The 144179-nt window shown below is 46.9% G+C and overlaps 1 protein-coding gene across 7 annotated transcripts; it reads right to left on the bottom strand.

Moving 5' to 3' along the window:
• Positions 1-38864: 38864 nt before the first annotated feature.
• Positions 38865-132993, bottom strand: LOC115083576 (oocyte zinc finger protein XlCOF6-like). Of its 7 annotated transcripts, none has more exons than XM_029587477.1 (3): positions 132784-132986; positions 111179-111305; positions 38865-42182 (listed from the first exon to the last, which is right to left on the bottom strand). In XM_029587477.1, the coding sequence occupies exons 1-3, from the start codon at positions 132808-132810 to the stop codon at positions 39481-39483; spliced, it is 2856 nt and encodes a 951-aa protein (XP_029443337.1). In that variant the 5' UTR covers positions 132811-132986; the 3' UTR covers positions 38865-39480. The 7 variants fall into 7 exon arrangements, with proteins under 7 accessions (XP_029443337.1, XP_029443340.1, XP_029443339.1 ...); XM_029587481.1 differs by lacking the exon at positions 38865-42182 and adding an exon at positions 86448-88924 and having other exon boundaries at positions 132784-132993; XM_029587482.1 differs by lacking the exons at positions 38865-42182; positions 132784-132986 and adding exons at positions 86448-88924; positions 89675-89858.
• Between the last annotated feature and the right edge of the window lie 11186 nt (positions 132994-144179).

Raw genomic sequence — 144179 nt, 5'->3', positions numbered from 1 at the left:
CGATGTAGGAGTCGGGGCCGAGACCGAGGGGGGGGCCACAAGGGAGAAGGCTCACCTAGGGCGCCTAATCCCCTTGCACCGGCCCATCCTGCCGCGGGCAGAAGAAAGCCAGTCCGGGGCCGAGAGAATGGACTGTAAGGTCGCGGCAGAGCCCGATCTGCGGGGCTGCTGAAGAGGACCTGCGTGCAGGGCCGGTGCGCCACCAGTCTGGGGGCGGCGATAGCGTGACTTCTCCTTCTTCCTCTCTGCATGGCCCGGAAGAGGAAGTGGTGGGTCCGCCTGGGTGGGAAGAAGAAGAGCGCTGGCCGTTGCAGGAAGAGGCAGCATTGGCTTAAAGTTTGCCCGGCATCCAAGAAGCAACAGCGCCTCAGCCTCCACGCAAGCGCATCCCCTGGGCCATCTCAGGACAAGGCATCAAGGGCCAGGGGAAAATCAACAGCGATCCCTCCCTCTCCCCCCACGGCCTCAAGAAAAATGAAGAGGTCCTCTGCCATGGGGGCTGAAAGAGGAGGCTGCTGCTGTACTTCTACTGGGGAGGGGGGAGGAAGTGAATGAGTGAGAGCATGTGTGTGTGTGTGTGTGTATGTCTCTCTTAGGGCATGTGTGGGTGAAAGAGCATATCTGTCTGTGAGAGCATGTGTTTGTGTGTATGACTGCATGTCTGAGACGGCATGTCTGTGTGTGTCTGTGAGATTGTGTGTGTGTTGCTGTGTCTGAGAGCATGTTTGTGTCTGTGTGTGTGACAGCATGTCTGTGTGTGTGTGAGAGCATGTCTGTGTGTGTGTGTGTGTCTGTGAGATTATGTGTGAGTGTTGCTGTGTCTGAGAGCATGTTTGTGTCTGTATGTGTGGGAGCATGTTCTATGATTGAGCATGTATGTTGAGAATGTATGTTCTATGATTGAGCATGTATGTTGAGAATGCACATGTGAGCATACTCACATGTGCATTCTCTCTCACACATATACTATCACATACATACACATTCATGCTCTTATATCCACCATAATGTCTCACTCTCACTGACACTGACACACTCTCAGGCTGTAAGACACTCTCTCCCCCTCCACACACACACACACCCACCCACACACAAACTCTTACTCCCTTGGATTTTCTCATACACACTCATGCTCTCACACTCACTGGCTCCCTCCCATACATAGACACACACACTGACCCCCAGGCAGGCTCCCATTCATTTTCACACACTCCCTCCCCACCCCCCAGGCATGCACACATTCATTCTAACACACACAGACCCCCAGGCAGGCATCCATGCATTCACACACATACACTGGCTCCCAATAGAACAAAGAGTGCAATTTAAAACACTATGCACAGTTCATAAACTAATAAATGACGAAAATGCTGACTGGCTAAACACCGCACTACGATTACACGTCCCTCAAAGAAGTCTCAGATCGGCCAACAAAGTACTGCTAACCATACCCTCAGTCGAAACCGCAAAGTTGACCCAAGTTAGAGAGAGAGCACTATTTATTTATTTAGTGATTTTTTTTATATACCGCGGCACGTTAAAAACATCACCTCGGTTTACAATAAACAATAATTCAGCAACAGGCTTTACAGAGAAATTGAAATAACATAGACATGATATATATCAAAAAATACCAACAAAATAAAAGCAAATACAATAAACAATGGTAATCATGATCCTTAGTTAATGGCAAGTCTAATAATAAATGGAAGTTCAGAGACCAAAAAAGTCAAAATTAGCAGAGAGAAGTATAAAATCGGCGTGTAGCAATGATTCAGTGAGAACAGGAATATTAATCGGTATTTCAGTAGAGGAGAGGATCATTGAGTGTAAGCTTGTTCGAACAGCCATGTTTTGAGGTTTTGCTTAAACTTCTTATGGCAGGGTTCGAGACGCAGGTCGGTGGGCATTTTGTTCCAGATGTTGGTCCCGGCAATAGTGAATGTGCGCTCTCTTGTAGAGATGTGCTTGATGTGTTTAATTGTAGAAGAGGTGAGTTTGGCTTGGTGCAGTTTTCTTATTGGCTGTTTGATGTGCGGAAAATAAAATGATCGGAGAACCATTGCATATCTTGGTTATGGATCGATTTATGTATGAGGGAGAGAACTTTGAATAATATTCTAGATGCTACAGGAAGCCAGTGAAAGAACATGAGAACAGGTGTAATGTGTTCATGGCGGTGAGAGTTAGTGAGTAGGCGTGCTGCAGCATTTTGTAGCATCTGTAGTGGTTGTATTGTGTTTTTTGGGAAACCTAGTAGTACGGCATTACAGTAGTCCAGTTTTGACAACACTTAAAAACCTGGCTATTTAAGCAAGCGTATCAAAAAGAGTGGGGGAGTAGAGAAACCGGCGAAGTGCGTGGTAGGAACAAATGAAAATGAATATCAAACACACACCAACACAATCAATATGTGTGTAGCTGTATTTTATTCTATATTACTTTATTTTATCATCATTCACGTTAAGATAAAGTGACACTTATAAAGTTAGTATTGCTTTTATTTCTGAAAAAAATAAAAAACTCCAAACAATATTGTATCACATTCCAATTATTTTATTATAAAAAACTATGTACCGAACCCAGATGGCACTTGTGTAGATTAATGTCTCAGCATCCCTATCTTTATGTGCCCACTGTAAACCGTTGTGACAGAAGCTACTTAACGACGGTATAGAAAAGTCTTAAATAAATAAATAAATAAATATTGTAGCTTGTAATACTGTCCGGAAGTCATGTGGATGTAGAAGCGGTTTAATTCTTTTTAGAGTATGTAGCTTGAAGAAACCGTTTTTGATTGTGGCTGAGATGAAATTCTTTAAGGAGAAGTGATTATCTATGATGACGCCAAGGCTGCGGACTTGCTGTAAATTGAGGGAGTCCGATGGTGAAGGTAGAGTAGGGTTAGCAGCAATGTTATTATGAGGTGAGATGATGAGGAGCTCTGTCTTCGTAGTGTTGATTGCTAGGAAGTTCTCAGTAAGTAGTTTTTTTATTTCTATAACGGCCACATCCCAAATTTTTAAAGCGTTAGGTAGGGAATCGTTGATGGGGATAAGGATCTGTACATCATCTGCGTAAATGAAATGTGGAAGATCCAGTTTCATCAGAAGTTGACAGAGAGGAGATAGGTATATGTTGAAGAGTGTGGAGGAGAGCGATGATCCTTGTGGAACACCTTGTGTTAGTTTTCTAGGTTTCGAAACATGGCAGTCCATTTTGACACTGTATGTTCTGTCCTTCAGAAATGATTGGAGCCAGCATAGGGCAGTGCCAGCGATGCCAATTTGTGAGAGGCGGGAAAGAAGGGTATTGTGGTTGACAGTGTCAAATGCAGAAGAAATATCAAGAAGAGCCAGTAAGTAAGAATGGCCATTATCAAGGGTTTTAAGTATTGAATCAGAGAGAGACACTAGAAGGGTTTCTGTACTATGGTTCTTACGGAAACCATATTGTGATGGGAATAGTAATTGATTTTCGTCTAGAAAGTCGGTGAGTTGCTTGTTGATGACTTTATCTATGATTTTGGACAAGAATGGGAGGTTCGAGACTGGACGATAGTTGGCAGGTTCTGAGGGGTCCAGGTCAGATTTTTTGAGTGTAGGCTTTACACCCAATTGATATCATGCCAACAAAAACACTCCTTGCCATTCCTACTAGGATTGCTCCCGCGATTGCTAACATCATCAACAAATCCATAACAGATGGGGTTTTCCTACGCAACTTAAACACACCATTATAAAGCCCACTCTTAAAAAATCTGATCTAGATCCCTCTGAACCGGCAAACTACCGGCCAGTCTCGAATCTCCCGTTTCTGTCAAAAATCCTAGAAAAAGTCATAAACAAACAACTCACAGACTTTCTAGACGAAAATCAACTACTCTTCCCTTCACAATATGGATTCAGAAAGAACCATAGCACCGAAACCTTGCTTGTGTCTCTTTCAGACTCCATTCTAAAAACCATGGATTCTGGTCACTCTTATCTTCTGACGCTTCTTGATATCTCTTCGGCGTTTGACACTGTAAACCACAATACCCTCTTCTCTCTCCTCTCACAAATTGGCATCACTGGCACTGCATTATGCTGGATCCAATCTTTCCTGAAAGACAGGACATACAGTGTCAAGATGGGACTCCAAACTTCAAAACCCAGAAATCTATCACAAGGTGTCCCACAAGGGTCCTCACTGTCATCTACACTATTCAACGTTTATCTATCTCCGCTTTGTGAACTTCTGGTTAAATTAGATCTCCGCCATTTCATATATGCCGACGACGTTCAGATCCTCATCCCCATCAATGATTCACTGGACAAGGCCCTGAAAACTTGGGATTCGGCCCTCGCTGAAATAAAAGAGCTACTCATGGAAAAATGTCTTGCAATAAACACTAACAAGACCGAACTCCTCATCATCACACCGCACAAGAACAACTCCGCCAACACATCACCGATCCCAACAGCAGACGTTCCCCATTTGCAACATGTCCGCAGCCTTGGGGTCATGATTGACAATCACTTTTCCTTAAAAAATTTCATCTCGTCTACAATTAAAAATGGCTTCTTTAAGTTACATACGCTGAAAAGAATTAAACCTCTTTTACATGCTCAGGACTTCCGGACAGTGCTACAAGCCACAATCTTACCAAAACTAGACTACTGTAACGCATTACTTCTAAGTCTCCCAAAAAACACAATTCAACCATTGCAGATGCTGCAGAACGCTGCTGCTCGCTTACTTACCAATACGCGACGACACGAACACATCACCCCAGCTCTCATGTTTCTACATTGGCTTCCCGTAACGTACAGGATTACTTTTAAAGTACTCTCTCTCATCCATAAATCAATTCACAACCAAGAGATGCAATGGTTTACTGATCAGTTTATTTTCCACACATCTAATAGACCAATAAGAAATATCCACCAAGCCAAATTAGCTGCTCATCCTCTCAAACGCATCAAACACGTATCCACAAGAGAACGTTCCTTCTCTATAGCTGGTATCAACATGTGGAACAATATGCCTTTGGACTTACGTCTTGAATCCTGCCACAGAACATTCAAACAAAACCTCAAAACATGGTTGTTTGAACAAGCTTTCTATCAATGATCAATAACTAACTTGAGAATCAGTTTTTCTGTATAATTTCTCAATTACGCCATGTTCTTTTTTCCTTCATCCTATAGATCAACATTGATGCCAGTCCTGCGCTACATACTTCTTTACTCCACTCTCTTGTTTCACTCTGCCTATCCCTCTTCTCCTCTTCTTCCCCTCCTTCACTTATGTGATTCTGTGAATTGACTCGATCTAGACGTTAGAATCCTACCTCTTAACAGGCTAAACGGATTAAGTTATGCTGCGTTTCAACTATCCTTTGGTGATTGTACTTACAGGAGCTATATCTTGGTCTCTTGATATCGTTACTTATGTAAAACTTGATGATTTTGATTGTTTACGTATTGTAATAACTGTTATATGTAAAAATTGTTGCTACTTTTTGTTTTTCTGTATATCCTGTTATATGTAAAGCCTGTTGCTAAGTTATTGTTTACTGTAAACCGAGGTGATGTAGAGCTATACGTACCGCGGTATATAAGAATCTCCAAATAAATAAATAAAATAATTGCGTGTTTGAGTTGTGTTGGGAAAACACCAGAAGATATAGATTTGTTAATAATGTTAGAAATGGGAGACGCTATCCTTGTAGGAATGGAGAGGAGTGTTTTTGTTGGCATGATATCAATCGGGTGCATGGCTGGTTTGATTTTTTTGAGGATCGCTTCAATTTCTGATGCTGTTGATGTTTCGAAGTTTGAGAGTGTGGCTGAGTTGATCTTGGTGTAGGAGGTCGGTAGTGAAACTGGTGGAGAGGGAGAAGAAAAGCGAGCCATGATATTAGCCACCTTGTCGTGGAAATATGTAGCTAGCTTCTCACATTTGTTTCCGTCCTCGTTGTCTGGGTTGATGTTTGTAGTAGGGGTAATTAAGCTAGAGACATATTGGAAGAGGGCACGCGGGTTGAACTGGTATTGATGGATTCTTGCAGTATAATAGTTTTTCTTGGCTTCGTCTGTTGTTTTACGATACTGGTGGAGAAAAGCTTTGTATTTTTGTAGTTGTGCTGGATCTTGGATTCTACGCCATTTCATTTCCAGTTTACGGAGTTCGAGTTTCATTATTCTGATGTCAGTGGTGTACCAGGGCTTTTTATCTTTCTTCTCGGAGCAGATCTCTTTCTTTAGTAGTGGGCAGAGTCGATTTGCAATGTTGCTGGTAAGCTGATGCCAAGAGGAACAGGCAGAGTCAGCATCAATGAGGTCTAAGTTATGGAGATCCTCAGTAAGCGCATCAATGATGTCTTCAGTTTTGCATTTTTTTCTGAATTGTATGGTTCTTTTCTTCGGGAGTGGCTTGTGGGGGTTGTAGTTGAATGAGCAACGTGTGTCGACTCGGTAGTGGTCTGACCAAGGTACAGGGGTGCATAGGGGGTGGTCAGAGCATAATAGTGAATTCATAAATATAACATCCAGGGTGTGTCCTGCCTTGTGTGTTGGGCCCGAAACCATTTGTTTAAATCCGAGGGCATTTAGAGTAGAGAGTGTGGCTTCACATGCCGTCGTAAGTGGGGAACGGTCAAAATGGAGATTTAGATCTCCTAGGATGATGGCAGGTATACTGATGTCAATGTGTTTGGTAATATATTCAGTAAGAGAAGGGTTTTTTTTTCCAAGATGCCAGGGGGGGGGGGCATAGATTAAACAAATTTGTAGGTCTTTTGATTTAAAGAGACTAATCTCAATCTTGTGAAGAGGAAAGGTGGGTTGCAGAGTGAGATTGTATTTCTTTTTTGCGGCTAGGAGGAGTCCACCTCCTTTCTTTTTAGGTCTTGGTATAGAGAAAATATTGTATAAATCTGTTGGTAGTTGATTTATGATGGAGATATCTGTGCTTTTTAGCCAGGTCTCTGTGATTGCACAAATATCGGGGGACTCATCAGTAAGAATATCACCTAATAATGTGGCTTTTTTTAGTAGGGATTGTGTGTTCAGAAGCAGGATTGAGAACGTCATTAATCCTAAAATTTGAGTGATGGGAGAGGTCAAAATTGGAATGAGTGAATTGCATGAGGTAGAGAAGTTTGAGTATTTGAGAATTGGAATGTGGGAGGAGATCATGGTGATGGTGGTTGGCCTAGTTACAATTAGTTTTCTGTAGAGTGAGGAAATCCGGAGGAAGTGTCAGATCAGCTTGCTCTGCGGGCAATGCTGGACGCAGGAGGTGATGTTGCTGCGGTGCAGAGGCAGGGAGAAACTGACGGTCTCGAGGTCGGCCGGAGATCTGTTTGTGGTAAAAGAGATTGACTTAAGTCAAATTCATTCAAGGCGAATGCAGACAGAAGTCGGTTGAATGCTGAGTGCTGGGCGAATGAAGTCAGATGGGCGAATGCAGTCAGAGGTTGGTTGAAAGCTGAGTGCTGGGCGAATGAAGTCAGATGTTGGTTGAAAGCTGAGTGCTGGGCGAATGAAGTCAGATGGGCGAATGCAGTCAGAGGTTGGTTGAAAGCTAAGTGCTGGGCGAATGAAGTCAGATGGGCGAATGCAGTCAGAGGTTGGTTGAAAGCTGAGTGCTGGGCGAATGAAGTCAGATGTTGGTTGAATGCTGAGTGTTGGGCGAATGCAGTCAGAGGTTGGTTGAAAGCTGAGTGCTGGGCGAATGAAGTCAGATGGGCGAATGCAGTCAGAGGTTGGTTGAAAGCTGAGTGCTGGGCGAATGAAGTCAGATGTTGGTTGAATGCTGAGTGTTGGGCGAATGAAGTCAGATGGGCGAATGCAGTCAGAAGTCGGTTGAATGCTGAGTGCTGGGCGAATGAAGTCGAATGTTCGGTTTAGAGTCCTGGGACGCTCCAAGGGGGTGCGCTAAGGGGCAGGCCCCTTAGGTCGCGCTCCTTCGGGCGCGCGAAGCCTGGCGTGCGATGCTGGAGGGATACGCCGAAATTTAAAGGCCTTTTTTGGCGCCCTCTGATAGGCCTAGTGCCTCTCAGAGGGGCGCGGCTGACTCACCGTGTCCTGCGGTTCCCTGTCCTTCCGTCTCTTATTTGTTTTTTTTTCCTTTTCCTTTTTTTATTGTTACTGTTCCGGTTGCCTCCTCTGCACGGCTCGCGGGATCGCGAGCGGGCTCTAACCCCGATTGGGCCTCGGGAGCCCCGGCAGAGGAGGAGACGAGCGGCGGCTGATGCCGGGAGCGGAGCGGGCGAGGAGAGATGGGCCGGAGGGATGCGCCGAAATTTAAAGGCCTTTTTTGGCGCCGTCTGATAGGCCTAGTGCCTCTCAGGGGGGCGCGGCTGACTCACCGCGTGTGTCCTGCGGTTCCCTGTCCTTCCGTCTCTTATTTGTTTTTTTTTTCCTTTTCCTTTTTTTATTGTTGCTGTTCCGGTTGCCTCCTCTGCACGGCTCGCGGGATCGCGAGCGTCTTTGGCAGGACCATTATTATGGAACCCACTACCACTGGAATTAAGACTAATGAAAGAAATAAAACTCTTCAAAAAAAGGCTTAAACACATGGCTCTTCAAAAAAGCATTTCACAGTGAGGCAGCTGAATAACAACACATACACACAGCTGAAAGTCACCTATAAAAAGCAGAATTGCCTATTTTTATTATTTTTCTCATATTTAAGTATTAAATTAGAAAGACAGTATAAACATATGATTACCCTAACAATCATAAATGGTAACCACACCCATTCCCCATTTAGAGTATATTATTGATCTATGTAACCGTATATTACTGGCACCTTCTGGATAATTTAGAAACCAAACTAAACATATTTGTGCCTAACTGTAAACCGTTGTGATGGTGCTCTACTAAATGACAGTATAGAAAAGTTTTAAATAAATAAATAAATACACCCCCAGGCAGAGTCCCATTCATACACATGCACACTAAAGGCAGACCCTCTCTCTCTTTTGCCAGCAACCTCGGAACCTCTCTCATTCCTCTGCTGCCACTGTCACTGCTGCCACATGACTATTGGGGAGGTGCTGATTGCTGCTACTGGCACTGAAGCCCATTCTGCTGCCTCCTCTCTGCAGGCCCCATGTGCTTCCAGTTCCTCCATGCTGATCTCGTACATTGTGAGATCCGCATAGAGAAAGTGCTACTCTTGCACATTCCCAAAGATTACATGTGCCAATCAGTAAAAAGTAATTTTTATTTTTTTTTTACCTTTGCTGGCTGATCTTAGTTTTCTAATCGGTTGGTCACAGGCTTTTTTTTCCCACCTTCCCTTTCTTATTTTTTTGCCAATTCCTTTTATATTGTCTCTTTTTCTATTTCTTTTCTCTCCATCTTCTTCCCTCAAACACACAGTCAGGTTCTCATTCTCACATGCTTTCTCTCTCTCACACACAGACAGGCTCTCACTGTCACATGCTCTCTCTCATACAATCATTCATACACACAGTCTCTCACTGGCACATGCTGTCTATCTGACTCTCACACACAAACTCTCTCTCACTTCCACATGTTGTCTTGCTCAAGCACAGGCTCTCACTGTCACATGCTCTCTCTCTCTCATACAATCATTCATACAGTCTCTCTTGCACATGCTGTCTTACTCTCACACACACAGAGGCTCTCACATGCTGTCTCTGCAAACATTCAGGTCCTCACTCCCACACACAATCTCTCAACTCATTTCATACACACGCACACACACACACACTCTACAGACCCTCAGCCTCTCTCTCACCTCTGGGCCTCCTCTTCGCGGGTCACCGCAGGATGAGCTCTGCAGCGGCCCTGCTACCGGGCCTCTTCCTCTTCTCGGGCCGCTGCGACTTGGGATTTGTGGCGGCCCCTAAGCACTGCTCCTCTTCTGCACGCGCTGATGCTCCTCCTCCTTCCTGCCCACGCGGCTCTGGCAACGTTTACTTCCGGGGCCGCGCGGGCAGGAAGGAGGAGGAGCATCAGCGCATTTAAACGCGATCTTTTTCTACGGGCCGTGGTGACGTGAGTTCCACCACGGCCCTGCCGATCTGCCTGCTATATGCGTGTCGCTGCTCAGTTGCCACATGAGCCTCCTTGCGCCCGGGGGCATTGGCTCCCCTCGGGATACCACTGCTCGCGGCGCCCTAGGCCCAGGCCTAGAGCTTCCACCGGCTCTGGATCTACCGTGGCTTTGCAGGTTCTCTCCCGGCCTGCATGGCTTTCTTCTGCCACGGCAAGATGGGCTCTGTGGCGGCCTTGCAGGCCATTCTCCCGGCTCTGCAAGTTTCTCTAAAGGCCACAGAAGCCCCACTTCACTTTGGCTGGAAACTTTTTAATACAAAAACAAAAAATCTTGTGACAGGAGTGACCGGCCCGCCGGGGGAAGCCTGATCCCCTGATAGGTCAATCTGCCCCTGTTCAGGATCAGCTGGGACTGCACTCTCAGGAATATTGGGACTGGCAGACTGGGAGCTCAGATTCATACATTATACCTGGAAGGAGAGCATCAGCTGATGAGGAAGGAAGCAATCCTGGAGCTAGGACCTGCCCTCAGGATGATGTGGTATCCTCTAGCACTGAGAATAGTTCTCCAGGAGCACGGGCCCAGGAGGGCAGACTGGGAGCTCAGATTCATACTTTATACCTGGAAGGAGAGCATCAGCTGATGAGGAAGGAAGCAATCCTGGAGCTAGGACCTGCCCTCAGGATGATGTGGTATCCTCTAGCACTGAGAATAGTTCTCCAGGAGCAGGGACCCAGGAGAGAAGACTGGGAGCTCAGATTCATACTTTATACCTGGAAGGAGAGCATCAGCTGATGAGGAAGGAAGCAATCCTGGAGCTAGGACCTGCCCTCAGGATGATGTGGTATCCTCTAGCACTGAGAATAGTTCTCCAGGAGCACGGGCCCAGGAGGGAAGACTGGGAGCTCAGATTCATACATTATACCTGGAAGGAGAGCATCAGCTTGATGAGGAAGGAAGCAATCCTGGAGCTAGGACCTGCCCTCAGGATGATGTAGGATCCTCTAGCACTGAGAATAGTTCTCCAGGAGCAGGGACCCAGGAGGGAAGACTGGGAGCTCAGATTCATACATTATACCTGGAAGGAGAGCATCAGCTGATGAGGAAGGAAGCAATCCTGGAGCTAGGACCTGCCCTCAAGATGATGTGGTATCCTCTAGCACTGAGAATAGTTCTCCAGGAGCACGGGCCCAGGAGGGAAGACTGGGAGCTCAGATTCATACATTATACCTGGAAGGAGAGCATCAGCTTGATGAGGAAGGAAGCAATCCTGGAGCTAGGACCTGCCCTCAGGATGATGTGGTATCCTCTAGCACTGAGAATAGTTCTCCAGGAGCAGGGACCCAGGAGGGAAGACTGGGAGCTCAGATTCATACATTATACCTGGAAGGAGAGCATCAGCTTGATGAGGAAGGAAGCAATCCTGGAGCTAGGACCTGCCCTCAAGATGATGTGGTATCCTCTAGCACTGAGAATAGTTCTCCAGGAGCACGGACCCAGGAGGGAAGACTGGGAGCTCAGATTCATACATTATACCTGGAAGGAGAGCATCAGCTGATGAGGAAGGAAGCAATCCTGGAGCTAGGACCTGCCCTCAGGATGATGTGGTATCCTCTAGCACTGAGAATAGTTCTCCAGGAGCAGGGACCCAGGAGGGAAGACTGGGAGCTCAGATTCATACATTATACCTGGAAGGAGAGCATCAGCTGATGAGGAAGGAAGCAATCCTGGAGCTAGGACCTGCCCTCAGGATGATGTGGTATCCTCTAGCACTGAGAATAGTTCTCCAGGAGCAGGGACCCAGGAGGGAAGACTGGGAGCTCAGATTCATACATTATACCTGGAAGGAGAGCATCAGCTTGATGAGGAAGGAAGCAATCCTGTGGCTAGGACCTGCCCTCAAGATGATGTGGTATCGTCTAGCACTGAGAATAGTTCTCCAGGAGCACGGGCCCAGGAGGGAAGACTGGGAGCTCAGATTCATACATTATACCTGGAAGGAGAGCATCAGCTGATGAGGAAGGAAGCAATCCTGGAGCTAGGACCTGCCCTCAGGATGATGTGGTATCCTCTAGCACTGAGAATAGTTCTCCAGGAGCACAGGCCCAGGAGGGAAGACTGGGAGCTCAGAGTCATACATTATACCTGGAAGGAGAGCATCAGCTTGATGAGGAAGGAAGCAATCCTGGAGCTAGGACCTGCCCTCAGGATGATGTGGTATCCTCTAGCACTGAGAATAGTTCTCCAGGAGCAGGGGCCCAGGAGGGCAGACTGGGAGCTCAGATTCATACATTATACCTGGAAGGAGAGCATCAGCTTGATGAGGAAGGAAGCAATCCTGGAGCTAGGACCTGCCCTCAGGATGATGTAGTATCCTCTAGCACTGAGAATAGTTCTCCAGGAGGGAAGACTGGGAGCTCAGATTCATACATTATACCTGGAAGGAGAGCATCAGCTGATGAGGAAGGAAGCAATCCTGGAGCTAGGACCTGCCCTCAGGATGATGTAGTATCCTCTAGCACTGAGAATAGTTCTCCAGGAGCACGGGCCCAGGAGGGAAGACTGGGAGCTCAGATTCATACATTATTCATTGAGCAGGCAAAACTCTCTGTAATCCAAAGCTGCAGCCAGGCAATTTGGTGCCTATGGCACCTTCACCCATGTAAAAAAACATGACACTGCGAGTTAGGATACTCTGTCACATGTTTGTACAGCAATACCCAAGGCTGGTAGAGCCTCGCATCCCCATCCCAGCTTGTCACATCCTACTTACACATAATTAAAATGTATACATTTATAATAACAGATTTTACATGAAAAGGGATATTCAAACTACTGTCATCTGAGATAAAATATCACTTATAATATGTATATTTACATGCAGTGCTATAGTGCCAGCCAAAAAACCCTGCAAAAGACTTAAAGGTGAAATTATATTAGGCCTACTATAACATACTATGGGCATGGGCTTGGCCCTTTGAAAGCCACAAGAAAACAGAATTACAATACAATACACTTTCTGTATCAAAACAGCACTAACTGCCAGCACTCAAACAGTAACAACCCTACCTATGAAAAGGTAATAATGCAAACATTACAACAAGCCCTAAAAAACTAAAACATCCCCTAATAGGAAAACAGAACAAGCCAAGCTGCTATAGATCTCTATACAGAAACTGTACACTAGCAGAATACCTCTCCTCCTCACACATGCAGAATACAGACAGACCCTCACCAAATACAGACTAAACAGACCATAAATATAAATGGAAACGTGCAGACAAAAGCTGAACTGGAAATTGCAAGAAGCCAGACTCCGTATGCAGTTCAACAATGGTCACTGCATCTCAAAAGGTGCAGAGAAAAGGTGCAGAGAAAGGTGACCAAAATGATAAGGGTCATTGAACGGCTGCTCTATGAGGAAAGGCTAAAGAAGTTAGGGCTGTTCAGCTTAGAGAAGATACGACTGACGGGGGATATGATAGAAGTCTACAAAATCATGAAAGGACTTGAACAAGTTAATATGAATCGGTTATTTACTCTCTCAGATAATAGAAGGATCAGGGGACACTCCATGAAGTTAGGAAATAGCTCATTTAAAACAAATCAAAGAAAATGATTTTTCTCTCAGTGCATAGTTAAGCTCTGGAATTGATTGCCAGAGGATGTGGTTACAACAATTAGAGTATCCCTCCCAGCAGATAAGATACTCTCAACGTTTACCTCTTTTGCGCACATCCAGGATGTCATCGACTGTATAAGCGATATCCTCTTCAGCATCAAGTGGCGCTGGTTCCAGAGTCTTGTTGGAGAACTCTGAAAGGATGAGCAGTTTCAGAAGTGCCACATGAACGGCATTGTATATCTTCATAGATGGAGGCAATTTTAACTGTACGTCAATGTCCCTAGATGTCGGAGAATGGGGAAAGGCCAGACGTAACGTGGTGCAAATTGCGCAGAGGGTAGTTTGAGGCGAAGGAATTTCGTACTGAGCCATACTTTATCTCCTGGCTGGAATTGAGGTGCCTCTCTGTGATGAGCGTCATAGGTCTTCTTGGCCCTCTGCCCTGCTTTGAGCAGCAGGACATTGGTCTGCCTCCAAAGTTGTTGTCACTCAACTGCGGTGGATTGAGCTGCCGGAGAAGCTACAGACAGAGGCAGAGGTAATGGAGGTAACGGCTGGCGACCATAAACTACTTAAAATGGAGTAGATCCAGTGGCAGAAGCGGGATGAGAGTTCAGGGCGAACTCAGCCCACGGAAGTAATTCTGCCCAGTTGTTTTGCCTGGAGTTCACATAGGAACGTATCAATTGTTTGAGTGTCTGATTCATTCTCTCCGGCTGTCCATTGGATTGCGGGTGATAGACGGAAGTTAGATCCGATGTAATGTCGAATTTCCGACAAAGTGCTCTCCAGAATTTAGCAGTGAACTGGACACCCCTATCCAATAGGATATGTTTGGGTATGCCATGTAGAAGGAAGATGTGTTTCACAAATAATTTAGCCAGTTCAGCAGCGGATGGCAGTCCCGGCAGTGCCACGAAATGTGCCATTTTCGAGAAGCGATCAACAGTTACCCATATCGTGTTTTTACCACCAGAAGTGTGTGTCCACGGTTCTTCAGGCACTGGCAAGTTTAGGAGGAGACCCCAGGGACATCCAGCAGGCAGTTTCTGTCTCGCGCAGGTAGGGCAGGAAGCTACATATGCTTGGACATCTGTCTTCATTGAGGGCCATCAGTAGAAACGTTGAAGCATGGCCAGTGTGCAGGCTTGTCCGGGGTGGCTGGCCAAATGAGAGTCATGTGCCCACTTTAATAGTTTCTTCCTCAATCCCTGAGGCACCACTGTTTTACCAGCAGGGACCGCATGAGTAGTTGCCAAGACCACCTTCTCTGGGTTAATGATGTGGCGAGGTTCATCGTGCACATCCTCAGGTAGAAAAGAGTGTGACAGAGCATCTGCCCGGACATTCTTCTCCGCAGGATGGAATTTGAGCAGAAAGTCGAATCGGTTGAAAAATAATGACTATCTGGCCTGCGGATGGTTAAGCCGTTGCCCATGTCGTACATATTCCAGGTTCTTGTGGTCTGTATACACCATTATTTGGGGTTGAACTCCCTCCAACCATGGACGCAACTCCTCAAAAGCTAGCTTAATAGCAAGCAGCTCTTTATCTCCAATTCCATAATTCCTCTCGGCCGGAGAGAAGCGTCGAGAGAAAAATGAGCAGGGATGAAGTATGTTGGTATCACTGTGTTGGCTCAGCATGGCTCCCACGCCGAAGTCGGAGGCGTCGACTTCGACAATGAATGGGCGATGAGGATCGGGGTGGTGAAGACAAGGTTTCTTTAGGAAGGCCTCTTTGAGAGTTAGAAAGGCCGCTACCACTTCGGGAGACCACTGAGATGGCTTGGCCCCTTTTCTAGTCATGGCAGTGAGAGGTGCAGTCAAGGTAGAGTAATGTTTGATGAACGTATGATAGTAATTCGTGAAGCCAAGAAAGTGGCGTAGTGCTTTTAATCCCATTGGTTGAGGCCACTCTTGGATGCTTTTAGTCTTTTGAGGGTCCATCTTCTTTGAGGAACCCTTCTTTGGAAACAGTATACCCTAGAAAAGGCACGGATTCCTGATGAAAGGCACACTTCTTGAGTTTTGCATAGAGGTGTTTGTCTCGTAGTCTTCGTAGTACCTTTAACACATCTGCCTGATGCATCTGAAGGTGTTGAGAGTAGATTAGGATGTCATCTAAATATACCACCACGCATTGGTACAGCAGGTCTCGCAGAATTTCATTCATCATATTTTTAAATACCGCTGGTGCATTGCACAAGCCGAAAGGCATGACTATATCCTCGAAGTGTCTGTCATGGGTGTTAAAGGCTGTTTTCCACTCATCCCCGTGACAGATTCGGACCAGGTTGTAGGCCCCTTTTAGATCCACACTTCCATCTTAACCAGACCATCTCGCTACCATCGGCGGATGACTTGAAGAATTTGGAAGAAGCCCATAGTCTACGCCACCTCAACAGCGGCAGACTTCTATCCAGATACCTGGAAATGTCGGAACCTGTACGAAAAACGGACCACCTTTTCGTCCTTCTCAGCGGAAAGAGACAAGGGGAAGCGGCCTCGCAGGCAACTATAGCCCGCTGGATGAAGGAAGTTATCAAGGCGGCCTATGTAGAAGCAGGCAAGCCACTGCCTCTACAGGTCAAGGCCCATTCTACCAGAGCCCAGGCAGTATCCGGGCAGAAACTAGAATGCTGTCACCCGCCGAGATCTGCAGGGCGGCGACATGGTCCTCCATCCATACCTTCTCCAGATTCTACCATCTGCATGTTCAGGCCCGGGAGGACACAGCATTTGCAAGGGCAGTACTAAGTGGGTCACAGGCAGCCTCCCACCCGGTTCGGGAGTAGCTTTTATTCATCCCATTGGTCCTGAGTCCATCTGCTACACACTAGGAAATGGAGAAATTACTTACCTGATAATTTCGTTTTCCTTAGTGTAGACAGATGGACTCAGCATCCCACCCTTGGCGGCCGTTACGCATGGTCTTTCAAATGATTCAAGGGTAAGCCATGTTTTTTCATTTACCCAGGGCATTCACCCTGCCGGGTGTTGACGCTTTCTGGTTGAGTACACTGGCGGTCTCCAGCTATAGTCAAGCAACCAGTTCAAGTTATTCAAGTTAATCAAGTTATAACGTTTAACCAAGTTATGAAGTTATTCAAGTTAATCAAGTTAGTTAAGTTAATTAATCAATCAGTCAGTCACACATATATCCACAATGCTTTTCGAAGAGAATACTGAAGAGCTGCACTTCCTGCAGGGGTATATGTACTAGGGGCTGACGTCAGATTGAAAGCTGATCCGTCTCCAACTGCTAGCAGGAGTCCACCTGTCTACACTAAGGAAAACAAAATTATCAGGTAAGTAATTTCTCCATTTTACCTAGGGAGATGAGTGTCTCATAGTTCTCCTTCATCACCTCCCTGTAAAGCTCCTTCTGCCCTTCATCTAAATACCCCCACTCCTCCTGGGAGAAATAGACAGCGATGTCTTCAAACGTCACCCGCACCTGAAACACAAATCAGAAACACTCAGTGACACATGAAGGGGCTCAGCATGCATTAGATCTCAGCTGGATTTATTCTGCTAATATTTTATCATAGAAAAGAGGACACCAGGACCCCTCTTCCCTAGGAAATGGCAGATTTGTTCCGTCTGTGTTGCTCCTAGAATCAGTTTCCTCCATAGACCCCAAGGTTTTCAAATCAAAGGTACATATAAAGCCTGTTGCTGAATTTTTTGCTGTTATACTGTAAACCATTCAGATGTTCCAAACAATGAGCGGTATATAAAAACCACAAATAAATAAACTGGAAAACATTCTCTAATACTAGAGACAGAGAATATGAAATGCCATTGCGTGGATAAACCACATCATACCTATAAGGGAGCCCGGACCGACGTGCCGCAAATGTGCAGTAGAGAGCAGCGCTACCGCACATGCGAGCACGTCGGCCAGAGCAAAGCGTGCCCCCCCCCCCAAAAAAAAAAAAATGGCTCCTGCTCCTTAGGAGCAAGAGCGGTGGCGGCAGCAGGATCGGTGGCTGGGAGGAGCGGGAGCGGCGGCGGCGGCAGCAGGAGCAGGATCGGTGGCCAGGAGGAGCGGGAGCGGCGGCAGCGCGCGTGAGGGAGGGAGGGGGGAGTAGTAGCGGCGGTGGCGGCGCGCGAGGGAGGGACAGTTGTGGATCAGCTGAAAGGGGAGGGAGGAGAGAGTGAGGGGAGGGAGAATAGAGGGGGAGGAGAGGGAGAATAGAGGGGGGAGGTGGGAGGGAGGAGGAGAGGGAGAATAGAGGGGGAGGGAGGAGAGGGAGAATAGAGGGGGGAGGTGAGAGGGAGTGAGGAGAGAGGGAGGTGAGAGGGAGTGAGGAGAGAGTGAGGTGGAGGGAGGAGAGGGAGAATAGAGGGGGGAGGTGAGAGGGAGGAGAGAAGGTGGGGGGAGGAAGTAGGAAGGAAATAGACCGAAATTTTTTTTTTAAATGTAGCCCGTTGTTATGGGCTTAACTGCTAGTTATAATAGAAAAGAAGCTATAAGAGCATTCTCCAGAACATCAGGAACATCTGGTTCTATTCTGTCAAGAGGACTCACTGTGGTAAATCCTAACAGGGCAGGAAGAGGTTGGTGTCCTGGGCAGTGACATATCTCCCATTGTGATGTATGAATTCTGTATTCAGGGGTGTTGCAAACCATGGGCACATAGGGATCGTGCCCCAAATCTCAAACAGCTGTTTGGTTTCCTTCTCTGCAGGGAAAAGGAAAGGAGAAATTAATACTTACCTGATAATTTCCTTTCTTCTGCATTCAGGCAGGTCAATCCACACAAATGGGTTATGCACCTCTACCAGCAGGTGGAGACAGAGTAAAAGCCAATGTCAAGGACATATAGCCCTGTCCCGACATCAGCCTGCAAGTATTCTCTGGAAAAGCCAAACTGTGGACAAACTGATTATACATGAACATAACCACTTATGCTTCAAACCAATTGAGAACACTGAGCTCAGTCCAAAGAGCTAACATTTACTAAAGTAAGGAGCTGGTCATGACACTTACCAATCCTCAAATGAATAACAGATATAACTCTGTTTCATTCGTACCTAGAGGACAAACTGAAAGCAAGATGGCAATCGAGGGTGGATTGTGGATCAACCTGTCTTCCTTAGAGGAAAGAAAATGTTTTATTTTATTTTAATTTTATCACATAAGTAGGAATTTGTCCTTCCTGTTCATTCACGCAGCAGTGGGATGTACCAAAGCTGCCCAGGGACCCAGCAACATCGCACATACTAAGGCCGGCGTCTTCTTGAGCCCAAATAATCAAGCGGAATACCTGGAAGGGTGCGTAAGGACAACCGCTGATGACTTCCGTAATCCAATAATGGACTATAGTTGCCGCGCCGCTGGCTCACCCTGTATACCTCCACCATGGAGCACAGTTGACCAGACTTACTGAGATGATTAATAACCTCCAAGTATTGCATCAGATGCCACTTGACAGCCACAGCACGCAAGAGATGATATCCACTCTCCTCTGTATTCCTTTCCAGTCTGGCAGGGAAATAGAGAATCAAAAAAATTCTGAAACCACTTTTGGCCAAAAGAAGGTAGAGTCCAAAGCAGTACTATTGTGTTTGTGGCATTGTGGACCCTTGATCGCAATGGAGATGACACGCCCACGGGGAGGGGCCCTGTGGGGTACCACTGCGATAGGCTGGACAGTAGCAGACACAGATAGAATAGTCTTTTATTATGCCGCGGCTGCTGGGTGGTGTTGGAGCACCAGCTCTTAAAGGTACTCACGGAAATGTTTCTTCTTGTGGATGTTAGTTGGGACCGAAGGTCCCTGGTGCAGGATCTCGGAGAGAAGGGCCCTTGAGGAGTGAGTACCCAGTAATCCTGTTATCCTGTGGAGATAGAGAAGAGAGAGATCCCCGAGGAGCGGTTGTCACGTTAGAGAGGACCCCGAAGGGAAGCAGAGTGAAAGACACCCCATCCCCCCGAGGAGTGGGTGTCTAAAACTCTGAGGAGCAAGGCCCTTGGATAGCGTCTAAGCCGCAGCTTAGAGCTGGCAGAGTAGCTAAGTGGAACTTTGCTAACTTGCTGGATGAGCTGAAGCGGAGGCTTGAAGTACCCGGAGGTACTGACATCATGCGGTGGGGCCGCCCCCGAGAGAGCGGAAAAGTAGCCCTCCAGCACTGGACTATAGGAGGATACTACATTCAGGTCCTACGCTCACACTTTTCTGGACTGGTCTGGCATTTATGATGAAGACAACAAGATTCAGTACTTAAACAAGATATAAAATGTTTATCATTACCACGGATGGTAACTTTAAAACGAGCATGCACCCATATTAACCACAGGAATCATATATTGGTCAGCAAGTCTGCGTTCATGTTATAAAATACACTGAGAATGCACGTCTGCTCCTAATTTTAAGCATTTGCACGAGCTTCTCCTAATGATGCATTTTCCTTAGGAATTGTCAGCTTTTATAGGCACAAGTGAGATCATTTTAAAACATTCATGCATGAAGAAAATGATCAGTTGAACCAGTTTGTCCACCAGTTTGCCCAGTTTCTCTCTGGATCATCAGGACCCTCCTGGTTCTTTAGCCTGTACTCCTCCCAGTTTACCCAGACCCCTCACGCCTTCTACATTTGGCTATAAATCATTATAATCAGATTTACGCCTGATAAATAGCCACCTCCGAGGGAGCAACATACGGATTATTACAGGAAGGATAAATTATAATTACAATCATCTATGATAGCGCCCGAGGTACTCTATATGTTCATGTGCTGACCTAGAATATGGATGAATATGACCTAAAACAGGACTGTGAATGCTGACCAAGAATAGGAATCCTGATTTTGTAAACCATTGTGATCTCCTTTTGGAACGATGGGATATAAAATTCCTAAATACATAACCGTGCAAGGAAGAGCCATGCGCGCTGCTTTCACAGGGTAGGAAATTGCAGCTTCTGCAGGTATCTGATGGCCCTGCCCCAAACACGCCTGACCCCAATCTATTCCCCCCTTTGTTATGTGATCCTAAGTATTCATGCATCGGCACTTACCCGCGGATGGGCGAGGTTTATAAATTTGCCCTGGCATGAAGAAGCTCTATATGCGCCTCTAAGACCTTTAAAATCTACCTTTTATTTCTTTAAGGGTTTTCCCCCCACATGATCTCTGCCTTCATCTTGTTTGTCTTCTGTTTCCCTTTTTTTCATTTGTTCCTTCCTCACTTGATTTAACCTCATTACTATTTTGCACAAAGCAGAGGATGTTTTCTGACCCACGATTAAAAATTTCACAGCCCAATAGATTTTGTCAATTTGGGCAGTTTTCAGAGGTGTTTTTCCTCCATTCTGTATAAGAGAGAATTTGCTTTCAATACCTCTAACCTTGGGGAGGGAGAATTTTAAACATTTGTTTGGGTGAATCCTTTTTTGCTTTTGGCTTTATTCCATCCATTTTGATTTCTGAGTTGACTTGACATCTTCTGCCTAGGCCAACCACCACCTGCTTGGGTTGAGCCCTCAGGCGCTGGTGGCCAGCGTGGCATGAGTAAAGGGGGTGGCCCCCAATTCTGGCATGGAGCAAGAAGCCTGGATCAGAGCAGGAGGCTGGAGAACACCAGGAAATCAAGAAATAGGTCAAGCAGGAGTGCTGACAGCAAGAACCAGAGGTGAAGAAGATTTCTGGATACAGGGAACAAGAATGAAGCCAGAATACAAGAACCAGAAAGTAGGACCAAGTCCTGGAAACTAACTGACAAGAGGCCTGAGTGTGAATGCAGGTCTATGATGGAAACAAGATGGCCGTGGGGGGCTCAGAATAAGGGGCAGTGAGCTGGGAGGACTGAATAGGGAGTCCATGTCTCGCAGCGCCATCTGCAGGCAAATCTGGCGAATTACTTGAGGAGATACATCCGCCGGTAGGGAAGAAAACATGTAAAGGAATTTAGGCAGAACTGTCATTTTGGTGATTGCTATTCTTCCCAACCATGAAAAAGTACCCCTGTTCCAACGACTCAGATCCAAGGTTAGACCATTGATCAATGGAGTATAATTTAGATGGTAAAGATCAGGTAATCTAGCTGTTAAAAAGACCCCCAGGTATTTTATATGGGACTTCGCCCATTTATACGGGTACATACTACGAATATTTTGTACTTCATCCGGGCTCAGGGTCACATTAAGCAACTCCTACTTAGAGAGATTCACCCTAAGGCCGGCTACTTTACCAAAACTACATAGTTCACGGGAAACCCCCTCCAGTGACATGGCCGGGTTCGTTAATGTCCTCAGCCCCCAATCGAACTCCATGGATAGCATTAGCTTTACGTATCCGTGTCACTAGGGGCTCAAGATACAAGGCAAATAGCAAGGGGGGTAGTGGGCATCCTTGCCTAGTACCCCTTCCTATAGGAAAACCTGGACTGTATCCGCTATTCACTTTTACCCTGGCAGTGGGTTTATCATACAGCTGTTGTAGCCATTGCATAAAAAAGAGCCCAAATGCCATAAGGTGGAGAATAGAAAGGGCCAATGCACTAGGTCAAAGGCCTTTTCTGCATCCAGGGATAGTAATATCATAGGGGTCTGAGTTTTACGAGCCCACCGTATGAGATCAATGACCTTTCTTATGTTATCTGCCGCCATGCGCTGTGGAATGAACCCTACCTGATCAGAATGAATGAGCTGGGAAAGAAATTTGTTGAGTCGCTGAGCTAAAACCCGAGCCAGGATTTTGAGATCCACGTTGATAAGCGAGATGGGTCTGTAAGAGCCACATTGCACCGGATCTCAACTAGGCTTCAAAATAACAGTGATGCCAGCTGTATTGTTATGGGGTCCTATGCCTTTACCCTCCCTTAGACTATTAAAATACTGAGCTAGGGGATCTGCTACTATGGATATACATTTTTTATAATACACCCCAGAGAGCCCATCAAGTCTAGGAGATTTACCGGGTTTCAGAGATTTGATCACCATCTCAATCTCGCTAGGGAGGATCGGAGCATCCAGGCTCTGTCGTTGCTCAGGTGTCAAGCTAGGCAAAACTAAATCTTGCAAAATATGCATTTATGTCAGTTTGTTGAATGGATCCCTCAGGCCTGTACAGATACTGAAAAAACTCCGAAAAAGACCTGCGGATTCCCGCCGATGCGGTGAGAATCTCCCCTGAAGCATTTTTAATTTTTAATATGTTATTTTGGGAGGTTCATGCCTGAAGTTGGCATGCCAGTAGGCGACCTGCCTTATTCCTGCCTTCATAGTATTTCTGCTTTAGAGATTCCAAAGCGTAAAGTATACGTTTATTATCAAGTTGCGCTAATTCATCTTTGAGGGCAAGTAACTTCTGGTAGCAGTGCTTAGATTGGGTTCTCATATGAGCCTGCAATAAGGCTGAGATTTTACCCATTAAAGCTATGCGAGCCTCCTGTTCCTGGCGTTTTCATGCAGTTGCCCGTGAGATTAGAATCCCTCTTGCCACCGCCTTAGAGCACTCCCAAAGACTGCTAGGGGATATCTCCCTCCCAGAATTCAGATGGAAGTATTCCTGCATCTGGGCATTCAGAATCTGTACAAAAGCTGTGTCTTGTAGTAGGGATTCATTCAACTTCCAAAACCGACTGCCCTCGTCCCGGTCATCGAGATCAACATCTAGTAAAATGGGCGCATGATCAGACCAAGTGATAATGACTATATCATCCTCCTGACCTTGATTCCCAATAATTTATCTACCAAAAAATAATCTATGCGTGAATAGCTGTTGTGAAGTGCAGAGGAAAAAGTGTATGATCTAGACTTGGGGCATCGATTTCTCCATATATCAATCATATTCCAATCGGACATGAGATTTCGCACTGATTTCCTGCCGGGCCCAGAAAGCTGAGAGTGTGGTGTAGATGTATCTATGTCTGGCCGTAGCGTAACATTAAGGTCCCCTCCTAATATGATTGGCCCGTCCGCATATAATGCCAAGGCCCCATGCAATTCCTTCCAAAAGGGCCCTGGGTGTCTATTAGGGGTGTAAACCGTCACTAATGTGAATTTCTTCGTGCCAATCTGGATATTTAAGATGAGGTACCTCCCATTTGGATCTGCAGCATGGGAAAGAGACTCAAATACCAAGTGCTTTGATATTAAAATCCCTGTACCTGAATACTTAGCTTCTGATCCTCTGGCAGCTAAGAAGACATGTGGGTACTCTCTGAACTGTAATAAATGCTCGTGTTTGCCCCTCTGAGATCCAACTTCATGAAGATGCGGGCACCCTGTAGGCGGTCCAGAAGTTCCGGGATCAACGGGAAGGGATACCGGTCTCGTTTGGTGATGGCATTCAAGCCACGATAGTCTATACACGGCCGGAGAGAGCCATCCTTTTTGGCCACAAAGAAGAAGCCGGCACCAGCAGACGAGTGAGAAGGGCGGATGAACCCCTTGGCTAGGTTCTCCGTCACATATTGGGACATGGCCTTTGTTTCTGGTAACGACAGAGGGTACACTCGGCCACGAGGAGGCGTGGTGCCCGGCAATAGGTCAATAGGGCAATCAAAAGGCCGGTGTTGGGGAAGAATCTCCACCATTTCCTTGGAGAAAATGTCCTCAAAGTTTTGGTATGGCTCAGGTAGGAGATGTGAGGAGCAGATGTGCAAAGGTTTGGGTGGACGTGGGAGCTGTAGACAGTGTTCAAAGCAGGCAGGACTCCAACGGACCAGTTGGAAGTTATCCCATTGTATTACGGTGAATGCTGACGTAACCAGGGTAGTCCCAAAACCAACGGGTGCACCGCTCGCTCCAAGACGAGCAGGGAGATCTCCTCCGAGTGAAACAGGCCTGTTTGCAGTGTCAAGGGGGCCGTGGAGCAGGTAATGACCCCAGGAAGCAGGGTGCCTCGGATCGAGGAGATCCGCAGCGGAGGGACCTTCTGTAGAGTCGGAAGGGAAAGCTGAGTCACCAGATCGGCCACAATAAAATTCCCCTCAGCACCAGAGTCAATGAAGGCACGGATCTGGAGTTCCCCACCGGGGTATTTCAGAGTTACTGGTAGCATGCAAAGAGGAGCTGATCCAGTGGCACCTAGGTGTAGCTCCTCAGTGTAACCTAGGCATGGCCGTTTCCCGGACGCTCCGGGCAAGTAGCAAGAAAGTGCCCCTTGCCTCCACAATAGAGGCAGAGGCCTAGGGAGCGACGTCTCCTCTTTTCTTCAGGGGTTAGTGGAGATCTGCCCAATTGCATGGGTTCCCCACTAGGCACAGTGGTAGGAGGAGCCTTGGGAGCAGGTGTTCTGGAGGAGGTAGACAGCTGTGGTGGGGCTCGGCGACTCGAGCGGGTTTCTTTATCCCGTTGTTGAAGGCAGCGATCCACCCTACCAGCAATGTCCATTAGATCATTTAAGTCCTCCGGAAGATCCCGACCTGCTAGCTCATCCTTGATGTGGTCTGCCAGGCCCTCGAGGAAGATTCCTTTAAGGCAATCGTCTTGCCAACCGACCTCCATGGCCAGGGTCCGGAAGTCTATGATGTACTCAGCCACCGGGCGTGTCCCTTGCCTGAGGTGCAAGAGCTCCGAGGCCGCGGTGGATCGGCGTGCAGGATCATCAAAGGCAAGGCGGAAGTTAAGGAGGAATTCTTGTAGGTTCTGCAGCAAGGGATCCTGACGTTCCCACAAGGGTGAAGCCCAGTCGAGGGCCTTGCCATCCAACAGGGAGAAAATAAACGCTACCTTGACTGCGTCCGAGGGAAACTGCGCAGGCAGGAGAGTGAAACGCACTTGGCACTGATTTAGGAAACCACGGCATGTCTTGCTGTCCCCGGCATACCGGGTAGGCGTGGGTAGCTGCGTTACTGAAGCTGAAGTGGATGCGGGTGCAGGAGGCAACTCCCGAGTGGAAACCTCTAGACGAGAGACCAACTGTTCCACAGTGGCAGCGAGGGCATCAATGCAGTGCTGTTGCTGCTGGAGGCGTTGAGCCATCCCTGGAATGGCCTGCAGGCTTGGGGCCTCCGCCGAGTCCATGGCCTTGCAAACTGTTGCAGTCTGACACTGCAGGCGAGGTAGTGGACCCTTGGGCCGGCCCACCTAGGATGACAGGGTAGGCCGGGAGGCGGAGCCACAGGCTAGCGGTGTTCACCCGGGAACCAGGAACCCCCCAGGAGGAGCCCGTAGGGTCCTGGAACCTTGGGACTTGGGAAATAGGCTGAATGTCCAGTGGCAGGGATGGCCTTAGGCCGGAACTGTAGCAAAGGAAGTCCAAAGGTATTTGGTAGTCCGAGAATCGGCTGTACAGGCCGAGGGCCAGCTGATGGCAGGACAGCGGGCGGCAGCGGAGTCTGTAGCTAACCGGATACTGAGGCAGAATCTGTAGTAAGCTGGAACTGAAGCGGGCTATAGACTGGAACAGAGTCTGTAGCCGGCTGGAACTGAAGCAGGCTGTAGACTGGAACGGAGTCTGTAGCAGGCTGGAAGTGAAGCAGGCTGTGGACTGGAACAAAGTCTGTAGCAGGCTGGAAGTGAAGCAGGCTGTAGACTGGAACAGAGTCTGTAGCAGGCTGTAGACTGGAACAAGGTCGAGAACAAGCCGGGGTCGGAGGCACGCAGCAGACAGAAGCAAAGTCGGGAACGAACCAAGGTCAGAGGCAGGCGGCAGGCTGAAGCGAGTCAAAAGCAGTCCAAGGGTCAAAGGCAGGAACAACGAACAGACGATGCGCAACTCAGAACTACTAGGCAGTAGTGAACCTCGTTGCAAGGCAAAGAGAAGGAGTCCGGGCGCCGGTTATATCGGCCTTAGGGCGTGACGTCATCAGCGCAGTCGGGGCCAGACTTCCGGGAGCTGTGCGCACAAAGTGGGCGTTCTCGCGCGCGAGGCAGCGAACAGACGGGCAAGCAATGGCGGCCGCCACGTGGAGCTGGCACCGCCGCCGGGGTCCCAGCCACGCTGAACGCGGCGTTTCCAGCGGCGGAGGTAGGCACAGTTCAGTCCTAGCGGAGGGGAAGCAGCGGAGACCGCAACAGGGAGGACAGGACGGACAAAATGGCGGTGGTGCTGGGCCGCAATACCCCCTCTCCCACCTCGAGTGACTTGTCCGGCTCTCCGGTGAAAGAAATACCAAGCGAACTAACAGCTCAAGTTACTGTGGCGGTAGTGAGTGTGATGGATTCCCGATTTACGGAGCTAGCAGCTCAATTTCAAGAATTGAAAAAAGTGGTCGAAGACCTTCCCCCGAGATTAGACCAGGCAGAGGCCAGAATAGTTGGCCTCGAAGAAGAAAACAACGTGACACTCGCCCAAAAGGTTAAAGCCCTGGAGAAATCGGCTCAGGAGACCGCGGACAAGATAGATGATATCGAAAACAGGGCGCGGAGAAATAACATAAGACTCACTGCTCTGCCGGAGACAACTGAGGATCAAAATCTCGTAAAATTTCTAGAAACATGGCTGCCGGAGGCGTTGTCTCTTCCCGACCTGGCAGGGAAGCTCTGCATAGAACGAGCACACCGGTTTGGCAGACGCCAGGAGGGAGAAAAAAGACCCCGGTTAGTAATTGCTTGCATACTAAACTGGTCTAACAAGCAAAAAATATTACAGGCATCGCGTTCTAAAAAGGATTTGGCTTATAAGGGAGTGCCTGTGAGAATATTTCAGGACTTTTCCATACAATTATCGCAGAAATGAAAAATCTTTAGCCCGCTCTGTACTGAGTTATACCGCCGAAATATTAAATTTCAGCTTCAATATCCCGCAACGCTGAAGATATGGTTAGCAGGTTCGGCACACTTCTTTAAAACGCTTCCTGAGGCGAAGTCATTTGCAGAAGGACTCACCGGGGATTGAAGAACAAGAACCACACACTACAAAATGGTTACGTTTGACCAGTTTTGCTTTGTCACGGATACCGGCTTGTACTCCGCTATGGATGTATTCATCCCCCTTTGAACAAATTATCAGCGTTCGACGATACTGTTATAAGAACTGCTAACTTTTTGGTTCCAGTGGTTTCGGTTCACAAGTCCCAAGTTTATTTCTGAGTGACTGGACTCAATTCTAAACGGCGAACAGTCTCTCTGAAGTCCCGCAATCATCTTTGATTGTTTTGCAAGGATGATGTTGTCCCCGGGGTTACACGGAGACAGCATAGATATGGTCATTTGAAGTGCACGGAGGATTTCGTCAAGGGATAAAGTCTCAAGAAGGTTGATAGTTTGTGGACCTTATCTTGTACACAGACCAGACTACACCAGCTGGTTCCAGGGAGGGAAAGAATAAAAGGAAACATGACCGATGGCCATTGCCTCAGAGCGGCTGAACTACATGTGGTCAGGAATGTTTATTGAGTGGAGTTAAACTTACTAAAAAAGCAAATGTTTTTTTTTTTCTTTTTCATACCATTTATTGGTTACAGCTTAATGCATATGTTGTTTACTGCATGCTGTGGGCATAAAAAGGTGGGAGGGTGCCCGGTCACATTCCTTGGTGCCCCTTAATCCTTCCTTGTGACGTAAGGAGGGATCTATGTCTATGAGGACTGGGGGTAAGAGGAGGGTGGGAGGGGATGAGTGGGAGAGGGGAGGGGAGGGGAGTAACAACTAGGGGTACTAGTGCTATCAAATCTTTTTGTACAAACTATCACTATCCTGACTATTGTCTAATATTTATCTCTTTCCCAGATCTGGGCAACTGGGGGGAGAGCAGATGGCCGGAGAGCCTAGGCTGGGGGGCTCTTGGGCTAATTTTACAGATGTTTCTCATCGCCGGGTTGAATTTTCTTTTCTCTATGCATAGATAATGCCCACCTCTCTTCACTGAGATTAGCTAGTTTAAACGTGAATGGTTTGGGTAATCCCATAAAGCGAACGAAAGTGCTTCAACATTTACATAGAAATAAAATAGATATAGTGTGTCTACAGGAGACGCACCTAATGGCAGCTGAAAGTAAAAAGTTGTGCTGTGACTGGGTGGGGCAAGTTTACTATTCTCCGGCCAAAGGAAAAAAGGGCGGGGTTGCAATATTACTGCATAAGTCTCTGGATTTCCAACTGAACTCTGAGATCACGGACGACAACGGCAGATATCACATAATCACTGGTAGATTAAATAGCACAGAATTCACGCTCTGCACTGTGTACGGGCCCAATTCTGTCACTCTGAAATTTTTCCATCATTTGACGGGTCAGATAATGACACACGTACAAGGATGGCTACTAGTAGCCGGAGACTTTAACTTGGTCATGGACCCCAAACTGGACAGATCCTCCTCAGTACATTCTAAAGGGGCTGATAGATCCTCTAAGTGTCTTGTTCACTTTTGTAAGAGGCTTCAACTACTGGATTTCTGGAGAAACTTACATCCCGAGGAGAGAGACTACACCCATATTTCTAAAGCACATAAATTGTTATCTCGCATTGATTACATTTTTGGTTCCCACAATCTTTTCTCTCTTGTTACAGAGACGAATATAGGTCAAGTTAGCGTATCAGACCATGCCTTGATATGGGCGGACATTAAAATCGGGGCCCCTTCAACACAGTCGAAATGGTGGCACTTCCCCACATATATGAAAGATGAGGTAGATTTTCAGAACTTCTTACGAGAGAAATGGTCGCGATACTGCAAGACTAATGACCAACATAGAGATGCTCCTGGTTTATTCTGGGAGGCTAGTAAAGCTGTCATGAGAGGGGAAATAATTTCCTATGTAAGGTCAAGAAATAAGAAATTGAATTCCAAAATTTTGCAATTAGAAAAAACCTTACACCAGGCAAAACAAAAGCTAATATCTAATTCGACATCTTCAAACAGGAACTCATAATATTTTATCCTGGGCGACTTACAGGGATACTTACAACAACGGGCCAAGAAAAGTTGTCTCTTTGCAGAACACAATTTCTTTAAATATGGGAATAAAACAGGGAAACAGTTAGCAAATTTAATTCGCACACGCCGTAGTCGAACCCACATTGAAAAACTGAAGACACCCCAAGGAGGTTGGGCTATAAAGGAAGCAGAAATAGGAGAAACCTTACACTCCTTTTATGCTCAACTATACTCCGAGGATCGGGCAGGGGGTCAGGTTGAGGAGAACCAATTTTTCCAAAAGCTAACTCTTCCTCAGCTTACACCAATCCAATTAGAGGCCCTTAATAAACCCATTACCTCCCTGGAACTCTCTCAAGTAATTAAAAAAAGTAAAGCAGGGAAGGCACCGGGGCCGGATGGGTTCTCGTACGATTACTTTAAAATTTTACAAACTAAAATCTCTGAACCCGTATGCTCCTTTTTTCAGGAAGGCTTGGATAAAAAATCTTTTCCTTCGGATTTTAACAAAACATATATTACAGTGTTACCAAAACCAGGTAAAGATACCTCACAGGCGTCATCTTATAGACAGATATCACTGTTGAATTGTGACCTTAAGTTGCTGGCTAATGTGTTGGCCTCCTGTTTGAGTGGTGTACTTCTCCATATCATTTCTACTAACCAGGTTGGATTTGTCAAAGGTCGTTCGGCCAGTTCTCATATAGTGAACTTAACTACCGCCATGGCCTATAGTTCAGCTTACCATCTAGATTCAATGGCGGTTAGTTTTGACTCGGAGAAAGTCTTCGATAGAGTAGCTTGGCTATATTTATTTTCGGTCCTGGGCAGGTATAGATTCACAGGAAATATACTTCAATACATAGGACTTCTTTATAATAATCCTACTTCTCACCTTTTAGTCAATGGGTCTATTACCAAACCTTTCACATCTCAGAGGGGAGTTAGGCAAGGGTGCCCTTTGTCCCCGCTTCTATATATATTGTCGCTAGACCCCTTACTCCGAATAATAGCGGCAGATGACTTAATTACAGGGATTGAAGTGGCGAATACTTCATTTAAAATTGCAGCCTTTGCAGATGATCTGCTCATTTTCCTCACGGACCCCTTAGTCTCCCTGCCACGGGTTCTAAATTATCAAAATGATTTTGGATCCTTTTCATGTTTAAAAATTAATAGGGATAAGTCAGAAGCAATGCCTGTGTATGGGAAGGTCTGTCAGGGTTGGGAGAAAGTTTCCTCTATGCTGGGCCGGAGCCCATCTTAAATATCTAGGGGTTCTGATTCCTTCAGATATTAATGTCATTTATCAAACAAACATCCAACCCATGTTGAAGAACCTTAAAGAGCGTTTACAGAGGTGGTCCCACTTGCTCTTGTCACCAACAGGCAGGATACACTTGTTTAAAATGAATGAGCTGCCGAGATGGTTATACGTTCTTCAGATGTTGCAAATCTGGCTAAAGCGAGGGGACCTTCAGGGGATAAATAGAGCTCTTAGGAGCTTCATCTGGCAAGGCCGTAAGGCAAGGATAGCTTTAAAATGTCTATGTGAACCGTTATGTAATGGGGGCTTAGCGTGTCCCGACTTTAAACATTACAATCTTATATGTATGTTGCGCCACTTTAAAGATTGGTTTGCGAAGACCTCTTATCATTCTTCTAAACCACACTTACAAGCTTGGTTACGTGGGCTGACCCTAACCGCCCTGTTACAGGTGCCCAAACCTCTGCTTCCAGCCCATGCCGGACGCTTTCTTATCATAGAGTCAGGTAGGAAAGCCTGGAACTGCCTTTGTGCTCGTAAAGGTACTCGGAGTCCCCTGACCCCTCTCATGCCAATTTGTGGCAACCCTCAATTTTTGCCAGGCCTCAGTAACATAGTGTTCCGTCAATGGGGGTAAAAAGGCTTTAAATATCTGAGTCAACTAGTAAATTTATCTTAACAACGAATCCATACCTTTATGGAAGTGCAAACGAAATATGGTTTAAGCGACTCTGACAGGTATGCTTACTTGCAAATCAAACATTACATTACCACATTGGGAGTTCAAAAAGTCCCCTACCAGGACTATAAATTCTTAGAATCTTTGTTTCTGGGACCTACTAAGGGGGAGCCTCGGTGCTCGTTTTTTTTATACGAGCCTTCCAGAACCACATCCCAATATCTTCACATGAGGTTATAGCACAAAAGTGGATGGGATATACGGGTTTAGATATCTCTGCTACAGATGTTAAAGAATATCTGAAAAACATACCGAAAATGTCTGAAAATACTATTACGCGGGAGGTACAGTTTAAATTTATATGGCAATTTTATTATTCCAGGCAGAAAGCCTTTCAAATGAAGGTCTGTCAGTCTCCTATTTGTTTGAAGTGTGACAAAGAAGCCGGGGACTACCATCACAATTTTTGGGCGTGCCCCAAAGTGCATGCTTTCTGGAAAAGAGTTCACGCCCTATGCTCGAGCTGTTTTGATAATATTCTGCCAGATGACCCTAACTTCTGGCAGTCTGGAAAGATTCCGGAGGTGATTCCGAAATTTCCTAAAGAACAGCAGAGATTCCTCCTTTTGGGGGCCGTGCAAGCTAACTAAGCAAGTTATATTATCAGTTTGGTTGTAAAGGAGCCTCATATGTGTTCCAATTACGGTTAAATAAGATGCTCAAATTAGCCAGTTTTGATAATATCTCAGGTCAACAAGGATCAGAACATAAAAGAAAACAAAAACAGGCAGTATGGGATCCTTTCCTTCTAAAGGTCATGGGTAAGCACAGAGACTCGCACACTCCTTCAGGAACTTTCCCGTCTCCTGCTCCAGAAGGTGAAAATCAGGTTTTCAACTGACAGCCCATGACTCGTCTAAGTCACAGTCTCTGTAATTGCCTCTGTAATAGCTTTTATTATTATTTATTATTTTCATATACCAACATTCATCTCAATTGAGATATCACACATTCAGGTACTGTAGGTATTTCTCTATCCCCAGAGGGCTTACAATCTAAGTTTGTGCCTGAGGCAATGGAGGGTAAAGTGACTTGCCCAGGGTCACAAGGAGTGACAGTGGGACTCGAACCCTGGTCTCCTGGTTCATAGTCCACTGCTCTAACCACTAGGCTATTCCTAGTTTTGTATTAGTCTCTGCATTGCCTTATGAAATCTAGCAACTAAAGTTGTAGCGTTACAGCACTAAACACTGGTACGGCAGGGTGACGAGGTTCATGACAAATTGCCAGGTGTTTTTTTTGGGAAAGAACGTTTAAGATATAACTGTTTGTACAATAACTACAATATTGGATATCACACTAGTCATTTTTTTTTGGGGGGGGGGGAATAAAAGGATATAATCAATGGGGTATACGTTCAGTCATCAACAGGTCATAAATATTTGATACCTTTATGCTGCTATAGTATAACTTCTTGTTGTCAGTGGCCGTTTCTCTCTTATTGAGCTCGGGCACAACGTTCATTCAAGATATGGAATTATGCATAAACACTGTAAGACGTTTACACTCTTCAAAGCATATTATTATAGTATATTTTTTTTTCCATGTGATGTGCATAAATTTCATAACAAGTATATTAGTACATGTGTATATTTGGTTGAACCCTAGCTACCACTATGACTGTATGGCTGTTTTCTTTTATTAGTATCAGTAATGTCATCCACACCATTGTTATATGCTGAAATGTATGACTTTTCATGCAGTCACCCTAATAAAAGATTATATATATTAAAAAAAAAAAAAAAGAGGATGTGGTATCCTCTAGTACTGAGAATAGTTCTCCAGGAGCACAGGCCCAGGCGAGAAGACTGGGAGCTCAGATTCATACATTATACAATGAGCAGGAGAAACTCTCTATAATCTCATTGTATAAAGAAAAAACAGCAGCTATAGCAGCAAAATATATGCTATCCTGCCATCAGACCACAAATGCAACCTGACTAGGGAAGATACGGAACATAAGAACATAAAAATTGCCATACTGGGTGAGTCTGAGGGTGCATCAAGCCCAGTATCCTGCTTCCATTAGTGGTCAATCCAGGTCACAAGTACCTCGTAAGATCCCAACCAGTAAATAGTTCCCATGCTGCTATCACACATTGAGAAGCAGTGGCTATTCTCTAAGTATACTTGGTTGATAACAATTTCTGGACGTCTTCTCCAGGAGCTTGTCTAAACCTTTTTTAAACCTCGCTATGCTAATTTTCTTAACCACATTCTCTGGCAATGAATTCCACAGCTCAATTGTGCATTAAGTGAAAAAGAATTTTCTCCTATTTGTTTTGAATGTGCTACTTACTAACTGCCCTTGGTCGGGACCATTCCTGTTGCTTCGGTCCTAAATGATGGGCCCTTTCAAAGATTATTTTTCCTCTCAGCTCTTGTAGGTCCAGTTCCTCCAAGAGCCAGTCCTCCAAAAAGGTACTCACATTAACCGAATTTTCATCCTCAACGATCCCCACAAATCTGATGTTAGACCTGCAGGCTCTGTTTTCCAAGTTGTAGATCTTGAGCGTTTTCTCCTGCATTTCTCTCTCTAATGACTGCACACGCCTCTCCAGTTGCAAAACATCGTCTTCCACTGTCGACACTTGCCTCTCAATATGATCGAGACGCGGAGTAATGTCAGATAAAGACGATTTAAGCTCCTCAATTTGAGAAGATATATGTGGCAATCTTTCATCCAACGCAGAGGCTACTGCAGCAGTAAGTTTTACAATTATAGCTGAGTCACATCCTTCTGCGGTTCCAGCTCCCATGCAGTAGGCCATTTTGGGCGAGGCGGGTTTCCCCTTCTCTTTCTCTCGTTTAGCCTGTCGAAGCACCATCCAGTCAGGGGTTTGCTGCATCCAGCCCAAATTAAGCCAATCAGTTCCTGTATCTTTTGATACCAAGGTAGAAGAAAATTCAATCACGTGCGGTGTGGAATTGTACACAAAGGGACAGACGGTACCCGGAGCTCAGCTCGGTGCTGCCAGCTAAGCCCACCACATCACATGACTCTTAATCATATTTTAATCAAGGTTTTTCACTAGTATGTCCGCAGTGGCTTTTGAAGAGAATACTGGAAGGCTGAGGTCACTGCTGGGGTATGTGTAGGGTGAGGTCAGCTTTGAAATCTGACTCTGTCTCCATCTGCTGACAGGGGAGCATAACACATTGGTCCTGAGTCCATCTGTCTACACTAAGAAAAACAAAATCATCAGATAAGGAATTTCTCTAATTTCTTCATTCTTTTTCTGTCTTCGACCATAGGGCTGCCAACTGCAGGGTTTTACATAAGAAATGCCAATCTGTTTCCAGAGTGGCCAATCCAAGTCACAAGTACCTGGCAAGTTCCCAAACATTAGATAGATCACAAGCTACTATTGCTTATTAATTACCGTAATAGCAGTTTGTGGATTTAACCTCTAGGAACTTATCCAAACATTTTTTTAAACCCAGTAACACTAACTGCTGAAACCTCAACCTCTGGCAATGAATTCCAGAGTTTAACGATGTGGGGAGTGAAAAAGAATTTTCTTTGATTTGTTTTAAATGAGCTAGTTGCTGACTTCATGGAGTGCCCCCTGGTCCTTCTATTGTCTGAGAGAGGAAATAACCGATTTACATAACTTGTTCAAGACCTTTCTTGATTTTGTAGGCTTCTATCATATCCCCCCTCAGTTGTCTCTTCTCCAAACTGAACAGCCCTAACCTCTATAGCCTTTCCTCATAGCAGCCATTCCATGCACGTTATCATTTTCGTTGCCCTTCTCTGCACTTTCTCCAGTGCAGCTATATCTTTTTTGAGATGTAGTGACCAGAATTGCACACAGTATTCCACATGCAGTCTCACCATGGAGTGACAGAAGAATTATGGCATCCTCTGTTTTATTTTCCATTCCTTTCCTAATAATTCCTAACATTCTGTTAGCTTTTTTGATTGTCACAGCACACTGGGCTTTCGATTTCAATGTATTATCCACTATGACACCTAGATCTCTTTCCTGGGTGGTAAATCCTAAGATAGAAACTATCATTGTATAACTACAGCTTGGGTTATTTTTCCCTATATGCATCACTTTGCACTGGTCCATGTTAAATTTCATCTGCCATTTGGATGTCCAATATTCCAGTCTCACAAGGTCCTACTGCAATTCAACACAATCCACTCGAGATTTAACTACTCTACATAATATTGTATCATCCGCAAATTTGATCACCTCATTCGTCGTACCCCTTGCCAGATCATTTGTAAATATATTAAAAAGCACCGGTCCAAGTACAGATCCCTGAGGCACTCCACTGTTTACGTTTTTCCTCTGTGAAAACTGACCATTTAATCCTACTCTGTTTCTTGTCTTTTAACCAACTTGCAATCCACAAAAGGACATCACCTCCTATTCTTAGAATCGTTGCATGCGGGACTTTGTCAAACACCTTCTGGAAATCCAAATATACCACATCTACCGGTTCATCTTTGTCCACGTTTATTCGCCCTTTCGAAAAATGTATATTTGTGAGGCAAGACTTCCCTTGGTAAATCCATGTTGGCTGTGTCCCATTGTTTGTTGCCTGAATTTCTGACTACTATTTAAAATAAAACACACAAGCACACTAAATAATATACCCCAGAGTTCTCCCCAATATTTTTAAGTTTAAAAAATGTCCCCAAGCAGTACTTACTGATTCTTTCCAGCCCCCAGCAAGGTGATCCTCTCCTCTCAGTGCTGCCACTGGATTTAACAGACAATCCAGCTTTATATGGACCTCTACAGTGTCTGGTAAGAACTGACTAGACACTAAAATTCATGCACCTGTGACACTTCCTGTTTATAGATGGGAGTGGGAAGGACAGGGATTGGGACCTCAGCTAGCACAGCTCTCTGCAGCCTTCCTGAGGCCCCCTCCTCACCTCCCCTGCTATGACTGGAAGTGAGGGGAGAACTGCTGGGACCATTGCTCAGTTTTCCCCTCCTCACTGGCAGTAGCTCCCAGCTGCTCTAACTTCTTCATCTCTGGCAGCCCAGCAGTAAAAGTCCTCACTGTCAGCTCCACTGTGTGCTGGGAGGTGAGAGCAGAGAGCTGCTTAATCCACAGGGGAAACAGAGAGGCAGTGGGGGTGGGAATGAGAGGGAAGGGTGTTCCAGATTCAGACTGAGACTAGGATCACTCGCCTTATATTAGTGACTGACAGGGCTTACACCAGTAACTGACAAGGCTTACCTTAATACTCCTCTCTCTCTCACACACACACATTGAGTTAGAACACCTGAGTGCCAGGTAGGGTTTATTATTAGCTAACAGGAATAATTAGACAAAGGGGATTGGTACAAATAACACTAAAGGGCTGATTGTAATAATCAAAGAATGTAATCAATCAGAATATACTTTAGATACGAGGAATAATAATAATATGGCCTGACATATCTCTTAGGTAAACAGTCCAGTGCAGAGAAGTGCAGGCTGGCAGCTCCTCAGTCCATCGGTCTTCTCCTGCTTGCTTGGGTCAGTCCTTTTATCTATTGCTTTGCTGTGTTACTGGACAGCCAAGTAGTAAGAGACACCTTGAAAGTGGACTGTGCCAGAGGTCACCTTATCTTTTGCCAGCAGAAAGCAATCGTGCGGGGGTATTAGGTGTCAGGCACAGTCCTCTGCATCCCTGCTTATTTGTAAGTCAGGTTAAGTGGTTCTGAATTGGCCTGGACCAGAACTGGTTCTCTACAGCCTCTGTTCATTCTCTCTGTTTGTCGCTCTGAGTTCATCAAGAGTGAGATTCAAGCAAAATAATCCCATAACAGGGGAGAAACAGAGCAGTGACAGGGAATGGAGGGGAGAGGGAGAGCATGGGCACATGGGATGTAGGAGGGAGAGAAACACAGAGGAGGGAGCAGGGCCTGGAGGAGGGCAAGAGAAAGAGGGGACAGAAGAGGGAGAGAGAAGGTCAGAGAGGACAGATAAGGGAGAGAGATAAACAGAGCAGAGGAGAGGGAAGAGACAGTGGTGGCACAAGGAACAGACAGAAGAGTGAAAGAGGAGGAAGATTCAGGGGCTGAGGACAAATATATGTAAATGCATGCAAATAAGGGGAGGCACCCAGTACACAAGTGTGTAATCCTGGTCTGTGGAAAAGTTGGCAACCTTTGTCTAACCCCCGTCCAAAGCAAAAAAATCTCAGCTGAGCCCTTCATCAGATGCTGACAGGATTTCTGACACATATTTGTATTATGTTTATATTTATAAAGCAAAGTTTCATATTGAAAAGTACCCATTGTTACAGGATTGTACTGAGATGGTGGTGGGTTTCATAATGAATGTAATTATCTCAGGGGAGGGTCTATGAACCTGAAGTTATTTTGGGAGAAAGAGGTACAAGGCTGAAGGTTCACTTAGGGTATTTAATACTCTTGTACCAGCACTGCCCATAGCACAAGGTCCCTAACACCACACTGGCACCAGCCTGCAAGGGTCAGAAGGTGGAAGTAGCCTCATGCTGCTCTTGCATGGTCCTGCGAGGGCTGGAAGAAGGTAGAGATGTGCGTGCATTGGTCAGCATGGCCAGAGGAGGAGGCAGCATGCGACTGCCCTCCCATCAGCCAACAATGGAGTAATGCTGCAGCAGCATCAGATTAATGGGGCAGGAGAGATGGAGGAGACCTGCTGGGTGAAAGTGGCCCTGGCTGAGTCTGATCTTAGTCTCTCCAAGTCACTGCTAATGCCCTCTTAGCACTCACATTGTGTGAAAGGGAATTTCCTCCTGGAGTCCATGGGGAGTTCTATGCACAGGGAGCGTCTCGATGCATCAGACATGTGGCACTCAGTATAATTCAAACAATTTCCGTATCGTTCTGGCAGTTTCTTGGTCTTTGATTGCATCATTTGTTAAATGTCATCACGAGTCACCCTTGTGCATTTTCTGGCGCGGTGAGATGCGAGCGTTCCTAATGAAGCATCTTCTGCATTTATTGCATGAGAATGGTCTCTCTCGAGGCAGGGTCTCCATATGAGTTTGTTTTGTGCAGACCTTGATCAGAATGAACCTCATTTGTATGCCAGGGATTATTGGGGATGATCTCAGGTCTCCCCTGTGTGGATTTCCATGGGTTTTCTGTGAGAATATTTTATTACACTCATATGAAAAAGGTCTCATCTGTTTAAACTTTCCTGTGCAAGATTAATGTAAACTTAGCAAGGAAGGTTTTCCTCCACTCAAGCCTCCAGTGTGGACTTTCTGGTGTAGTGAGAGGTCGGACTCCCTAATGTACATTTTCAACATTCAGTGCATAAAAATGGTCTCTCTCCTGTGTGGATTTCCTGGTGTGAGATTAGTATATAGTTATTAATGAAGGTTTTCTCACACTCAGTACAAGACAATGGTCTCTCTCCTGTGTGGATTTTCTGGTGTGAGATTAGTATATAGTTATTAATGAAGGTTTTCTCACACTCAGTACAAGACAATGGTCTCTCTCCTGTGTGGATTTCCTGGTGTGAGATTAGTATATAGTTATTAATGAAGCTTTTCTCACACTCAGTACAAGACAATGGTCTCTCCCCTGTGTGGATTTTCTGGTGCATGTTTTTAAATTGGTACATAACATACATGCACCAGGAATCACATGCACATGGATGGTCAGGCGCTGCTTTGAAAATCTACCCCCAAGTGTATGTTTAGCATGGAAGGAAGCTTTACCCACTCTCAGGTCATGTAAATGGTTTGTAGAGGCACAAATGGATTTTCTGGTGTTTTGAGAAATGTTGCTTCCCAATAAAGGACCTTCCATATTTAATCCATAAGAATGGCCTCATGTGTGTTTTCATGGTTTTTATGAGAGCACCATTCTGTGTGAAGCTTTTACTACATTCAGTACATGAGTATGTACTGATGCAAATCCAACATTACTCTCTGCATCAATGGCAGAGAGTCGCAGGAAATTGGAATCAAGCAGTTACCAACAAGTGCCCTGAACTTGGCGGTCGGTGAAACAGATAAGTACGGGAAAATAAGTGTGGGAGCTTGCTGGGCAGACTGGAAGGGCCGTTTGGTATTTTTCTGCTGTCATTTCTATGTTTCTATCTCTTCTGTGAAAATGGTGGCTCCCCGGTGTGGATTCTCATGTGTTTTGTGAGAGCACCCTTCTCCGTGAATCTTCTATTACATTCACTACATGAGAATGGTTGCTCCCCTGTGTGGATTCTCATGTGACTTGTGAGGGCACCCTTCACAGTGAATCTTTTCTTACATTCACTACATGAGAATGGTTGCTCCCCTGTGTGGATTGTCATGTGTCTTGTGAGGGCACCCTTCTCCGTGAATCTTTTATTACATTCACTACATGAGAATGGTTGCTCCCCTGTGTGGATTCTCATGTGACTTGTGAGGTGGCTCTTCACACTGAATCTTTTATTACATTCACTACATGAGAATGGTTGCTCCCCTGTGTGGATTCTCATGTGTCTTGTGAGGGCACCCTTCTCCGTGAATCTTTTATTACATTCACTACATGAGAATGGTTGCTCCCCTGTGTGGATTCTCATGTGACTTGTGAGGTGGCTCTTCACACTGAATCTTTTATTACATTCACTACATGAGAATGGATGCTCCCCTGTGTGGATTCTCATGTGTCTTGTGAGGGCACCCTTCTCAGTGAATCTTTTATTACATTCACTACATGAGAATGGTTGCTCCCCTGTGTGGATTCTCATGTGATTTGTGAGGGTACCCTTCACAGTGAATCTTTTCTTACATTCACTACATGAGAATGGTTGCTCCCCTGTGTGGATTCTCATGTGACTTGTGAGGGCACCCTTCTGAGTGAATCTTTTCTTACATTCACTACATGAGAATGGTTGCTCCCCTGTGTGGATTGTCATGTGACTTGTGAGGTGGCTCTTCACACTGAATCTTTTATTACATTCACTACATGAGAATGGTTGCTCCCCTGTGTGGATTCTCATGTGTTTTGTGAGGGCACCCTTCCGAGTGAATCTTTTCTTACATTCACTACATGAGAATGGTTGCTCCCCTGTGTGGATTGTCATGTGACTTGTGAGGCGGCTCTTCACACTGAATCTTTTATTACATTCACTACAGGAGAATAGTCGCTCCCCTGTGTGGATTCTCATGTGACTTGTGAGGTGGCTCTTCCCATTGAATCTTTTATTACATTCACTACATGAGAATGGTCGCTCCCCTGTGTGGATTCTTAAGTGCTTTCTGAGGGAATCCTTCAAAGTGAATCTTTTATTACATTCACTGCATGAGAATGGTTTCTCCCCTGTGTGGATTCTCATGTGACTTGTGAAGGCACTCTTCACAGTAAATCTTTTATTACATTCACTGCATGAGAATGGTTTCTCCCCTGTGTGGATTCTCATGTGACTTGTGAAGGCACTCTTCACAGTAAATCTTTTATTACATTCACTACATGAGAATGGTTGCTCCCCTGTGTGGATTGTCATGTGTCTTGTGAGGGCACCCTTCTCCATGAATCTTTTATTACATTCACTACATGAGAATGGTTGCTCCCCTGTGTGGATTCTCATGTGTCTTATGAGGGCACCCTTCCAAGTGAATCTTTTATTACATTCACTACATGAGAATGGTTGCTCCCCTGTGTGGATTCTCATGTGACTTGTGAAGGCACCCTTCACAGTAAATCTTTTATTACATTTACTACATGAGAATGGTTGCTCCCCTGTGTGGACTCTCATGTGACTTGTGAGGGTGCCCTTCCTCGTGAATCTTTTATTACATTCACTGCATGAGAATGGTCGCTTCCCTGTGTGGATGCTCATATGTCTTATGAGGGTTTTCTTCACAGGGAAGCTTTTATTACATTCAGTACACATATATGGTCTTTCACCGGTGTGGATTTTTTGGTGTTGGGAAAGGTGTGTTTTGCTAATGAAACGTTTTCCACATTCAGTACAGGAGAAGGGGCTCTCTCCTGTGCGAATGCACTGATGCAACATTAGCCTATCCTGACGATGGAATCTTTTCCCACAATCAGAGCAGGTAAATGGTTTGTTTCCACTGTGGATTTGGGAGTGTTGGGTGAGGTTTTTATTCCTAACAAAACATTTTCTACCTTTACTGCAAGAGAATAGTCTCGCTCCCGTGTGAATTTTCTGGTACGAGATTACTATATTTCGACTAATGAAGCTTTTCCCACCCTTACTATCTATATATGGTCTCGCTCCAGTGTGGAATTTGTGATGTAATTTTAGCTTATACTTACTAATTAACCTTTTACTCCTATCACTGCAGGGGGAGGGTGTCGCTGGTTTATGTATGTTTAGGTGCACTTTTAGATATTTCTTCTGCCTGAAGCTTTTCCCCCATTTACTGCATAGAAATAAAATGTTGTGGAGGTGGGATTTCTGATGCAATACTAAATGCGATTCCTTACCAAAGCTTTTACCACAGGAGTCACACAGAAAGGATTTCTTCCCTTTCCCCTCCCTCTGGCAAAGGTCAGAAGTCTTTTGATCACTGTTAATGGTCTGGAAGGGGCTCTCTGTGCTCATGTGTCTCTGATGCTCAGGGATGACTTTGATCTCCATCTCACATGCAGTGACTCCATCCCCTGGGTCTCCTGCAGGGTCTCTCTGCTTCTTCTCCAACTCCTGCTGTCTATTCCTTGTGTTGCTTCTCTCAGTCCTCTGTGAAACATTTTCAAAAACATTTCCTGATTGTCGTGGGATCAGTCCTTCTCCCATAGGATGTTCTCCTCCATTCTCCTCCTTTATGTGCTGTGTGCCCTCATCACTGGCTGGTGATAGAAGAAGACATTAATCATGCATTAGTGACCATGCAAATGGACCTGGGTTTCTGATCCTATAATCACTGTTGTGGCAGTGTCACACAGGGATAGAGCTGTGCATTTCTGACCAACCACTGGTGATCATGAAAAACTTTTAACAATGATTTGCCCCAAAAGCCTTATCAGATGAGCTCCTAAATATGTATAACCTAGAGGAGAGAAAGGGGGAGATATGATAGAGACACTTTCATACCTGAAAGGTAATAATACTCAAGAAGTAAACTTCTTTTGAATGGAAACTAAGTTGTAGAGCAAAGGTCATAAGAACATGCCATACTAGGTCAGACCAAGGGTCCATCAAGCCCAGCATCCTGTTTCCAACAGTGGCCAATCCAGGCCATAAGAACCTGGCAAGTACTCAAAAACTAAGTCTATTCCATGTTACTGTTGCTAGTAATAGCAGTGGCTATTTTCTAAGTCAACTTAATTAATAGCATTTAATGGACATCTCCTCCAAGAACTTATGCAATCTTTTTTTAAACACAGCTATACTAACTGCACTAACCACATCCTCTGGCAACAAATGTGTGTTGAGTAAAAAAGAACTTTCTCTGATTAGTTTTAAATGTGCCACATGCTAACTTCATGGAGTGCCCCCTAGTATTTCTATTATCCGAAAGAGTAAATAACAGATTCACATCTACCCATTCTAGACCTCTCATGATTTTAAACACCTCTATCATATCCCCCCGTCAGCCATCTCTTCTCCAAGCTGAAAAGTCTTAACCTCTTCAGTCTTTCCTCATAGGGGAGCTGGTTCCACTCCCCTTATCATTTTGGTAGCCTTCTCCATCGCAATTATATCTTTTTTGAGATGCAGCGACCAGAACTGTACACAGTATTCAAGGTGCGGTCTCACCATGGAGCGATACAGAGGCATTATGACATTTTCCGTTTTATTCATTCATTCACCATTCCCTTTCTAATAATTCCCAACATTCTGTTTGCTTTTATGACTGCCGCAGCACACTGAACCGACGATTTCAATGTGTTATCCACTATGACGCCTAGATCTCTTTCTTGGGTTGTAGCACCTAATATGGAACCTAACATTGTGTAAATATAGCATGGGTTATTTTTCCCTGTATGCATCACCATGCACTTATCCACATTAAATTTCATCTGCCATTTTGATGCCCAATTTTCCAGTCTCACAAGGTCTTCCTGCAATTTATCACAATCTGCTTGTGATTTAACGACTCTGAACAATTTTGTATCATCTGCAAATTTGATTACCTCACTAGACGTATTTCTTTCCAGAACATTTATAAATATATTGAAAAGTAAGGGTCCCAATACAGAACCCTGAGGCACTCCACTGCCCACTCCCTTCCACTGAGAAAATGGAGAAATTACCTGATAATTTTGTTTTCTTAGTGTAGAGAAATGGACTCAGGTCCAATGGGTATAGTGTACTCCTGATAGCAGTTGAGACAGATCAGATTTCAATCTGACGTCAGCCCCTAGTACATATACCCCTGCAGGAAGTGCAGCTCTTCAGTATTCTCCTCGAAAAGCATTGTGGATATATGTGCGACAGACTAATTTGACTAACTTGAATAAGTTCATAACTTGGTTAAAAGTTATAACTTGATTAGCTTGAACTGGTTGAATTGACTATAGCTGGAGACCGCCAGTGTACTCAACCGGAAAGCATCGACACCCGGTAGGGTGGGTGCCCTAGGTGAATGAAAACATGGCTTACCCTTGAATCATTCGAAATTCCATGTGTAACGGCAGCCAAGGGTGGGATGCTGAGACCATCTGCCTCCACTAAGGAAAACAAAATTATCAGGTAAGTAATTTCTCCATTTCCTAGCATGTAGCAGATGGACTCAGGCTCAATGGGATGTATAAAAGCTACTCCTGAACCGGGTGGGAGGCTGCCTGTGCCCCCCTTAGTACTGCCCTTGCAAATGCCATGTCCTACTGAGCCTGAACATTCAGACGGTAGAATCTGGAGAAGGTGTGGATGGAGGACCATGTCGCCGCCCTACAGATCTCAGCGGGTGACAGCATTCTGGTTTCTGCCCAGGATACTGCCTAGGCTCTGGTAGAATGGGCCTTGACCTATAGAGGTAGTGACTTGCCTGCTTCTACGTAGGCCGCCTTGATGACTTCCTTGATCCAGCGGGCTATTGTTGCCCATGAGGCCGCTTCCCCTTGTCTCTTCCTGCTGTGAAGGACGAAAAGGTGGTCTGTTTTTTGTACGGACTCCGACATTTCCAGATATCTGGAAAGGAATCTGCCGATATTGAGGTGACGTAGACTACGAGCTTCTTCCGAATTCTTCAAGTCATTCGGCGATGGTAGCGAGATGGTTTGGTTAAGATGGAAGTGTGATACCACTTTGGGAAGGAACGAAGGGACCATACCTAGTTGGATGGTTCCCGGAGTGAGCCTGAGGAATGGCTCACAGTAGGACAGTGCTTGTAGTTCTGAAATGCAGCGGGCTGAACAAACTGCCAGCAGCAATGCTGTCTTTAAAGTTAACAGGCGGAGGGACAGACCTCGGAGGGGTCTGAAGGAGGTTCCTGCTAGGAAATCCAGGACCAGGTTGAGGTTCCACTGAGGTACCGGCCACTTTAGTGGTGGGCAGATGTGTTTGACTCCTTTCAGGAAGCATGACACGTCCAGGTGAGAGGCTATGCTGTCGCCCTCGCTCTTGGAGCCGTAGCATGACAATACGGCAACCTGTACCTTGATGGAGTTGAGGGACAGCCCCTTCTGTAAGAATTCCAGGATCACGGGAACTTTAACTGAACGTGGCTTGATGTTGTGGTCTTCGCACCAGACTTCAAAAACTCTCCAAATCCTTATGTACGTTAAAGATGTGGAGAACTTGCGTGCTCAGAGTAGGGTGTCTATTACAGCCCCTGAGTAGCCGCTTTCTCAGGCGAGCCCTCTCAATGGCCAGGCCTAAGAAAGAATTGAGCTGGATCCTCGTGGAGGATCGGTCCTTGTTGAAGCAATTCTCTGTGTGGAGGCAGTGGTAGGGGGTTCCCTGCCAGTAGTCTTCTCATGTCTGCGAACCACGGTCTTCTTGGTTCTCGGGTACGTGGGCGTTGGATTGGTTTGCCAGAAGGTACATGTCTGGTGTCCCCCAGCGATTCAGTATCAACTGGAAAGCTGCGGACGACAGCTTCCATTCTCCTGGGTCTAGACTTTTCCTGCTGAGGTAGTCCGCTGTGACTGTCTTTTAAGGCGATGCAGATGGCCGAGATCTCCTGGAGGTTTACTTCCGCCCAAGCCATTAGGGGGTCTATTTCCAGAGACACCTGTTGGCTTCTGGTTCCCCCCTGCCGGTTGATGTAGGCCACTGTTGTGGCGTTATCTGACATTACTCTGACTGCTTTGTCTCGGAGTCTGTGAATGAATCGTAGGCAGGCTAATCTGACCGCCCGCGCTTCTAGGTGGTTGATGTTCCATCCCGACTCTTCTGCGTTCCACTGCCCTTGGGTGGGTAATTCCTTGCAGTGTGCTCCCCATCCTCGTAAGCTGGCATCGGTGATGAGCAGGGTCCAGGTTGGGGAGGATAGTCTTGTTCCCCGGCTCAGGTGGCTGACCTGTAGCCACCAAAGTAGCTGGGTCCGGACTCTGCCCGGGAGTGATAGCAATACGGCGTAGTTCTGAGACAGTGGATTCCATCGTGATAGAAGTGAGCGCTGCAGGGGTCTCATGTGAGCTCGCACCCATGGCAGTACTTCCAGTGTGGATGCCATCAGACCGAGGACTTGTAGGTAATCCCATGCTTTGGGGTGAGGTTCGCTCAGCAGGCCTCGTAACTGGTTCCACAGTTTTGATCTCCTTGTGGGAGTCAGGCTGACCTTGTCTTCTTTGGTGTCGAATCGGACTGCTAGGTATTCTAGAGACTGTGAAGGCTGCAGCCAACTTTTGTTTGTGTTGACCACCCATCCTAGGCTCTCCAGTAGAGTTTTGACTCAGTTGGTTGCTTGGCGGCTTTCCTCTGGGGATTTCGCCCTGATCAGCCAATCGTCTAGGTAAGGATGTACGAGGATTCCTTCCTTCCTCAGTGTTGCCGCTACCACCACTATGATCTTGGTTAATGTCCGGGGTGCTGTGGCTAACCCGAAGAGTAGTGCCTGGAACTGGTAGTGACGGTCCAGGATTTTGAAGCGTAGATAGCGCTGGTGTTCCTGATGAATTGGGATGTGTAGGTAGGCCTCCGAAAGATCCAGGGATGTGAGAAACTCTCCCGGTTGTATCTCCCTTATTACGGAGCGTAGGGTTTCCATGTGGAAGCGGGGAATCTTCAGGTGGCGGATGACAGACTTGAGGTCCAGGATGAGTCTGATCATCCCATCTTTCTTGGGGACGATAAAATAAATGGAATAATGCCCAGTATTTATTTCTTGTGGAGGCACTGGGGTTATGGCCTCGAGGGTCAGTAGTCTGGTCACTGTAGCTTCCACTGCCGCCCTCTTGGCGAGGTCATGGCAGGGGAACTCCACTAACTTGTCCAGATGGGTTCGCAGAAAATCCAGGTAGTACCCCTCCCGAATGATGGCTAGGACCCACTTGTCCAAAGTTATCTCGACCCATCTGTGATAGAATAGGGCTAGTCTGCCCCCTATGACTTCTTCCCTTGGATGGGTCGGCTGAATCTCATTGTGGGGTATGGCTGGGGCCTATACCCAAGCTTGTTCCCCTCTTGTTGTGCTTGTTACGAAAGGACTGGTTCCTGCCCGTAGAGCGGGGCACTTGATAGTTGCTTCTGTATGGATTGAAGCACTGTGAACTTCTGCCCCTGGAGGACTGGGAAAGGGTCGCTGGTTTCTCTTCATCCTGTCCTCCGGTAGGCGCGGCAACGGGGACTCATTTGTTGGCCAGTTTTTCTAGCTCGCTGCCAAACAGGAGGGATCCTTTGAAGGCCATTCTAGTGAGGCGAGTTTTGGAAGATGTGTCGGCCGACTAGCTTCGGAGCCAGAGTTGTCTCCTGGCAGCCACCGCAGATGACACTCCCCGGGCCACCGTGTGCACTAGATTGAAAACAGCGTCCGCTAGGAATGATACTGCTGGTTCCATTACTTCTCCAGGGGTGTTACTCCTGGTCTGAGATAAGCAGGCACGTGTCACTATGGTGCAGCAGGTCGCTATTTGTAGGGACATAGCGGCTAGTCAAAAGACTGTTTAAGAGGAAGTGACGTCACTTCCCCATGTAAGCAGCACTTCGGTACTGCTCCTCGAGCTCCTGTGGCAATCTTGCTCTTTTACCGGTTCCAGCGCAGCTTCTTTGCAGCAACGACTCCTGCCTGCTATATTTGAACACGGGGCATGGCCTCTAAAAAGAAAACGCCGGATTTACGAAAATTTTCTTATGCCCGCGGCGACGACGCTCCTGACCCGGGCAACTCCAAAATGGCGGTGGCTGATCTCCTCGCGGAACGAGAGGAAGAACACGAAGAATCAATTGCCGCCGATGATTCTCCTCCGTCCCGGTCTGAGATGCGGAGGTGGTTCGGGGAATTGCGGCAGGACTTGAAATCGTACAAGCGGGAGATTGCCGACATGCTCGCGGGTATGAAAGAGGAGACGGCAGAGTTGGGGCGCCGCGAGGAGGAAAACGAGCTGCGGTTGGACACCCAGGGAGAAGGCTGGGACGCCATGCGGAAGGAACATGCTCAATTACAACAATCCTACTTTTTTCTTTGTCAGAAAAAATGGAGGATATAGAGAATCGCAGCAGGAGATGTAACCTACGGATCCGGGGAGTTCCTGAGTCTGAGGACTATACAGACTGTGTGGAGGTGGTGAGGAAAATTTCTCTATTTCTTTTGGCTCAGGCTGAAGCGCCGGCTACAGAGTCAGCTACCGAATCCGCTCCTGTGCCAGATACCATTATTAAGGTGGAAAGAGCCCACCGGACATTGGGGCCTCGGCTAGCTAATAAGCCCAGAGACATTGTGGTCTGTTACCACTCGTTCCAGCAGAAAGAAAAAGTCTTTGGTATAGCTAGAAGGCAGATATCCTGGCAATGGGAAGGGCACGACGTGGCTATCTACGCTGATCTTTCCTCAGCTACTTTAAAGAAAAGACAGGAGTTTCGCTGCGTTACCACGAAGCTGACTGAGGCTCACATTAGATATCGCTGGCTATATCCGGGCGGGTTGGCTTTCACGGTGCAAGGCAAGACCCACAGCATCAAATCTGTAAAAGAGGCGGTTGAGATACTAAAAGCGGAAGGCATCACAGTTGAGATACCCTCAGGGGTATTAAAAGAATCGGGAGGTCTTGTTTCCAGAAGTGCTTCTCAACCAAGATGGCAAAGAGTAACTAAGGGACGGCGCAGACTGCAAAGGAATTCGGCTGAGGAGTGTGCAGAGGAGGCCCCTGCTTGACTTTACTTTTGAGCTTCACGTTTTTTTTCTTTGCAGGCTTAGGTCATGGAGCCGTTGCAGGGGGCTGACCGATTATCCCTCTACTGACAGTCTTACTGTTTCTGTGTGTGTATTTTCCAGTATTGGGATGTATATACCTTCCGCTTGTTATTTAGTTGTGTTGGATTGGTAATTTTGAAGTTATTTTGGGCAAGCCCGGGAGAGGGGCATCGGGGGAAGTGGTTTATATTTCCTCCATGGGTGGTAGGCACGATGGGGATGTGCCATGGTTCGCTCAAGTAGGGGGTGGGGGGTGGGGAAGGGGGAGGGGGGTTGGGTTGAGGGTATGCTATGGTTCTGTACGAATGGCGTGGGTATTTTGTGTTGAGTGTGGGGGCAGTCATCATGGGGTGGGGAGCCACATTTGCTGTAGGGGAAGTCTAGGTATCACTAATAATGGCTAGCTTTCACTTTCTTTCCCTCAATGTGAAGGGGCTCAATACCCCAAGAAAGAGGAAATTATTGTTTAAAGAACTAGACCGTCTGAAGGTAGACATAACACTGTTACAAGAGACACACCTGAGGAAGAGGTATCAGAGCTTACTGTGTAATCCCAAATACCCATACCAATACTGGGCGGCTGCCACAGTAGCTTCTAAATACTCAGGAGTGGGAATCCTGATTCAAAAGGATTGTCATTTCGAATTAAAAGACACTTACGAAGACCCGTCTGGTAGGTTCATTCTCCTAAAAATTAGTATCGGGTCAGAGGTGTACACCTTAGTGTCTATCTATGGTCCCACCTCGCAAAAGCAGGATTTCTACCAAGCATTACATCCGATTTTACACTCCCGGGTGGAGGGATCCTTAATTATTGGCGGAGATTTCAATCTAACTATAAATCCTAGGATTGACACTTCGGTAGGCTCTAGTTCAGACCCCAAAAAAGCTAGGGATGCACTGAAAGCACTGATGCACAGCTTTGGGCTTCAGGACATGTGGAGGTCCAGAAATCCTACCTCGAGGAATTATACTTTTTTCTCCTCGCCGCATCTTAGCTACTCCAGAATTGACATGTTTTTGGGTAGCACTAGCCTCTTACCTAGAGTTTCACAGATTGATATAGAGCCTATCCTGTGGTCAGACCATGCTCCCATATGGTTCACATTACAGGTGAGGGACTATGATCGAGGGACTAAATTTTGGAGGCTCAATGACTCACTACTGGATGACTCTGATTTTGTTTCTCAGGTAGACTCAGCCATACAGGAATATTTACAATTTAATGATAATGGTGATGTTAATCCGGTGGTTGTCTGGGAATGCCTTAAGGTAGTGATTAGGGGTAGACTCATTGCCAGGGGGGCGCTATTAAAGAAACTTAGGGAACAGGAACGTGAACAACTGTTAGCCCAGCTCAAAGCTTTAGAAAGCTTGCATAAACAATCTAGCTCGTCCCTGCCACTTCCCTCTAAATTACAGGAGCTAAGGAACCAAATTGCGTCGTTAGATTCAGCGCATATTGCACACCAATTGCAACTAACTCAGCAAAAGTTTTTCGAAGGGGGGAACCGGGCAGGACGAGTACTGGCCAATGTCTTAAAACGGAGGCAGGCTCAAACATCCATTATTAAGATTAAAACTAAAGCAGGGGAGGTTCTGACGGACAATAAGTCTATCCGAGGGCGTTTCCATCAATTTTATTCTGAGCTACATGCGATGGATAAGGATATCAGTCTCGGGGAGATTGACAAATATCTAGAGGCATCCCAGGTACTCGGGCTAGAGGAATCCCACCAACGTCTCCTGAATAAGGATATTACTGAGCAAGAAATCATTACTGCTATTCGCTCTCTTAAACCCAGAAAATCGCCGGGTATTGACGGTTATACGGGCAGGTTTTACCAAACCTTTGCCTCACGGCTGGCTCCTGTCCTGGCCAGGGTGTTTTTAGCGCTCAAAGAAGGGACGTCACTCTCGGATGCGGCTAACACAGCCGGCATCACGATACTTGCCAAACCGGGTAGGGACCCTACAGTTTGTGGTTCTTATAGACCCATATCCCTCATAAATATTGACCTCAAAATCTTAGCAAAAATATTGGCGACACGTTTGAACAGTTTCATCGCCCAAATTATACATCCTGACCAAGCGGGGTTTATTCCCGGTAGGCAAGCTAGTGATAATGTCCGCAAGATCATTGACTTATTCTGGTGGGTAAAAAAGCACAACATCCCGGCAGTGGCCTTGGCGATTGACGCCGAGAAGGCATTTGATATGGTGCACTGGCCGTATCTCTTTGCACTGTTGCGGAAATTGAACTTTGGTGACAATTTTATCCAATGGATCCAGCAGTTGTATTCAAACCCGCTAGCCTGTATAAAAATTAACGGGGGATACTCTCCTACCTTCCCGGTGAGGCGAGGCACCCGACAGGGTTGTCCGCTGTCCCCTTTGCTTTTTGCAATATTTTTAGAACCCTTTGCTAATTTGGTAAGGAATCATGCAGATATCCAGGGAGTGACGGAGGGAGAGTTCTCCTCCAAATTGTCTCTGTTCGCAGACGACATTTTGTTACTTGTAACCCATCCTGAGTCATCTCTTCCCCACTTGACAAGGGCAATGGAGGAGTTTAGTAGTGTCTCGGGCTTTCGGCTCAATTGGGAAAAGTCAGAGATTTTAAATATTACCCTCTCTGGCTCCTCTGAACGACTCCTTAAGCAACAGTTTCGCTTTAAATGGGCACATGAAAAATTAAAATACCTGGGAGTGTATATTAGTGCTTCTCAGGATCTATTCTCTCTCAACTATGGTAAGCTGTAGTCTTCGATCCTTCGGGAGCTGGAGGAATGGAACAGATATAGCATTTCTTGGCTGGGCAGGATAGCCGCCGTCAAAATGACCGTGCTCCCTAAGCTGCTGTATTTGTTCCAAACCTTACCGATTGCCATACCCCGCTCCAGTTTAGTCCAATGGCAAAAGAGGCTTTTGGTGTATATTTGGGGTGGCAAGCGTCCTCGTATTGCTCGAACCACCCTCTACAGACATAGAAAACGGGGTGGTCTGGGAGTACCCAATTTAGAGAAATACTATATAGCAGCACGTTTCAAATCCTTAGCGGATTGGCATAAACAAGCTAATCCTAAGCAGTGGTTCCGCTTTGGTCAACAATTATTAGGGGAGATACCTCTGTGTAGTTTTTTGTGGCAACCAAGGGGTACTTGGCTAATAAATCCTGAGACTCTAGTGCCCCCGACTATGATTTTGGATCTACAATTTTGGTGTTCTAGGAAGGGTCTGGTCCTGGGGACCCGCGAATATCATGCCTCAACCTATCTATATGCTAATAAGGCTTTTCCACCCGGTTATGGGAGTCGGGCAGCCTTTCGATGGCAGGCTAGAGGTATACGCTACTGGGGACAGATTCTGGGTGCCTTAGGTATGCTTTCCTTTCAGGATCTACAACTGAGGTTCGGTCTAGAGGAGGGAGATGTCTACTTTTACTTACAATTATGTCACTACGCGCGCACATCGCAGCTATCTACACATGTACAAATGGGGAAATCTGAGTTTGAGAAGCTGTGTCAGAAGGCAGATTTTGCGTTTAAGTTGCTGTCAGGGTTGTATAATCAGCTGGGACTGGAACCGTGGGTGAAAACGAAGGCCATGTTGGCTTGGGAATGTGATTTACAATGTACCTTTTCACTCTCGGAATGGGAAGGGATAATATTGGGCTTGGGTAAGGGATTAATTGCATCATCGTTGCTAGAAAATACCCTAAAGATGTTTTATAGATGGTACTATTATCCAGTTAGATTGCACTGTATGTCATCTCATATTTCTGACAGGTGTTGGAGAGGATGTCAGAGGGAGGGCATCTATTTTCATATGTGGTGGACTTGTCCTGTACTCCGTCCGGTGTGGCAGGCGGTGGACACATGGATTCAACAACTGTGTGGCGTCACAGTGGAACTACTACCGAAGCATGCCTTGTTAGGCATTCCACTGCCTTTGCGGCAGGAGGGTCACAATAGGTTGGTAACCTATATATGTACCGCCACCAGAACTGAAATAGCCAGGAAATGGAAAACTCCTACTACTCCCACACTAGTGGAAATACAAGTAAAATTGGACCATATCTATCATCTGGCAGAAATTACAGCAACACTTCGGAGGACTTTACGGCGGTTTCGAGACACGTGGTCCCCCTATCGTATATGGATGGAGAAGCGCGCCTGCTCTGTTGTTCCCTGAGCAAGATCTCCTTCTGACGTTCAGAGAATCTACTCTTGGAGCTGTGGACTACTATGCTTCTGCTCCAAGCTATTTATGATTCTATGTTGGCAGAATACCCACTTGACTGAGACCGGAGGGGGGGGGAAGGGGGGGGGGGGGAGACGATTGCTTATAAACGGAGACTCAGACATGTGGTTTTTCGTTCTGGACAAGCATTTAATCACTTCATTTATTTATGTCTCATAGAAGATCAGGTACACATTGATCTTGGGTTTTTTCGTTTTCTACATGATATAACAGTATGCTGATCTTTTACCATTTGTACTGACAATGTTATGTTTTGTTCTGTGGGTGATCTGTACATGAGCTTGTTCCACGATGTTTCCTGTTTTGTTGTCTCTTTAATAAAACAACTCATTTAAAAAAAAAAAAAAAAAGACTGTTTAAGGATGGATTCCAGACGCCGGTTATGTGCATCTTTGAGCGCTGCTCCTCCCTCCACTGGGATAAGTACTGCGCTTCGAGACCGCGCAGACCATGGCATCAACTCTTGGGCATGCAAGAAGGTCTTTGGTCGCCGGGTCCAGGGGGTACATGGCTGCCATAGCTCGTCCCCCTTTGAATGTGGACTCTGGAGCGCTCCATTCCAGGTCAATTAGCTGCTGGCTTGTAATAGTGGGAAATGGCGGGAGGTCTGGCGGAGACCCTCTAGCAGGGGATTCGTCTTAGGTTCCCCCGAGGCACTTGTGCCCAGGATAACAAGCTCCTTCATTCTGTGGGTGACCAGGTCAGGGAGCTCGTCCTTGGTGAAGAAGCGTCTCATGGTTCGGTGTGGTTCTGTCCCCGGGGGGAGTTCCCCCTCTTCTAGGGGCTCTGCTTCCTCTTCAGAGTTGTCTGTGTCCCCATAGGTGGGGCTGCTGGGTGGTGGAAGCCTTTGTCTAGGTCTCGAGGGGCCTGGGGCATAAAGGTCTTCTGGCGGAAGGTGTGGCTGATCAGCCAGGGGTTCCGTTTGCAAGTGAACAAAGATGTGTAGCCCTTTGAAGTACTCCACCCATGAGATAAACGCTGGATCCAAGCTGAGGGGCATTGGGTCCCTGGGGGTCCCCATCTGCGGGGGTGTCCCGCTGGGATTTGCTAGGTCCGGGTTACCCACTGAGGAGCTATTACTTGGCCCTGGGTGGGACTGGCCCTGACCTGGATCTCCCAGGGCCTCCTCGCACTGAGTGCACAGGGCGTTGGCCTCTTCGCTTTGTGCGGCCCTGATATGGCATGCTGGGCAGAGGCCTTGAGCCTTTAACTCCGTTTCTGGTGGTGCCATGGCTGTCGGCACGTAAACCCTTATGCGCTCCGGCGCGTCTAAGATGCGCGTGTGGGTTGTGCGCCCAACTTGTGAGTATGCGCTCACAAGTTGTGCGTATATCTTGTGCGCACGGCCCTTGTGCGTGTAACTTATGCGCACAAGGATTATGCCGGTAATCGTTTTGCCTTCTTTCCACCTTTCTTAATGTGTGGAATACATCTGGACTGTGCTTCTAGAATGGTATTTTTTAACAATGACCACGCCTCTTGGACATTTTTTACCTTTGTAGCTGCTCCTTTCAGTTTTTTCTAACAATTTTTCTCATTTTATCAAAGTTTCCCTTTTGAAAGTTTAGCACGAGAGCCTTGGATTTGCACACTGTTCCTCTTCCAGTCATTAAATCAAATTTGATCATATTATGATCACTATTGCCAAGCGGCCCCACCACCGTTACCTCTCTCACCAAATCCTGTGCTCCACTCAGAATTAGATCTAAAATTGCTCCCTCTCTCGTCGGTTCCTGAACCAATTGCTCCATAAAGCTATCATTTATTCCATCCAGAAACGTTATCTCTCTAGCGTGACCCGATGATACATTTACCCAGTCTATATTGGGGTAATTGAAGTCTCCCATTATTACCGCACTACCAATTTGGTTAGCTTCCCTAATTTCTCTTAGCATTTCACTGTCCATCTCACCATCTTGACCAGGTGGACGGTAGTATACCCCTATCACTGTAGTCTTCCACGACACACAAGGGATTTCTACCCATAAAGATTCAATTTTGCATTTAGTCTCATGCAGGATGTTTATCCTGTTGGAATCTATGCCATCCTGGACATAAAGTGCCACACCTCCTCCCGACTGCTCCTCTCTGTCATTGTGATATAATTTGTACCCCGGTACAGCACTGTCTCATTGGTTATCCTCTTTCCACCATGTCTCTGAGATGCCAATTAAGTCTATGTCATCATTCACTGCTAACACAACAAACAAGGGGACTACCTTACACCGTGGAAGATTTTATTAAGTGTGTCCTTGTCATTAACTCAAGAAAAAATTTTTATAAACATGAAGGATATAATACTAGAATAGTATTCTAGCAAACCCTACTTTTTAATTTTCAAGCCCTGCATTCCTTTTTTTTGAATTGTCTAAAGAGCTGATATAATTATATGATTGACATATTTGGAAGGAAATGACGTCATAGTTTTTTGGCGCGGTAAGGTAGTCCCCTTGTTGTTTGTTGCGTTGGCTACGTGGGACCGCCTTCCGATTTGTTTTATTGATCATTCACTGCTATACATTCTAATTCTCCCATCTTACTTCTTAGACTTCTGGCATTAGCATACAAACATTTAAAAGTTTGTATTTTCATTCTGCTTTTTAATTGATAGGGATAAGTTGGAATTTTTTAGCTCAGGTGAGTTTTTAGTTACAGGCACTTGGACTACTTTTCTAATTATTGGAACCTCACTGTCGGGATGCCCTAATTCTAGTGCATCATTAGTATCCTTTGAAGATACATCTCTCCGAACCATGCGCTGCTGAGCGACTGTCGGCTTTCCCCTTTGTTCTAGTTTAAAAGCTGCTCTATCTCCTTTTTAAAGGTTAGCGCCAGCAGTCTGGTTCCACCCTGGTTAAGGTGGAGCCCATCCCTTCGGAAGAGACTCCCCCTTCCCCAAAAGGTTCCCCAGGTCCTTATAAAACTGAATCCCTCTTCCTTGCACCATCGTCTCATCCACGCATTGAGACTCCGGAGCTCTGCCTGCCTCTGGTGACCTACGCATGGAACAGGGAGCATTTCAGAGAATGCTACCCTGGAGGTTCTGGATTTAAGCTTTCTACCTAAGCCTAAATTTGGCTTCCAGAACCTCCCTCCCACATTTTCCTATGTCGTTGTTGCCCACGTGTATCACGAGAGCCGGCTCCTCCCCAGCACGGTCTAAAAAAAAAAGGTCATGATATAAAGTTCCAAGGGGGGGACTAGGAATAATATCAAGAGATATCTTTTGTTCACAGAAAGTGTGGTGGATGCCTGGAATGACCTCACGGAAGTGTTGGAGATGAAAACTGTAAGAGAATATAAAAAATAACAGCGGGATAAACACAGAAGTGAGAGAAGATGGAGAGAATGAGAGATGAGAGGTCATGAACATAGGTGAGCTTGCTGGAAACAGAGCGGATATTCCAGATAAAACCTGAGAAGGAGAGAAGAGGGAGGAGAGTGGGGGTAGGATAAGCTTGGAGGGGAAGGATGAGAGTTACCACGGAGAGACAGGACTGAGATTGATATCCAGAGAAGGGCAGGTGTGATGACAGGAAAGACAGTGAGATTATCTTAGGGTGAGTGGTGATGGCTTAATGAGAGGAAGAAAACTTTGTAAAGCAATGGACAAGGCAGAAGACAAAATGGCCAAAGAGCTGGAGAATATGGGAGGCTGACAGGCACCTGATGTTCCCAATGGACAGAAGTGGGGAATGAGATTGGGTAGGGTCAGCGTCAGGAAGAGGAAGGAGAATGGATCCGTAGGTAGGGCAGAAGGGAAAAATGGCCATGAGACAGCTAGAAGTGTGCAGACAAGCTGAAACCTCCCTATTATATCAGTGCATGGCTAAGTATGTCACAGGGTAATGACAGTCATGAAGCAAGCTCAGACCTCTTGTATCCTGCTGTTCATATTCAGCTAATTGTAAAACAAGACTGCACGCGACCGTACATGCACCTGGGGGCGAGTGAGCAAAGATACGCTGGAGTTTTAAATCACGTGCACAAGTACATGTGTATGATGTAAAATATGCATAGCATGTGTACTCGAGCAGATGTAAAGCACATTTCTGCCTTAAGAATTTGTCGGCTTTAATGCGTGCAGGGAAGAGGATTTTAAAACATGCTCAGGTCAAAGCCATTCCCAGTTTTACCCATTAGCCCACCAGTTTCCCCAGTCTATCTCAGGGTCCTCCAGACCCTTCCAGTTCTTCATCCTGCACTCCCCTCAGTTGAGCAAGACCCCTCACCCTATCGTGTTAATCCTAAAAAGTGATTTCTGCAGACTTACACCTCACCAGGAGCAGCAGGAAATGTACGCAGCTAACAGTGCACCACGAGCAGCGGCCGCCAGATTTACACACTGAACTGCTGGCCCCTCCCCTTTTTTAGCACCAGCAAATAATTAGCAGCTTTTGAAATTCATGTCACTCACGTGCGGCCTCGTATTCATCTTTTAGTGCCAGTAATGCTTTTAAAATTTGGCCCATTCAGTTCTGTATCCTGGTCCTGCTGCTGAGGGCTCAGTCAAGTCCCTTGAGAAACTTTGTGGATGCTCCCCAGCAGGTGCCTCATGTAAGACATCTGAGATAAATTCCTAGACTTTCTCACAGGGGCCAGTCTCGCGTGAAAAGAGACAAACAACCTATCTCAGGTGCCAGCTCAGACACAGAGCAATGCTGGAGCTGGAGTCAGGAGAAAAGTCACAAACGACCTTCAGTAAATCAGCCCTCGAGTCCACTAAACATGCAGATAATGCGATCCTTACCGAGGGAGATGAGGGTCTCATAATTCTCCTTCATCACCTCCCTGTAAAGCTCCTTCTGCCCTTCATCTAAATACCCCCACTCCTCTTGGGAGAAATAGACAGCGATGTCCTCAAACGTCACCCGCACCTGAAACACAAATTAGAAACACTCAGAGACACGTGGAGGGGCTCAGGATGCATTAGATCTCAGCTGGATTTATTCTCCTAACATTTTATCATTGAAAAGAGGGCACCAGGACCCCTCTTCCCCAGGAAATGCCAGATTTGTTCCCTCTGTGTAGCCCTAGAATCAGTTTCCTCCATAGACCCCAGGGTTTTCGTGTCAAGGTATTCAGAGAGTTGTGAGTGGACGATTTTCTCAGTGATTTTCGCAATGAAAGGTAAGTTTGATATGGGTCGGTAGTTTTGAATATGCTCAGGGTCTAGGTTGTTCTTTTTTATTAATGGTTTAATGATTGCTGATTTTAGGCATTCAGGATATTTCCCTTCGGTGAGGGAAAGGTTGATTATGTGTCTGTTATTGTTTTGGTAATTGTGTTCTCAATTAGTTTAATTGTCTGAATGGGGATATTATCGATGGGATGGTTTGCTGGATTCATTTTTTTTTTTTTTTTTTTTTTTTTTAATTTGTTTATTCAATTTTACATTTTATACACAAAGAATCCTTTGCATTCAATCAAGAGGAATATTCAAAAGAAAAGTGTTACACCAAATAAATTGTAATAATACAACTATTTTTAAACTGAAATGTTTATCCCCAATTTTTCTAGGTAATAATGGGAAATAGGAACAGAAGAAAAGAAAAAATAGAAAAAGGAGAGAAGGAAGATTTAAACCAATACTCTCTTATCAACCCATTCCTTTATAAATTAGAACCAGATCTTTTAGGTTATAGGGGTTCCTTTCTAGCATCTATGAAGCCCCTTAACTGTTCTGGATTAAAGAAAATATATGTGTTCCCAGAGTATTTTACTACGCATCTTGCAGGATAACGCAAAAGAAAATTTGCACCAAGAGATATAACTTCAGGGCGCATTGTTATAAAGGATTTTCTGCGTAGTTGTGTAACCCTGGAAAGATCAGGGAAAATACGGATCAATCCACCCAAATATGTTATATTAATTGCTTTAAAGTAATGTTTCATAATTAGGGCTCTGTCGAACTCTGAAAACAGAGAAACAAAGAGTACAGTTCTTTCACATATCTCTAGTCCAGAGCTTTCCAAATATTCAGATAGATTATTAAAATTCCCAATATCCCCTACTGGGGATATCTGTATTTGACTCTGTCTTTGTCTTAAAAATAAGATCTTTTTTACAGCTGGTATCTGCTCTTCTGGAATCTGTAGGATTTCTTTCAGATATCTCTTGAAAGTCAGTAATGGAATTTCCCCCCACCACTTTTGGAAAGTTCAAAACCCTTAGGTTTAGTTGTCTGAGATAATTTTCCACAGATTCAAGCCGTCGTGTTAAGACTGCCTGGTCTTTCACACATACAGCATTGATATCCGACATTTGTTTTAAATCTGTTTTTACTTGCTGTAATTCTTGTGATTGTTCTGTTCCCCTCAGATGTAATTGCTTTTCGATAGAGTCCATTTTGAGTGAAATTTCCTCCGTTTTTTGGGTTTGCTCATTAAATGCCATGGTTAACCCCGCAACCAAATCCCAAAGGGACTCTATTGTGATTTCCGCCGGTCTTTTTACCTCTATGGGACCTCTTACTAGGCCACCCGATGCCTCCCCTCCACCCACAGCTGTTCTAGTTCTCTGCAACATATCCTCATTTTGGTACTCACTCCTTGCTGCAGTTTCAAGAGGGCTCGTGGCATCGGGTGATCCCTCCACATTCGCGGTACTTCCCGGGAGTCCGCCCAAAGAAATCGCTCCTGTAGCTCTTCGCACTGGCGACTCAACTTTCCCGGCTATACACGCTGAGGTAGCGTTCGGCGGTAATCGTGGTTCTGGGGGGGACAACGATATTTCCCCAAGCGGAGAGGGGACTCCTCTTCCCATACCGCTAGCGGGGCTCGTTGTTCCTGATGGAATGGGAGATGCATATTCGGTGATTACCCGCTGTCCTGCGGTTGGTGAGGGCTCGGGTAGGTAAACCCTCACCTTCCCCTTTCTTTTATGCGGCATTTAGGAGAAATTATTAAGAAAAGTCCAATATGAGAAAATGAAAGGCAGGAGCGTCAGAAAATGCATCAAGTCAGAGAGCCATTTTAAATCCTCTCCAATTCTTCAAATACTCAAAATTTTCAGTCTATAGCGACACGCGCCGGACGGCGACAAGCGCCGAGGGAGACCAGCTTTTATACTGCCAGTCCCCAGCTGATGACGTCGGCGGCGTCGACTCGTGGGCGGGGCTCCAGGGGCCGGGAAAACACATCTGCTCTACCCCTTCAGGAAGAAATCAAAACTCAGCTGGTTAGAAATTCTTTCACAGGTAAATATTTCCTCTGCTCCGTCCATCAAACGCCGAGGGAGACCAGCTTTTATACTGCCAGTCCCCAGCTGATGACGTCGGCGTCGTCGACTCGTGGGCGGGGCTCCAGGGGCCGGGAAAACGCGTCTGCTCTACCCCCTTCAGGAAGAAATCAAAACTCAGCTGGTTAGAAATTCTTTCACAGGTAAATATTTCCTCTGCTCCGTCCATCAAACGCCGAGGGAGACCAGCTTTTATACTGCCAGTCCCCAGCTGATGACGTCGGCGTCGTCGACTCGTGGGCGGGGCTCCAGGGGCCGGGAAAACGCGTCTGCTCTACCCCTTCAGGAAGAAATCAAAAACTCAGCTGGTTAGAAATTCTTTCACAGGTAAATATTTCCTCTGCTCCGTCCATCAAACGCCGAGGGAGACCAGCTTTTATACTGCCAGTCCCCAGCTGATGACGTCGGCGTCGTCGACTCGTGGGCGGGGCTCCAGGGGCCGGGAAAACGCGTCTGCTCTACCCCTTCAGGAAGAAATCAAAACTCAGCTGGTTAGAAATTCTTTCACAGGTAAATATTTCCTCTGCTCCGTCCATCAAACGCCGAGGGAGACCAGCTTTTATACTGCCAGTCCCCAGCTGATGACGTCGGCGTCGTCGACTCGTGGGCGGGGCTCCAGGGGCCGGGAAAACGCGTCTGCTCTACCCCTTCAGGAAGAAATCAAAACTCAGCTGGTTAGAAATTCTTTCACAGGTAAATATTTCCTCTGCTCCGTCCATCAAACGCCGAGGGAGACCAGCTTTTATACTGCCAGTCCCCAGCTGATGACGTCGGCGTCGTCGACTCGTGGGCGGGGCTCCAGGGGCCGGGAAAACGCGTCTGCTCTACCCCTTCAGGAAGAAATCAAAACTCAGCTGGTTAGAAATTCTTTCACAGGTAAATATTTCCTCTGCTCCGTCCATCAAACGCCGAGGGAGACCAGCTTTTATACTGCCAGTCCCCAGCTGATGACGTCGGCGTCGTCGACTCGTGGGCGGGGCTCCAGGGGCCGGGAAAACGCGTCTGCTCTACCCCTTCAGGAAGAAATCAAAACTCAGCTGGTTAGAAATTCTTTCACAGGTAAATATTTCCTCTGCTCCGTCCATCAAACGCCGAGGGAGACCAGCTTTTATACTGCCAGTCCCCAGCTGATGACGTCGGCGTCGTCGACTCGTGGGCGGGGCTCCAGGGGCCGGGAAAACGCGTCTGCTCTACCCCTTCAGGAAGACATCAAAACTCAGCTGGTTAGAAATTCTTTCACAGGTAAATATTTCCTCTGCTCCGTCCCGGATTCATTTTTTTTTATTATATTTTGGATTTCCAGCAAGGAGGCAGGGTTGAAATTAGATCAAGTTGATGTTATATTCGGTAACACTTTTGGGGTTTGGGTGTAAGTGTTGGAGTTGTTGCTGGAGTTGTTTATTAGCTTTTTGATTTTCTCGGTGAAATATTTGGCAAATTTGTTGCTTTTGTTTGTGCTGGAAGGTATTCCTAGTTCATTTGTTGGTTTGGTGAGGTTTTGAACGATTGTGAATAGCATTCTGGGGTTATGCTGGTATTGATTTATTTTGCTCGAGTAGACGATCAAGATGCACCATTTCCAGAGCCCGCATTCTTCCGAGGCTTTCTAGGCCAAAAGGCCAAGACCTCTGAAAAGTCGCTCCCCTAAAAGGAGGAATACACTTGTAGTCTCTAGCACAGCCTCTAGTCCCAAACGGACACACTGCCTGCTGGATATTCTCTGGCAAATGAGGGACCTGGGACTCCTCTGATCTAAATGCCGTTTTCTCCAACTCACTGCCAATAAAAGAGAAACCTTAAAGGGTAACTTCACGAGAATGGACTTCCTAAGAGAGATCTAGACTAGCCTCAACTACCAAGGAACAAGAGGCGGCAAATTAAAAATTCATCACAATGGCTTCAACAGTCTACTGAAGGATAGTTTTAATTCTACTATCCTGAGTATCCATTAGAGTTGCCCTTCCTTCCACTGGAATGGTGGTCCGATTCAAACCAAGGGGTACAGACCCTCCAAGGGACTTCATCAGGTGATCCAGATCTTCTCCGAAAAGAAGCTTCCCCTTAAAAGGCAGATTACATAGCTGAGTCTTGGAAGAGAAGTCCACCAACCAGTTGTGCAGCCACAGGAGTCATCGAGCAGCATCCACCCAAACAATACTCCTGGCTGCCGTGCACATGAGGTCATACAAAACATCCACCACATAAGCAACTGCAGCTTCAAGGCGCACTGCCTGATCAGGGGATAGTACTCCTGAAGATATCTGTTCTTGCAGTTTCTGAAACCAACATAAGCAGCCGCGTTGCATCAAGCTGGCACAAACAGCCGCCCGGAGGCCCAAGGCGGACACCTCGAACATGCACTTTAAATGCCCTTCAACGTGCGAGACCCCACTACTGGAATGGTAGTATTCTTGGTCACCGCAGAGACCGCCGCAACCACCTGAGGTGTTCTCAGACGATCGAAATGCTCGTCCAGCATGGAATATAGCTGGACATCTCTCTCCCCACCTTCAAGCCCACTTTCTGGGAACCCCACTCCCAGCTAATGAGGTTTTGAATCTTCTTAGGAATGGGAAAAGCACTGAGAGGACCCCACAGACCATCAAGGACTGGTTGATGCCCTCGCCTTCTGACTCCTCCAGATCCAACTTGATCCCCAGTTAATCTAACACCTGGGGAATGAGAGGGTGCAACTCCTCCCTTTTAAATAGGCAAACTACACAACAGTCCTCACCATCTGCCCCGGAAGCATCCACAGAATCTGGATCCTAGGTGGCATCAGGGCCAGGACTCAGACCAACATCCGGGTCCACCTCAGAGTCCTCCTGCAGCTCATCCAAGACCTCCAGATCCCTGGGGACAGGGTCCAGATGAGAATTCCATGATTCGCGCGCTTGACTGCAAGGCCCAGAGAACCTGCAGACCCTGAGCGTGGTCTCCTGGATGACCCAGAGGACCTCTCCCTGGCTCTCCGAGCACCTGCCTTCCAAGCCAGGAAGGCATCGTGCATCAGCAAAATAAACTCTGGGGACAAGCCTCCCGGACCCCCCAAAGCCCGCTCAGGGCTACAGGATGGAGACTCCTCCGCCTCCTCACTGCATCCCTGCACTGCAGGGGAAGGAGGAGTAAGGGATTCAGTATCGCAGCAATCTCCCCACTAAGCACTGCTGTGAGAAGTGGGTCTTACCATATGGAGGTCGAGTCACCCAGAAGCACAGCCGTGGAGCAACAGTTGGAGCATGGGAGAAAGGCCGAGATGGGCAGGCAGGATGTGCGAAACGCGGATCTACTGAAAAAAAAACATGGTGTGCTGAAATCGTTGAATTCCCCATTGGGAGAAGGCTCCTACACCTGCCCACATGGCTCCCACTCCCTTACCGGACCCAACAGCTGCGGAGGCCGGCCACCACTGGTACAGCCCCCCAGGCTGATTATCCCAGGATGGAAACTCTCCACAGCCTCCGCAGAAGCAAAAGGAAAATTAGTTTCTTACTGATAATTTTCGTTCCTGTAGTACCAAGGATCAGTCCAGACTGCTGGGTTGTGCCTCCCCTCCAGCAGATGGAGTCAGAGAAAAGCTGAAAGGCACCCCCTAGATATACCGGTGTGCCTCCTGCGATCCCTCAGTATAATTGATATCAAAGCAGGAAATAATTAAATACCTCCGCTGAATAAGTAACCAATTCAACCCAACCACTGACCAGATCAAGTGGAAACAGTGCCCCAAAGGACATAAAACACACAAATCCCTATGTGTCTAAACAGAACGGATGCCTCGAACCAGAGACGAAACTTAGAACAACTTACTGTATAAGATGCATTCATACTTATTATCCAACATGGCAATGTAAAACCCTGTGAATAAAGTAAGCAGACACAGAACAAGGTATGAGCGGACTCTCCTGAAAAAGACTTGGGCGGGCGTCTGGACTGATCCTTGGTACTACAGGAACGAAAATTATCAGGTAAGAAACTAATTTTCCTTTCCTTGTACGTACCAGGATCAGTCCAGACTGCTGGGATGTACCCAAGCTGCCTTAAATGGGGTGGGACCCCGAGAATCCCGCTCGAATGACCGTGCTTCCAAAGGACTCTCTGGCGGACCACGAACATCCTAGCAAGCAAACGTATGCAAGGACTTCCATGTGGCCTCCCTGCAAATCTCCTGTCTAGACACGAACTGGCTAACAGACCAGGAAGTCGCCTTAGATCTCAGAGAGTGAGCTTTAAGCCCATCAGGGACAGACTTACCGCAACCAATGGAAGTGGACGTGATTGCGGCCTTCGACCAGCGTGCGATAGTTGTCCTGGAGACCGGAAGACTCTTCTTGGGCCCATGCCACAACAGAAACCGGTGATCCGACGGTCGAAACTCATTAGTTACCTCCAAGTATCGCAGGAGAACCCGACGGACATCCAACCACCTCAAGTCCCGACCTTGCGAGGACTGTAACTCCTCCTCGGAAAAGGAGGGCAAATCCACTGTCTGATCAACGTGAAAAGGCTGACACCACCTTAGGCAAGAACGAAGGTACGGTACGCAAGGACACTCCAGACTGAGAAATACGCACGAACGGTTCCCTGCATGAAAGAGCCTGAAACCCCAAGACACGACGACAAAATGGCCACTAGAAACACTGTCTTGAGCGTCAATCCTTCAAGGTAGCCCTCTTAACCTTCTCAAAAGGGGCCGAACAGAGACCCCGGAGCACCAAGTTCAAGTTCCAGGAAGGGCAAGGGCTTCTCACCGGCGGACGCAAATTCCGAACTCCACGCAAAAAAAACCAAGCCACATCCTTTAACCTTGCCCCTCAGGCAGCCTAGAGCCGCCACTTGAACACGAGAACTGTAGGCCAATCCCTTTTTCAAACAATCTTGAAAAGGAGGTAAGGATATGGCCCACTGAAACCTGCCATGGCGCAATATGTAAGTCACGACAGCTTGAGTCAAAAACCTTACCTACCCTCGCATAAATCAAAATGGTGGAGGATCTGCGCGTCCGAAGGAGGGTAGATATCACCGCTTCCGAATAAACTTTCTTCCACGACTGTCGCCTCGCATAAGCCAAGCCGCTAGACAAAAGTGATCCGCTTGATTGAAAAACACCGGACCCTGGTGAGGTAGATTTGGGAAGATGACCTAGACGCAACGGCCGGTCCACCGCTAGAGTGACGAGATCCGCGAGCCACGGGCGTCATGTCCACTCTGGTGCCACAAGAATCACCGGACCGCAATGGGACTCTGCGCCTCAACACCTTTCCCACTAGAGGCCACGGAGGAAACACATAATCCGTGCTCTCGTCTTCGGCTGAAGAAACGCGCCGCCTTGGCAATTAAACAAGTCGCCATCAAATCCAAGTGCGGAGTTCCCCATCGCTGAGTTATGAGATACAGCGCCTCGGCCGACATCTCCCACTCTACCAGGTCTAGTTGCTGTCAACTGAGATATTCCGCCTGAAGATTGTCCACTCCTGCAATGTGGGTGGTCGCGATACGGGATAAATAGCGTCCCGCCCAGGCCATTAACAATGACGCTTCGGCCGTCACCGGACAACTCTTTGTGCCTCCCTGTCTGTTTATATATGCAACAGTAGTTGCGTTGTCCAACAGAACTCACACCGCTTGACCGTGAATCATCGGAAGAAGGTGACGCAAGGCCAGACGGACCGCCCTAGTCTCCAGATGGTTGATGGACCAGGAGGTCTGGTGAGGAGACCACTTCCCCTGCACCGCTCGTGAGTGACACCCAGCCCCTCCAGCCGGACAGACTGGCATCCGTCGTCCCGACTATCCAAGGTGGAGGTTCCAAGTCCACCCCCTTCAAAAGATGGTCCGGGATCAGCCACCTCGCGAGGCTGGACCGGGCCGGCTCCAGCAATGGTAACATGTCGTCCGCCTCGGACTTAGTGTCCCAGCGAGAAAGCAGCGCTGTTTGGAAAAGCCGCATATGCGCCAAGGCCCATGGTACCATCTCCAGAGTAGACATCATATGACCAATGACCTGTAAAATAAACCCAGGCCATAGGCAGCTGCAGATCCAACAGAGATTGAACTTGCGCCATCAGATCAACCAGCCGCTGATGGGGCAGGGAAACTTTGCCCAGCGCAGCATCGAATCGGGCTCCGAGAAACTCCAAGTGCTGAGTTGGTTTCAACTGCCTCTTCTACCCAACCTAGTGACTGAAGCTGCTCTACCACTAACTGAACTGCTTGCTTGCACCACACTTCCGATTTTGCTCGGATGAGCCAATCGTCGAGATAGGGATGAACCAGTATCCCTTGACGGCGCAGAAAAGCCGCGACGACCACCAGAACCTTGGTGAAACCCTTGGGGGCAGTCGCTAACCCGAATGGAAGGGCTCAGAACCCAGCCCCATGAACCTCAGGAGCCTCTGGTGGCATTCCTGGATACCAATATGGAGATACGTTTCGGTTAGATCCAAAGAAGGCAAAATTCTGCCTTGTGGATGGCCGCAATGACAGACCGCAGCGTTTCCATACGAAAACGGGGAACCCGTAAGGCCTTGTTGATCAGTTTTAACTCCAAAACCGGCCTGTAACGCACCTTCCTTCTTTGGAACTATGAAGGAAATCGAATAAAGGCCAATCGAATACAGGCCAGTGCGACGCTCGGCTGGCAGGACTGGGACCACCGCCCCTAGCGCCAGTAATCGGTTCAAGGTTTGTACCACAGCTACCCTCCTTTCCGGAGGGCCGCAGGGGAACACCAGGAAAGGATCCCGGAGCGGACAAGTAAAATCCAACGCGTAACCTTGACTTCCCACGTCGAGGACCCACAGGTCCGAGGTTATCTTGACCCATTCCTCCCAAAATAGGTACAACCGAACCCCAATTCGCGGAAGCGAGGAATGGGTCTGCACACCTTCATTGAGTAGCCTTGGTAGGGGTGAAAGCCTGCGAGGATCCCGCTCGCTGCTGTCTCTGGGGAAAGGCCCCGCCCCTCCCCAGGTGGAACCGATGCTGGCTACGAGCTCGACCCCTGGAATTCCCGAAGGAGAACCGGTGCTGGCTACGAGATCGACCCCTGGAATTCCCGAAGGATCGAGACTGCCGGGGCTTGTCTTCAGGTAGCTGATACACCTTGTTGTCCCCCAAGGTTTTGATGAGTTGAAGGAAGAACAAACTACTTGATCTAGTCAGGGTTAATTCCAACAAACAGGACTATACTGTAAAGTGCGGTTGGAGATTCCCCGTCTGCAACTCGCTGTGGGCGCACAATTGGGACGCGTAAAGCGATCCTGCGATACAGTCTCCAGTTTCACGCGTCCTTAGCGCTTCTTGAAACCGACGCATAACCCTTTCCGCACCCAGCATGTATATCATATGTAAATGAACGAATTAGCTATTTAATGAAGGAATTAGCTATTCCCTCCGATACTGTGACGCGCGCTCCGATTATCTCCTTTGTAACCCGCTATTTTGCCGCGTCCTTAACCTGTTAGTTTACCGCCTACCCTCTACCTGGTGTTAGTCCTGCACCATGGACGACCTCCATATATACTAACCCGCTTTCAAACTGCATTCAGCCCTTCTTTTTGCATGAACGATACTGCACGGAACTCAGATTGCATTAGTTATTTGCTTAAAAAAATTATTTCATCCCGCATGTTCCGTATGGGAGCTGACAGCGGCTTACAAAAAAAATTACAGTTCTCATAAAATGCTAAAGTTGTTATATATAAATACCTAGATGTCACTTTCCGAATCCCCCATCTCCACATGGGCGGGCGGGCATCGAGGCGGCGGCGGGAGCCCGTTCATCCAGGCGGCGGCGGGAGCCGGCGGGCGGGTGGGCGTCCGTCCATCCAGGCGGCGGTGGGAGCCAGCGGGCGGGCGCACGTTTATCCAGGCGGCAGCGGGCAGGTGGGCGCGCATTCATCCAGGCGGAGGGAGCCGGCGGCGAAAGCAACCTCCAGCAGCCCCCGCCGGCAGTGAATGAATGCACGCCTGTTTACGACCGTGCAATTTTGGCGCTCAAGGCAGTCACATGCCGTGACGTCAAGCGTCGTGATGTCACGCCTTGAACACCGAAATTGCACGGGAGTAAACAGGCGTGCATTCATTCACTGCCGGCGGGGGCTGCTGGAGGCAGCTTTCGCCACAGGCTCTCTCCGCCTGGATGAACGCACGCCCACCCGCCCGCCCCGCCTGGATAAATGCGCGCCCACCCACCCGCCGCCTCCCGCCGCCTCCCGCCGCCTGGATGAACGGGCGCCCACCCGCCCGCAGGCTCCCGCCGCCACCTGGATAAACACATGCCCACCCGCCTCCCGCCGCCGCCTGGATGAACGGGCGCCCACCCGCCCGCCAGCTCCCGCCGCCGCCTGGATAAACGCGCGTGGAGATGGGGGATTCGGAAAGTGACATCTAGATATATATATATATATATATATATATATAACACAACTTTTGTTTTAGTTTTGGTTGTTTTAGTTTTGATGGTTTCCCCCCTCCCGCCTTGCTTCGGGAGGGGGGAAACCATCCACTTCCTGGTACCTGTCATTTCAAATGTCAGTTGAAATGACAGGTACCAGCGAACCCAGGATACTGTATAGGTGCTGTATTAAGCGCCTATACAGTAAAATGGGTTGCGCGGGCCTAACGCTTCGCAGACGCGGCTTGCATTTGCAAGCAATTTGAATAGAGTATCGAGTGATATGTGAAGAGAACTGTGCGTGCGGGGAACGAGGGTGCGCCCTGCACTGCCGCACTCTTTCTAACGTGGCATAACTGTATCGACCTGAAAACCTATAAGTAATGTAGAAAACCGAGAGATCAGGACCGCAGGTTATGCCTCTCAATCTGCTAGAGTCAGAGAAAATACTGAGGGATCGCAGGAGGCACACCGGTATATCTAGGGGGTGCCTTTCAGCTTTTCTCTGACTCCATCTGCTGGAGGGGAGGCACAACCCAGCAGTCTGGACTGATCCTGGTACGTACAGGGAATGCAGGCTTTTTTTTTTTTTTTAATTAGCTTCACCCACAAGGCGAAAGAAGCAAAAATCTTCCCTGGAGAGTCCAGCAGCATGCAGGAAGGGACCTCAGGGCACAGAGAGTGAGCCAGGCCCCTTGCTATCAGGGGCCACAGAAACAGCGGGCTGAAACAGCCAGGGGTAACCAACCCCCCCATTCGCACACCTCGACCCGATGTATGGCAGCTACCGGAACCTGTCACCTCGGGGAGCTGCAGCACTTCTCAAACTTCCACATCAGTCAGGACTGCAGGTTTGCACCTCTACCATCTGCTGGAGACAGAATACTGAGGGACTGCAGGTGGCACTCTGGGTTATGTAGCAGTGCCTCAAGGGTTTGTTCTCTGTCTCCATCTGCTGGTAGGGAGGTATAAACCCACTGGTCTGGAATGATCTGGCTATGTCCAGGAAAGTTGCATCAACAGTATAAAGGCTTACAGGATAAGGGTAGTAACCGCTGCACCAGCAAGTTACCCCCATGCACTTTTCTCCTTTCTGGCCTACAAAAAATAAAATAAAGAACAAACTACACCCAGGAAAAGTTATCTGGGTTACTACAGGACAGGGATTTCTCCAATCAGACTAACTTTACCCAGGCAGCACTGAATATCAAGTCTCTCCAGCTAAAATTTACCCTACCCAGAGCACCTCCACCAGCTAAATTTTCTACAAATATAGAAACATAGAAATGACGGCAGAAGAAGACCAAGCAGCCCATCCAGTCTGCCCAGCAAGTTTCGCACTTTTTTTTTTCTCATACTTATCTGTTACTCTTGGCTCTTAGTAACCTCATAATGAATTATGAGCAACCCAAAGAATCGCAAGAGAGTAGGGGGAAAAATTTACCCAGTTACCCAGACATCAAACTCTCAGTGTAAAAAGGCAAAGGTGAGAGGAGGAGGCAGAGGGGGAAGGTAAAGAAACCACAGGAAGCAGAAACTGAGAGGGTCCTTAAGCAGGAGGAGCTGCTGCTGCTGTATGAGGGGGAGAAGCAGGAAGAAGAGCCTGAGCGGATGCAGAGAATAAGGAGCCCAAAGAATGGATTCAGTGAGAGGCTGGGGGGATGGGATCAGTCCCAGGCTGCATCCCCTGCCCCCCTCCTACCTGCTGAGCAGAAAGCCCTGCAGCCATTCTCCTGCCCCTTCTCCAGAGCAGGATTTCCAGCCCTGGCTCCCTCCCTGCACGGTCCCTGGGGTGGGGGATGGGATCAGTCCCAGGCTGCATCCCCTGCCCCCCCTCCTACCTGCTGAGCAGAAAGCCCTGCAGCCATTCTCCTGCCCCTTCTCCAGAGCAGGATTTCCAGCCCCGGCTCCCTCCCTGCACGGTTCCTCAAGGTTTTCAGCTTCCGGTCTCAGCACCACGTTCGGTACAGGGAGCCCCGCCCCCTTCCAGCAGGAAGTGACATCAACCAGGAAGAGGAAGTGGGAACTGCAGCCGCTGCACAAGGAGCTGTTAGAAACCGAAACTTGACGGTAGAAAAAGACCCTGTGGCCCATCTGGTTGGGGTGGACGCTGGGAAATGTAGTCCTGCGCTGTCTTTCCTCGGTCTGAGTTTTATGGGAATTGTGGGAAATGTAGTCCCAGGGCGTGGTTTGTTGCAATTGGCTGATTAATAAAGCCAAGTCCAGTTCCGTTCATAAAAACCAAAATGGGTAACTGCAGCCTCAGAGAGACTGGGGAGCAGGGGGAGGGGAAACAGGGAAAAGAAAGAAGGAGGGGACAGCAGGGAGGTGGGAGAAGGAAAGAGGGAAAAGGGAGGGATTCTGGGGACAGAGCAGGATGAGGAGGCGCAGGAGGGGGAGAGACTGGGAAGGATCAGGGAGAGGGTAAGGAAGAGAGAGGATGTGAGAGAGAGAGAGCCCCCTCTGACTGCTGCCCTCTGTCTCCCCCGCCCAGCACTGACAGCAGGAGCTGAGGCTGCACACAAGGCTGCAGGATTCAGGATCAGCTGGGACTGCACTCTCAGGAATATTGGGACTGGCAGACTGGGAGCTCAGATTCATACATTATACCTGGAAGGAGAGCATCAGCTGATGAGGAAGGAAGCAATCCTGGAGCTAGGGCCTGCCCTCAGGATGATGTGGTATCCTCTAGCACTGAGAATAGTTCTCCAGGAGCAGGGACCCAGGAGGGAAGACTGGGAGCTCAGATTCATACATTATACCTGGAAGGAGAGCATCAGCTGATGAGGAAGGAAGCAATCCTGGAGCTAGGACCTGCCCTCAGGATGATGTAGTATCCTCTAGCACTGAGAATAGTTCTCCAGGAGCACGGGCCCAGGAGGGAAGACTGGGAGCTCAGATTCATACATTATACCTGGAAGGAGAGCATCAGCTGATGAGGAAAGACTGGGAGCTCAGATTCATACATTATACCTGGAAGGAGAGCATCAGCTGATGAGGAAGGAAGCAATCCTGTGGCTAGGACCTGCCCTCAGGATGATGTGGTATCCTCTAGCACTGAGAATAGTTCTCCAGGAGCACGGGCCCAGGAGGGAAGACTGGGAGCTCAGATTCATACATTATACCTGGAAGGAGAGCATCAGCTTGATGAGGAAAGACTGGGAGCTCAGATTCATACATTATACCTGGATGGAGAGCATCAGCTTGATGAGGAAGGAGGCAATCCTGTAGCTAGGACCTGCCCTCAGGATGATGTGGTATCCTCTAGCACTGAGAATAGTTCTCCAGGAGCAGGGACCCAGGAGGGAAGACTGGGAGCTCAGATTCATACATTATACCTGGAAGGAGAGCATCAGCTGATGAGGAAGGAAGCAATCCTGGAGCTAGGGCCTGCCCTCAGGATGATGTGGTATCCTCTAGCACTGAGAATAGTTCTCCAGGAGCACAGGCCCAGGAGGGAAGACTGGGAGCTCAGATTTATACTTTATACAATGAGCAGGAGAAACTCTCTGTAATCTCATTACATAAAGAGAAAACAGCAGCTATAGCAGCAAAATATATGCTATCCTGCCACCAGACCACAAACGAAACCTGACTAGGGATGATATGCAACATAAGAACATAAAAATTGCCATACTGGGTCAGTCTGAGGGTGCATCAAGCCCAGTATCCTGCTTCCATTAGTGGTCAATCCAGGTCACAACTACCTGGCAAGATCACAACTAGTAAATAGTTCCCATGCTGCTATCTCACATTCGGGCCGATACGGAAAGAAGCGCGGGAGAGCAGGCGAGCGCCCGCTCTCCAGATGCGCGCACAGGCCAGTGTCCTGGGCGCACGATTCAGTATCAGCCCTCATGCAAAATTGAGTGTCCGTCTTCCAACCCGTGGCTTCGCTGCACATTTTGCTTTCTGTATCGCGCGGGAATGACTAATAGGCCCATCAACATGTATTTGCATGTTGTGGGTCCTATTAGTTTCGGGGGTGTTGGCCACATGTTTGACGCGCTATTACCCCTTACTGTACAAGGGGTAAAAATAGCGCGTCGAAAACGAACAGCCAAATGCGGGCTTACAGTGGGCTCCACCGGAGCGCACTTTACTGTATCGGCCCGATTGAGAAGCAGTGGTTATTCTCTAAGTATTCTTCGTTAATAATAATTTCTGGACTTCTTCTCCAGGAGCTTGTCTAAACCTTTTTTACTCCTAGCTATGCTAATTTTCTTAACCACATTCTCTGGCAATGAATTCCACAGCTCAATTGTGCATTAAGTGAAAAAGAATTTTCTCCTATTTGTTTTGAATGTGCTACTTACTAACTGCCCTTGGTCGGGACCTTTCCTGTTGCTTCGGTTCTAAATGATGGGCCCTTTCAAAGATTGTTTTTCCTCTCAGCACTTGTAGGCCCAGTTCCTCCAAGAGCCAGTCCTGAAAATACTCACATTAACCGAATTTTCATCCTCAACGATCCCCACAAATCTGATGTTAGACCTGCGGGCTCTGTTTTCCAAGTTGTCGATCTTGAGCATTTTCTCCTGCATTTCTCTCTCTAATGACTGCAGACACCTGTAGCATATCACAATCCACTCGTATTTGTGTCTGTCTGATCCGCAAAATTAGTAGATCTATAAAAGTGTGCATGAATAAGAATCAAAATAAAAATAAAACTCAATATCAAAATAATTTCAATATAAACCCAATATAAATTGTCATAAAAACTGTGTATTCAAGACAATGATTACAATGTTTGCTGAATTAATAATTCAAAAAACAATATGGGGCAGACTTTATAAAACCACACGCGCATACTTTTGCCCGATGCAGGCGTAACTTGCGCGCGCCGGCTCGCCATCCCCAGGCACAGGCTGCAGTGCCGGGAGACTCGGGATGGCCCCCCCCGGCCCGCCCCCAAACCATCGCCACACCCCGGACCCACCCCGAACCACCCCCTGACCACGGGCATGCCCCCCGGATACACCCCCAGACTGCTGACACACCCCCTCCCACCCCTTTTACGAAGCCCCGGGACTTACGTATGTCCCGGGGCTTTGCGCGCACCGGTGGCCTATGCAAAATACCCCTGTAAGTTTTCCTTTATATATAATTATATATGTGCTCTCCATATTAGTGAAATGAATGAATTCCACAGCTCAATTGTGCATTAAGTGAAAAAGAATTTTCTACTATTTGTTTTGAATGTCTGATGTTGATAATCAAAAAAGCAACTTAAAATCAAAAATCAAAATTGTTCCATCTTCTATTGCTCATCCTTATGAGCTTGCATTATTTGAATCCGATGCATTACAGCTGTGTGTATTATACTGTCCTCCTGGCTTATTAGATCACAACATTTCTCCGCTCATTGAATGTTTAACTTTAACCTTGAATCCCGATAAACCGTCTTTAATTTGGGGGGATTTTAACGTACATGTTGTTAATGTTATTTTAGACTCCACTTGTTCTATTTTATGTGATTCTTTCGCAGCCCTGGGCTATAATCTAGCTTCACGGGCTCCTACTCATAAAGCTGGTCATGCGTTAGATTTGATTTTTGTTAATGCTAAGTTTTGCCCAAATATTTCACTTAATATAACACCAGTTCCTTGGTCTGATCATTTTCTAATTTACTCTGAAGCTACATTTAATTTACCACTCATTTTCAAAAATGTAAAACCATCTCACATTACCTTCCACCTTAAACCTAAAATTGAAGATCTATCAACAGAATTTCAAAAAATTAAACGTAGTTCTAACCCCAACAATTCAACTGATTTATCCTCTACCTGGCTAACAAATTGTTCCAATATTGCAAACAAATTGTGCCCCAAGATAATTAAACCTAAACAAAATTTAAATCCCTGGTTTAATAAAGAAGTTAAAGAACAAAAACAAAGCCTAAAAAAAATTATAAATAACATGGAGAAAAAATAAAACAGTCCAAACATTAGCAGTATATAGGCTAGCTTTACATCAGTATAAAAACTCATTGATAACGCTAAAAAAGAATTAAAAAAAAAAAAAGCTAGAATTGTCTCTGCATAACCCTAGAGAACTCTTTAGGATTGACAACAACTTAACAAAATCTCCAACTGATGTTGAAGGATTACCTGAGAATAAATGTAATGAGGTTGCTTTATTTTTTAAAGAGAAAATTGATTTATTAATTTCAAACAATAATGTTAGTTCTATCCAAGAAGTCTCAATGCCAATAAAATCTGATATTAATTGGGCATTATTTGATTCTGTCTCATCTCTTGAAATTGAATGTTACGTCAAAAAATTAAATCCTGCCAAACATCCTTTAGATCCTATTCAAGTGTGCTTTCTTAAACCTTTGGCTGATATTATAGCCCCACTCATTACTGATATTGTCAATGCATCATTAGATGAAAGGTTCCGTCCCTGATATATTAAAAAATGCTATAATTAAACCTATATTAAAAAAAAAACCTATGTTAGATAATACACAATTAAGCAATTATAGGCCTATCTCTAATCTATCGTTTCTAGCAAAAATCCTAGAAAAAGTAACTCATAAACAGCTCGATACCTATTTAGAATCAAATAATATTCTATTTCCCAATCAATGCGGATTTAGAAAAAAATGTAACACTGAAACGTTGCTCATTGCTCTTATGGACACTGTTTTAAGAGATTTCGATACTGGGTAGAGTTATTTTTTAGTTTTATTAGATTTATCATCGGCAGATGATACTGTGGATCATTCTATTTTATTGAAAGGGTTAACAGGAAAAAGTTACTTTAGCCACTACTGTTCCCCAAGGATCTACCTTGTCTGCCTCACTTTTTAATATATATGTTTTACCTATTTGTCATTTTTTAAGCAGATTAGGTTTGAAATTTTATATGTACGCGGATGACATTCAATTTTTAGTTCCTATAGAAACTTCAATAGAAGATACGCTAGAGCTTATCAAAATTTATATTTTGTCACTAAAAAAATTACTTCAACACCTACGTCTAATCTTTTTTTTTTTTTTTTTTTTTGTAAAATATTTTTATTGAGAAATTTTTTAACAAACCCTAGGGGGGTCAAACAATCATACAATAGGATAAAGCCCAGGGAGCCCACATTTGCAAGCAAGGTTACAGAGTGAAAAACAGGCAGAGAAACAACTCAATAGTCTCTCCTATACACTAAAAAGCTAAAAGCAATAAGCAATAAACCTTAACACTATAACACCATAACTCCCTAAAACTCCGTCCCAAATGAGCCCTTCAATCCCTCTCCCCCTATCCCCTTCCCACCCCATCCCATGAGTGGAAGCACATGGCTCTTAAGACATCCTTAGTCATCAAAAAACTGAGAAGGTATGAATAAAGAAAGCCGAAACTGTGAGAGCTTAAGCCAGAGTCTGGCCTTGGCAATTAAGATAGACCTCCAGACCCCGCACTTGGCATAAGGTATCATAACCCTTCAATTGGTGGTGGGAGTGAGGTATGTACGCATTGGGAGCCAAATTAGTTCGATCTCCTTCTGTCGTTTGTCAGGGTGACGTTGGCTACATCGATATTCCAAATTATATAATTTGACAAGGTTACGAAACCAATGTTCATGCAGTGGGACTTGCTCAGTCACCCAGTGCAAGAGAATTAGTCGTTTCCCCACCAGACTGGCTTTCCATAGAAACTGTAAGTGAGCGTCCGAAAGCTCCTTGGCTAATGTAGGAGGGACACCGAATAGCCACAACATGGGACCTGTGGGGAGTGTCTCGTTCAGCAAAGAGCTGCACGTCGCCTGGATGTCCGTCCAAAAAGACTGGACCGCCGGGCATTCCCAAAAATAATGCTCTAACGATCCCTTGGCTAGAGCACATCGGGAGCAATCTGGAGATTCAGCAATACCCATTGCATGTGCCCTGTCCTTGCCAATGTAGACTCGTCTTAAGAATTTATAACAGGTTTCTCTATAAATCACACAGTCTGAATACTGGGGGAGATGAATAAAGCACTGTACAAATTCTTGTCTAGTAAGGGAGAACGGCGCCCATTGCGTCCATTTCTGATACACTCCTGTGAATGTATCCAAAGAAAAATGCTGAGGTAAAGCCTGACTATACTGTACTATCTTAGGTTTTCTCACCGCAGAAGGAAAAACTAAATCGTACAAGGCCCAAAATGTAGCTGAAGGCCCTACCTCCCTTTTGAATTTCGTCAAGAAACTGCACAACTGTGTGTATGCGTAAGCATCTTGGGGTGGGAGCTGAAAAGCTGCTTGTAGGACAGGAAACTGTTGTACTTGGCCCGTATCTCTATTATAACACTGATGAACCCATACTAGTCCCTTGCTCTTCCACCTGTGAAACGTCGAGAGAACTGCAGCAGGAGGAAAAATCTGGTTATCACAGATCATCAAACAGGGAGTCAGTATATTAGTGAGGCCCACTTTGCCACAAAGAAAGGCCCAAGCTTTGCGACATGCCCATAAGAAGGGTTGGGGCCGGACCTCCAGATGCAACTTGTCCCTTGGCAGTTGTAAAAGGGGGTTTAAGGAAGGGAGGTCCCACCACTTTGTTAAAGCGGTTAGCAGCGTGTAAAAAGAAGTCTCCCCCATGATGTCCCGGATGTGCCTTAACAGGCAGGCTAAATTATAGAGCTGAAAATTAGGGCAGTTAAGGCCTCCCTTGTCCCCAGGTTGCATCAAAATGTTAAGTGCGATACGGGCTTTCTTTCCCTGCCAAATAAATGTCCGCAGCGTTCTATGAACTTGAGTCATATCTTTAGCCTTTAACCACAGCGGGGCCATTTGCATCACATACAACCACTTGGGTAAAACCATCATTTTTATCAATTGTATCCTGCCAGTCATGGATAAGGGTAATCCCCGCCATTTAGTCAGAAGCTGGGTAGTGGCCAGCAACAACGGCTCTACATTTACCTTATAAAAGTCTGGTAAAACTACCGGTATTTTAATGCCTAAATAGGTCATAATCTTATCCACCCATTTTAGCGGAAATGGACCTCTCCAAGTCGGGCGTACTCTCCCACCTATATCTAAGGCCTCCGATTTGTCACGGTTAATTTTTAACCCTGCGAAGCTCCCATATTCAGTTTGGATCTGTAACAGAGGACCTAAAGAGGTACTGGGGTTTGTGAGGAAGATTACTACATCATCTGCGAATGCAGCAACCTTGAACATGTGGTCCCCTTACCAAAACCTGTAATCTCTGACATGGAAGCTATTTTTCTCAGCAATGGGTCAATAGCTAAAATATACAGTAAGGGAGAAAGGGGGCATCCCTGCCGCACCCCCCAACAGATGTGAACTGCCCCTGATTTGGTTCCGTTTGCTACAATGTAAGATAGAGGTTGCGAATATAGCAAAGTTAAATAGGTCAGAAAATTGCCCCGGATCCCATAACGTTGGAGTACAGAGAACATACAGGGCCAAGCCACCCTGTCAAAGGCCTTCTCCGAGTCAAACCCTATAGCTAAGGCCGGCTGTTTCATCGAGAGGGTCGAAGACATAGCCGATATTAAATGGATAATATGGCCACAAGCCGGCCTGTTTTTAACAAATCCCACTTGTGAGTCTGAAATAAGCTGGGGTAATAAATGCCCCATCCTGTCTGCCAAAGTTTTCGCCAAGAGTTTTAAGTCACAGTTGAGTAAAGAGATGGGTCTGTATGATCCCGGTAGTAGCGGATCCTTACCCGGTTTTGGCAGGACAGTGATGTGGGCTGTATTAAAATGGCAGGGTAATTTGTTCATCGATATTGCCGAATTATAAAACTTAGAGGTTCAGAGAGATGAAAACGAAGCATCCGGTAAAAATCAAAAGAGAACCCATCCGGGCCCGGAGCCTTCGCGGGTTTACTCATGGCTATAGCATTAAGAATTTCCAAAGACAGCAGTGGCCGGTTAAGGAAGTCTAAATGTGCGTGGGATAGAGATGGAAGCTGTAAGCCCTGGAAAAACCGCTCCTCCGCTAGCCCATCCCCAGGCACCTCCGCTTTGTATAGGTCTTCGTAAAATTGTCGGAAGACCTCACAGATTTCTTTTCTGGAGGAGACCTTACGTCCATTAGTGGCCTTCATGGCCAGAATAAACGTTTTCCCCCTGTGTGCACGGACTAAATTCGCCAAATGTTTCCCCGCTTTATTCCCAAAACGGAAAAAGTCTCTTTCACCCGCCTGGAATACTCTCTGTGCCCGTTGATGAAGCAAGGTATTGAGCTCGCTCAGTACACTAAAGTATGTCTTCCTAAGCTCTGGAGTCTGGCCTTGTGACATTTCTTGTTTAATAGCTGCCAGTTGGTCCTCTAGTCTTAATACATTAGCATTTAACTTTTTCTGCCGTGACGCCACATAGGAAATGACTTCCACCCGAAGGACAGCCTTAGCCGTCTCCCAGTATAGTTGCGGTTCCCCTTCATGTTGTTTATTAAATTTAGCAAAGTCTTTCCACTTCTGAAACAAGAAGGTCTTAAACGATTTATCGTCCCTGAGGAAACTGGGGAACCGCCAAAATTTCTCCCCTGGGTCTCGAGCTTGAAATTGTAAATCTACCCATATCAAAGCATGGTCCGATATGGCTTGTGGGCCTATAACAGCATGCCAGAGGCTATGGAAACCACTAGTGGGGACATTGACACGTGCGCCCTTGAGACATGTGTGTAGTCTCTCTCAGTCGGATGGAGAGTACGCCAAGAATCTATGAGAGAGAACTTCGAGCATAGAAAAGGGACGCCTTTACAGGATTGACTCGGAGAAGGTTGACCCTCTGGGGACTTATCAAGTGTAGGGTCCGCAGTAACATTAAAATCACCAGCAACTAAAACATAACCCTTAGCATGTTTCACTAATTGGGATAGCACATATGTGAAGAAATCATGCGAGTATGCATTGGGGGCGTATAAACAGCAAATCGTGACCATAGTCCCTTGTAATGTACCCGATATAAGTACCAGCCTACCCTCGGGGTCTATCACAGAGTTAATTAACTGGAAGGAGGCATCTTTATGTATTAGGATGGCAACCCCCCCCTTTTTCCCTTTAGCAGGAGAAAAGTGACATGAACCCACCCAATTACGTTGTAATTTACCACTTTCCTTTCCAGAAAGATTTGATTCCTGTATGCAGGCTATGGTGGGGTTGTGTTTTTTGAGTTGCTGCAAAATTTTATATCGTTTGACCGGGGATCCCAAACCATTAACATTCCATGATATGACTCTAATGCGGTCACCCATCTGCGCATAGTCTATAGTACCTTCGGGGCTCGCACTTGGGGGTAACAAAAAATCCCCCCCTCTCCCCCACGAGGGAAACTCTCAAAGCTACCAACTCTTGGGAACGCCCATACCACCCCAGATGTTTCCTAAACTCCGGTTTAACTGGTGGGTCAGCTCCAGCTACGCCAACACTTGCAGAAAAACAAACAGACCATTCATACCTGTGACCATGCTCATGCAGCCACCCTCCCCCCAACCCCTCCCTTCCCCTCCCTACCTCCCGTTCCCGTCCCCACCACCCCTCTCCCCCCCCCAACTCCCCGTTTACATAGATAACCCTCATAAATCTAATCACGATCAACAACCAAATGTTCCAACTGTTCAAAAGTTTCCCCTGAGGGAATCTGAGATCACGTATTGATGTGGCCAGGTGCCACAGTCCCGGACTAGTCAACTCGCCAAAACTACTATTGTAAGGGTCTCAGCGTCTCCAGAGAAAGGTGCGCTTGGGAAAGTATGTGGCTCACTGAAGCTCACGGCTCTGCCTCGTCGTACTAGTGTCACTTAATCCTCCCCGTCGCATATCTCAGGTCCCAGCCTTCCGGGATCCCGGAACAAAAGTCTGGTCTCCAAAGGGCTGAATAGTCGGTCGCTCAGTCTCCTGACCGCCAGGTATCAGAAACATATAAGTCCCCATCCCGATATATGTGCAGATTTCTCCGTCATAACTGAAGCTGGGCTCGGCGTATACCAACCCCAAGCGTGCACTAAAGTCGGCCTCACGCTCAGTCGAGTTCGAACATTAACAGAGGATAAAAACTGTCAAAACTCTAAAACTGTAACAGCAGAAGCCCATCCGAACTGCAGCATGAGTTCTTACTTATCCATCCTGGGATCTGACACCTTCGTTCGGGCAGTCCGTACTCTGTGGCCGCCTTCATCAATCCTCCTTCTCCCGCCGCTAGTGCAGGCCGGATGGAACAGACAAAAACCCAAAATGGCCACCTGGCTGGCAAGGTTCAATGCAACTGCGTAGCTATGAAATTCTGTGCTTCTGCAGGTGTCTCACACAGCACTGTTTGATTGCCATGCCAAATTTTCAAGCGGGCAGGGAATTGAAGTGAGAATTTCACCTGTTTATCGAATAGCTGCGAACAATAAGGTGAGAAGCTTCTCCTTTGTCCCGACACTTGAGCAGAATAGTCCTGAAAAATTCTGATTGCCTTAGATTCATAAGTCAAATCCGGATTTTTCTGGAACGCCTGGAGGATTACTTGCTTATGAGCAAAATTTAGAATTTTTGCTATCACGAGCCGCGGCCTGGGATCTCCCTCCTTCCTCTGGCCTAAACGATGGGCCCTTTCGATCTTGAAGTCGCCGGCTAGTTCTGGTATGTGTAGCGCCTCAGGGAGCCATGATTCTAGGAAGGAGCCCAGGTTCCTCTCGATTAAAGTCTCAGGCAGGCCCAAAATCCTTATGTTTGACCTCCTTGCCCTATTTTCGAGGTCATCGAGCTTAGAGGCTTGGCTGGTAACTTGTTTTTCCAGCGCATGCAGCTTCGATGTGAGAGCTAGATTATCATCCTCTAAGAGGCTGACTCTCCCTTCCACTCATTCAAACCTCGGATTGATGTCTGCTAGCGTCGAGTGCACTTCCGATATTTGTGCCGAGATCGCGGCTAACTTTAGATCTAAGACTTCCATCAGGATATTCTTGATCTGGTCTGTCACTGCCTGGGAGAAATCCCCATTGGGAAGCGGCCCCGGAGAAGCCGCCATCTTGGGTTCACCCGCTCTCGGCTTTTCTTTGTCCTTTTTCCCGGCTTTTAACGGCATCCCAGGGGAAGATCTTTGCATATAAGTAGTGATGGACATGTACCCCAGGTGTTGGAGGAGGGCAAAAGATGAAATGGCGAGATTTAAATCCGCGGCTCAAAAAACATGAGACTGGGGCACCCGGAGCTCCGACCTCCACGTCCTTCCTCGCTCACCACATCACGTGATCTCGCCTACGTCTAATCTTAAATATGAATAAAACAGAAATTCTGTTGCTTGAACGTAAATGCCATCTTAGTAGTATTCCCCCTTTGATTTTTAACGATAATATAAAAATAAATCCTTGTTTTAATACTCGCAATTTAAGTGTTACTATTGATACTGAGTTCTCTCTTAAGAAACACATTTCCATGAAGTTGAAAGACGGCTATTACAAATTGTTAATTTTGCGTAGGTTAAAATCTTTTTTGAAACTTATAGATTTTAGATCCGTTTTACAATCTCTTATTTTTGCAAATTTAGACTAATGTAACTCTTTGCTTCTTGGGCTACTGGCGTCCAGCATTCGCCCTCTTCAGGTTCTACACAATGCTGCGGCACTAATTTTGACAGGTCAGAGAAAATGTGATCACATCACCCCAATACTAATTAAATTACACTGGCTTCCAATTCAATACCAGATTCAATATAAAGTTGCTTCCCTAATTCACAATGTTATTTTTGAAGAACACACCGAATAGCTTAATACATCCTTACGCCTTCATATACTGCAGAGGGACTTGCGATCTGCTGATAAAGGTCTTCTATCAGTTCCCACTATTTGATCTGCTAGGCTCAGCAATGTAAGGGAGTATGTTCTATCTATCGCTAGAACTAAACTTTGGAATTCCTTACCAACATCATTGAGGATCACTGCAGAAAAAAAGCAATTTAAATCCGAATTAAAGACCTGTTTATTTAAATGTGCTTATACTGAGTACGAAACTACAGATCAGAACACTAAGAAGAGCATGTAATGCTATGAATGAGCGACAATTGTTGAGTATGCACACTCTTCTTACGTTGATGGGCTACTATTATTATTATTTTTTTTTTTTTTTAATTTGTAATTTGTATTGTTTTATTATATGTTCTTTTAGTGTTTTTATTACTATGTTTATTTTAATTTGATTCCTGTTTTATGAATTTTCTATTGGTTCTTAGATTATTCTTAACAGCTAATTTATCTTTTACTTTGTGTAGTTTTTAGCTGTTACTATTTTATCAATTAATGCATTTCTAAATGTGTTGTAATTTTGTAAACCGATGTGAAGGTTCGTCTGATGCACCGGTATATAAATACCAATAAACTAAAGTAAACTAAACGAAATAATAAAAATTTGCACACAACGTTTTATTCATTTTTTATTATTTTTTCATTGATCTTTCATGCCTTATTTCCCACCAATCAACTAAATTATTGACATTTACATATACATATACATGGTATAGTCGTGGTGCAGTCGGCACTACGATTAATACTTTGGTTTGGCGCCATAATTCACTTTTAAATAATTCAGCGACATGACTTCAAGGTTTGCCGTGTTAAGTGGAGATTTTATTATGATTCGCGCTATAATGCACATCTCACTCTTTGCATCTTTTTTAAAAAAAAAGGAATAGCAGTTGAGTTATATGCAATGTGGTTTTCATTTTTTCATTTTTTCGATTTGCAACATTTCCTTGCGAGCCGCTTATAATTAGTTTGTTATAAGAAATCTATTACACACCTCGTTAGTAACTTTTGAATCGGCTTTGATTCTTTCATTTTAATACATGTTTGTATTTTTACACGTTGATTCACAATTACGTGACCAGTGCATCTTTTGAATCCAGGAGCTATTAGGTACAACGTATTCACAAGAATATGATTGACTGTACAAGCGACAAGGTCAGTCTACATATAAGCACAATCCAATTGTCTTGAATACAATATATGACAATTTATATTGGGTTTATATTGAAATTACTTTGAAATTGATTTTTATTTTTATTCTTATTCATGCACACTTTTATAGATCTAACACGTTTGCGGATCAGACAGACATATATACAATTGATAAACAAGCATACAGCTTGGTCCACCATCATGAGTCCATGAATGTATATTTAAAGTAAAAAAAAGCCTCTCAGTAGATTGTATTATTATACAAAACCAATATTGTTTTCCACAAGTTTAATACAATATGTTTTAATCAACCGTGGAAAAACATTTTTAAAGATTTTTTAAGATTGTTTCATCATTTTAGAATACTGTTAACTGAAATATTTTAAAATATTTTTTATAAAACAAATTTACACATTTTTTATTTTATATTTATTATCTTTTCAATTCTGTATTTATTGTTTTAAGATTCATTTATTATAACAATGTTTTATATGATTTGATTTTTAGCCCCTGAGGCAGCCGTTGTGAGAACGGCGAAACTCGGCCAGAGTAGGGCTATATTATTCTTTTATGCCTCCGCTTCAATAAAGGATTTGAAAAAGACCGCGGCATCTATTTTCCTTATATTTCCTAACGGCTTTCATAGATCGCCTACCTTTGTACTTCTTGGGACCAGAACTGGTTCTCTACAGCCTCTGTTCATTTTCTTTATTTGTAGCTCTGAGTTCATCAAGAGTGAGATTCAAGCAAAATAATCCCATAACAGGGGAGAAACAGAGCAGTGACAGGGAATGGAGGGGAGAGGGAAAGCGTGGGCACATGGAATGTAGGAGGGAGAGAAACACAGAGGAGGGAGCAGGGCCTGGAGGAGGATAAGAGACAGAGGGGACAGAAGAGGGAGAGAGAAGGGCAGAGAGGACAGATAAGGGAGAGAGATAAAACAGAGCAGAGGAGAGGGAAGAGACAGTGGTGGCACAAGGAACAGACAGAAGAGTGAAAGAGGAGGCAGATTCAAGGGCCGAGGGGTAAATATATGTAAATGCATGCAAATAAGGGGAGGCACCCAGTACACAAGTGTGTAATCCTGGTCTGTAGAAAAGTTGGCAACCTTTGTCTAACCCCTGTCCCCCCCCAAAAAAAATCTCAGCTGAGCCCTTCATCAGATGCTGACAGGATTTCTGACACATATTTGTATTATGTTTATATTTATAAAGCAATGTTTCATATTTAAAAGTACCCATTACTACAGGATTGTACTGAGATGATGGTGCTGGGTTTCAAAATGAATGATGAATGTAATTATCTCAGGGGAGGGTCTATGAGCCTGAAGTTATTTTGGGAGAAAGAGGTACAAGGCTGAAGGTTCACTTAGGGTATTTAATACTCTGGTACCAGCGCTGCCCATAGCACAAAGCCCTTAACCCCACACTGGCACCAGCCTGCAAGGGTCAGAAGGTAGAAGTAGCCTCATGCTGATCTTGCATGGTCCTGCGAGGGCTGGAAGAAGGTAGAGATGTGCGTGCATTGGTCAGCATGGCCAGAATGAGGAGGCAGCATGCGACTGCCCTCCCATCAGCCAACAAGGAGTAAAGCTGCAGCAGCATCAGATTAATGGGGCAGGAGAGATGGAGGAGACTGCTGGGTGAAAGTGGCCCTGGCTGAGTGTGATCTTACTCTCTCCAAGTCGCTGCTAATGCCCTCTTAGCACTCGCATTCTGTGAAAGGGAATTTCCTGCTGGAGTCCATGGGGAGTTCTATGCACAGGGAGCGTCTCGATGCATCAGACCCGTGGCACTCAGTATAATTCAAACAATTCCTGTATTGATCTGGCACATTTTCTTGGTCTTTGATTGCATCGTTTGTTAAATGTCATCACGAGTCACCCGTGTGCATTTTCTGGCGCGGTGAGATGCGAGCGTTCCTAATGAAGCATCTTCTGCATTTATTGCATGAGAATGGTCTCTCTCGAGGCAGGGGTCTCCATATGAGTTTGTTTGTGCAGACCTTGATCAGATTGAACCTCATTTGTATGCCAGGGTTTATTGGGGATGATCTCATGTCTCCCCTGTGTGGATTTTCACGTGTTTTCTGTGAGAATGTTTTATTACACTCATTATATGAAAATGGTCTCTCTTCTGTTTAAACTTTCCTGTCGAGATTAATATAAACTTAGCAAGGAAGGTTTTCCCCCACTCAGGACTCCAGTGTGGACTTTCTGGTGTAGTGAGAGGTTGGACTCCCTAATGTACATGTTCCACATTCAGTACATGAGAATGGTCTCTCTCCTGTGTGGATTTTCTGGTGTGTGATTAGTATATAGTTATTAATGAATATTTTCTCACACTCAGTATAAGACAGTGGCCTCTCTCCTGTGTGGATTTTCTGGTGTGAGATTAGTATATAGTTATTAATGAATATTTTCTCACACTCAGTACAAGACAATGGTCTCTCTCCTGTGTGGATTTTCTGGTGTGAGATTAGTATATAGTTATTAATGAAGGTTTTCTCACACACAGTACAAGACAATGGTCTCTCTCCTGTGTGGAGTTTCTGGTGCATGTTTTTATATCGGTACACCCACATACATGCACCAGGAATCACATGTACATGGATGGTCAGGCGCTGCTTTGAAAATCTACCCCCCAAGTGTATGTTTAGCATGGAAGGAAGCTTTACCCACTCTCAGGTCATGTAAATGGTTTGTAGTGGCACAAATGGAGTTTCTGGTGTTTTGAGAAATGTTGCTTCCTAATAAAGGACCTTCCATATTTAATCCATAAGAATGGCCTCATGTGTGTTTTCATGGTTTTTATGAGAGCACCATTCTGTGTGAAGCTTTTACTACATTCAGTACATGAGAATGTACTGATGCAACTCCAACATTACTCTCTGCATCAATGGCAGGGGGTCGCAGGAAATTGGAATCAAGCAGTTACCAACAAGGGCCCTGTACTTGGTGGTCGGTGAAACAGATAAGTATGGGAAAATAAGTGTGGGAGCTTGCTGGGCAGACTGGATGGGCCGTTTGGTATTTTTCTACCGTCATTTCTATGTTTCTATATCTTCTGTGAAAATGGTGGCTCCCCTGTGTGGATTCTCATGTGTTTTGTGAGGGTACACTTCTCAGTGAATCTTTTATTACATTCACTACAAGAGAATGGTTGCTCCCCTGTATGAATTCTCAAGTGTTTTGTGAGAGCACCCTTCTCAGTGAATCTTTTATTACATTCACTACATGAGAATGGTTGCTCCCCTGTATGAATTCTCATGTGTTTTGTGAGAGCACCCTTCTCAGTGAATCTTTTATTACATTCACTACATGAGAATGGTCTCTCACCGGTATGGATTCTCATATGACTTGTGAGGGCACTCTTCACAGTGAATCTTTTATTACATTCACTACATGAGAATAGTCCCTCACCTGTGTGGATTCTCATGTGTTTTCTGAGGGCAGCCTTCTGAGTGAATCTTTTAGTACATTCACTACATGAGAATGGTTGCTCCCCTGTATGAATTCTCATGTGTTTTGTGAGAGCACCTTTCTCAGTGAATCTTTCATTACATTCACTACAGGAGAATGGTCGCTCACCTCTGTGGATGCTCATGTGACGTACGAGGGCACTCTTCACAGTGAATCTTTTATTACATTCACTACATGAGAATAGTCCCTCACCTGTGTGGATTCTCATGTGATTTGTGAGGGCATACTTCCTAGTGAATGTTTTATCACATTCACTACAGAATAGTCGCTCACCTCTGTGGATGCTCATGTGACGTGTGAGGGCACCCTTCACAGTGCATCTTTTATTACATTCAGTACATGAGAATAGTCCCTCACCTCTGTGGATTCCCATGTGACTTTTGAGGGTATCCTTCCTAGTAAATCTTTTATTACATTCACTACATGAGAATGGTCGCTCCCCTGTGTGGATTCTCATGTGACTTGTGAGGGCACCCTTCCTACTGAATCTTTTATTACATTCACTGCATGAGAATGGTCGCTTCCCTGTGTGGATTCTCATGTGACTTGTGAGGGCACCCTTATCAGTGAATCTTTTATTACATTCACTACATAAGAATAGTTGCTCCCCTGTGTGGATTCTCATGTGGTGTGTGAGCATACACTTGTGTGTGAATTTTTTATTACATTCACTACATGAGATTGGTTGCTCCCCTGTGTGGATTGTCATGTGTCTTCTGAAAGCACCCTTCCTAGTGAATCTTTTATTACATTCACTGCACGAGAATGGACGCTCCCCTGTGTGGATTCTCATGTGACTTGTGAGGTCGCCCTTCCAAGTGAATCTTTTAATACATTCACTACATGAGAATGGTTGCTTCCTTGTGTGGATTGTCATGTGTCTTGTGAAAGCACCCTTCCTAGTGAATCTTTTATTACATTCACTGCACGAGAATGGTCGCTCCCCTGTGTGGATTCTCATGTGACTTGTGAGGTCGCCCTTCCAAGTGAATCTTTTATTACATTCACTACATGAGAATGGTTGCTCCCCTGTGTGGATTCTCATATGACGTGTGAGGGCACTCTGCACCGGGAAGCTTTTATTACATTCAGTACACATATATGGTCTTACACCTGGGTGGATTTTCTGGTGGTGGGAGAGGCATATTTTGCTAATGAAACGTTTTCTACATTCAGTACAGGAGAATGGGCTCTCTCCTGTGTGAATGCGCTGATGCAACATTAGCCTATCCTTACGATGGAAGCTTTTCCCACAATCAGTGCAGATAAATGATTTGTTTCCAGTGTGGATTTGGGAGTGTTGTGTGAGGTTTTTGTTCCTAACAAAACATTTTCTACCTTTAGTACAAGAGAATAGTCTCTCTCCCCTGTGAATTTTCTGGTACGAGATTACTATATTCCGGCTAATGAAGCTTTCCCCACCCTTACTATCTATAAATGGTCTCGCTCCAGTGTGGAATTTGTGATGTAATTTTAGCTTATACTTACTAATTAAACTTTTACTCCGTTCACTGCAGGGGAAGGGTGTCTCTGGGTTATGTATATTTAGGTGCACTTTTAGATTTTTCTTCTGACTGAAGCTTTTCCCACATTTACTGCATGGAAATAGTGTGTGGAGGGGGTGGGATTTCTGATGCAATATTAAATACGATTCCTTACCACAGTTTTTACCATAGGAATCACACAGAAAGGATTTCTTCCCTTTCCCCTCCCTCTGGCGAAGGTCAGAAGTCTTTTGATCACTGTTAATGGTCTGGAAGGGGCTCTCTGTGCTCACGTGTCTCTGGTGCTCAGGGATGACTTTGACCTTCATCTCACATGCAGTGACTCTATCCCGTGGGTCTCCTGCAGGGTCTCTCTGCTTCTTCTCCAACTCCTGCTGTCTATTCCTTGTGTTGCTCCTCTCAGTCCTCTGTGAAACATTTTCAAAGACATTTTCTGATTCTCGTGGGCTCAGTCCTTCTTCCATAGGATGTTCTTCTCGATTCTCCTCCTTTATGTGCTGTGTGCCTTCATCACTGGCTGGTGATAGAAGAAGACATTAATCATGCATTAGTGACCATGCAAATGGACCTGGGTTTCTGATCCTATAATCACTGTTCTGGCAGTGTCACACAGTGATAGAGCTGTGCATTTCTGACCAACCACTGGTGATCATGAAAAACTTTTAACAATGGTTTGCACCAAGAACCTTATGAGATGAGCTCCTAAATATGTATAACCTAGAGGAGAGAAAGAGGGAGATATGATAAAGACACTTACATATCTGAAAGGTAATAATGCTCAAGATGTAAACTTCTTTTGTAATGTAATGTTTATTAATGACCATGAACAAAAGAAGAGTATATACAAACACAGTAACCATGTGAACAACATTCGCACAAGAAGAAGGTATACAAGCATAAGAAGCGTATAAATGGCATACAGAAAATATATATGATGAAATGACCTATGGATCGAGTGACGTGACCAGAGAGAACCTTACAGACTGGTCGTACCTAGCATTATCAATAAAAAGGTTAAGCTGAAAAGCATCAAAGATATATATAGAAATTGTCTTTTGTATAAGGGTGCCCCATTCCCCCTCCCCCCTGGAAGTCGCGCAACGTCCAATAGAACAGTTCTCACATAAACAAATCAGGAAAGTGATGGAGTAGACACTGGCGATTGTATAGAAGCTTCCGACCGCCATGCAAGGTATGGCTGCCAAATCTTGTGGTATCCAGGTAGCCTCCTGTGTCTTTGTGCTGTAATGTTGTACATTGTACTCACTGTGTCTAATTTGTGGAGTAAAGCAGCTTTGGAAGGTACCAATGATTGTTTCCATGTCGCTGCCACCAAGCACCGAACTCCAATACAATATTGATTAACGAGGATGCTGTCATATCTGGAGCCCTCCACAGGTGTATTAAGAAGACAAGTGGCTGGAGACAGTTCAATCCTGCGTTTCAAGGAGCTGAAAATAATATCAGACAAGTCTTGCCATAGTCTCTGTACCTTGGGGCAGGACCACCAAAGGTGTAAGAAAGTCCCAACTTGACCACATAACTTCCAACATTTTATTTATTTATTTAACATTTTTCTATACCGACCTTCAAGGTTGAATACCATATCAGGTCGGTTTACATCGAACAGGGGTAGATCAGTATAACGTAACATAACATAAGGAGCAAATTTTGTGGTAAGAGACAAGAGCAGAGAAGCAAAAAGTTACATAATAACAAGGACCTTGAACTTGGAAGCTGGTTCAGCTGGAAAAAGAGAAGCCTTAAGAAGGTATTAAATTAAGTACATTGTGATATGTACATATCGCATCACTACATAATTGTACATATGTACATATGTACATATGATATGTACATATGTACATATGATATGTACATATGTACATATGATATGTACATATGTACATATGATATGTACATAGCGCATCACTACATAATTGCGCCTTATATAAATGCAGAGGAGTAAGATGCCAACGAAACATTAACTTATACCCATTTTCAGTCAAGGAAGAGGATACAGAACAGCGCTTAGTACAAGAAAATATTTGATCCCAGTCCTCAACAGTAAACTGCTGCCCCAACTCCTCCTCCCATTTTTTGGTGTACGGAGGAAGGCCAGTTAGAGACCCTTGAAGTGTATTATAAATTTTGGACAGCCCTCCTTTAAGCCGATCAGCATAGGCACACCATCCTTCAAACTGTGATCTCCCCTTTTGAAGCTCAATCTGAATACGTTCTTGCTTCATAAAATGGGTTAATTGGAGGAAGGAGTGTATAGCAGAATTCGGAAGCTGGAATCGCTCCTGTAAATGCGAAAACACTATCCCCTCCCCATAACTGTCCCAAGGTGTGTATTCCCCGCTGTCTCCAAATAAGAAACAGGGAGGAGTCCCAGCCCGGTGAAAATCTAGTATTATAATAGAGATGCGTGGTCTGAAAGTATTGCCTCGTCCCCACTAATAGATGTTTCCATTTTTTCCACATGTGTATGGTGGTAGCCAAGGGAAGAGTGATACAGCCCTCTATTTTCAACGTTGACTGAGGTTGCCACATTAAAGCCTGAAGAGGCAGCTCACCCAGCAGGGCCTGCTCAATATCTACCCACCTGAGCCTCTCAAACTGCCTATGCCAGGATATTATAGGGCTTAGCTGAGCTGCAGCATGATACCAGAAAAGATTAGGTACTCCCATTCCTCCTCTCAGTTTGTGATGATATAACACTGTTCGTGAAACTCGGGGGGGGGTCGTCTTTTCCAAAGAAAGGCAAAGAAACGCCCCTGCCATCGCTTCAAGAGAGCAGCGGGAATTGTGATCGGCAAGGATTGGAACAAATAATTAAATTTGGGAAGCACAGACATCTTTAGAATCGCTATGCGACCAGTCCATGAAACAGGCAATGTGTCCCATTTTACCAAATCCTGAGAGACCTTTGCTACCAACGGTAAATAGTTCAATTTGAATAATTCCTGTAATTTGGGCCCTATCATAATGCCTAGGTATTTTATTTTAGAGTTCGCCCATTTTAAAGGGTATTGCGCCTTCAACTGATCAGCTAGTGCCCCTGGGAGAGAAAGATTAAGTACCTCTGATTTATCCAAGTTTAAACAAAAGCCGGACACTAAACTATATTCCGTAAGTAATGAAATCACCCCAGTCAAGGACTGCTGTGGTTGAGATAAGGGTAAAAAGGATGTCATCAGCGAACAATGACAATTTATAGTCCTCCTCCCCAACCCGAATTCCCAGAACAGACCGCGCTGCCCGAATTTTAGTAGTAAAGGGCTCCAAAAACAACGCAAATAGTAATGGGGACAACGGGCACCCCTGTCGTGTGCCCCTGCAAATAGGAAAGGGGTCAGAGAATATCCCATTTACTTTAACCCTTGCTCTCGGGTGGTCATATAATTTAAGAAGCCAATTCAGAAATTTCGGCCCAAAATTCATCTTCTCCAAGGTTTTAAACAGGAATTGCCAGTGAACCATATCAAACGCTTTTTCAGCGTCGACGGCCATTAAAATGGCTGGGGTCTGAGTCTGTTGGGTGTACCACATGAGGTCGACAATTTTCCTGACATTGTCCGCTGCTTTCCTCCCGGGAATAAAGCCCGCCTGATCAGGATGGGTCAATTTAGTCATTACTCGATTCAATCGAGTAGCTAGAATTTTAGCTAAAATTTTCAAATCGATATTTATTGGGGAAATCGGCCGATAGGAGCCGCACTCAGCTGGATCTCTCCCAGGCTTAGCTATGATAGTGATCCCTGCTACATTAGCTTTGGGGGGTAAACGGGCCTCACCCTGAAGAGCATTAAAGGCATCCCACAAGTAAGGAGATATCTGATCAGCAAACTTTTTATAAAAAGACCCCGAATACCCATCTAAACCCGGGGCCTTGTTAGCTTTAAGCGTTTTAATAGCTTGTTCAAGTTCCACAGGGGTTATGACACTCTCAAAATATTGTTTTTCATGCTCCGATAATGTGGGCAAAGTTATATCATGCAAATAATTGTCAATCTGCGCTGCTTGAATGGTAGAGTCAGCTTCATACAGCGTACCATAAAATTGCTGGAAGCGCTGTTGTATCTTATCTGCCGAGTCTAACATCGAGCCGTCTAGGGCTTTGATCCTAGTTATCTGATTCTGTGCTATCCGGTGTTTTAACTTACGAGCCAGCATCCTCCCTGCCTTGTTTCCCCATTCAAAATGTTCTTGCCGGACCAATTGTAGCCGATATGCAATGTCATTCGCTCGCAGAGCCTGTAGAGCATTGCGAGCTGTTTGAAGTTGAGCGTAAGTTCTAGGGGACAGTGATGCTTTATGTCTCTTTTCTAAAACGGAGATGGTAGACAATAGTACCGCCTCCTTTGCACTCTTAAGTTTTTTGTGATACGAGGCATGAGAAATAAACCTGCCCCTTAATACTGTTTTCAAACATTCCCAAAGAAGTGGGGTAGTATGATCTTGAGGCCCGTTAAATTGTTGGTATTCATCTATAGCAGACCTAATTTGTTGGCAGAAATCGTCATCGTCCAAAAGGGAGTCATTTAATTTCCAGGAACGCAACCCGGATGTAGTGCTCTGTAACCTAATAGTAAGCCATATGGGAGCATGATCCGACCATGTAATGGATCCTATATCCGGGTTGTTAACCCTCGTCCCGAGAATCTTATCCACTAAAAAATAATCAATACGGGAGTATGATTTATGTGGGTGGGAGAAAAAGGTATAATCACGTACCGCTGAGTGACGATGTCGCCAGACATCCAAAAGATCTCTGTCTCGTATGAAGCGCTTAAGGCATTTACGGTCCTCCGATGAGCCACTGCAGCCACTAGAAGAAGTATCGATGTGGGGTTGTATAGTGAGATTAAAATCACCCACCATTATCATGAGCCCCACAGGGATAACATCCAATATGTGGCCCACCTTTGCCAGGAAGGCCCGCTGACCCGTATTAGGGGCATAGATATTTAAGAGCGTGTAAAGTTCTTTACCAAGTTCTAATTGTAGTATTAAGTAACGTCCCAAGGGATCAGCAACTGTTTTAACAACCGTACCCTACAAATCCTTATACAATAAGATACTCACACCCGCATACTTTTCCTGTAAGGACGCCGCCGCATGATACTGATGAGGATAGAGCGGCCACTTTAATAAATGCTCATAGCGTTTTTTTAAATGTGTTTCTTGTAGAAACAAAATATCCGCTTTGGATGTCTGAGCTTCATGCCGCAGCATCTGACGTTTTTGCGGACTATTCAAGCCCTTTACATTAATTGACCATAATTTTAAGGACGCCATAATATCAAGCCTCTACTCCCCCCGGTCCCAGCATCTTTGTTCTTAACCCAGTTGCTCTGACTGGCCTCAACAACTGTTCGCCCTCAGCCTGCAACTCCAGCCATAGGAAGCGCATTTTGGCACGTCTCACCTTGTTACCCTGTTGAAAGTGATAGGTCATGGTGTACGGTTGGCAATATTCATATTGGTCACAGAATATTTCCCCACCCTCCTCCCCTTACCCTAACTTCCCGTTGCTTCCCACAGTCTAGTGCTCTAAGCACCATTGTGAAAGCTATGGAGGGCGTGATCCCCAGCAGAGCCCGCTCCGCCCTCCCCGAGCCACATCTCCCAGACAGACCCTGAAAAATAACATAGCATGATGAAACATGAAACCACATCTAAACTGATCGGAACTATTAGAAACAAACCAGAAAACCAACAGAGCAAGTGCAACAGCCACATGATGACTTCTCTGCACAACACCTTTGTTCAAAACTTGTAACTCCTAGTAGTAGAAAGTAGTCATCCCTTGTCCTTCTCCAGGTCCGAAGTACAGTCTCCAGACTGTCTGCGCAATCTTTTGCCTCCACTGTGGACCCTTTGCCATCGAGGGGTATCCCAAAGTTGCGGAAGTGGAAGGTCTGGCCATGGCTGTCAGCTTCACTGGGTGACCAGCGGTTTTCAAAATGGTCGCCGCTTCCATCACTGTGACGGCTTTGGACGTAGCGCCCTCAATAGTTATAGCGATCCCAAATGGGAACAGCCATCGGTACCGCAGGCCCTCCTTTCGCAAAACAGCAGTGATCTCCCTGAATTCCATCCTCTTTTTTAAAGTCAGGGGAGAGAGATCCACATTGATTTGAATTTGTTGGTTTTCCCATGCCCACGAAGGTTTCTTCCTGGCGATTTGGTATATCTTCTCTTTCACAGAATACTTTGTGAAACAAACAATAATATCTCTGGATTTGCCGTTAATTCTGGGGCCCAGAGAGCGATGTGCACGATCTAGTTCAATGGAAGTGAGGGATGCATCCTCCAATTCGATGCCATCTTGTTGTAGAAGAAATATGCAAAAACGTTGAATAGTGCCGCCACAATCTGTATAAGCTTCCTTTTCAGGGAACCCCCGAAATCTCAAATTATGGCGCCTGCTACGATTCTCTAAATCTTCTAATTTTGCAGTTACAGCTGCAACTTCAGTGGTTGCTTGCTCAGAGTCTCTCTGCAGCGCTGCCATTTTTATTTCTTGTGCCTCTAAACGGATGTCACAGTCATCCACTCGCCTCCCGATTTCAGCCATTTCCTCCCGCAGGTCCGCTACTGCTGATAAAAGTTCCTTTTTGTTATCCTTCATTTCTTTCCTCATTTCAGCAAACCAGCGGCGAAACTCTTCTCTTGTGGGGAGATCCGACGCCGACTGTCCCTCCTCCTCCACTGCAAGCTCTCCTCCGGGCGGCTGTTTACTTGAGGCTGGGGCTTCCATTTCTCCACTGGGCCCGTCTCCCTCACCGGCACTCTTAGTAAAGGCAAACTGCTTAAAATCCGGTCCTTTCTTTTTTTGTGCCATCATGGGGGTAGTGCTGCAAAACCGCAACGGTTTTATAGCGCTCTGAGGTCAGCGGGAAGGCTCGAGGACGGCAGGAGCTCAGAGTCACGCGGCCATCTTGCTCCGCGGCGAGAGCGCCCCCGTAAACTTCTTTTGAATGGAAACTAATTTGTAGAGCAAAGGTCATAAGAACATAAGAAGATGTCATACTGGGTCAGACCAAGGGTCCATCAAGCCCAGCATCCTGTTTCCAACAATGGCCAATCCAGGCCATAAGAACCTGGCAAGTACCCAAAAACTAAGTCTATTCCATGTTACTGTTGCTAGTAATATCAATGGCTATTTTCTAAGTCAACTTAATTAATAGCATTTAATGGACATCTCCTCCAAGAACTTATCCAATCCTTTTTTAAACACAGCTATACTAACTGCACTAACCACGTCCTCTGGCAACAAATTCCAGAGTTTAATTGTGTGTTGAGTAAAAAAGAACTTTCTCTGATTAGTTTTAAATGTGCCCCATGCTAACTTCATGGCGTGCCCCCTAGTCTTTCTATTATCCGAAAGAGTAAATAACCGATTCACATCTACCTGTTTCTAGACCTCTCATGATTTTAAACACCTCTATCATATCCCCCCCTCAGCCGTCTCTTCTCCAAGCTAAAAAGTCCTAACCTCTTTAGTCTTTCCTCATAGGGGAGCTGTTCCACCACCCTTATCATTTTGGTAGCCCTTCCACCACCCTTATCATTTTAGTAGCCCTTCTCTGTACCTTCTCCATCGCAATTATATCTTTTTTGAGATGCAGCGACCAGAACTGTACACAGTATTCAAGGTGCGGTCTCACCATGGAGCGATAATACAGAGGCATTATGACATTTTCCGTTTTATTCACCATTCCCTTTCTAATAATTCCCAACATTCTGTTTGCTTTTTTGATTGCCGCAGCACACTGAACAAATGATTTCAATGTGTAATCCACTACAACGCCTAGATCTCTTTCTTGGGTTGTAGCACCTAATATGGAACCCAACATTGTGTAACTATAGCATGGGTTATTTTTCCCTATATGCATCACGATGCACTTATCCACATTAAATTTCATCTGCTATTTTGATGCCCAATTTTCCAGTCTCACAAGGTCTTCCTGCAATCTATCACAATCTGCTTGTGATTTAACTACTCTGAACAATTTTGTATCATCTGCAAATTTGATTACCTCACTCGATGTATTTCTTTCCAGATCATTTATAAATATATTGAAAAGTAAGGGTCCCAATACAGATGCCTGAGGCACTCCACTGCCCACTCCCTTCCACTGAGAAAATGGAGAAATTACTTACCTGATAATTTTGTTTTCCTTAGTGTACACAGATGGACTCAGGTCCAATGGGTATAGTGTACTCCTGATAGCAGTTGGAGACGGATCAGATTTCAATCTGACATCAGCCCATTGTATATATACCCCTGCAGGAAGTGCAGCTCTTCAGTATTCTCCTCGAAAAGCATTGTGGATATATGTGTGACAGACTAATTTGACTAACTTGAATAAGTTCATAACTTGGTTAAACTTTATAACTTGATTAGCTTGAACTGGTTGAATTGACTATAGTTGGAGACTGCCAGTGTACTCAACCATAAAGCATCGACACCCTGGTAGGGTGGGTGCCCTAGATGAATGAAAACATGGCTTACCCTTGATTCATTCGAAATTCCATGTGTAACAACAGCCAAGGGTGGGATGCTGAGTCCATCTGCCTACACTAAGGAAAACCAAATTATCAAGTAAGTAATTTCTCCATTTCCTAGCATGTAGCAGATGGACTTATAAAAGCTACTCCTGAAGCGGGTGGGAGGCTGCCTGTGGCCCCCTTAGTACTGCCCTTGCAAATGCCATGTCCTACCGAGCCTGAACATCCAGACGGTAGAATCTGGAGAAGTTGTGGATGGAGGACCATGTCGCCGCCCTGCAGATCTCGGCAGGTGACAGCATTCTGGTTTCTGCCCAGGATACTGCCTAGGCTCTGGTAGAGCCTCAGAGTAGAGGCTCAGAGTAGAGCCTTGCCTGTTAACTTTTAGAAAACGACTTAAAACCTGGCTCTTTCACCAAGCCTTCGCCGACCCACCAGACAAGCACTAGTTGTCCTTCACGCTTACCCGTCACGGTGTTTATTCTCACGAATGGACTCTGACTCTTCCAGATTAAAGCACCATTAAGCTTTAACCCGAACGCACTATGTTATCACTTTGTATTTATATATTTCCTGCCTTGTCTTCCTTCCAGCTTCCTGCAAGCTTCCAAGTTCTCTTACCCTGTTGATTGTAACTTTGACTCATTCCTACCTATTGTTTACCTTTCGTTTACTTGAATTGCTACCCCAGTTATATTCTTGTTTATTGTAAACCGATCCGATATGGTTATTTACTATGAAGGTCGGTATATAAAACTGTTAAATAAATAAATAATGGGCCTTGACCTGTAGAGGTAGTGACTTGCCTGCTTCTACGCAGGGTGCCTTGATGACTTCCTTGATCCAGCGGGCTATGGTAGCCCGTGAGGCCACTTCCCATTGTCTCTTCCCGCTGTGAAGGACGAAAAGGTGGTCTGTTTTTCGTACGGATTCCGACATTTCCAGATATCTGGAAAGGAATCTGCCGATATTGTGGTGGCGTAGACTACGAGCTGCTTCCGAATTCTTCAAGTCATCCGGCGATGGTAGCGAGATGGTTTGGTTAAGATGGAAGTGTGATACCACTTTGGGAAGGAACGAAGGGACCGTGCGTAGTTGGATGGATCCCGGGGTGAGCCTGAGGAATGGCTCACAGTAGGACAGTGCTTGTAGTTCTGAAATGCGGCGGGCTGAACAAACTGCCAGCAGAAGAGCTGTCTTTAAAGTTAACAGGCGGAGGGACAGACCTCGGAGGGGTCTGAAGGAGGTTCCGGCTAGTAAATCCAGGACCAGGTTGAGGTTCCACAGAGGTACCGGCCTCTTTAGTGGTGGGCGGATGTGTTTGACTCCTTTCAGAAGCATGACACATCCGGGTGAGAGGCTATGCTGTCGCCCTCGCTCTAGGAGCCGTAGCATGACAATACGGCAACCTGTACCTTGATGGAGTTGAGGGACAGCCCCCTACTGTAGCCCATTCTGTAAGAATTCCAGGATCACGGGAATTTTAAATGAGCGTGGCTTGATGTTGTGATCTTCGCACCAGGCTTCAAATACTCTCCAAATCCTTATGTATGTTAACGATGTGGAGAACTTGCATGCTCGGAGGAGGGTGTCGATTACAGCCCCTGAGTATCCGCTTTCTCAGGTGAGCCCTCTCAATAATGGCCAGGCCGTAAGAGAGAATTGAGCTGGATCCTCGTGGAGGATCGGTCCTTGTTGAAGCAATTTTCTGTGTGGAGGCAGTGGCAGGGGGTTCCCTGCCAGTAGTCTTCTCATGTCTGCGTACCACAGTCTTCTTGGCCAGTCCGGGCCACCAGAACTAGTCCCCTGTGTAGCTGTATCTTGTGAATGATTGCGCCCACTAGGGGCCACGGTGGGAAGGTGTATCATAGGGTCCCCTGTGGCCATGTCTGTACCAGGGCATCGATCCCTTGGGACTGAGGTTCCCGGGTACTTGGGCGTTGGATCGATTTGCCAGAAGATCCATGTCTGGTGTCCCCCAGCGATTCAGTATCAACTGGAACGCTGCAGACGACAGCTTCCATTCTCCTGGGTCTAGACTTTCCCTGCTGAGGTAGTCCACCATGACGTTGTCTTTTACGGCGATGCGGACGGCCGAGACCTCATGGAGATTTACTTCCACCCAAGCCATTAGGGCAGAGCTTTCCAAAGTGTGTGTAGCGACACTTTAGTGTGTCACCTGCAGTGTGCCAGTGTGTCGCGCAAGCCCGGTGCACGTGACACACCGGCAAGTGGGAGCCAATGCGGCCGCTGGTGGACCTCATCCCACTGGCGGCCGAGCAGTAAAGAATCGCTGTGCTGTGTGCCGCAGACACACAGCAGGAAGATTGGCAGGGCCGTGGTGGAGCTCACGTCACCACGGCCCGAAGAACAAAGTCATGTCGAAACGTGCAGATGCTCCTCCCCTTTCCTGCCCACGCGGCCCCAGAAGGAAAATGTTGCCGAAGCCGGACGGGCAGAAAGGGGGAGGAGCATCAGCCGCGTGCAGAAGAGGAGCAGCGTTGTTACAGCGTGCGAGAAGAGGAGGAGGCCTGGTAGCAGGGCCCCCACCGTGGATCAGTCTGAAAAGATCAGAGCCCCCACCGCGAATCGGTCCGAAAAGATCAGGGCCGCCGCCGCGATCGGCCCAAGAAGATCAGGGCCGCTGCAGAGCCCGTCCTGCAGCGACCCGTGAAGAGGAGGCCCAGAGATAAGAGAGAGGCTGAGGGCCCGTAGAGTGTGTGTATGAGATGAGTTGAGAGATTGTGTGCGTGTATGAGGTGAGTTGAGAGATTGTGTGCGTGTATGAGGTGAGTTGAGAGATTGGGTGCATGTATGAGGTGAGTTGAGAGATTGGGTGCCTGTATGAGGTGCGTTGAAAGATTGGGTGCCTGTATGAGGTGCGTTGAGAGATTGGGTGCGTGTATGAGGTGCGTTGAGATGTGGGAGTGAGGACCTGAATGTTTGCAGAGACAGCATGTGAGAACCTGTATGTGTGTGAGAGAGACAGCATGTGATAGTGAGAGTCTGTGCTTGAGCAAGACAGCATGTGGGAGTGAGAGAGAGCATGGGTGTGTGAGAGTCAGACAGCATGTGCAAGAGAGAGACTGTGTGTATGAATGATTGTATGAGAGAGAGCATGTGAGAGTGAGAGCCTGTGTGTGTGAGAGAGAGAGAGCGAGAGAGAGAAAGCATGTGAGAATGAGAACCTGACTGAATGTTTGAGGGAAGAAGATAGATGGAGAGAAAAGAAATAGAAAAAAAGACAATATGAAAGGAATTGGTGGAACAAAAAAGCCTGTGACCAACCGATTAGAAAACTAAGTTCAGACAGCAAAGGTAAAAAAAAAGAAATAAATTACTTTTTACTGATTGGCACATGTAATCTTTGGTAATGTGCAAGAGTAGCACTTTCTCTATATGGATCTCACAATGTATGAGATCAACATGGAGGAAGTGGAAACCCACGGGGCCTGCAGAGAGGAGGCAGCAGAATGGGCTTCAGTGCCAATAGCAGCAATCGGCGCCTCCCCAATAACCATGCGGCATCAGTGACAGTGACAGCAGAGGAATGAGAGAGGCTCCGAGGTTGCTGGCAAAAGAAAGAGATGGGGTCTGCCTTTAGTGTGCATGTGTATGAATGGGAGTCTGCCTGGGGGTGTATGTGTGTGAATGCATGGGTGCCTGCCTGAGGGTGTGTCTGTGTATGAGAATGTATGGGTGTCTTCCTGGGGTTTGTATGTGTGAGAATAGGTGCCTGCCTGTGTGTAGTATATGTGTGTGTGTGAGAATGAATTGGTGCCTGCCTGGGGGTCTGTGTGTGTGAGAATGAATGTGTGCATGCCTGGGGGATGGGGAGGGAGTGGTGTGAAAATGAATGGGAGCCTGCCTGGGGGTCAGTTTCAGTGTGTGAGAATGACTGGAAGCTTGCCTGGGTGTGTGTGTTTGTGTGTGTTTTTGTGAGAATGATTGGGAACTTGCCTGGGTGTGTGTGTTTGTGTGAGAATGATTGGGAACTTGCCTGGGTGTGTGTGTTTGTGTGTGTTTTTGTGAGAATGATTGGGAACTTGCCTGGGTGTGTGTGTTTGTGTGTATGTGAGGAAGCCAGAGAGAGTGTGTATGAGAAAATCCAGGGGAGTAAGAGTTTGTGTGGAGGGTGTGTATGGAGGGGAAGAGAGTGTCTTAGAGCCTGAGAGTGTGTCAGTGTCTGTGAGAGCGAGAGGTTATGGTGGGTATAAGAGCATGAATGTGTATGTATGTGACAGTGTATGTGTGAGAAAGAATGGACATGTGAGTCTGTGTGAGAGAGGATAACCTCCTAATCCTGGACAATATCAGGGTGACTGGAAATCAAGAGCTCCCACATAGGGACAGCAGGAGCTTTTTAAAATCCTTATTAGTTTTAATTATTGGGTGTTATTTGATATATGTGCTGTTTTGAAATATTTTATTGGTGTTTGGGAAATTGTAAAAAATGTATATGATTTTAATTAATAGAAATTCTATTTATCAGTAGTTTTAAAATATTCTTTTATTAGTATGGTTTTACTATTATAACTGATGCTTTATGTTTCTTGATTTTATTTGTTTTATGAGGAATGGTGGTTCTGTTTTTCCATTGTTAATACACAGAGTCTGGCTTCTTGGGGTTTCCATTTCAGTTTTTGTCTAATTTGTGCTCCTTTATTTTGTATTCTGTATTTGGTGAAGGTCTGTCTCTGCTCTGTGTGTGTGACCATGATGAGAGATTCTGCTAGCATAGGGATCTATAGCAATCTGGTTTGTTTTGTTTCCTCAGTAGGTGGTGTATTGGTATTCTAGGACCCAGTGTAATATTTACCCTTGCTTTTTCACAGGTAGGGTTATTGTTGTTTGAGTCCTTGGTGTTATTACTGTTATGTTACAATGGGATTGCAGTATAGATTTTGAGTGTCTTTTTTTGCGAGATTTTATTTTAGTTCACAATGTGCCTGGCAGTGGAAGGTGTTTGTGCTGCGCTTACTGGGGCGGATTTTAAACCCCCTGCGCGCGTAAATCCGGCCAGATTTACGCGTGCAGGGCCCTCCCGCACCGGCGCGCCTATTTTGCATAGGCTGCCGGCGCGCGTAAAGCCCCGGGACGTACGTAAGTCCCGGGGCTTTCAAAAAGGGGAGGGGGCGTGTCCGTGGCGTTCCCGAAACGACGCAGCGTTTCGGGGGCGGGCCCGGGGGCGTGGTCGAGGCCTCCGGACCAGCCCCCGGGACCGGAGGGGGGCTGCCGGTCAACAGGCGTAACTTTGCCGACAAAGGTAAGGGGGGGGGTTTAGATAGGGCCGGGGAAGGGAGGGGGAAGGGCGAAGGAAAGTTCCCTCCGAGGCCTCGGAGGGAACGGAGGCAGGCTGCGCGGCTCGGCACGCGTAGGCTGCCGATTTTGCGCAGCCTTGCGCGCGCCGACCCCGGATTTTATAAGATACACGCGGCTAAGCGCGTATCTTATAAAATCCAGCGTACTTTTGTTCGCGCCTGCTGAGCGAACAAAAGTACGCACTCGCACAAGTATTTAAAATCTGCCCCACTGTGAGGTGACACCAGCATTTGAAAATATCTTTTAGTATGATGAGCTGTAAGGGAAACATCCAAGCTCCATTGTTTGGGGGAATTTCAGTGGATGCAGAGAGTTACAGAACTGGAGGTGCAGGATTTATATTGACATTCTGTCCCTTCCTATAAATTCCAGACTTCACTCTCATAGCCATATAGAATTAGTTGAATGAGGCTATCAAATAATTATATAGTGTGAAACTGGCCAGCTTTTTAAAATTACGCAGAAGACCCTTTGGACTTTATTAACACCAAATATTCAAAAGCTGTGTTCATCCCATCAAGCTCATATATCTCATTAAAGAGGTAAATTGAATAACACAATAACTTTGTTTTATTATTGTTATTCATAAATTAGAATAATAACATTAATCTTGGAATATTATATATTTTTAATATAAATGAAAGGTTTTCACAAGATAGGTTGTGTCGTGAAACATTTTATTATGTATATATTTAAGGAAACATACGTAAATTGTCAAAATACATTTCGTTCGTTTAACCTTTAACCTCTGGTTTGCTAGTAGACTGAATTACTGTGTCCCGAAATTATGTTTGTCTAAAAAGTGTGTCACCAACATGAAAAGTTTGGAAAGCTCTGCATTAGGGGGTCTATTTCCAGAGACACCTGTTGGCCTCTGGTTCCCCCCTGCCGGTTGATGTAGGCCACTGTTGTGGCGTTATCTGACATTACTCTGACTGCTTTTTCTCGGAGTCTGTGAACGAATCGTAGGCAGGCTAGTCTGACCGCCCGCGCTTCTAGGTGGTTGATGTTCCATCCCGACTCTTCTGCGTTCCACTGCCCTTGGGCGGGTAATTCCTCGCAGTGTGCTCCCCATCCTCGTAAGCTGGCGTCGGTGGTGAGCAGGGTCCAGGTTGGGGAGGATTGTCTTGTTCCCCGGCTCAGGTGGCTGACCTGTAGCCACCAACGTACCTGGGTCCGGACTCTGCCCGGGAGTGATAGCCGTACGCCATAGTTCTGAGACAGTGGATTCCATCGTGATATAAGTGAGCGCTGCAGGGGTCTCATGTGAGCTCGCGCCCATGGCAGTACTTCCAGTGTGGATATCATCAGACCGAGGACTTGTAGGTAATCCCATGCTGTGGGGCGAGGTTCGCTCAGCAGGCCTCGTTACCGGTTCCACAGTTTTGATCTCCTTGTGGGAGTCAGGCTGACCTTGTCTTCTTTGATGTCGAATCGGACTCCTAGGTAGAGACTGTGAAGGCTGCAGCCAACTTTTGTTTGTGTTGACCACCCATCCTAGGCTCTCCAGTAGAGTTTTGACTCAGTTGGTTGCTTGGCGGCTTTCCTCTGGGGATTTCGCCCTGATCAGCCAATCGTCTAGGTAAGGATGTACGAGGATTCCTTCCTTCCTCAGTGTTGCCGCTACCACCACTATGATCTTGGTGAACGTCCGGGGCGCTGTGGCTAACCCGAAGGGTAGTGCCTGGAACTGGTAGTGACGGTCCAGGATTTTGAAGCGAAGATAGCGCTGGTGTTCCTGATGAATTGGGATGTTTAGGTAGGCCTCCGAAAGATCCAGGGATGTGAGAAACTCTCCCAGTTGTATCGCCCTTATTACGGAGCGTAGGGTTTCCATGTGGAAGCGGGGAATCCTCAGGTGGCGGTTGACCGAATTGAGGTCCAGGATGAATCTGATCATCCCATCTTTCTTGGGGACGATAAAATAAATGGAATAATGCTCAGTATTTATTTCTTGTGGAGGCACTGGGGTTATTGGCCTCGAGGGCCAGTACTCTGGTCAGTGTATCTTCCACTGCCGCCCTCTTGGTAAGGTCGTGGCAGGGGAACTCCACAAACTTGTCCAGAGGGGTTCGCAGAAAATCCAGGTAGTACCCCTCCCGAACGATGACTAGGACCCACTTGTCCAAAGTTATCTTGTCCCATCTGTGATAGAATAGGGCTAGTCTGCCCCCTATGACTTCTTCCCTTGGATGGGTCGGCTGAATCTCATTGTATGGCTGGGGCCTATACTCGAGCTGGTTCCCCTCTTGTGCTTTTTCCGAAAGAACTGGTTCCTGCCCATAGAGCGGGGCACTTGATAGTTGCTTCTGTATGGATTGAAGCACTGTGAACTTCTGCCCCTGGAGGACTGGGAAAGGGTCGCTGGTTTCTCTTCATCCTGTCCTCCGGCAGGCGCAGCAATGGGGACTCGCCCCATTTGTTGGCCAAACAGGAGGGATCCTTTGAAGGGCATTCTTGTGAGGCGAGTTTTGGAAGATGTGTCGGCCGACTAGCTTCGGAGCCAGAGTTGTCTCCTGGCAGCCACCGCAGATGACACTCCTCTGGCCACCGTGCGTACTAGATTGAAAGCAGCGTCTGCTAGGAATGATACTACTGGTTCCATTACTTCTCCAGGGGTGTTACTCCTGGTCTGAGATAAGCAGGCACGTGTCACTATGGTGCAGATCGCTATTTGTAGGGACATAGCGGCTACGTCAAAAGACTGTTTAAGAATGGATTCCAGATGCTGGTCATGTGCATCTTTGAGCGCTGCTCCTCCCTCCACTGGGATAGTACTGCGCTTCGAGACCGCACAGACCATGGCATCAACTCTTGGGCATGCGAGAAGCTCTTTGGTCGCCGGGTCCAGGGGGTACATGGCTGCCATAGCTCGTCTCCCTTTGAATACCCTCACCCAAGTTCCCTCACCAGAATGCCCCAGTAATCAAGCTCAAGCCAAAGCAGATGAACTCGCTCTCTTCTTTCAAAACAAAATCACCAATCTTCTCACTCAACTTCCCTCCAATATCGCTCCCCTAACACAAGCTCTAATGCCTCACATCAAAAACACTCACCTAGAAATGTTTGAACCTACCTCCTCCTCCGAAATCCAAACCATCCTTAGAAAAATGAAACCATCTTCGCACCCAGCGGACCATATACCCACAAAACTTCTCCTCACAATACCAGACACCATCTCCAAAACATTGGCTGACATCATCAACTGTTCACTTTCCCAAGGTTCCTTCCCAGAAGACCTCAAACAAGCATCACTCAAACCACTTTAAAAAAAACCCAACCTGGACCTAAAAGACCCCAACAATTACCGCCCAATAGCTAATCTCCCTATCATAGCTAAGATTATGGAAAAGCTTGTGAACTCCCAACTATCGGACTTCATTGAAGATAACAAACTGCTATCCGCCTCACAACATGGATTCCGCAAAAATCGCGGCACAGAATCCCTACTTACATCCCTAACAGACCTCCTCATCCTAGGTACAGACAAAGGACAATCCTTTCTACTGGTCCTTCTGGACCTTTCAGCAGCTTTCGATACCGTAAATCACGCGATCCTCATCAAACAGTTAGCTGCTATAGGAATCTCTGGATTAGCACTCTCCTGGTTCAAATCATTTCTAACCAACAGAGGCTACAAGGTAAAAATCCAGAACAAAGAATCATCACGCCACGACTCGACCATCGGAGTCCCACAAGGTTCCTCTTTATCCCCTACACTCTTTAATATTTACCTCCTTCCACTCTGCCAACTCCTCACCAACCTCAACTTAATACACTTTCTCTATGCGGACGACATCCAGATCCTGATCCCTATCAAAGAATCCTACTCAAAAACCCACGAATTCTGGGAATCCTGCCACCTAGAAATTAAAAGCCTCCTCAACAGCCTTAATCTGGTACTAAACTCATCTAAAACTGAAGTTCTACTCATAACTCCCGAAAACAATCCCACAGTCTGTCTCTCAACCAACCTACAAACCACTCATGTAAGGGATCTAGGTGTGCTAATCGACAATAAATTGAACTTCAAAGCCCACATCAACAAAACTACCAAAGACTGCTTCTATAAACTGCAAGTTTTAAAAAGGATAAGACCACTCTTCCACGCCAAAGACTTCAGAACCATTCTCCAAGCCCTCATTTTCTCCAAATTAGACTACTGCAACTCGACTCTTCTTGGCCTCCCCTCCTCATATACAAAACCGCTCCAAATGGTTCAAAATGCAGCAGCCCGTCTACTAACAAACACCAGGAAAAGAGACCACATCTCTCCAGTCCTTCAAGACCTCCACTGGTTACCAATCCATTTCAGAGTCATCTACAAATCTATCACCTTGTTATACAAAATCATTCACCAACATACCATAATCGACCTACAAATTCCTCCCCATTTACACAAATCCACAAGACCGACCAGGGAAGCCTACAGAGGATGCCTCCTTGTTCCACCTGTAAAAACCACTAATCACTGAACCTTGAGAGACCGAGCCCTTTCCACAGCAGGCCCACCGCTATGGAACTCTATCCCACCAGATCTCAGAAATGAACCGTGCCTCCTAACCTTTAGGAAAAGGCTTAAGACATGGCTTTTCAGGCAAGCCTTCCCAAACTCCACCTCGACATGATGTGAACGAGTTCTCGAATGCCGGTATAAAAAAACCTTAAATAAATAAATAAAAATAAATAAATATGGAACTCTGGAGCGCTCCATTTCAGATCAATTAGCTGCTGGACGGCTTGTAATAGCGGGTAATGGCGGGAGGTCTGGCAGAGACCCTCTAGCAGGGGATTCGTCTTAGGTTCCCCCGAGGCACTTGTGTCCGGGATAACAAGCTCCTTCATTCTGTGGGTGACCAGGTCAGGGAGCTCGTCCTTGGTGAAGAAGCGTCTCATGGTTTGGTGTGGTTCTGTCCCCGGGGGGAGTTCCCCCTCTTCTAGGGGCTCTGCTTCCTCTTCAGAGTTGTCTGTGTCCCCTTAGGTGGGGCTGCTGGGTGGTGGAAACCTTTGTCTAGGTCTCGAGGGGCCTGGGGGCATAAAGGTCCTCTGGCGGAAGATATGGCTGATCAGCCAGGGGTTTCGTTTGCATGTGAACAAAGATGTGTAGCCCTTTGAAGAACTCCACCCATGAGATAGACGCTGGATCCAAGCTGAGAGGCATTGGGTCCCTGGGGCTCCCCATCTGGGGGGGTGTCCCGCTGGGATTTGCTAGGTCCGGGGTACCCACTGAGGAACTATTACTCGGCCCTGGGTGGGACTTGCCCTGGGGCTGGATTCTCCCAGGGTCTACTCGCACTGAGCGCACAGGGCGTTGGCCTCTTCGCTTTGTGCGGCCCTGATATGGCATGCTGGGCAGAGGCCTTGAGCCTTTATCTCCATTTCTGGTGGTGCCATGGTTGCCGGCGCATAAACTCTTATGCGCTCCGGCGCGTCTAAGATGCGCGTGTGGGTTGTGCGCCCAGCTTTTGAGTATGTGCTCAGCCCGGTAGGCATGCGACGCGCGTATACCTTGTGCGCACGGCCCTTGTGCGTGTAACTTATGCGCACAAGGATTATGCCGGTGATCGTTTTGCCTTCTTTCCACCTTTCTTAATGTGTGGAATACATCTGGACTGTGCTTCTAAAATGTTTTTTGGGTTTTTTTTAGCAATGACGCCTCTTGCACACTTTTTATTTTTCTAGCTGCTCCTTTCAGTTTTTTTCTAACAATTTTTCTCATTTTATCAAAGTTTCCCTTTTGAAAGTTTAGCACGAGAGCCGTGGATTTGCATACTGTTCCTCTTCCAGTCATTAATTCAAATTTTATCATATGATCACTATTGCCAAGCGGCCCCACCACTGTTACCTCTCTCACCAAATCCTGTGCTCCACTGAGAATTAGATCTAAAATTGCTCCCTCTCTCGTCGGTTCCTGAACCAATTGCTCCATAAAGCTATCATTTATTCCATCCAGGAACGTTATCTCTCTTGCGTGACCCGATGATACATTTACCCAGTCAATATTGGGGTAATTGAAGTCTCCCATTATTACTGCACTACCAATTTGGTTAGCTCCCCTAGTTTCTCTTAGTATTTCACTGCCCGTCTCACAATCTTGACCAGGTAGACGGTAGTATACTCCTATCACGATAGTCTTCCACGACACACAAGGGATTTCTACCCATAAAGATTCAATTTTGCATTTAGTCTCATGCAGGATGTTTATCCTGTTGGAATCTATGCCATCCTGGACATAAAGCGCCACACCACCTCCCGGGTGCTCCTCTCTGTCATTGCGATATAATTTGTACCCCGGTATAGCACTGTCCCATTGGTTATCCTCTTTCCACCATGTCTCTGAGATGCCAATTAAGTCTATGTCATCATTCACTGCTAACACAACAAACAACAAGGGGACTACCTTACACCGTGGAAGATTTTATTAAGTGTGTCCTTGTCATATAAACAACAACAGAGTGAGTGGACTTTTTTAGCTGCAGTGCCATTTGCTTCTTGACAGATCTCTGCGTTTGTAAGGTAATGATTATATCCTTCATGTTTATAAAAAAATTTTCTTGAGTTAATGACAAGGGCACACTTAATAAAATCTTCCACGGTGTAAGGTAGTCCCCTTGTTGTTTGTTGCGTTGGCTACGTGGGACCGCCTTCCGATTTGTTTTATTGATCATTCACTGCTATACATTCTAATTCTCCCATCTTACTTCTTAGACTTCTGGCATTAGCATACAAACATTTAAAAGTTTGTTTTTTGTTTGTATTTTCATTCTGCTTTTTAATTGATAGGGATAAGTTGGAATTTTTTAGCTCAGGTGAGTTTTTAGTTACAGGCACTTGGACTACTTTTCTTATTATTGGAACCTCACTGTCGGGATGCCCTAATTCTAGTGCATCATTAGTATCCTTTAAAGATACCTCTCTCCGAACCATGCGCTGCTGAGCGACTGTCGGCTTTCCCCTTTGTTCTAGTTTAAAAGCTGCTCTATCTCCTTTTTAAAGGTTTGCACCAGCAGTCTGCTTCCACCCTGGTTAAGGTGGAGCCCATCTCTTTGGAAGAGACTCCCCCTTCCCCAAAAGGTTCCCCAGTTCCTAACAAAACTGAATCCCTCTTCCTTGCACCATCGTCTCATCCACGCATTGAGACTCTGGAGCTCTGCCTGCCTCTGGTGACCTGCGCGTGGAACAGGGAGCATTTCAGAAAATGCTACCCTGGAGGTACTGGATTTAAGCTTTCTACCTAAGCCTAAATTTGGTTTCCAGAACCTCCCTCCCACATTTTCCTATGTCGTTGTTGCCCACGTGTATCACGAGAGCCGGCTCCTCCCCAGCACTGTCTAAAAAAAAAAAGGTCATGATATAAAGTTCCAAGGGGGGGACTAGGAATAATATCAAGAGATATCTTTTGTTCACAGAAAGTGTGGTGGATGCCTGGAATGACCGCACGGAAGTGTTGGAGATGAAAACTGTAAGAGAATATAAAAAATAACAGCGGGATAAACACAGAAGCGAGAGAAGATGGAGAGAATGAGAGATCAGAGGTCATGAACATAGGTGAGCTTGCTGGAAACAGAGCGGATACGCCATAGATAAAACCTGAGAGGGAGAAAAGAGGGAGGAGAGTGGGGATAGGATAAGCTTGGAGGGGAAGGATGAGAGTTACCATGGAGGGACAGGACTGAGATTGATATCCAGAGAAGGGCAGGTGTGATGACAGGAAAGACACAGATTCTCTTAGGGTGAGAGGTGATGGCTTAATGAGAGGAAGAAAACATTGTAAAGCAATGGCCAAGGCAGAAGACAGAATGGCCGAGGAGGTGGAGAATATGGGAGGCTGACAGTGCACCTGATGTTCCCAATGGACAGAAGTGGGGAATGAGATTGGGTAGGGTTAGCGTCAGGAAGAGGAAGAAGAATGGATCCGTAGGTAGGGGAGAAGGGAAAAATGGCCATGAGACAGCTAGAAGTGTGCAGACAAGCTGAAACCTCCCTATGATATCAGTGCAGGGCTAAGTATATCACGGGGTAATGACAGTCATGAAGCAAGCTCAGACCTCTTGTATCCTGCTGTTCATATTCAGCTAATTGTAAAACAAGAATGCACGCGACCGTACGTGCACCTGGGGGCGAGTGAGCAAAGATACGCTGGAGTTTTAAATCACGTGCACAAGTACATGTGTATGATGTAAAATACGCCCAGCATGTGTACTCGAGCAGATGTAAAGCACATTTCTTAAGAATCTGTCGGCTTTAACACATATAGGGAAGAGGATTTTAAAACATGCTCAGGTTAAAGCCATTCCCAGTTTTACCCATTAGCCCAGCAGTTTGCCCAGTCTATCTCAGGGTCATCCACACCCTTCTAGTTCTTCATCCTGCACTCCCCCCCAGTTGAGCAAGACCCCTCACCCTATCGTGTTAGTCCTAAAAAGTGATTTTGGCAGACTTACACCTCATCAGGAGCAGCAGGAAATATACGCAGCTAACAGTGCGCCACGAGCAGCGGCCGCCAGATTTACACACTTAACTGCTGGCCCCGCCCCTTTTTTAGCACGAGCAAATAATTAGCAGCTTTTGAAATTCATGTCGCTCACGTGCGGCCACGTATTCATCTTTTAGAGCGAGTAACACTTAAAATTTGGCCCATTCAGGGCAGGTGAGATGAGTAGTCCTGGGCCTGCTGCTGAGGGCTCAGTCAAGTCCCTTGAGAAACTTTGTGGATGCTCCCCAGCAGGTGCCTCATGTAAGACATCTGAGATAAATTCCTAGACTGCCTCGCAGGGGCCGTCTCACGTGAAAAGAGACAAACAACCAATCTCAGGTGCCAGCTCAGATCCAGAGCAATGCTGGAGCTGGAGACAGGAGAAAAGTCACAAACGACCTTCAGTAAATCAGCCCTCGAGTCCGCTAAACATGCAGATAATGCAATTTTTACCTAGGGAGATGAGGGTCTCGTAATTCTCCTTCATCACCTCCCTGTAAAGCTCCTTCTGCCCTTCATCTAAATACCCCCACTCCTCCTGGGAGAAATAGACAGCGATGTCCTCAAACGTCACCGGCATCTGAAACACAAACCAGAAACACTCAGAGACACGTGGAGGGGCTCAGGATGCATTAGATCTCAGCTGGATTTATTCTCCTAACATTTTATCATGGAACAGAGGACACCAGGACCCCTCTCTCCCCCAGGAAATGCCAGATTTGTTCCCTCTGTGTTGCCCCTAGAGTCAGTTTCCTCCATAGACCCCCAGGTTTTTCAAATCAAAACTGGAAAACATTCTCTAATACCAGAGACAGAGAATATGAAATGTCATTGCGCGGATTAATCACATTATAATAAAAAGGAAGCTATAAGCGCATTATCCAGAACATCAGGAACATCTGGTTCTATTCCATCAGGAGGACTCGCTGTGCTAAATCCTAACAGGGCAGGAAGAGTTTGGTGTCCTGGGCAGTGACATATCTCCCACTGTGATGTACGAATTCTGTATTCAGGGGTGTTACAAACCATGGGCACACAGGAATCGTGCCCCAAATCTCAAACAGCTGTTTTGTTTCCTTCTCTGCAGGGAAAAGGAAAGGAGAAATTAATATTTACCTGATAATTTCCTTTCTTCTGCATTCAGGCAGGTCAATCCACACAAATGGGTTATGCACCTCTACCAGCAGGTGGAGACAGAGTAAAAGCTGATGGCACGGACATATAGCTCTGTCCCAACATCAGCCCGCAAGTATTCTCTGGAAAAGCCAAACTGTGGACAAACTGATTTTACTTCCAACCAATTGAGAACTCTGAGCTCAGTCAAAAGAGCTAAGATTTACTAAGCTAAGGAGCTGGTCATGACCCTTACCAATCCTGAAATGAGTAACAGATATAATACTCAGCGTCGTCCGTACCTAGAAGACAAAATGAAAGCAAAATGGTAGCTGAGGGTGGATTGTGGATCAGCCTGCCTTCCTTAGAGGAAAGAAAATTAAAATTAAATACAAAATGTCATCAGGTAATAGGAAATTCTCCATCCTGTTCACTTGGGAAGCTAATGCACACACCAGTGGGATGTACCAAAGCTGCCAATGGACCCAGCAACATTGCACATGCTAAAGCAGGCGTCCTCCTGTGCCCAAACGATCAAACAGAATGCCTGGAAGGGTGCGTAAGGACGATCGCTGATGACTTCCAACCAATAGACAAAAGTTGCCCGCGCCGCTGGCTCACCCTGTATACCTCCTCCATGGAGCACAGATGACCAGACTTACTGAGAGGATTAATAACCTCCAAGTACTGCATCAGATGCCACTTGACAGCCAGAGTACGCAAGAGACGATATTCACTCTCCTCTGTATTCCTGTCCAGTGTGGCCAGGGAAATAAACAGAGTCAAATGAAATTCCGAAACCACTTTGGGCCAAAAGAAGGTAGAGTCCGAAGCTGTACCATGCCCAGAATCTCAGGCAGGAATGGCTCACGGGAAGAAAAAGCCTGCAGCTCGGAAACTCGATGTGCTGAGCAGATTACCCCTAGAACAAAACAGTCTTCAAGATAAGTACCTTCAAGAAGAAGCTATGCTGCAGTTGAAAAGGTAGGACTCGAAAGGAATCCACAATCAGATTAAGTTACCAAAAGGACACTGGTAGCCACAAGGGAGGATGAAGAAGCTCAACTTCCTTCATGAACGGACACACATCCAGACGGGGAGACAAAAACCCACCAAGAACTCGTTCCTATAACATTTGAATGCTGCCAGTTGAACCTTTAAGGAGTTGAAGGCCAAGCCTTTAAGCAATCTATCCTGAAAAATTCCAAAACTGATCAAATTTCCACTTTGAGAGGCTGAGAACCTCGCTCCTCACACAAGGCCTCAAAAACTCGCCCAACTCTCACATAAGCCCCGAGATACAGAAATATATATATTTTTTATTTTAGCCTGATGCAAAGTGAAAGCACTGCAGCAGAATAACGATGCTTCAATAACTTGAGCCCTCTCCACAGCCAACGTGTAAGAGAAATTCGACCCGCATTGTCATGTAGAATGGGTCCCTACAGCCGTACATCCTTCCAGGGCAGTAGCCTAAGAGGCCTGCCCACCAACAGCCACTGCAGATCGGCATACCACAGCCATCGGGCCCAAAGCATAGCCACCAGAAGCAGGGTTTCTATCGCAAGCTTTCAAAACAATCATGCCCATTAGTGTCCATGATGTGAAAACTGTCCTACAGCCATGCCTGAATGAGAGCATCGATCCAAGAATTTTTGGATCCCTTCCTTGACTAAGGAACTTCAGAACCCTGAGCAAGACGGCCCTTACATTGCCCTTTCCAGTAATGTGGCAGACTAATATATCTAAAAGATGTGCTCATGCTATGGCAGAGCAACATCTATCTCCTCTGTCACTTGTTAGGTTTGGTTCCAGACTGATGATTGATGTAATCCACAGTTGCCACATTGTCCGACATTATCCTGCCCGTCCGAGTCTCTAAACGCTCGGCGGACCTTAAGCACGGCATTCGAACTGCACGTGCTTCCAACCTATTGATGCTCCACTGATGATCCTCGGTGTTCCAGCAACCTGACAGTGAGCCCCCCAAACTTGAAGGCTCACATCTATCATAAGCACTAACCCTTCTGGCATTTCACAGGAAAATCCCTCCTTGAGATGGCAAGCGAAGCCTCACCATGCAGTCCCGAGACTGCAGACTCCACAAGAAAGCAACATGCTTTGAAGAGGCTGCATGTGCTCTCTCACCCAGGGTACAACCTCGAAGGTGGCTGCCATCAAACCCAGTTTCTGAAGAAAAAAAGTACACTGTTGAGCAAAAGGCCCTTTTCTGAGTTTGAAATCAAGCAATCACCTTTTAATACGACTCTCTGCCAGAAACACTCTGCCCTGCTTCATATCAAAACAAACACCAGGCTACTCCCATGTCTGAGATGGCTGTAAACGGTTTTCAGCCAAGTTCACCACCCAGCCTTCTTGTAGTAATGAGACTAAGGTGACTCTCTTCCATGCTTCTGGCCTGAATCAACCGCTACCACCATGACCTTAAAGAACCTGGGTGCCGTGGCCAGCCCAAAGCACAAAGTCTGACACTGATCATGACGTCCCAGAATGGCAACTGCAGGAACCATTGAAATTGCTTGCGAATGGGAATATGCAGAAATACCTGCAGCAGATCTAGAGACACAAAAATTCCCCCAATTGCATTGCCAGTAACACAGAGCGCAGAGTTTCCATACAGAAATGAGTCACCCACAAATGTTGATTGACTCCTTTGGGCCGAAAGGACCCCTCCTTTCTGGGTACGCCCAAAATAAATGGGATAGCGGCCCGTGTTTTCTTGCAATTTGGGAACAGGAATTACAGCCTTCAAGCCCAATAGCCTCCTTAAGTTAGTCTCCACTGCCACTCTCTTCCGTAGGGAGTTGCACGGAAAAACCATAAAGGCCTCTGGAGAAAAGCAAAAAAAAACCCCAACATATAGCCTTCTCTTATCACTTCCTACTGGCCCAACGTGATCTGGACCTACCTCTGAAATAAGCGAGACAGAAGTCCATCTATCTCTGCCCCAGCAGGTGAGACGGAAGATCTTATTTATTTAACGTGTTTTGTATACTGTTATTTGGTTTCGCCATCATAACGGTTTACAGTGCTCGAGAAATAAGACTGGTTACAAAAACATCAATGCAGCAAAAATGTCATAAAGAAGGGAGGTTTTGGGGTTAGATTGTTAGTTGATTAAAATAATTATTACATATTAATAATCCAATATCACAGCAAAGTTCATACATGTGGTAATGTTGATACATATAAAAGAAACTGTTATAACATATAGGCTAGGGGTAGTAAGTGAGGTCAGTTGCATTGTCTTAGGTGTTCAAAACGGTGGGAGTTATTTAATTGATTGAGGGACGGAGCGTTTTTCTTGGTGCTTGGATTGTGTGGTTGATTGGTGGTCTTGTTGATAGAGTGAGTTTGAATAGGCTCTGGTGAAAAGCCAGGTTTTCAGGTCTTTTTTGAAAATTTTGATATTTGGTTGATTTCTTATTTCCATTGGTATTGAGTTCCATAGCGTGGGGCTGGCTATGGATATGGCTCTCTCGCGGGATGTGTTTAGTTTTGTTGTTCTGGCGTGAGGGATTTTGAGGAAGCCTTTGTTCGTTGAGCGTAGGTTCCGTTTTGGAGCGTGGATTACGATGGATTTGCTTAGCCAATTGTTTTGGTGTCCATGGATTATTTTATACAGGATTGTAAGTACTTTGTATTCTACAAGGTATTTTATTGGGAGCCAGTGTAAAGAGATGAGAGTTGGTGTAATGTGCTAATGTTTTTTTGATCCCGTCAGAACTCTGGCGGCAGTGTTCTGTAGGATCTGGAGAGGATGGATAGTAGCAAGTGGAGGCCAAGGAGTAGAGCATTGCAGTAGTCTAGGTTGGAGAAGATGAGTAGTTGCAGGACTATTCTGAAGTCATCCTGTGCAAGGAAGGGTTTGAGACATCTGAGCATCAGTAGTTTGTGCTATCCTTCCTTAATTTTGTTGGTTATGTGGGTTTTGAATGAAAGCTCTTTGTCTATGGTGATTCCTAGATTTCGCATATGAGTTACAGATGAGATTAAGGAACTTGGGTTTTCTGTTTCAAGTGGTAACATGGGGGTGGTGGTTTTTCTTTTGTCAAGGATGATTAAGTCAGTTTTTTTCTATATTTATTTTGAGTTTCACGTCAGTTAGATGCTGTTTGATTTCTGAGAGATAGCTGTTTTCTCGTATGCATCTTTCAGCATATTCTGTATAGGGACCAATATTTGTATATCGTCAGCGTATAGAAAGTGGGTCAGACCAAGGCATTGTAGTGCTTGACAGATAGGTAGTAGGTAGATGTTGAAGAGTGTAGCTGATAAGGCAGATCCTTGTGGCACTCCTGTGTTGAGGTTTACTTTAATCGAGAGACTGTTGAACATTACTTGGAAATTTCTAAGTGATAGGTAGGAGGAAATGTTGAGATTACTTACCTGATAATCTCCTTTTCCTTAGTGTATGCAGATGGACTCAGAACAAGTGGGTATAGTGTGCTCGTGCTAGCAGTTGGAGACGAATCTGACGTCAGCACGGGTACATATACCCCCACAGGAAGTGAAGCAACTTAGTAATCTTCCTTGCAAAAGCTGTTATGGATATATGAGTACTGACCGATCAAATAATTAATGAAACAGGATTCCTCTGGCCGATTGGTAGTAACTGGAGACCGCCAGCGTTCCCAACCGGAAGGCGTTGACACCTGGTAGAGTGGATGTTCTCATGTAAGAAATGACATGCCTTACCTCAAATTGGTTAAACCCATGTATACTGGCAGCCGGGCGGGATGGTGAGTCCATCTGCATACACTAAGGAAAAGGAGATTATCAGGTAAGTAATCTCAACATTTCCTAGCGTGTAGCAGATGGACTCAGAACAAGTGGGATGTACAAAAGCTACTCCCGAACTGGGCGGGAGGCTGCCTGAGGACCGCATAGGACTGCCCTCGCAAATGCTGTGTCCTCCCTGGCCTGGACATCCAGACGGTAAAATCTGGAGAAGGTATGGCGGGAGGACCATGTTGCCGCCTTACATATCTCCGCGGGCGACAGCATCCTAGATTCTGCCCAAGAGGCCGCCTGCGCTCTGGTAGAATGAGCCTTGACCTGCAGAGGCGGTGACTTCCCGGACTCTACGTAGGCCGCTCTGATCACTTCTTTAATCCAGCAGGCGATGGTGGGCCGAGAGGCCGCTTCCCCTTGCTTCTTCCTGCTGTGAAGGACAAACAGATGGTCCGTCTTTCGTACTGCTTCTGTCATTTCCAGGTATCTGGGCAGCAATCTGCCTGTCGAGATGGCGTAGCAAACGCCCTTCTTCCGACTTCTTCAATCCTGCCGTGGTTGGCAAGGATATGGTTTGGTTGAGGTGAAATTGTGAGACTTTAGGTAGAAAGGAGGGAACCGTGCGAAGATGGATAGCCTCTGGAGTGAGCCTGAGAAAGGGATCACGGCAGGACAGCGCTTGTAGCTCTGAGATGCGGCGTGCTGAACACACTGCCAGCAAGAACACCATCTTCCAAGTTAGCAAATGGAGAGACAGGCCCCGAAGGGGTCTGAAGGTGGATCCCGCGAGGAAATCCAAAACAAGGTTGAGGTTCCACAGGGGCACTGGCCACTTCAGTGGCGGACGAATGTGCTTGACTCCTTTCAGGAAGCGGGAAACATCTGGGTGCGTGGCAATGGTCTTGCCATCCCTCCTGGGACCGTAGCAAGACAGCGCAGCCACCTGAACCTTGATGGAGCTGAGGGAGAGACCCTTCTGAAGCCCATCCTGCAGGAAATCCAGAACAATAGGGATTGTGGTCGCATGTGGATTGGTGCCATGAGTGTCGCACCAGGCTTCAAATACTCTCCAGATCCTTACGCAGGTGAGGGATGTGGAAAACTTGCGAGCTTGGAGGAGTGTATCTAGCACCGGTTCCAAGTAACCTCTTTTCTTCAGTCTAGCCCTCTCAACGGCCAGACCGTAAGAGAGAATTGAGCCGGATCCTCGTGGAGGATGGGACCTTGACGTAGCAGGTCCCTGAGAGGAGGCAGGGGAAGGGGCTCCCCTGTCAGCAGTCTTCTCATGTCCGCGTACCAGGGTCTTCTTGGCCAGTCTGGTGCCACTAGAAGAACTAGGCCTCTGAATCTTGTGTATAAGAGCGCCCAGCAGGGGCCACGGAAGAAAGGCGTATAGCAGGGTCCCTGGAGGCCATGGCTGAACCAGGGCGTCGATCCCGTGAGAGAACGGATCTCGCTTGCGGCTGAAGTATCTGGGTACTTGAGCATTGGACCTGTCCGCTAGTAGGTCCATGTCCGGAGTCCCCCACTGATCCACAATCATCTGGAAGGCTGTGGGGGACAGCTGCCATTCTCCCGGATTTAGGCTTTCCCTGCTGAGGAAGTCTGCCGCGGTGTTGTCCCTTCCGGCAATGTGGACGGCGGAGATGTCCTGGAGATTCGCCTCTGCCCAAGCCATCAGCGGGGCTATCTCTAGGGACACCTGTTGGCTTCTGGTTCCGCCCTGTCGGTTGATGTATGCCACCGTGGTGGCATTGTCGGACATCACTCTGACTGCTCTGTTCCGCAGTCTGTGAGCAAATCGCAGGCAGGCTAACCGGACTGCCCATGCCTCTAGGCGGTTGATGTTCCACCCCGACTCTTCTCTGTTCCATCGCCCTTGGGCGGTGACATCTTCGCAGTGTGCTCCCCATCCGTTCAGGCTGGCATCCATGGTGAACAGAGTCCACGTGGGGGAGGACATCTTCGACCCCCTGCTCGTGTGGTCGAACAGCAACCACCACCGTAGCTGGGTCCGCACTCTGGCGGGTAGAGGTAGATGCACGGTGTAGTTCTGTAAACGTGGGCTCCACCGAGAGAGGAGGGAGTGTTGTAACGGTCTCATATGGGCCCTTGCCCATGGTACCATGGGCAAGGGCCATGCCATGAGACCGAGAACCTGTAGGTAATCCCAAGCTATGAGCCAGCTGGCTCCCATCAATTAACGTAGATGCGTCTGGAGCTTCGACCTTCTCTTGGTGGTTAGGCTGACTTTGTCTGCCTGGGTGTCGAACCGGACTCCCAGGTATTCCAGTGATTGGGAAGGCTGTAAGCAACTCTTGCTTAGGTTGACTACCCATCCCCAGGCTTTCCAGAAGGGCGATCACTCTGTTGGTTGCCCGATGGCTCTCCTCTCGTGATTTCGCCCTGATCAGCCAATCATCTAGGTAGGGATGGACAAGGATTCCTTCCCTTCTGAGCGCCGCTACCACTACGATCACCTTGGTGAAGGTCCGAGGCGCCGTGGCTAACCCAAAGGGCAAAGCCCGGAATTGGAAGTGTCGTCCCAGAACCTTGAAGCGTAGGTAGCGCTGATGATCCCGATGGATCGGGATATGCAGGTAAGCTTCTGACAAGTCCAGGGCCGTGAGGAATTCTCCTGGCTGTACTGTGGTCTTGACTGAGCGTAGAGTTTCCATGCAAAACCAGGGACCTTTAAGTATCGGTTGACTGACTTGAGGTCCAGAACGGGTCGGAAGGTGCCCTCTTTCTTGGGTACCATGAAATAGATGGAATAATGTCCAGAATTCATTTCCCATGCAGGTACTGGGATTATGGCTTTCAAGGACAGGAGCCTCGCCAGGGTAGCTTCTAATGCCGCCGTCTTGTGGATTGGACACAGATTCCACAAACCTGTCTGTAGGGATGTGATGGAAATCCAGATAATACCCCTCTCGGATGATGGCAAGGACCCACTGGTCCGACGTTATCTCGACCCATCTGGGGTAGAAGAGGGTAAACCTGCCCCCTATGGCTTCGTCCCCCAGATGGATCGGCCGACTCTCATTGTGAGGTGCGGCCGGGACCTGACCCCGAGCCGGCTCCCTTCTTGTGCTGCTTGGTCCGAAAGGACTGGTTCCTGGCCTGAGGACGAGGTGCCTGGTAGTGACTCCTATAGGGAGTGAAGCGTTGGGAGCTTCTACCTCTGGATGGCCTCGGAAAGGTGCGCTAGTTCCTCTTGGACCTGTCTTCCGGCAGTCGAGGTACTGGAGAGGCGCCCCATGTGCTGGCCAGTTTATCTAGGTCGCTGCCGAACAGAAGAGAACCCTTGAACGGCATTCTAGTGAGACGTGTCTTAGAAGGAGCATCGGCTGACCAGTTCCGTATCCAGAGCTGCCTCCTGGCTGCTACTGAGGATGAGACCCCCTTGGCTGTTGTACGGACTAGGTCAGAAGCGGCATCCGTGAGGAACGAGAGAGCTGACTCCATGTCCGCTGCCGGGGCATTGTTCCTGACCTGTGACAAACAGGAACGTGTCACCACTGTGCAGCAGGTTGCGATCCGCAGAGACAGAGATGCCACCTCAAAGGTTTGTTTCAGGATGGCGTCCAGGCTTCGGTCATGAGCCTCCTTGAGGGCCGCCCCCCTTCTACTGGAATGGTAGTGCGCTTGACCACAGCGCTAACCCTGGCATCCACCTTGGGGCACGCCAGCATATCCTTGATTGCCGGGTCCAGGGGGTACAAGCCAGACAGGGCCCGACCCCCTTTGAATGAGGCCTCCAGCGCATTCCACTCCAAATCTATCAGCTGTTGTGCCGCTTGGAGGGAGGGGAAATGGCGGGCCGTTGGACGAAGACCCTCTAGCAGGGGGTTCTGATTGGATGCCTCCATGGCACTGGGGCCTGGAATAGCCAATTCAGTCAGGCACTGAGAAACCAGGTCAGAGAGATCTTCCTTGGGGAAGAACCGCCTCATAGTTCGATATGGCTCTATCCCCGAGGGAAGTTCACCTTCCTCGGGGAGTCCGGACTCGTCCTCCGAGACATCAGGATCCGCATGAGCCGGACTGCCCGGAGGCGGGTGCCCGCGGTAAGGGCGAGAGGGTCCGGGGGCAGGGTCATCCGGGGCAGCAGGGCCTGGACGGGAAGCCGACTGCATCTGTACAAAGGCGTGGATCCCCTTAAATAAGTCCACCCAGGAAATGGAAGCGGTCTCTAGCCGTCGGGGTACCAGGTTCCCCGGGATTCCTGGCTGTTCGAGACGGCCCGCTAGATCTGGGGTGGCCCCTGGGGAACTGTCGGTAAACCTCGGTTGAGACTGGTCCTGGCCCGAGGCTCCCACGGCCTCCTCACATTGGGTACAAAGGGAGTCCTGCTCCTCTCTCTGTGTGGCTCTAAGCTGGCACGCTGAGCACAGGCCAAGAGCTTTCACGCCGGAATCAGGAGGTGCCGCCTCTGGAGACGCCGGGGCGTTTAAGTGTTCCATCGCGTCTTGCGAATGCAGGGCGCTGATGCTTATGTGATATGCTTTCAGCTATATGCGCTCAATAATATGCGTTCAGCTATATGCGCTCAATAATATACAATAAGTTTAGCAAGCTATATGCTGCGTTGTGCGCGCCTATCCGTGGGCGCTCAATACCTGAACAAGGCAGACAAAATGGCGACCTCCCCGGCATGCCGCATGCAGGCAACGCTGCTGATCCTCGTACCTTGGAGACCAAAAGTAAGAGATGTACGCCTTACCTGATCTTCGGCGCTTCCCGGCTGTAACCCGGGCGGTCTCCGGCTGCGGTGGGAGAGGGGAAATACCTTCACCGCCGCGCTCGAGGAAGTGCACCCACTGCCTCTAAACCAACGAACTCGTCTCGCTCGGGGCTAAGTCCCCGCCGGGACCGAGGCGCCTCTCAGCCACACCCGAGCCTTTCTCGCTCGGGGGCTAGATCCCTGCCGCGGTTCGGCCACTGGACCGAGGCGTAGACCTCCGAGGGATCGCGGAAATCACCTCGGGAAACTCAACTGGGGGAGGGACCCGAGGGTATCACCGCAGGAGTGCGGGGCTCGTCGCTGGTATCTTCTTAGAAATTTAGCAAGTAAAAAGTAGTTTTGGAAAACACGCTCAGCGAGCGTGCAGGCGCTCCAAACTGCTTTGGAGACGGAAATTACTAAGTTGCTTCACTTCCTGTGGGGGTATAGGTACCACGTGCTGACGTCAGATCCGTCTCCAACTGCTAGCACGAGCACACTATACCCACTTGTTCTGAGTCCATCTGCTACACGCTAGGAAAACCATTTTAATGTGGTATCCATGACTCCTATTTCAGCTAATCTGTCAAGTAAGATTGCATGGTTTACTGTGTCAAAGGCGGCTGATAAGATCCAGGAGTATTAATAGGTAGCTTTGTCAAATCTTCTGAGTACTGTGTCATTTAGTGAGAGAAGTAGGGATTACGTGCTTAAGTTTTTCCTGAATCCAAATTGAGAGGGGTGAAGTATGTTATTCGTGTCAAGGTATTCAGAGAGTTGTGAGTGGACGATTTTCTCAGTGATTTTCGCAATGAAAGGTAAGTTTGATATGGGTCGGTAGTTTTGAATGTGCTCAGGGTCTAGGTTGTTCTTTTTTATTAATGGTTTAATGATTGCTGATTTTAGGCATTCAGGATATTTCCCTTCGGTGAGGGAAAGGTTGATTATGTGTCTGTTATTATTTTGGTAATTGTGTTTTCAATTAGTTTAATTGTCTGAATGGGGATATTATCGATGGGATGGTTTGCGGGATTAATTTTTTTTATTATATTTTGGATTTCCAGCAAGGAAGCAGGGTCAAAATTAGATCAAGTTGATGTTATATTCAGTAACACTTTTGGGGTTTGGGTGTAAGTGTTGGAGTTGTTGCTGGAGTTGTTTATTAGCTTTTTGATTTTCTCGGTGAAATATTCGGTAAATTTGTTGCTTTTGTTTGTGCTGGAAGGTATTCCTAGTTCATTTGTTGGTTTGGTGAGGTTTTGTACGATTGTGAATAGCATTCTGGGGTTATGCTGGTATTGATTTATTTTGCTCGAGTAGACGATCAAGATGCACCATTTCCAGAGCCCGCATTCTTCCGAGGCTTTCTAGGCCAAAAGGCCAAGACCTCTGAAAAGTCGCTCCCCTATAAGGAGGAATACACTTGTAGTCTCTAGCACAGCCTCTAGTCCCAAAGGAACACACTTCCTGCTGGATATTCTCTGGCAAATGAGGGACCTGGGACTCCTCTGATCTAAATGCCATTTTCTCCAACTCACTGCCAATAAAAGAGAAACCTTAAAGGGTAACTTCACGAGAATGGACTTCCTAAGAGAGATCTAGACTAGCCTCAACTACCAGGGAACAAGAGGAGGCAAATTGAAAATTCATCACAATGGCTTCAACAGTCTACTGAAGGATAGTTTTAATTCTACTATCCTGAGTATCCATTAGAGTTGCCCTTCCTTCCACTGGAATGGTGGTCCGATTCAAACCAAGGGGTACAGACCCTCCAAGGGACTTCATCAGGTGATCCAGATCTTCTCCAAAAAGAAGCTTCCCCTTAAAAGGCAGATTACATAGCTGAGTCTTGGAAGAGAAGTCCACCAACCAGTTGTGCAGCCACAGGAGTCATCGAGCAGCATCCACCCAAACAATACTCCTGGCTGCCGTGCACATACATACAAAACATACACCACATAAGCAACTGCAGCTTCAAGGTGCACTGCCTGATCAGGGGATAGTTCTCCTGAAGATATCTGTTCTTGCAGTTTCTGAAACAAACATAAGCAGCCGCGTTGCATCAAGCTGGCACAAACAGCCGCCTGGAGGCCTAAGGCGGACACCTCGAACATGCACTTTAAATGCCCTTCAACGTGCGAGACCCCACTACTGGAATGGTAGTATTCTTGGTCACCGCAGAGACCGCCGCAACCACCTGAGGTGTTCTCAGACGATCGAAATGCTCGTCCAGCATGGAATATAGCTGGACATTTCTCTCCCCACCTTCAAGCCCACTTTCTGGGAACCCCACTCCCAGCTAATGAGGTTTTGAATCTTCTTAGGAATGGGAAAAGCACTGAGAGGACCCCACAGACCATCAAGAACTGGTTGATGCCCTCGCCATCCGACTTCTCTGGATCCAACTTGATCCCCAGTTCATCTAACACCTGGGGAATGAGAGGGTGCAACTCCTCCCTTTTAAATAGGCAAACTACACAACAGTCCTCACCATCTGCCCCGGAAGCATCCACAGAATCCGGATCATCCTTGGTGGCATCAGGGCCAGGACTCAGACCAACATCCGGGTCCACCTCCGAGTCCTCCTGCAGCTCATCCAAGACCTCCAGATCCCTGGGGACAGGGTCCAGATGAGAATTCCATGATTCGCGCGCTTGACTGCAAGACCCAGAGAACCTGCAGACCCTGAGCGTGGTCTCTTGGATTACCCAGAGGACCTCTCCCTGATGCGCCGAGCACCTGCCTTCCAAGCCAGGAAGGCGTCGTGCATCAGCAAAATAAACTCTGGGGACAAGCCTCCCGGAACCCCCAAAGCCCGCTCAGGGCTACAGGATGGAGACTCCTCCGCCTCCTCACTGCATCCCTGCACTGCAGGGGAAGGAGGAGTAAGGGATTCAGTATCGCAGCAATCTCCCCACTAAGCACTGCTGCGAGACGTGGGTCTTACCATATGGAGGTCGAGTCACCCAGAAGCAACAGTTGGAGCATGGGAGAAAGGCCGAGATGGGTAGGCAGGATGTGCGAAAAGCGGATCTACTGAAAAAAAACACGGTGTGCTGAAATCGTTGAATTCCCCGTTGGGAGAAGGCTCCTACACCTGCCCACATGGCTTCCACTCCCTTACCGGACCCAACAGCTGCGGAGGCCGGCCACCACTGGTACAGCCCCCCAGGCCGATTATCCCAGGATGGAAACTCTCCACAGCCTCCGCAGAAGCAAAAGGAAAATTAGTTTCTTACCTGATAATTTTCATTCCTGTAGTACCAAGGATCAGTCCAGACTGCTGGGTTGTGCCTCCCCCTCCAGCAGATGGAGTCAGAGAAAAGCTGAAAGGCACCCCCTAGATATACCGGTGTGCCTCCTGCGATCCCTCAGTATAATTGATATCAAAGCAGGAAATAATTAAATACCTCCGCTGAATAAGTAACCAATTCAACCCAACCACTGACCAGATCAAGTGGAAACAGTGCCCCAAAGGACATAAAACACACAAATCCCTATGTGTCTAAACAGAACGGATGCCTTGAACCAGAGACGAAACTTAGAACAACTTACTGTATAAGATGCATTCATACTTATTATCCAACATGGCAATGTAAAACACTGTGAATAAAGTAAGCAGACACAGAACAAGGTACGAGCGGACTCTCCTGAAAAAGACTTGGGCGGGCGTCTGGACTGATCCTTGGTACTACAGGAACGAAAATCATCAGGTAAGAAACTAATTTTCCTTTCCCTGTACGTACCAGGATCAGTCCAGACTGCTGGGATGTACCCGAGCTGCCTTAAATGGGGTGGGACCCCGAGAGTCCCGCTCGAATGACCGTGCTTCCAAAGGACTCTCTGGCGGACCACGAACATCCTAGCAAGCAAACATATGCAAGGACTTCCATGTGGCCTCCCTGCAAATCTCCTGTCTAGACACGAACTGGCTAACAGACCAGGAAGTCGCCTTAGATCTCAGAGAGTGAGCTTTAAGCCCATCAGGGACAGACTTACCGCAACCAATGGAAGTGGACGTGATTGCGGCCTTCGACCAGCGTGCGATAGTTGTCCTGGAGACCGGAAGACCCTTCTTGGGCCCATGCCACAACAGAAACCAGTGATCCGACGGTCGAAACTCATTAGTTACCTCCAAGTATCGCAGGAGAACCCGACGGACATCCAACCACCTCAAGTCCCGACCTTGCGAGGACTGTAACTCCTCCTCGGAAAAGGAGGGCAAATCCACTGTCTGATCAACGTGAAAAGGCTGACACCACCTTAGGCAAGAACGAAGGTACGGTACGCAAGGACACTCCAGACTGAGAAATACCCACGAACGGTTCCCTGCATGAAAGAGCCTGAAACCCCAAGACACGACGCGCCGACGAAATGGCCACTAGAAACACCGTCTTGAGCGTCAATCCTTCAAGGTAGCCCTCTTAACCTTCTCAAAAGGGGCCGAACAGAGACCCCGGAGCACCAAGTTCAAGTTCCAGGAAGGGCAAGGGCTTCTCACCGGTGGACGCAAATTCCTAACTCCACGCAAAAAAACCAAGCCACATCCTTTAACCTTGCCCCTCAGGCAGCCTAGAGCCGCCACTTGAACATGAGAACTGTAGGCCAATCCCTTTTTCAAACCATCTTGAAAAGGAGGTAAGGATATGGCCCACTGAAGCCTGCCACGGCGCAATATGTAAGTCACGACAGCCTGAGTCAAAAACCTTACCTACCCTCGCATAAATCAAAATGGTGGAGGATCTGCGCGTCCGAAGGAGGGTAGATATCACCGCTTCCGAATAAACTTTCTTCCGCGGCTGTCGCCTCGCATAAGCCAAGCCGCTAGACAAAAGTGATCCGCTTGATTGAAAAACACCGGACCCTGGTGAGGTAGATTTGGGAGATGACCTAGACGCAACGGCCGGTCCACCGCTAGAGTGACGAGATCCGCGAGCCACGGGCGTCGTGTCCACTCCGGCGCCACAAGAATCACCGGACCGCAATGGGACTCTGCGCCTCAACACCTTTCCCACTAGAGGCCACGGAGGAAACACATAATCCGTGCTCTCGTCTTCGGCTGAAGAAACGCGCCGCCTTGGCATTTAAACAAGTCGCCATCAAATCCAAGTGCGGAGTTCCCCATCGCTGAGTTATGAGATACAGCGCCTTGGCCGACATCTCCCACTCTCCCAGGTCAGTTGCTGTCAACTGAGATATTCCGCCTGAAGGTTGTCCACTCCTGCAACGTGGGTGGCCGCGATATGGGATAAATAGCGTCCCGCCCAGGCCATTAACAATGACGCTTCGGCCGTCACCGGACGACTCTTCGTGCCTCCCTGTCGGTTTATATATGCAACAGTAGTCGCATTGTCCAACAGAACTCGCACCGCTTGACCGTGAATCATCGGAAGAAGGTGACGCAAGGCCAGACGGACCGCCCTGGTCTCCAGATGGTTGATGGACCAGGAGGTCTGGTGAGGAGACCACTTCCCCTGCACCGCTCGGGAGTGACACCCAGCCCCTCCAGCCGGACAGACTGGCATCCGTCGTCCCGACTATCCAAGGTGGAAGTTCCAAGTCCACCCCCTTCAAAAGATGGTCCGGGATCAGCCACCTCGCGAGGCTGGACCGGGCCGGCTCCAGCAATGGTAACATGTCGTCCGCCTCGGACTTAGTGTCCCAGATGTGGGAAATATGCGCTTGCCAGCAAGCCATTTCAGGGTTTAAACACTAACTTCCCTTCTCCCTGACATTTGCCTGAATAAAAGCATCACTTGTGCTTAAGCCTCTCTGCCTGGGAAAGGATACCTGTTGGCCCTGAATTCCTGGGGGAGGGGCTGGGTTTTCCCTAGTCAGAGGCAGGACAAAGTCAGGAGGTATAGATTTCAGCAGCCAATGATATGATCCGTGCACACACCCTGAGCCAAAGCCAATGGTGTAATGACTCTTCTGTTGCTATGGGAAAGTAGCCAATCATGTAATGACACATCATCTGCCTTTGTATGAATGTACAATAAAAGGAAGAGGCTCGGGAGGACAAGCTTTTTTTGCCCTCTTTGCCTTCTCTCTTCCTGCCTGCCATGAAAGCTGTCTGAGGCCTCTTCATTACTGCTATACCAGCGAGAAAGCAGCGCTGTTTGGAAAAGCCGCATATGCGCCAAGGCCCATGGTACCATCTCCAGAGTAGACATCATATGACCAATGACCTGTAAATAAACCCAGGCCATAGGCAGCTGCAGATCCAAGAGAGATTGAACTTGCGCCATCAGATCGACCAGCCGCTGATGGGGCAGGGAAACTTTGCCCAGCGCAGCATCGAATCGGGCTCCGAGAAACTCCAAGTGCTGAGTTGGTTTCAACTGGCTCTTCACGAAGTTGACTACCCAACCTAGTGACTGAAGCTGCTCTACCACTAACAGAACCGCTTGCTTGCACCACACTTCCGATTTTGCTCGGATGAGCCAATCGTCGAGATAGGGATGAACAAGTATCCCTTGACTGCGCAGAAAAGCCGCGATGACCACCAGAACCTTGGTGAAACCCTTGGGGGCAGTCGCTAACCCGAATGGAAGGGCTCAAAACCCAGCCCCATGAACCTCAGGAGCCTCTGGTGGCATTCCTGGATACCAATATGGAGATACGTTTCGGTTAGATCCAAAGAAGGAAAAATTCTGCCTTGTGGATGGCCGCAATGACAGACCGCAGCGTTTCCATACGAAAACGGAGAACCCGTAAGGCCTTGTTGATCTGTTTTAACTCCAAAATCGGCCTGTAACGCCCCTTCCTTCTTTGGAACTATGAAGGAAATCGAATACAGGCCAATCGAATACAAGCCAGTGAGACGCTCGGCTGGCAGGACTGGGACCACCGCCCCTAGCGCCCGTTATCGGTTCAAGGTTTGTACCACAGCTACCCTCCTTTCCGGAGGGCCGCAGGGGAACACCAGGAAAGGATCCCGGAGCGGACAAGTAAAATCCAATGCGTAACCTTGACTTCCCACGTCGAGGACCCACAGGTCCGAGGTTATCTTGACCCATTCCTCCCAAAATAGGTACAACCGAACCCCAATTCGCGGAAGCGAGGAATGGGTCTGCACACCTTCATTGAGTAGCCTTGGTAGGGGTGAAAGCCTGCGAGGATCCCGCTCGCTGCTGTCTCTGGGGAAAGGCCCCGCCCCACCCCAGGTGGAACCGGCGCTGGCTACGAGCTCAACCCCTGGAATTCCCGAAGGAGAACCGGCGCTGGCTACGAGATCGACCCCTGGAATTCCCGAAGGATCGAGACTGCCGGGGCTTGTCTTCAGGTAGCTGATACACCTTGTTGTCCCCCAAGGTTTTGATGAGTTGAAGGAAGAACAAACTACTTGATCTAGTCAGGGTTAATTCCAACAAACAAACAGGACTATACTGAAAAGTGCGGTTGGAGATTCCCCGTCTGCAACTCGCTGTGGGCGCACAATTGGGACGCGTAAAGCGATCCTGCGATACAGTCTCCAGTTTCACGCGTCCTTAGCGCTTCTTGAAACCGACGCATAACCCTTTCCGCACCCAGCATGTATATGATATGTAAATGAACGAATTAGCTATTTAATGAAGGAATTAGCTATTCCCTCCGATACTGTGACGCGCGCTCCGATTATCTCCTTTGTAACCCGCTATTTTGCCGCGTCCTTAACCTGTTAGTTTACCGCTACCCTCTACCTGGTGTTAGTCCTGCACCATGGACGACCTCCATATATACTAACCCGCTTTCAAACTGCATTCAGCCCTTCTTTTTGCCTGAACGATGCTGCACGGAACTCCGACTGCATTAGTTATTTGCTTAAAAAAATTATTTCATCCCGCATGTTCTGTATGGGAGCCGACAGCGACTTACAAAAAAAATTACAGTTCTCATAAAATGCTAAAGTTGTTATGTGTATGTATATATATATATATATATATATATATATATAAATACCTTGTCACTTTCCGAATCCCTCATCTCCACACGGGCGGGCAGGCGTCTGTCCATCCAGGCGGCGGGAGCCGGCGGGCGCGCCTTTATCCAGGCGGCGGCGGGCGGGTGGCCGCGCGTTTATCCAGGCGGCGGCGGGCGCCCGTTCATCCAGGTGGCGGGAGGCGGCGGGCGCGCGTTTATCCAGGCAGCGGCGGGCGGGTGGCCGCGCGTTTATCCGGGCGGGCGGGTGGGCATGCGTTCATCCGGGCGGAGAGAGCCGGCGGCGAAAGCGGCCTCCAGCAGCCCCCGCCGGCAGTGAATGAATGCACGCCTGTTTACGACCGTGCAATTTTGGCGCTCAAGGCAGTCACATGCCGTGACGTCAAGCGTCGTGATGTCACGCCTTGAACACCGAAATTGCACGGGAGTAAACAGGCGTGCATTCATTCACTGCCAGCGGGGGCTGCTGGAGGCCGCTTTCGCCACAGGCTCTCTCCGCCTGGATGAACGCACGCCCACCCGCCTGCCAGGATAAACGCACGCCCACCCGCCTGCCCGCCGCCTCCCGCCGCCGCCTGGATGAACGGGCGCCCACCCGCCCGCCGCCTGGATGAACGCGCGCCCACCCGCGGCCTCCCGCCGCCACCTGGATGAACGGGCGCCCACCCGCCTGCCGGCTCCCGCCGCCACCTGGATAAACGGGCGCCCACCCACCTGCCGGCTCCCGCCGGCCACCTGGATAAACGCACGCCCACCCGCCTCCCGCCGCCGCCTGGATGAACGGGTGCCCACCCGCCCGCCGGCTCCCGCCGCCACCTGGATAAACACGCGTGGAGATGGGGGATTCGGAAAGTGACATCTAGGTATTTTTATCTAACTAGATAAACGACGCTTGACCGACGTGCCGCAAATGCGCAGTAGAGAGCAGCTCTACTGCGCATGTGCGGGCGAGCACGTAGGTCTTAGGCAGCGTAAAAAAAAAAAAAACGTGGCGGTGGCGGCAGCGGTAGCAGGCGGCGGCGGTGGCAGCGGCCAGTAGCGAGGGAGGGAGAGAGAGAGAGAGAGAGGGAGAGACGGACTGAGTGGGAGGGAGGGAGTGGGAGGGACGGAGAGAGAGAGTGGGAGGGAGGGACTGAGTGAGAGGGACGGAGGGAGGGGGAGGGACTGAGTGAGAGGGAGGGAGTGGGACTGAATGAGGGGGAGGGGGGACTGAGGGAGAGAGAGGGAGGGAGGGAGTGGGACTGAGGGAGAGGAGGGAGGGAGTGGGACTGAGGGAGAGGGAGAGGGGGGACTGAGTGAGGGGGAGGGAGGGAGTGGGACTGAGGGAGAGAGGGGGAGGGAGGGAGTGGGACTGAGGGAGAGGAGGGAGGGAGTGAGTGTGAGTGAGAGGGAGGGTGAGAGGAAGGGAGGGGGGAGAGAGTGAGTGAGACTGAGTGGGAGGGAGGGACTGAGTGAGAGGAGAGGGAGGGTGGGGAGGAGTGGGTGAGTGTGAGGGAGGGAGGTAGGGGGTGGTGAAGAGTGAGGGGAGAGAGAATGAGGGGGAGGTGAGAGACAGAGGGATGTAGCCCGTTTTAACGGCTTGTATATATATATATAACAACTTTTGTTTTAGTTTTGGTTGTTTTAGTTTTGATGGTTTCCCCCCCTCCCGACTTGCTTCGGGAGGGGGGAAACCATCCACTTCCTGGTGCCTGTCATTTCAAATGACATCTGAAATGACAGGCACCAGCGCACCCAGGATACTGTATAGGCACTGTATTACGCGCCTATACAGTAAAATGGGTTGCGCGGGCCTAACACTTCGCAGACGTGGCTTGCATTTGCAAGCAATTTGAATAGAGTATCGAGCGATATGTGAAGAGAACTGTGCGTGGGGGGGACGAGGGTGCGCCCTGCACTGCCGCACTCTTTCTAACGCGGCATAACTGTATCGACCTGAAAACCTGTAAGAAATGTAGAAAAGTAATGTAATGTAGAAAAACGAGAGATCAGGACCGCAGGTTATGCCTCTCAATCTGCTAGAGTCAGAGAAAATACTGAGGGATCGCAGGAGGCACACCGGTATATCTAGGGGGTGCCTTTCAGCTTTTCTCTGACTCCATCTGCTGGAGGGGAGGCACAACCCAGCAATCTGGACTGATCCTGGTACGTACAGGGAATGCAGGCTTTTTTTTTTTTTTTTTAATTAGCTACACCCACAAGGCGAAAGAAGCAAAATTCTTCCCTGGAGAGTCCAGCAGCATGCAGGAAGGGACCTCAGGGCACAGAGAGTGAGCCAGGCCCCTTGCTATCAGGGGCCACAGAAACAGCCAGGAGTAACCAACCCCCCCATTCGCACACCTCGACCCGAGGGATGGCAGCCACCGGAACCTGTCACCTCGGGGAGCTGCAGCACTTCTCAAACTTCCAGATCAGTCAGGACTGCAGGTTTGCACCTCTACCAGAGAATACGGAGGGACTGCAGGTGGCACTCTCGGTTATGTAGCAGTGCCTCAAGGGTTTGTTCTCTGTCTCCATCTGCTGGTAGGGAGGTGTAAACCCACTGGTATGTATTGGTCTGGGTACGTCCAGGAAAGTTACATCAACAGTATAAAGGCTTACAGGTTAAGGGTAGTAACCGCTGCACCAGCAAGTTACCCCCCATGCACTTTTCTCCTTTCTGGCCTACAAAAAATAAAACAAAGAACAAACTACACCCAGGAAAAGTTATCTGGGTTACTACAGGACAGGGATTTCTCCAATCAGACTAACTTTACCCAGGCAGCACTGAATATCAAGTCTCTCCAGCTAAAATTTACCCTACCCAGAGCACCTCCACCAGCTCAATTTTCTACAAATATAGAAACATAGAAATGACGGCAGAAGAAGACCAAGCAGCCCATCCAGTCTGCCCAGCAAGTTTCGCACTTTTTTTTTTCTCATACTTATCTGTTACTCTTGGCTCTTAGCAACCTCATAATGAATTATGAGCAACCCAAAGAATCGCAAGAGAGTAGGGGGAGAAATTTACCCAGTTACCCAGACATCAAACTCTCAGTGTAAAAAGGCAAAGGTGAGAGGAGGAGGCAGAGGGGGAAGGTAAAGAAACCACAGGAAGCAGAAACTGAGAGGGTCCTTAAGCAGGAGGAGCTGCTGCTGCTGTATGAGGGGGAGAAGCAGGAAGAAGAGCCTGAGCGGATGCAGAGAATAAGGAGCCCAAAGAATGGATTCAGTGAGAGGCTGGGGTGATGGGAACAGTCCCAGGCTGCATCCCCTGCCCCCCTCCTACCTGCTGAGCAGAAAGCCCTGCAGCCATTCTCCTGCCCCTTCTCCAGAGCAGGATTTCCAGCCCTGGCTCCCTCCCTGCACGGTCCCTGGGGTGGGGGATGGGATCAGTCCCAGGCTGCATCCCCTGCCCCCCTCCTACCTGCTGAGCAGAAAGCCCTGCAGCCATTCTCCTGCCCCTTCTCCAGAGCAGGATTTCCAGCCCCGGCTCCCTCCCTGCACGGTCCCTGGGGTGGGGGATGGGAACAGTCCCAGGCTGCATCCCCTGCCCCCCTCCTACCTGCTGAGCAGAAAGCCCTGCAGCCATTCTCCTGCCCCTTCTCCAGAGCAGGATTTCCAGCCCTGGCTCCCTCCCTGCACGGTCCCTGGGGGTGATTGGCAGCAGCTTCCGGTCTCAGCACCACGTTCCGTAAAGGGAGCACCGCCCCCTTCCAGCAGGAAGTGACATCACCAAGGAAGAGGAAGTGGGAACTGCAGCCCCTGCACAAGGCGCTGTTAGAAACCGAAACTTGACGGTCGAAAAAGACCCTGTGGCCCATCTGGTTGGGGTGGACGCTGGGAAATGTAGTCCTGCACTGTCTTTCCTTATGCTGAGTTTTATGGGAATTGTGGGAAATGTAGTCCTAGGGCGTGGTTTGTTGCACTTGGCTGATTAATAAAGCCAAGTCCAGTTCCGTTCATAAAAACCAAAATGGGTAACTCTGCAGCCTCTCAGAGAGATTGGGGAGGAGGTGGAGGGGAAAAGAAAGAAGGAGGGGAGAGCAGGGATGTGGGAGAAGGAAAGAGGGAAAAGGGAGACTGGGAAAGATCAGGGAGAAGGTAAGGAAGAGAGAGGATGTGAGAGAGAGCCCCTTCTGACTGCTGCCCTCTGCCGCCCCCGCCCAGCACTGACAGCAGGAGCTGAGGCTGCACACAAGGCTGCAGGATTCAGGATCAGCTGGGACTGCGCTCTCAGGAATATTGGGACTGGCAGACTGGGAGCTCAGATTCATACATTATACCTGGAAGGAGAGCATCAGCTGATGAGGAAGGAAGCAATCCTGGAGCTAGGACCTGCCCTCAGGATGATGTGGTATCCTCTAGCACTGAGAATAGTTCTCCAGGAGCACGGGCCCAGGAGGGAAGACTGGGAGCTCAGATTCATACATTATACCTGGAAGGAGAGCATCAGCTGATGAGGAAGGAAGCAATCCTGGAGCTAGGACCTGCCCTCAAGATGATGTGGTATCCTCTAGCACTGAGAATAGTTCTCCAGGAGCACGGGCCCAGGAGGGAAGACTGGGAGCTCAGATTCATACATTATACCTGGAAGGAGAGCATCAGCTTGATGAGGAAGGAAGCAATCCTGGAGCTAGGACCTGCCCTCAGGATGATGTGGTATCCTCTAGCACTGAGAATAGTTCTCCAGGAGCAGGGACCCAGGAGGGAAGACTGGGAGCTCAGATTCATACATTATACCTGGAAGGAGAGCATCAGCTGATGAGGAAGGAAGCAATCCTGGAGCTAGGACCTGCCCTCAGGATGATGTGGTATCCTCTAGCACTGAGAATAGTTCTCCAGGAGCAGGGACCCAGGAGGGAAGACTGGGAGCTCAGAGTCATACATTATACCTGGAAGGAGAGCATCAGCTAATGAGGAAGGAAGCAATCCTGGAGCTAGGACCTGCCTTCAGGATGATGTGGTATCCTCTAGCACTGAGAATAGTTCTCCAGGAGCACGGGCCCAGGAGGGAAGACTGGGAGCTCAGATTCATACATTATACCTGGAAGGAGAGCATCAGCTTGATGAGGAAGGAAGCAATCCTGGAGCTAGGACCTGCCCTCAAGATGATGTGGTATCCTCTAGCACTGAGAATAGTTCTCCAGGAGCACGGGCCCAGGAGGGAAGACTGGGAGCTCAGATTCATACATTATACCTGGAAGGAGAGCATCAGCTTGATGAGGAAGGAAGCAATCCTGGAGCTAGGACCTGCCCTCAGGATGATGTGGTATCCTCTAGCACTGAGAATAGTTCTCCAGGAGCACGGGCCCAGGAGGGAAGACTGGGAGCTCAGATTCATACATTATACAATGAGCAGGAGAAACTCTCTGTAATCTCATTGCATAAAGAAAAAATAGCAGCAAAATATATGCTATCCTGCCACCAGACCACAAACGAAACCTGACTAGGGACGATATGCAACATAAGAACATAAAAATTGCCATACTGGGTGAGTCTGAGGGTGCATCAAGCCCAGTATCCTGCTTCCATTAGTGGTCAATCCAGCTCACAACTACCTGGCAAGATCACAACTAGTAAATAGTTCCCATGCTGCTATCTCACATTCGGGCCGATACAGAAAGAAGCGCGGGAGAGCAGGCGAGCGCCCGCTCTCCCGATGCGCGCACAGGCCAGTGTCCTGGGCGCACGATTCAGTATCAGCCCTCATGCAAAATTGAGTGTCCGTCTTCCAACCCGTGGCTTCGCTGCACATTTTGCTTTCTGTATCGCGCGGGAATGACTAATAGGCCCATCAACATGTATTTGCATGTTGTGGGTCCTATTAGTTTCGGGGGTGTTGGCCACATGTTTGACGCGCTATTACCCCTTACTGTACAAGGGGTAAAAATAGCGCGTCGAAAACGAACAGCCAAATGCGGGCTTACAGTGGGCTCCACCAGAGCGCACTTTACTGTATCGGCCCGATTGAGAAGCAGTGGTTATTCTCTAAGTATACTTGGTTAATAATTTCTGGACTTCTTCTCCAGGAGCTTGTCTGAACCTTTTTTACTCCTAGCTATGCTAATTTTCTTAACTACATTCTCTGGCAATGAATTCCACAGCTCAATTGTGCATTAAGTGAAAAAGAATTTTCTCCTCTTTGTTTTGAATGTGCTACTTACTAACTGCCCTTGGTCAGGACCATTCCTGTTGCTTCGGTCCTAAATGATGGGCCCTTTCAAAGATTATTTTTCCTCTCAGCTCTTGTAGGCCCAGTTTCTCCAAGAGCCAGTCCTCCAAAAAGGTACTCACATTAACCGAATTTTCATCCTCAACGATCCCCACAAATCTGATGTTAGACCTGCGGGCTCTGTTTTCCCGGTTGTCGATCTTGAGCGTTTTCTCCTGCATTTCTTTCTCTAATGACTGCAGACACCTGTAGCATATCACAATCCACTCGTATTTGTGTCTGTCTGATCCGCAAAATTAGTAGATCTATAAAAGTGTGCATGAATAAGAATCAAAATAAAAATAAAACTCAATATCAAAATAATTTCAATATAAACCCAATATAAATTGTCATAAAAACTGTGTATTCAAGACAATGATTACAGTGTTTGCTGAATTAATAATTCAAAAAACAATATGGGGCAGACTTTATAAAACCACACGCGCGTACTTTTGCCCGATGCAGGCGTAACTTGCGCGCGCCGGCTCGCCATCCCCAGGCACAGGCTGCTGTGCCGGGAGACTCGGGATGGCCCCCCCCCCCCCCAAACCATCGCCACACCCCGGACCCACCCCGAACCACCCCCTGACCACGGGCATGCCCCCCGGATACACCCCCAGACTGCTGACACACCCCCTCCCACCCCTTTTACGAAGCCCCGGGACTTACGTATGTCCCGGGGCTTTGCGCGCACCGGTGGCCTATGCAAAATACCCCTGTAAGTTTTCCTTTATATATAATTATATATGTGCTCTCCATATTAGTGAAATGAATGAATTCCACAGCTCAACTGTGCATTAAGTGAAAAAGAATTTTCTACTATTTGTTTTGAATGTCTGATGTTGATAATCAAAAAAGCAACTTAAAATCAAAATTGTTCCATCTTCTATTGCTCATCCTTATGAGCTTGCATTATTTGAATCCGATGCATTACAGCTGTGTGTATTATACTGTCCTCCTGGCTTATTAGATCACAATATTTCTCCGCTCATTGAATGTTTAACTTTAACCTTGAATCCCGATAAACCGTCTTTAATTTGGGGGGATTTTAACGTACATGTTGTTAATGTTATTTTAGACTCCACTTGTTCTATTTTATGTGATTCTTTCGCAGCCCTGGGCTATAATCTAGCTTCACGGGCTCCTACTCATAAAGCTGGCCATGCGTTAGATTTGATTTTTGTTAATGCTAAGTTTTGCCCAAATATTTCACTTAATATAACACCAGTTCCTTGGTCTGATCATTTTCTAATTTACTCTGAAGCTACATTTAATTTACCACTCATTTTCAAAAATGTAAAACCATCTCACATTACCTTCCAGCTTAAACCTAAAATTGAAGATCTATCAACAGAATTTCAAAAAATTAAACGTAGTTCTAACCCCAACAATTCAACTGATTTATCCTCTACCTGGCTAACAAATTGTTCCAATATTGCAAATTGTTCCCCCATAAAAACAAGATAATTAAACCTAAACAAAATTTAAATCCCTGGTTTAATAAAGAAATTAAAGAACAAAAACAAAGCCTAAAAAAAATTATAAATAACATGGAGAAAAAATAAAACAGTCCAGACATTAGCAGTATATAGACTAGCTTTACATCAGTATAAAAACTCATTGATAACGCTAAAAAAGAATTAAAAAACAAAAAGCTAGAATTGTCTCTGCATAACCCTAGAGAACTCTTTAGGATTGACAACAGCTTAACAAAATCTCCAACTGATGTTGAAGGATTACCCGAGAATAAATGTAATGAGGTTGCTTTATTTTTTAAAGAGCAAATTGATTTATTAATTTCAAACAAGAATGTTAGTTCTATCCAAGAAGTCTCAATGCCAATAAAATCTGATATTAATTGGGCATTATTTGATTCTGTCTCATCTCTTGAAATTGAATGTTACATCAAAAAATTAAATCCTGCCAAACATCCTTTAGATCCTATTCAAGTGTGCTTTCTTAAACCTTTGGCTGATATTATAGCCCCACTCATTACTGATATTGTCAATGCATCATTAGATGAAAGGTTCCGTCCCTGATATATTAAAAAATGCTATAATTAAACCTATATTAAAAAAAAAACCTATGTTAGATAATACACAATTAAGCAATTATAGGCCTATCTCTAATCTATCGTTTCTAGCAAAAATCCTAGAAAAAGTAACTCATAAACAGCTCGATACCTATTTAGAATCAAATAATATTCTATTTCCCAATCAATACGGATTTAGAAAAAAATGTAACACTGAAACGTGGCTCATTGCTCTTATGGACACTGTTGTAAGAGGTTTTGATACTGGGTAGAGTTATTTTTTAGTTTTATTAGATTTATCATCGGCATGTGATACTGTGGATCATTCTGTTTTATTGAAACGCTTAACAGAGATTGGGACACCTGGTTCAGTATTTGATTGGTTTTCTTCTTTTCTTAACAATCGGTCGTACCAAGTAAAAATTAATAATGTCTCCTCGGAAAAAGTTACTTTAGCCACTAGTGTTCCCCAAGGATCTACCTTGTCTGCCTCACTTTTTAATATATATGTTTTACCTATTTGTCATTTTTTAAGCACATTAGGTTTGAAATTTTATATGTATGCGGATGACATTCAATTTTTAGTTCCTATAGAAACTTCAATAGAAGATACGCTAGAGCTTATCGAAATTTATATTTTGTCACTAAAAAAATTACTTCAACACCTACGTCTAATCTTAAATATGAATAAAACAGAAATTCTGTTGCTTGAACGTAAATGCCATCTTAGTAGTATTCCCCCTTTGACTTTTAACAATAATATAAAAATAAATCCTTGTTTTAATACTCGCAATTTAAGTGTTACTATTGATACTGAGTTCTCTCTTAAGAAACACATTTCCATGAAGTTGAAAGACGGCTATTACAAATTGTTAATTTTGCGTAGGTTAAAATCTTTGGTCTTTGATTGCATCGTTTGTTAAATGTCATCACGAGTCACCCGTGTGCATTTTCTGGCGCGGTGAGAGGCGAGCGTTCCTAATGAAGCATCTTCTTTTTTTTTTGTAATGTAAAGTTTATTAAACAATTCAAACATCCATATAACCATTACAAGTGTGTATATGAGCAACGCTAGTTAAAGCACATATAGATATAATCTTATATCTCACACAAAAGGCAGTTACTGATAAGAGCTCAACAATAACCAATTATAGGTAGTCCACTGTATATCAGAAAACCATACATGAACCGAGCAGCATTGAAAGTAGGTTAACACATCCGGAGAACAAAACTCATCATTGAGAGGCACGAGACCCAACCTGCGTCAGCATATCCTCCCTCCAAGTAAGATACGGTCGCCACAGCCGAGAAAACTGTAGCAACCGATTCCGCTTTTGAGCTGTGATCTTGTACAGGGAACACATTGCATCAAGTTTCTGATATAGAACTTCCTTAGCAGGGACTCTGTCCTGTTTCCAGGAAGCCGCCAAAATACATCGCGCTGCTATGCAATATTGATTAATTAACAGACACTCATATTTGGAACCGTCAACTGACAGATTGAGTAATCCCTGAACAGGAGTTAGAGTGACCTCTTTATGCAAAGTATATAAAATGGTATCCATAACATCTTGCCACAGTCTCTGGACATGAACACATTCCCACCATAAATGAAAAAAAGTTCCTATTGATCCACACCCCTTCCAACATTGGGCGTCAGAACTAAGACCTGCTTTATGCAGTCTATGGGGTGTGAGGTGCCAGCGAAATAGAACTTTATATCCGTTTTCTGTAAGGGAGGTTGCAACGGAACTACGTTTAGTATTTGAAAATATCTGATCCCACTCCTCATTTGCCAATGGCCGGCCAAGCTCCACCTCCCACTTGTAAGTATATGCAGGTTTCTCTGGCAAAGTACCCTGTAAAACCATGTATATCTTGGACAGTCCACCCTTAATACGGTCAGCTAGATCACACCAACCCTCAAATTGGGACTTCCCCCCGTGAAGGTCCGCGAGGATTCGTTCTTTAGTCAGAAAATGTCGAAGTTGGTGGTAATAATAGAGGGTAGAAAGTGGAACAGAGAATGTCTCCTGAAGGTGTGAGAAAGACAGTACACCATTCCCACCACATATCTGCCCAACGGTATGCAGACCCCTCTTCCTCCAATAACGGGCAGAGGTCGAATCCCAACCGGGAGAGAACCTAGTGTGGTAATATAAATGAGTGCGGCAAGAATATTGCCTGTGTCCTATGATAAGATGTTTCCACTGCCCCCAGCACTGAAGAGTTGTTTGCAGAGGAGTAGTAATAATACTGCCCCGTATCCGCAAGGTCGATCTAGGTTGCCAAAGAAGGGCTTGTAGGGGGATGTTGCCCAATAAGGATTGCTCGATGGCCACCCATCCAGGCCGCTCAGCTTTTTTATACCAAGACAGAATACAACTAATTTGAGCAGCGGCATGATACCATTGGAGATTTGGTACCCCCATCCCTCCTCTCAATCTATGTCGGTATAATGTCGCCCGCGCTACCCGAGGGGGCCTCCGTTTCCAGAGGAATGCAAAGAAACGTCTCTGCCATCTTTTTAGTAGGGCTGTCGGAATGGGGATAGGTAGGGACTGAAATAGATAATTAAATTTGGGTAAAACGGACATCTTTAATATAGCTATGCGTCCCGTCCAAGTGACTGGAAGACCATCCCATATATCTAAATCCCGAAACACTCTAGCTACTAAGGGAATATAATTCAAGCGAAACAAGTCAGGCAATTTAGGTCAGATAAAAATTCCTAAATATTTTATCTTGGCACCTGCCCACTTAAAAGGAAACTGTTGTTGCAACGGAACCACTTGGTCTGGGGGCATAGAAACATTCAACACCTCCGATTTAGCAAGGTTCAGTCTAAAGCCAGAAACCAAACTAAATTCCTGGAGATGAGCCACCACCCCATGTAATGACTGTTCCGGGCTAGTTAAGGTAAATAAAATGTCGTCCGCAAAAAGTGACAACTTATGATCCATGGCTCCCACACGGACACCCATAATAGTCCCCGCTTCCCGAACTTTAGTGGTGAAAGGCTCTAAAAACAAGGCGAATAATAAGGGGGATAACGGACAGCCTTGTCTCGTTCCTCTCTCAATGGGGAAAGGATCAGAATAGACACCATTAACTTTAACTCTGGCTCTAGGCCGATCATAGAGTTTAAGAAGCCAATTGAGAAATTTGGGGCCAAAATTCATTTTCTTCAATGTTTTAAACAAAAATTGCCAATGGACCATGTCGAATGCTTTTTCAGCATCGACTGCCAACAAAATCGCTGGAGTCTCAGTCCGAGTGACTTGCCAAATGAGATCCATAATTTTCCTTACATTATCTGCCGCTTTCCGCCCTGGAATAAAGCCAGCCTGATCCTGGTGAACCAATTTATTCATAACTGAATTGAGGCGATTGGCTAAAATTTTCGCAAGTATTTTTAAATCTATGTTGATCAGTGAGATTGGTCGGTACGACCCACAATCCGCAGGATCCCTCCCAGGTTTGGCCAATATGGTAATACCCGCCACATTCGCCTCAGATGGTAGTACTGCTTCCCCCTGCAATGCGTTAAAAGCGTCCAGTAAATAAGGGGTAATCTGAGAAACAAACTTTTTATAAAAAGAACCAGTGTAGCCGTCCAACCCCGGGGCCTTATTAGGTTTAAGATCCTTGACCGCATGCAATATTTCCATGGGTGTAACAAGACTTTCAAACCTCAACCTTTCAATCTCAGTAAGTGTCGGGAGGGCGGTGTCCGCTAAGTAAGCATCAATATTAACGTCTGCTATTTGAGTATCTGCTGAATATAGGGTACCATAAAATTGTTGAAATATGTTGAATAGCTTCAGCAGAATCCAACATAGAGCCATCTAACGCTTTGATGCGTGTGATTTGACATTGTGCAACTTGGCGTTTTAATTTCCGAGCCAACAGTCGTCCCGCCTTATTGCCCCACTCAAAATGTTCCTGACGAGCTAGTTGTAGCTGGTGCGCTATTTCTCCAGCTCGCAACAGGTCGAAAGCATTACGAGCTTGTTGAAGGGAGGCATAAACCCGGGTGGATAAAGTGGCTTTATGTCGTTGTTCGAGACAGGCAATTTCAGATAATAGCGCACCAATTTTTTCGCCCTTCACCTTTTTCTGATAGGAAGCTTGTGATATTAACCTGCCGCGCAACACCACTTTTAAACAGTCCCACAAAACTGGCGGTGAATGAGAATGTGAAGAATTGAATTGCTGATAATCCGCTATAGCATCCTTTAACGTTTGACAAAACGGTTCATCAGCAAGCAGGGTGTCATTCAGGCGCCAGAAGCGGAGGCCCGCCTTTTTATTTTGTAGATGCAATGTTAAACCTATAGGGGCATGGTCGGACCAGGTAATAGGACCTATCGTTGGTTTCACAACCTGTAGACTCAATACCTTATCGATTAAGAAGTAATCTATACGAGAATAAGTTTTGTGGGGAGAAGAATAGAAAGTATAATCCCTCACATTAATATTGCGGTGCCTCCAGATGTCTATCAAATCTCTATCGCGAAGGAACTTGCGGAGGGATTTACGATCGTGCGAGGTACCTCCTCCCCCACCCGCTGAGTTATCTACATGAGGTTGTAGAGTGAGATTGAAATCACCTCCGATTATGAGGTGCTCCGGGTTTATGTTATTCAAAACCTCTCCGAGCTGAGCTATAAAAGCGTGTTGGTTAGTATTGGGAGCGTAGATATTGAAAAAGGTATAAGTGGTCTTCTCCACCAACAATTGTACCACCACATATCGCCCCAAAGGGTCAGCCACCGATTTAGTAACCGTGCCCTGGATATCTTTGTGGAGTAAGATACTCACTCCTGAGTATTTCGCAGTTTTAGAGGCAGCAGCATGAAACTGATGTGGGTATTGGGCCCAAGATAATAAATGCTCATATCTTTTCCTAAGATGAGTTTCCTGAAGAAACAAGACATCAGCCCCTATCCGCTGTACATCATTGCGGAAAATCCGCCGCTTGTGAGGATTATTCAGCCCCTTAACATTAAGAGACCATATGGTTAGTTTTGCCATGACAGAAAAAATGAAAGCGCCACCACTCGGCCAACCCCCCCGAAAAAAGCTCTAACCGGGTACCCACTTGCAGCGCAAAATCCCGCACTCTCCCCTTGGGGACCCTGCGGAGCGAAAACATCAGGAAAATAATACAGTGAATCAGAAACAGATAAAACAGTAACTCCCAAACGCTCTGTATACACGTGCAACGAAAACCGTGTTGTGTTTTCTGTTCCCATTTGCCCTCCCCCCCCCCCCGCTCCCCCCTCCCCCCCAATTCCCAGTGCACTCCACAGATATGTGCTAAAGACACCCCTGTGAAAGCTATGAAGGGCAGTATCATCTGCAGAGCCCTCCCCTACCCACCCCCGAGCCTCCATCCTTACCCTGCAACCTGTAGATATATATATATAACCAACAATCAAATTAACAAGAAATTGCAGCAAGCTCAGTCCCAAAATATGATACATTCTCACATCCCGCGACACGAGTCCAGCTACGTATGTACATCCCTGGAACTGGGATACACCGCTCATCCTGCTCCTTTATCTTGGACAGGGGCACGTTCTCCTGATTGTCTCCTCAGACGTTTGCCTCCATGTTGCACCCTTTGCCAGCATGGAGTTTCCATCAGGGAAGTGGGTGGCTTCTTTGCAGGAGCAGTATGCTGCACCTGATGCCCGGCTGCTTTTAGTACTGCCACCGCTCCATCCACTGTCTCCGTTTTCGTTGTCGAACCATCTATGGTAATCGCAATTCCAAAAGGAAACAGCCAGCGGTTCCGAAGACCTTCCTTGCGCAGTACCGCCGTAACTTCCTTGAATTCCATCCGTTTTTTGAGAGTCATGGGGGACAAGTCGGCGTATATTTGTATATTATTATTCTCCCACGCCCAGGAATTGCGCTTTCTAGCAATTTGAAAAATGCTGTCTTTAATAGTGTATTTAGTAAAACAGACAATGATGTCCCTAGGCTTACCGGGGAGTTTTTGTCCCAAGGAGCGGTGAGCCCGGTCCAATTCAATAGTAGCTGCTGATAACTCTTCAGTCCCGCTGCCATCTTGAGCATATAAAAAGGCGCAGAATCTTTGAATCGTGGCCCCACAGTCAGCGTACTTCTTATCTTCGGGAATGCCTCGAAACCGCAGATTATGACGCCTCCCGCGGTTATCAAGATCTTCTAATTTTGCCGCGAGTGCAGTATAATCCGCCTGGGTTTGGGCCGAACTGTGCTGCAACTCCTTAAGCTTGATGGCATGCCCCTCCAGTCTCACATCGCATTCATCCGTACGCCGCCCAATCTCAGCCATCTCCTCTCGAATCTCTGCCATAGCCTGATGCAGTTCCTGCTTATATTCTTTAATTTCGCGGCGCAGGTCCCCGAACCAACAGCGGAATTCCTCCCGGGTTGGGTGAGTAGAGGGCGCTGCGTCTGTCTCACCCGGGTCCCGCTCCTCTCCAGAATGGCGTTTGCTCGTGTCCGAGGCTTCAAAAACGGCACTAGGCCCGCCAGCGGCATCGTTGTCGGCAACATAGGCAAACTGCTTCAGATCCGGCCCCTTTTTTTTCTGAGCCATCGTTAGAGCCGCGGAGAATGATCGCTACTAATTTTAATCAGGTTCGCCGGATTAAACGCTGCGAAAAAGCTGCAAAAAGGCTCGGGGTGGACGGGAGCTCGAGGTCATGCGGCCATCTTG

The sequence above is a fragment of the Rhinatrema bivittatum genome, chromosome 2 (genome assembly GCF_901001135.1).
Source record: "Rhinatrema bivittatum chromosome 2, aRhiBiv1.1, whole genome shotgun sequence".
NCBI lineage: Eukaryota > Metazoa > Chordata > Amphibia > Gymnophiona > Rhinatrematidae > Rhinatrema > Rhinatrema bivittatum.
Note: the sequence above shows the minus strand (reverse complement) of the source record. Positions and strands in the feature narration are given on the sequence as shown.

What these genes read in the sequence shown, in the direction of transcription:
- LOC115083576 (XM_029587477.1), bottom strand. Translation starts at nt 132,810, where the DNA reads ATGGCTGCAGGGCTTTCTGCTCAGCAG. An exon ending in CAGGGCTTTCTGCTCAGCAG is followed by an intron (nt 111,306 to 132,783) that starts GTAGGAGGGGGG and finishes TTTGTGTTTCAG; the next exon opens with ATGCCGGTGACGTTTGAGGA. An exon ending in CGAGACCCTCATCTCCCTAG is followed by an intron (nt 42,183 to 111,178) that starts GTAAAAATTGCA and finishes TTCTATCACCAG; the next exon opens with CCAGTGATGAGGGCACACAG.